The 144,179-nt window shown below is 44.6% G+C and overlaps 1 protein-coding gene across 6 annotated transcripts; it reads left to right on the forward strand.

Moving 5' to 3' along the window:
• The first annotated feature begins 10,023 nt into the window (after window positions 1-10,023).
• COL6A3 (collagen type VI alpha 3 chain) lies at window positions 10,024-102,499 on the forward strand. Of its 6 annotated transcripts, XM_033229778.1 has the most exons (45): window positions 10,031-10,119; window positions 10,309-10,447; window positions 28,192-28,312; window positions 29,836-30,453; window positions 36,856-37,458; window positions 43,858-44,442; window positions 46,129-46,728; window positions 48,023-48,595; window positions 50,311-50,919; window positions 52,996-53,601; window positions 56,772-57,386; window positions 58,644-59,243; window positions 60,207-60,544; window positions 61,848-61,926; window positions 62,868-63,013; window positions 64,715-64,807; window positions 65,373-65,426; window positions 66,382-66,453; window positions 67,158-67,184; window positions 67,296-67,340; window positions 67,458-67,511; window positions 67,960-68,022; window positions 68,663-68,728; window positions 69,154-69,207; window positions 71,613-71,648; window positions 73,150-73,212; window positions 73,981-74,043; window positions 75,372-75,434; window positions 76,357-76,419; window positions 77,910-77,960; window positions 78,185-78,220; window positions 78,691-78,753; window positions 80,023-80,085; window positions 81,390-81,422; window positions 81,508-81,544; window positions 81,650-81,661; window positions 81,759-82,252; window positions 84,290-84,386; window positions 85,318-86,016; window positions 87,338-87,440; window positions 89,971-90,362; window positions 91,635-91,898; window positions 92,948-93,046; window positions 100,788-100,952; window positions 101,697-102,499. In XM_033229778.1, the coding sequence occupies exons 3-45, from the start codon at window positions 28,222-28,224 to the stop codon at window positions 101,735-101,737; spliced, it is 9,528 nt and encodes a 3,175-aa protein (XP_033085669.1). In that variant the 5' UTR covers window positions 10,031-10,119; window positions 10,309-10,447; window positions 28,192-28,221; the 3' UTR covers window positions 101,738-102,499. The 6 variants fall into 6 exon arrangements, with proteins under 6 accessions (XP_033085668.1, XP_033085671.1, XP_033085673.1 ...); XM_033229777.1 differs by having other exon boundaries at window positions 10,024-10,447; XM_033229780.1 differs by lacking the exon at window positions 46,129-46,728 and having other exon boundaries at window positions 10,024-10,447.
• The last annotated feature ends 41,680 nt before the right edge of the window (window positions 102,500-144,179 follow it).

A 144,179-nucleotide genomic window follows, 5' to 3' on the forward strand; every position in this document is an offset into this window, starting at 1 on the left:
GATTCGCCAACAGCTGGGCTGGTGCAGCTGGACTCCAGGAATCCAGTATTCTGGAAAAACAGCTCCTATTTTGTATGTGCTCATTTTGTAGCATGTAGAAAGGAGAGTTAGGGAGTCGCAGAAATTTGTAATGCGTTTCTCGTATATCACATTTTCTCAAGTTCTACTGGGTCAAGCTAGTCACACAGTCAAGGCTGGCAGTGCGATGAAGAATTAAAATCAGGGCTGGGCGTTGTGGCTCATGCCTGTAATCCCAGCACTTTGGGAGGCTGAGGCAGGTTGGAAGGTGGGTCACCTGAGCTCAGGAGTTTGAGACCAGCCTGACCAACATGGAGAAACCCCATTTCAACTGAAAATACAAAAGTAGCCGGGCATAGTGGCACATGCCTGTAATCCCAGCTACTTGGGAGGCTAACGCACGAGAATCGCTTGAATCTGGGAGATGGAGGTTGCAATGAGCCAAGATCGTGCCATTATACTCCAGATTGGGCAACAAGAGTGAAACTCTGTCTCAAAAAAAAAAAAAAAAAAAAAAAGACTTAAAATCTGCATAAAGGTGGGTTTGGTAAATCGATGGTGATTAGAGGGAATGTATAATCTTCTACCAGGCAGGAGCCGCATATTAGAGGAACAATCATACCCTCCACCACACCCAGCAGGTTGTCCTCTCTTTCCTGTAAACAGGGGGAAAAGCCACAGATACTGGAAATTTCAGATTGGCTTCGCATGGTGAATGGGACGCTCACCAGACTGCGTCCCTACAATTAATATAGTGCCTACTCTGTAAAAGGTGTGTTGAAAGAGTTAAAGAATCATGGAACATAGACACAGTTGAGATGATCATGCGTCCTGTTCTTTAGTAGTTGTTTTATTTGTACTGTCTCAGATTTTAAAACACAAAAGCTGCAGTTAATTTCATTCACAAAATATGGTACGTCTGATGAGCAAGTCTCCAAATTATCTTTTGGATTTCTTTCCTAAGCAGGAAAATTTCCTGGGAACACAGAATGGCTGTTCATTTAGGATTAATGAAAAGCAGATATTTATAGTTTAGTCTTCAGAACCTTCCCTAACTAAGCCCCGTGTCTTAAAAGAATGATGAAAAACACCTTTGGAAGGCATATTGGCATGGCACAGCTAAAACTTCCAGTACATGTAAGTACCAGGAATGACCTGTGAACAGCATGGGTCTCCTTGGCAGGCAGTTCTAGTCCATAGGCAGTGTCCCAAGCCACTCCACAGTCTCTTCAAATTACCAAGGATGGGATTTGCTTATCAGTTTGTGATGAGGTTGGAGTTGTTTCAGAAAACACAATCTATCTGTTTTACTTATGACTAAGGGACTCAGTAGAATAAGAACAGATGAGAAAAAGGCATTTTAAAAGAAAGTTCTTCTTGCTTTGGCTTCCTATAGGGCAAATCCTTAAAACCGAGACATCAAGACAGAAAAATATGCCTTGGAGACTGCACACAATTTCCTTCTACTGCTGTTTTGAAGGGTATGGTGGATTTCAAGAACGTGCCAATCCTTTGCTTTTTTTTCTTTCTGTTTTAAAATGGTAAAAAGGACATGTGTATATAAATTTATGTCAGAAAATTTTAAACTTTAAGCCCAAAATTCTATCTCTCCAAATTGTAAAGTAGTGTTTGGGAACAAATAAACTCGATGCTGTTGCTAGGACCCTTTCCCCCAATTTCCACCCTTTGATCATCTTCAGAAATTTTGAAAACGAATTATTTGACAGGGAGCTACATTGTAAAAAATTTTTCTCTTGATTTTCTCTTTCTTTTCAAAAGGGATTAAAAAAATAAACCACAATCCAGCAACCCTCTGTCTTTCCTGAAGCCACTTTCAATTCTTTTCACTCTTTCTTCTGTCATTTTCCTCCCTGTGAAATGCTTATCCTGCTCATCTCAGCTTCTCCAGTTATAAATATCTCTGACTTCCTTCTATGGGAATGCGCATTTCCTTGTCTTATGTCAGCCATTCCTCTCTCCCTGATAATTGTATCACAAATGTTGTTTAAAGAATTCTTCAGTGTTTACATGATCACGAGCGCTAAAACGACCTCTTCTTTGGTTTGTTTGCTTGTGTGTGTGTGTGTGTGTATATATATATATAGAGAGAGAGAGAGAGAGAGAGAGTGAAAGGGAGAGAGAGACTTCCAGCCTCCAGAACAGTAAGAAAATAAGTTTCTATTGTTCTAGGTGACCCTGTTTATAGCACGTTGTTAACAGCAGTCCTAGCAAACTAACACAGAGATTGTGTGTGCCCACTGCTGCCCAGGATGCTGGCCAATGGGGCGGGGGCTCGGCAGGAAGTACTTTCCTGAACCCCCTCCACTTCCGGGGAAGCACTTTCCTGAACCCCCCTCCACTTCTGCACCTGCTGTAGGTCTGCCTAGGCCCTGTTCTGTGCTTGTTGTCCCCGGGTCTGGAGCTTCTCTGGTTTAATTGTTCTTGAAATTAATCCCAGGGTGAGGAGGGAAGAGTGGTCAGTGTGGGGTGGGGACCTAGGGACTTAAGTCCTCCCTACTGAAACTCCCAACTCATCCCTGTGTTTTCAGCCTCAGTTCAGTCTTGGATAATAACGGGAGCCTCCAGTTCCTGAGCGGTCTGTTATCACTGTAGATCGGATTTCCAGTTTACTGCGTTCTTCAGGGATTCCTTCCAGGTGGAAGTGAGGGCGCCCTCTCCTGGCGTCCCCAGCATCCGCCCGTCCCTTCCCGGCCGGCCCCTTAACCCCGGTTCTCCACAAGTCTGCAATGAGATCCTTGAGGTCCACGCCTGCTTCATCTTGGCATCACCTCCACTTCCTAGGGCAGGGCTTCCCCACACAATAGCCCCTCAGTCACATTTGTTGAATAAGTGAAGGAATGAAGGAGTTGAGATGACTTTGAAGCTAAAATGAGTAGACATCTGACTTTGTGCCTAAGAGAAAATTCTTCCTAAGGCTAAGATTGTTAAATAAAGGAACTGGTCCACCCATCCTTTACACATGGAAATTTATATTTCAAACTGAAAAAAGCCAAATTGGCACTTTGGTTTCGTCCTATAATTATAAAACCAAACATCTCCTTGCTAAAATTTTTGAATTCCAATCAACTGCAAAAAGTTTCTTGGATCTTCTCACATTTGGGTTTGACATCCTTAAAATTAATCAGCTGAGCATGGTTTATAGCTCACAAAAATCTAGGGAAAATGTTATTTTTTTATTTTTATTTTTTGAGACAGAGTCTTGCTCTGTCGCCCAGGCTGGAGTGCAGTGGTGCAATCTGGGCTCACTGCAACCTCCACCTCCAGGGTTGAAGTGATTCTCCTGCCTCAGCCCTCCTGAATAGCTGGGATTACAGGTGCATGCCACCACACCTGGCTAATTTTTTTTTTGTATTTTTAGTAGAGAGGGGGTTTCACCACATTGGTCAGAATGGTCTCGAATTCCTGATCTCATGATCTGCCTGCCTCGGCCTCCCAAAGTGCTGGGATTACAGACATGAGCCACCGCGCCTGGCTAGGAAAATGCTATATATTTTAACTGGGCAGTTTTACACCGATTTTTCCTAGAGCCACCTAAAAGCTGGCACATTCTCTTTAATGCAATTTTCTCATCCTCCCCAAATGTCTGGGTTCACATGTCCCCCCAAAATTAATCATTCAAGATGAACATAAAATTGTTTGTTAGACTTTTCTTCACAAGAATGTTTATTTTCATAAAGTGTTTCCCATACACTCAAAGACTCACTTTAGGATCCCCAGTCCTCGCCCATGTCTCCCTGGGTTGACGCTTTAGGAAACATATTTGATATCTACTTTGTATTTCAGGCTTTTGTGCTACTGAAAGGCAAAGACTTCCCTTCCTGCCTGTTTTACTTATTTATTTATTTATTTTTGAGACTGAGTTTTGCTCTTGTTGCCCAGGCTGGAGTGCAATGGCATGATCTCGGCTCACAGTAACCTCCACCTCCTGGGTTCAAGCAATTCTCCTGCCTCAGCCTCCCGAGAAGCTGGATTACAGGCTCCTGCCCCTACACCCAGCAAATTTTTGTATTTTTAGCAAAGATGGAGTTTCACCATGTTGGCCAGGCTGGTCTTGAACTCCTGACCTCAGGCGATCCACCCATCTTGGTCTCCCAATCCTGCCTGTTTTGATGAGAAAAGTGTTTTTAAGAAAAGTCAAGGAAAATCTAGAATAGCTACACTTTTACCACAGCAGAAGAAATCGTGGAATTACAGTGGGAATAAGTGTAATGGCTTGACTGATCTGCTAGTCCAGGACTTATTTCAGAAATGTGTCTTCTTTGAACAGATTGTATTAGTGCATCAGGCAGGACTTCTTTGGTTGTAAGTGTTGGGAACTTAACTTGAACTAGTATAGAAGGGATGTCTGGAATCAGGAAGCCGATTGCATTCTCTTTCTGTCCTCTCCACTTCTCTCTGCTTTGCTGTCCTTGGCTGGCTTCCTTCAAATGGTAGCAAATATGGCAGCTCCTGGTATTATCAGAAAGGGCTCGAGACTGGCTGGCTCTAAGATGTAAGCAGGCAGACCTGGGGATGAGCTCACCAACTCTGGATCACCCAGTAGAGGAGATGCCAGAAGGTTCTTCTGGAAGATGGTAGCTCTCATTTAAACCCCTGGTCAAAGTAGGGGATGGGCATTCCTGAAATAAGAGAAGTGTTGGTCTAGACACATGGCCCAACAGCTCTCTGTGCATGGCTGGCACTATGTTTTCCTTCATAGCCTGGGATGTTTTAGTAGCATAAAGTGAAGTGCTATTTGGTTTTACTCTCAAAAATTGCGGAAACAGCATCATTTGTGCAGTAGAATAGAGTAGGAAACATTCACACCAACATGTCCATATGAAGTGCTTAGGGAATGGGGAGGGGCAGCTGGTCCATCCTTGTTCCTGAGCCTGGGTCTGGGTGGGGCTGAATCTAGAGGTGGGAGCTTTGAAATGTGCAAATTGGGGCAGGGAAAGAAATTGAGGCTGGAAATGAGGCAGAGATGAATACAGTTGATGCAGCCCAGATCCCTGGGGGGTTATTGCTGGATGATTCTGGACATTATTGAGCACAGCTACCACTCACTCTGCAGAAGAGAAAACTGAGTTGCAGGAACCTTAGTTGATGTGCCCAAAACCTGTGGTGAGTTAGCAGCAAAGAAGGCACTAGGGCCTCATTCCCAGAGATCTGCTCAACTTTCCACTCTTAAAACAGGCACAGGGATGGAATGAAAAACCCCAGTTGCCCTCTGGCTGTGGGGTCATTGGAAGCCTCAAGTCCTCTTCCTTGGTTGGGCTTCTAATCGTTCTTGTCTTGAAACAGGCCTAGTTGCCTCAGTGGAGCATTTTACTTTATGCTGATTTTGGAATCTCACATACCTCCTCTTCAATAAGATGACACTCCAGCCTCACTGCAACAAGCAAATCTATTAACATGATCACAGATCCATCACCGGGAGCTGGTTGAGAGGGTGAGAAGAGTGGACTTGAGCTAGCCCTCCAGGAATAACTCCCAGGACATCCCAGCAAGAACCCTCTGGTCCATTCTGGGAGATGGGGAAACAGGAGCCTGTACTGGAGAGACTGAACTTAGGAATGCACTGCACAGCTGCAATCCAGGGTTTAGAGGATAAAGATGGAGGCACCCTTCAGCAACTGTCTGGATGCTGGGATGCGGCGTGTGGCAGATGCTGCTGCTGTGGCTGCAACTTCCCTTTGAGTCCCAGAGACTGTGATGGAACCTGGATGCTGAGTCCGCTACACTGTCTGCCACTGCCTCTTAACATTCAGGAAACTGGAGTCTTCATATTGGCTTCTCTATGACTGCGTGTATGTTCAAGTTCCTTCAAGCAGAGCCTGAGATGGGGTGCTGTGCAAGTGATTACTGAGGGAGAGCTCCCAGGGGAAACCTAGAAGGAAGGCAGGAAGGAGGATAAGGGCCGGAGAAGAAGCCAGGCAAGGGGTGGGTTCTGAGAAGTCAGGCTGGTCCCATGGGAGAGCTCTGCAGTGGGAATCCTCTTGCCAAGTTTTTCTGGCCCAGAGGCAATGGACTGGAGTGTTGTATCCCACATTAGACATCATTGGCTGTGGGCCACCCCAAGGGAGATGGGCTACAACCCTGTACTAGTTATCAACTGCTGTGTAACAAATCGTCACAAACTTAGCAACGTACAACAACATGCATTTAATATCTTGGGTCAGGAGTTCGGGCCTGGCTTCGCTGGGTCCTCTGCTGGAGTCTCAGAGGCTAAAACCTCAATTTGGGAGAATACATTTCTTTCTGAAACAGGGAATATTTTCAAAGCTCATGTAGATGTTGGCAGAAGTCAGGCCCTCGTGGTTGTTGAGTTGGGGTTCCTGCTTCCTTGCTTGTTAGGAGCTGCTCTCAGCTCCCAGAGGCCCCCACATTTCCTTGCCATTGGCCCTCACAGGATGGCAGCTCACTTTGTCAAGACCAGTGTCTTAGTCCATTTGGATGGCTGTAACAAAATGTCATAAACTTGGCTTAAACCACAGAAACTGATTTCTCATGTTTGGGAGTTTGAGAAGCCCAAGATCAAAGTGCCCGCAGATTCAGTGTCTGGAGAGGTCCTGCTTCTTGGCTCATGCACAGCACCTTCCCTCTGTGTCCTCACATGGTAGGAGGATGGAGCGGTCTCTGCATGTCCTCTTTTATAAGGCACTGATCCCATTCATCAGTGGAATGATGATCTTCTCTATGACCTAATAACCTCCCAAAGGCCCCATCTCCCAATACCATCACTTTGGGTGTTAGAATTTCAACACATGGATTTTTGGGGGCCCTGACATCCAGACCCCAGCAGTCAGCAAGATAGTCTCTCCCTGCCATTTCCTAGGACAGAGTCTTCTGTGATCCCTGGATGACTTCCCGTGACCCAACTGTAACCTAATCCAGGGAGGGACACCATTCATCTTTGTCATGTTCAAAGGCTGGAATCAGGGCTCAGCTTCCATTCGCACTCAAGAGGAGGGGATGACACAAGGGCTTGACTGCTGGGGGTCATCTTAGAATTCCACCCACCCTACACACCCCAATGTCTCCAGAAGAGACAATTCCCAGCATCCATGAACAGTCTCCCAGGAAAGGGCATGGGAGTGAACCACTAGCATTTGACTCTCATATGAAGGGGTTCTTGCAGAGGCACTCATGGGACCTTCCACACTATCCTTGCCCATGGGAGAAAGGCCAGCCAAAGTCACAGAAAATCACCATCCCTCAGGCCACCTTCCAGCCTGAGTATCTGGGTGGGGAAGCCTTATCCCCATCAAGGCCATAGCCACAAGGGAGCTTGGGAAATGGAGTTCTGAACTTGCTAACTTGTATAGTTAAGGAAAAGATATGGGAAGAAAATGGGAAGAGGTGCCAAGGGCCAGTTCAAGCCTGCAGTGAAGGGGAAACAGAATTGAGAGATTCCATGACTTAATGAGGTCCCACTGACGGCCTGGCCTAGATCCAGGACTCGGGCCGTTTAGGGCAGCTCCAACTTTTGAGGTTGTTTTCCTCCTGGGATCGGGTGGCAGAGAGGAACTGGAAATGTAAGTGGAAATCCACATACTGGTGACTAAGGAAGAAAGCCGCCATAGAACCCAAATTCTCTCTTGTTAGCACGAGGGAGGATTACCACGAGTTTCTGGAAGTTTCTAGAGCCATGGGCAGTGCTGAAGAGGATCTGGATCATCAATGATTAGGTGCAGCTAAATGTTAAAGATTATGGTTTCCTACTGAATGGGAGCTTTTATGTCTTTAAATCTTGTTCTAAATGATTTCTTGCCCTTGCTATTTAAATACAGCCATCCATTGGTATCCATGGGGGATTGATTCCAGGATCCTCCATGGAGACCCAAATCCACAGAGGCCCAAATTCCTGAAATAAGGTGGTATAGTATTTGCACATAACCTACGCATATCCTCCTGTGTACTTCAGGCCATCTCTAGATTACTTATAATACCTAACACAGTGTAAATGCCACGTAAACAGTTGTTATACTGTGTCATTTAGAGAATGATGACAAGGAAAAACATCTGTACATGTTCAGTACAGATGCAATCATCCACTTTTGAAAACCATTTTTGAACCACAGTTGGTTAACTCCATGGATGCAGAACCCATGGATACAAGGTCGACTGTAATAGAAACTTTCAATACCAAGGAACGCATGTGCCTAGTGATTTTGCGAAAAAGAGTGTATTTGTACTTGCAAGAAACCGTGGAGTGGAAACACCTAAAACGTGCTTGTTCAGTTAACTTCAGTTTGCTGAGCTGCTTGGAGCACGGGGTTGTAATCAAAGGTTGTCTTCTTTGCAGCAGACAATGTTCTGGGAGAAATAGTTCTCCCTAATGCTGAACTTGCAGACTCTAACCATGGGGGTGGCAGCAAGTATCCCAGGTCTCTGTAGGGGCCTGAGTCCATGCCTGCACTGTGCAGAGAGGATGAGGGCAGAGAACTGGATGCCCCTGGAGGGGCGTGTTATCCTTTTACATGGCATGCAGGCAGCGCGGTTCTATACTCAGAGCCTCTGCTCAGAACCCCATAATTCATGTTCCATCCTTGTTCCCTACCCCAGTGCTCTGCAAGTGAGCCCTTTGGTGCGGTGATGGGTTGGGCCCCTTTATGGGAGAGGAAGGGAGCCCTGGAGCTGCAGAGGGGAGCAGGCATTCTCTCTGGGGTACTGTCTTCTTTCTTCCCTAAGTTGGAGGGAGATAATCCATGGGAAGGAGTTAATGATTTCTTCACTCTTCAAACTTGGTCCAGAAGAATCTCAAAGTCAAAAAGACCCTTTGGGATGTCTCTTGATATTTCACATTAATGGACTTTTCATAAGGACCACCTGATGGGAGAGCAGTGAGAAGTTTGGGGATGGCCAAGGGTGGAGTTGTCATTTGAGCTCTGATACTAATCCAGACCGGACAGTGACAATGTCACTTACTCTCTCGGAAATTTCTTTCTTTCTTTTCTTTCTTCTCCCTCCCTCCCTCCCTCCCTCCCTCCCTTCCTCCCTCCCTCCCTCCCTTCCTTCCTCCCTCCCTTCCTTCCTTCCTCTCTCTCTCTTTCTCTTCTCTTTTCTCTTCCTTTCCTTTCCTTTCACTTACTCTCTTTTCTGGAGTCTCACTCTATTGCCCAGGCTGGAGTGCAGTGGTGCCATCTTGGCTCACTGCAATCTCCACCTCCTGGGTTCAAGCGATTGTCCTGCCTCAGCCTCCCAAATAGCTGGGACTACAAACGCCTGCCAGCACGCATGGCTAATTTTTATATTTTTAGTAGAGACGGAGTTTCACCATGTTGGCCAGGCTGGTCTCCAACTCCTGACCTTGTGATCTGCCTGCCTCGGTCTCCCAAAGTGCTGGGATTACAGGCATAAGCCACTGTGCCCAGCCTGTTTCTTTCATCTGTAAAATGGGGCCACAATTTCACCTAATAAAAAAAAAAAGACATCTTTCTATTTAAAAGGGCTCAGGGTGTTGATGTTTGTGATAAAGGAGAGAATGTGTATTGAAGTGTTTTGAAATGTACAAAGCTTTCTAGAAACAGAAGTTTTTACTCAAGAATTTTCCTGAAGCTTTGGCAAGATAACCATTTTCATTACCCCTGTCTGTGCCTAGAATGGGCCTATAAGCTCCACAATCAGAATCATTAGATATAGAAACTAAAAGAAATGTAGCCTCCTTTTTTTGCCTTTTCATTGGTGAACAGAGCTTTGGTTAACGGAAAACCAAGACGATTTTAATTGCTGGTTTTTCTATTTGAAAGGGGAGGTTATTAGTAGAAGTCTCAATTCAGAAACTTCAAGAAGAAATGGGAGGGTGTGGTGAGGGTAAGGGGGGACTGCATTTCCTGTTTTCCTTTCAGATGGTGTTGGAAAACATTGCAGGAAAACCATGGATACCCACGAAGAAATTCCAAAATTTATTCTTTTTGACGCCAAGGGCCCAGCCCAAAAGGTGACGAGTAGGAGTGGTCAATTTTTTTTTAAGAGTTGGGTCTTGCGGGAGTCCAGCTAAACGCTTGTAGGGTGAAGACAGAATTCAGAGGGTGACATCAGCCCGAGCGGGGGCCAGAAGAAACAGAGTGGAGGAGTCTGGTTTCATTTACAGTTTGGGTCAGTTCTGCAGTGAGGAGGGGGAGAGGAGGGGTCAGGGACGGAGGAGGAGGAGGAGGAGGAGCTGGAGGAAGCCCTGACTGGTATCCCTGGCCCCAGTCCAGTTTGGAGCTCAGTCTTCCACCAAAGGCTGTTCAGTTCTCCTGGGCTCCAGCCTCCTGCAAGGACTGCAAGAGTTTTCTTCCGCAGGTCTGAGTCTCCACTTCTGTGGTGGAAAAAGGCTGCAAAAAGAAAAAGAGACACAGTGACTGGGAAAAATATGCATCCTCTTCAAACCTAATTGAGTCGAGGAGCCCAGGGACACACACGCCTTCAGGTTTGCTCAGGGGTGAGTGTGATTTCTGTTCTGTTTTTCCAGGTTCGGGGCTAGAAGGAAATGCTCTCAACCTGAAGTGACCATTTCTAGGTAGCTTTAGTGGCTCTTACGTTTACGCTGTTCGCCAGTTTTCTGTACATGTTTTAGGTCTCTGGAAGATTCTGCTGATTTTTCTTTCTCACCTTGTGGCAGTGGGGTTTCCTTAACTTGGTTAAGGTTGTGCTTGCCGAAGAGCGTGAGCGCTTTTCCACCGCGCGTCTGTGGCTGCTACGCGCGCCCTGTGCATTCCGGGCGGCAGTGTGTTTTGGCCCATGATTTATTTAAGTTACCACTGCCTTCTAAAACCCATTTGGGATCCGCTTTGTTTGCAGAAGCGTCTTTGCCGAGGACTAGCAGAGCTCCCTGCCGAGCGGCTCTGCTGGGAGATGTTTTCTGAGCTCTCGGGGTGGTGACACTAGATTAGGGTGCAACAACCTGCGTGGGTTTTCAGCCCAGGGCCGCCCACGGGAAGGTGCTGGTGGAGCACATCGGCTGCTTTCACGAGATTGGAGTGACTCTGGTGCCCAGGATGGGGGCCAAGTAAAGGATCCCTCAGTCATTGCCATCAGACTTTCGTCTTTTCAGGAACCTGATGTCTCTGTTGGAGACTTTGTCCCTTGGGGTTGCTTAAAGGAGTTGCAGGGGTCAGAGAAGAAGAAGGAATTTGGCATTTGGGCAGCATGCTGAGTGTCTAAGGCAAGGCCCCTGGGGCTGCAGGGCCAGCCCATGCTGCACAGAGGTGAGGCCAGTGCCAAGCTGGGAGGCCCCAAGGGCTGTTCCCTGGCCCAGAGGATGCAGGGTGGGGCTCGAGTCCTCTCTTGCTGAGGATGGAACACATTCACTGACAGTGGCCAGCCTGTTTGGGGAACCTGTTTCAAGGGGCCTACTATGTTTGAAAATGAATGGGGATTGAAGTATGGGTGGAGTCACTGGGAGGGACTAGGGGGTGGTTGAAGAAAAATCTGCTTCCACAGGAAGCCCCAGGAGCCAGTTTCGTGGCTGGTGCAGACCCCAGGAGCAAACCCCTCTGAGTGCAGGGGAGTCTGCTGCACAGGATGGGGAGGCAGGGCTGTGGCCCCGGCTGACCAGCTTCTCTCCCCACACACAGCTCACCCCGATGAGGACCACAGGGTGCTAGAGCTGCAGGGTGCTTAGAGCTCACAGGGATGGTGGATGATTAACCTGGGATCCACCAGCTCCCCAGGGTCCCATTCTTAACACTGTAAAACACTGAACCGAAATGGCTTTAAAATTGAAGTTACATTGCTCCTAAGCAAAACTATATTGAAAACTGAGTGAGTGGTCGTTGATGACATTACTGGGACTTCTGAGGTTTTTTTTTGGGCTAAAGATAATGGAAGAGATTTTTGGTCAGAAGCCACTGATGTAGTCGTTTCCTGGTTTTCAAAATGAGCAACCAGGAGCTCTGAGATGTGGAATTCCTTGCCTAGGCCACAGTGCGAGTGTCTGAGATGGCAGTGAAATCCTTCCCCATTGCAGGAGAGCAGACAAGCCAGCGACGGAGGATCCCAAATAACTCATATCTAGTTGGGAAAACTACTTGGTGCTCACTGAGACTCTATCAATGAACTGAGAAAGAAGTGAGGTGGACTGTGGGAGGGCGCATCGGCTCTGTGACCGGAATCCGGGGTTGGCCGCCCTGCTCAGGCCACCTCCTGGGGGTGGAGGGCCCTGAGGGAGGGGACTTGGTTGCTCTTCTTTCTGAAGTGGGCTGTAGCTGAGGATGAAAGCCTGGGGTGGGGAGGCGGGGCTTTTACAGAGATCAGGATCTAGGAACGGCTGCCCGTCTGGACTTCTTTGTTTAGGTGAGGGTTTCTTGTAACCCAGAGGTTTACTTTTCTCCTTTCCTCACTCATGGTCGAGAGAAGCCAGGAAGCAGACACCGAGTGGAGAGGAGGGCTTGGGAAGGAATTCCATGTTGGGGTGAAGTGAGGCTGTCCTGTCTTTTCCTATCCAGGCATTGGAGGGTGTGGCCACAGCACCTTTCTGGGAGGTGGCTGGGGAAGCCTCTAGAATGTTAGCCCTTGGCCCCGCTCTTCCCCTGCTTGGCAGGGATCGTGTTCCACCCCACCATGGTTGTGGCCCACACGTGAGGAGATGTGTGGCAAATGTCCAAACCTGGGGTCTGAGTGATATTTTTGATACGAGGTAGGCATCTTTCTGAAAAATTGTCTTCACTTCGCACTTCATTTTGTTTCTAAAGCTTTCAGGACTCAGCAAATTGCACTGACTTTATCATAAGTGCCTTTTGTGATTTCCTATCCTAGAACTTAATACGTCCCCGATGAGAAAGTAGGAAGAAGCTCCTCTCTTCAGTCGATTGTTGATTTGTGGTTCCAACGAGGCTGCTCATCCTGACCTTAGTTTCAGGGACGGAACCCATAGACGCGGATGCCTAAAGCCGGCTTGAAACGAGACCGCCTTCTTTGGAAGCTTTGGAAGCTGGCGGTGACTTTTTGCCAGCGAGGCTTCGTTTGTTTCCTTGCTCAGAGTGTTTAGACAACCGGATCAAGCGTAGACTTCATCAGCGGTTGATATCACCTCCCACTTTTATGTGAAATTCCATGTTTAGGATTTAAAATTCACCGGCAAGTCATGAATACTATTGCATGACACTTCCTTGCAGGCACAGTAGCAGCTTTAGCAAAAGTTTTTATTTGAAAGTTCAGTTTGTCACTGCTCTTTTTGGAAGAAGCTGAAAATCTAGTATCTTTCGGGGGAAGAATCGCAGGTGGTTTCCATCTGACGGGGATGTTGTGTACCAGGCAGCTTTCTCGCCCTGACTTGAGGGAACAAATTTTCACGGCGTCCTGGCTGCAGCAAGCAGGCAGTAAAAGCACACTGCTGCTACATAAATAGCTGACGATTTGAGAAGGGACCTGACATTTAAAGAAAATCCTATTAGCTCTAGCTAAGGAAATGAAAGCCACAAACCATCCAAATTTTAAAGCAGGAGAGCTTTAAAGGTTCCTGCTAATTCAGACAGCTATGAACTAGACAAGAATGGTTATCTTCATTCTCGCATTTCTAGATACAGCTTCTCCACTTCCACTGTAAAACTTCGGTGGAATTCAGTGTAAAACTTCAGTGCAAAGAAAGGGCAATCCTACTCTTTAAATAAAAGATGTTGCTTGCCCCCTCTAATGTGTGGTTACGAATGTCTTATTTGCAGGGAGTATTCCACAGGTCCTGATTTTGCAGAGATATTCCCTTTAAGAATTCACTTTGTTAATTTGAAAAATATAATTTTAATACATTCTGGTCTTATAGTCCATTTTGGGAAGGAGATGAAATTTTGAGGGCTGGGCACTGTGGCTCATCTCTGTAATCCCAGTATTTTGGAAGACTGAGGTGGGTGGATCGTTTGAGCCCAGGAGTTTGAGACAAGCCTGGGCAACATACGGAGACTTTGTCTTTACAAAAATAATTTAAAAAATTAACCAGGCATGGTGGCATGCGCCTGTGATCTCAGCTATGAGGTTGAGCCTGGGAGGTTGAGGCTGCAGTGAACCGTGACTACGCCACTGCACTGCACTTCAGGGCCTGGGCGACAGGAAAAGACCCTGACTCAAAAAAGAAAAAAAAAAGAAAAAAAAAAGAAATTTTGAGTTAGCACGTTCATTCTGGTCTAGCTGTTTTTGAAAAGGCAGTTTGGTTTTCTTTCCTCTAGAGGGAGGTGTATCTCTGCAAGCTCCAGAAAAATCTCTGAAGTGGTGCCTGGAGTCTCCCAGGGTGGGGTTTCAGGGTTTGCAGTGACTCAGTGATGACCATCTCAACAGAGCTTGTGGGCAACTTTAGGACTGACATTTCCATACATGATTATCATTATTATATTTATTGTGGCTGTTCATAATAACTGAAGTGGACACACATTAGAGCTTTGTTTTTCTTCTCTGTGCGGGTGTAAGTGTATTGAGATGAAATTGTGCCATCAAAGGAGGCAATCTTTGTTCTCAAACAATTGCATTACAAGGGTATTCAGCAACTAAAACATTTTATAGGAAGCATTTTACCCATATCTAATCACAGAGGTTTAAATGAACAGTCGGGTGCTTGGGAACCAAAGTAAGTTTGCATATTCATGCTATTGTGGATCCCTGTAGAATTACTGGATTTTAGAACTGTGAGGGTGTTCATGACATGTCCTTTGATACTTTCCCCTAATGGACAATGGGTTTTAACATACTTTTAAAAATTCACACAAGCTACAATTGTGAATGTCTCATCTTAAATATTTGTTAATACAAATATAAATTACTGATGCTCAGATTTATGTTTGTTAGCTTGAGATAACCAGTGTTAAGACCCTGAGGGAGATAATTCTAGCTCAGAGCAAAAATAATAATAATTATAAAAACAAAACAAAACAAAACAAAAAAAACCTAACCCTTTGGTTAGTCTTTGTGTTCTCATGTTTACTTAAGTTTAACAAGACCTATTGTGCATCACGGCCTTGAGCGCTGAGGTTCAGGGAGGGGATAAAAATGACCAAGACATAGCCCCCTCTCTTCTGGTTGGCAAACATATAATTTCTGTTTGGCTAATTGAAATATCAAAAAAACTATCACCTTGGTGGATGGTTTCTCCACGCCTTTTATACTTCAGATGAAGACAGAGAGCTCAGAAAGGTATGCCCAGCGACAGGGCCACAGAGCTAGTAGCAGAAGTGTCTGATGTTTCCAATATGCAGACATCTTGGACTCTGGACATTTCAAGGGGGCCAAGCCTTTAAGAGTGTACTTTAGGGTGCCGTGTGGAGAAAAGTACTCTTGCCATTCCCAGTCTTCCTTGGAGTAACCTCTTTTAAGTTGATTCAGCAGAGGAGTAACTGTTGTTTAAAAAAATCTGGAAAGAAAAAGGAGAGAAGAAAAAAACAAATACGAAAAGTTCTGCCAAACCCTCTCCCAAAGGCAAATTGTTAGTCTTGTAGGGGTCTGGCAGCATTTAGCACAGTATGATCCTACTGCTCTCCTGAAGTTTAAAACTCATGAAATACAGAGAAACGTTTGAGAATTGTGAGTGGCCACGGATAAGTACAATGGGAAATGTTTCTGTAAAACCCCCGGTGTGTACTATACATTAGATTTTCAGGAACCCAGAGCATCAGGAATTGGCCACTGGAAGGAAGAGCTCATGGCTCGGTTTAATTTCAAAATTAAAAATTGAACAGCAGCTGGAGTTGACTCAGATCTCAAGGGAAACCATTCCAGGAAACTGGTTTTTCACTTCTGGAATCTTCATTAGTTGATTCAGCAGCCCAGGGCCGGTACCCAGAGTTAGTGCCAAGTCAGCTAAACCCACAGCTGGCCCAGCGGTGCACCAGGGTGCTCTGTTTCTAATTGGGGCTGCAGAAAACCCATCACTCCTCAGAGCCCAAGGCAACAGATGGAAGAGAGCAGTTGCAGGACTTTGGCCTGTTTGAGCAACAGACAAGGAGCATTCTTTTACACAAAAGGGAGGCTGGGAGAGATTGGCCGACCATTGCTGACAGAGGCAGTAAGGAAGTAGAATTTCCCAGGTTATTGCAATAAATCCAGCATGGATGATATTTTATCAGATGTTCCAACTTGATTTTTGAAAAGGTTTCTATGTTCAAGAATAATTTTCTCTTCTCTACTTGATTATGAATTAGACTAGAAAACAAACAAAATATCTAACTTTTCTTTTTACAATGGGAGCACCTTTCAGCCATTTTAATCATTTACGATGGAACATCACAGTTTTGGAAAGGTCAGTAGCACCCAAGTTCATTGCCAAGAAGGAAAGAGACAGGAATAAGTGCCAAGCTCCAATTTGGATCCAGCAGCGTCATGTGGCAAGGGGTTGGAATGGAGTGGGCATTTGTGCAATATTTCTTGAAGCATTTTCTAACGCACCCTCTTCTTTAACGTTGAAATGGAACTAGTCTCTGCCTGATGTTTATAATTAGCAGTGTAAGTGCAGACAAAATCTCGTCTGGCTGCCATATATTTCAGAATGTGGAATGTGTTTTACATTTGCCTGGTGGTGTCTAGCTTTTCAAATCACACCAGATATGGAACTTTCTGCTTCATGGTTATTATCTTGAATGCTAGGAATATGTTTTAAAGTAACTTTTTCAAATATCTGGGCAATTAATCTGGAGTTTCTTAATTGCCTTTGTAATGGGAAGGAGGCCCACCCCTGAGGAGCTTGGCCGAAGCCTGGTTGGAGGGCAGCATGTTCTTACAGGTGCTCTCATTCACAGAGTGGGGCGTTGCTAGGGGATGTCCAGGCCCTCTCTTTCTGCATTGCTTTGTTATAATCCATGAGTGGCAGGACCGGTGTTGCTTTGTTAGATTTTACCGGGAAGAGCCGAAGATCTCAAATTGGCTACTCCATATCTAACAAGGACCACAGTAGGTGACAAAATACCCCAGTAGGTAACAAAGGAGGTCTAGTTACCCTGCCTGATGAGAAGAGTTTTAAAATGTTGCTATCACAGGATGCACATTCAGTTTGAGTCAAACAAATCACTGTTCTAGAGTATTTTCATAGAATAGAAATTTGAAGGCCAGTGTGGTGGCTCATGCCTGTAATCCCAGCACTTTGGGAGGCTGGGACAGGAGGATCCCTTGAGCCCAAGAGTTTGAGACCCACCTGGGCAATATAGCGAGACCTTGTTTCTACCAAAATTCAAAAAAAATTAGCCGGTTATGGTGGCACACACCTGTAGTCCTAGCTACTTGGGAGGCTGAGGTGGGAGGATTGCTTGATCTCAGGAAGTTGAGGCTGCAGTAAGCTCTGATCGTGCCACTGTATTCCAACCTGGACAACAGACCTATACTCTGTCTCAAAAATAAATAAATAAATAAATAAATAAAAGAAAAAAAGTAAAAAAGAAATATGAAATCCAAGTTGTTAAATAAACAGGACAAAACCAAAATTTGATGTATTTCTTGGAGCTGTTCCAAAACACTTACTTTTGAGGATTCTCCTTTGGGTCTTTCAAACAGCAAGAGCATATTAAATTCCACTCTCTTCCTACCCTAACTGCAGGACTTAATAAATCCTTTCTTAGCTTCCTCCCTGAGGTAAAGAATGGGGACTTCTTTCCCAGGATTCAGGCAAAACGAGAAAGAGTGAGAAAAAGAGAAAGAAATGGGCACTCCTTCTCACAGTCTAGGAACGGGTGTGGCAAAGGCAAGGGTGGATGAGTGCCTCGAATTTACTGAAATTTGACTTTTTATTTCACAGTCAGTGTGCACGGTTCTCCCACTGTGGTCTTTGACTATTTCTAGTGCTCCCATTTTAACCAGGACAATTAGGAACTAACAGAAGTCCCAGAACTTGATAGGAGGGACAGACTGATTTTAAAAAGCAGTGCTTGGAGAAAACCAAAAAAATGACTTCAAAATGGAGCTCTGGATTTATTTGAGTCTTTGTTTTAAAATTATTTCCTTGTATGCATGTGTGTGTCTCTTTCTTAAAAAAGATTTCCAGACATGGAAAATGAAAAAGGTTTTGAGTAGGCTGAATGAAAACTAATTTACAGAATTGCAAGATAGCTTGGGAAATCATATTCATTGGAATATGATTGAACATGATTTCAGGTTGAAGGGCCATGTAGGGCAACCTTTGTAATGAAAGGTATCCTTTTAAATTTCAAAGGGATAGAAACTAGATGGGAAAAGGCACCTCGAATCCTTTTTAGAATGAGGCAGAGTAAACAAAAAGATGAATAATCCTAAATAGAAAGATGAGAATGAAAATGTGATGAATGTCTCTTATTGAATCTGTTGCCTTTAGGACACAGAATCTGGGATGAAGGAACAGACCCCTTCCAGCCCAAGGGTCTCAAGTAGCCAATTCTTAGTCTTTTTCATATTTGAAAGAATGATAGCAGACAGCCGAATTCTATTGACATAGAATCTGTGGTGTGTCACCACCAAGGAAGTCTAGTTCTTCCTCAAAAGACATGCAGAGTTTCCTTGAGATCTGGGTCAAATCTGGCACAGCCTCTAGGGTTTCCTGGGGTTCTTCCCACGAGCTTTGGAAATGCTAACTTGGGTTAGGTTTCTGGTTTTACCTTGTTTTATCTAGGTAGCTTTGAACAATCACTTTGGCTTGCTGGGGTTTCAATTTCTCAGCTCTAAAATGGAGGGAAATCAGCCATTGGGCAGTGGGGAGGAGGATGTGAAGTTCTACCCACAAGACAGAAGCCCAGGAAGCGTTACTAGCGCTCTCCTCTTCCTTCCTCGGGGAGGGTGGTGTCGGCCAGTGAGCGGGGATGGCTGCCTCATTCCTCCTCGTTGAAGTGGGTGGGTGGTCATTTGGGGAGATGGTGTTTGACATCTTTTCATAATCTAAATGAAAAAGTTCTCCAAAATTTGCTGCCAGGGAATTTCGTTTTTTATATAAATGGAGACTCCAGGACATGATAAACAATAGAAGAGAGTTAATTGCAAATGAAAATATCAGCAAATATTCAACAACTGGGCTGGGAGCCCACGAGCCACAAGACCTGCTTCCCGCATGATGGCAGGAAAGTGTGTGGGGCCAAAGGCGTTTTTCCCACCTGGGAATTCAGCTCAGCTGAACCACATGAGTTCTGAGTCATCAGTGGAGCCTGGATAACACATTGTCCTACAGGCGTCATCTCCCGTCCTTTTCAGAACTGGAAGGGCTCCTTTCCTTCTCTTCCCTGCCCTCCTCTTCCCTCAATATCTGGATATATTCTGGATAAAATAATTCCTGTGCACAGTGTATTTATCCCATTACTTTGTGTTCCAATGGGAAGTATCTCCATTGAGGGGGTTACTCTTCTAAAGATTCGTATCTTGAAAATAAAAATCTTTACATATGATTTTCAATGAACTAAAGGTTTGTTTTACTCACAGAATTGTTGAAGCAAGTGAGTGACGTCTTAGAAAGACTTCCCAGATTTTATTTTGTAACTGTTTAGATTGTATTGAGCACTCTGGAAGACGAGAAAGGTAGTTTTGGAATTGCATAAGAGTGAGCCCACTCAATGCTTTATATGTGACAGAAACAGTGGATTCAAAGGTGTTCACTGTGTGAGGGATGGGAATGGTGAAGAAAACTATTAGCAAAACCTGCTCAAGGCATAATTCATTTGTGCTCTTTGTCAATGCTCCCTGCAGAGGAGTCTTCCCATCCCAGACTCAACAGTGAGGGGACAGCTCTCATCTTATCACATGTCCTATTTTCTCCACCTGGATTACAAAGCTGAATGCTTTACAAAGAGCTTCTCTTGTGTTCTTATTCACAAACAAGATTACCACTTAAAATCATGCCTCTTGAACATGGATTAAACATTTAAAATAATTGAACTGGATCTTCCTGAAGATTTGCATTAAAATTTTTAATTGAAGCAGTGATGCTTAAACTTTGGGGGGTGAGGAGTGGCACAACTGCCTTTTAGAATCACATACAAACATGGACCCTTATCCCCAGAAAAACCCTCATCCACAGATGCAATTTTGCACTCAACTGTGGGAGGATCATAGACTCTTTGAATCTGTTGATCCCATATTAAAACATTGATCTAGACCAATTACAATAATACAGTTTGTTTTGGAAAGAACAGGCCATTTTCCTGGAAAGAATCTAGCAGGAAGTTTATACCTTTGCTAACAAAAATTGACCCTCAAGTTTGATAGAAAGAATCAAGAATAGCACATATGAAATGTACTTTTATATTATTCTAAAGTGTATATCATTATTTAATTGAGGTCATACAAAAAATTAGATATTGCAATTTTTTTTTTTTTTTTTTAAGAATCAGGAATGGGTCTAACAGACTGTTGGGAAGAAAGGTAGAACTTGGTGGAAAGGTCTGGAAGGTTCCCAGGGTTGCATGGGGTTGAGAGATTCCTAGAGAGTGAAGGGGCAAAGATGGGGCTGTAGCACAGTGGGGGTAGGGTCATCCTAAGTGGAGGGAGGAGAATGGGCAGTCCAGCTTGTCAGGGGTCCCTGAGCCCTGCTGTGCTGGGACTATGCTAAAACTTGGGAGCATTGTCAAACCACAGCATAAGCACTGGAGACTGCTCTTCTACATTGTGTTAACATATCCATGTCCAAAAGGCAGTGACCATTGTAAGGCAAAAAAATCAGGCTGAGCTTCTGCAATGCTGCCATTACCACCAATCATTGCTGTCACTTTGCTGCAGAAAGAAATGTGTTCTGTTGATGGCTGGCCTCCTGAGCATCATTAGAACAGTATTCCTTTCTCACTGTTGATATATTTCCAAGAGACCACTGTATTGACAGGTGGTTCTGTTTTAGCTGCTGAGATCACGCCTTCAAGTTCTCAGAATCTGAATCACAGGGTAGATTTGTTTCAACACAGGTGGTACTTTTTGTTGATTTTTTTTTGGAAATCCAAAGCCACATGGGTCCTGGTGTTCATTCCCTTGTTTATGGCTTCATCTGTCTCCATCTCACCAATTTTTGGCAGGTCAGGCTTAGGGTCCACACTGTGTTCCATCTTCCTCATAGCTGGGCCACACGATTTGGACTCCAGCTTCTCCCTCTGGGCCTGACCTCAGTCAGGAGGAATTTCATGGCAAATCCATGGGACTGAGCTTCAGGTTTCCTTTGCACCCACTTAGCTCCTGTCCTTGACTGGCAGTCTCAATAACTCTCTGTGGCTCTCCCTCTACTTTTGCTAAGCGGTCCATCTGGACACTAGTCCACTGCTCCATTCATGGCAAAGTTACATCACTCATCAGCCAGACAGACTCTCCTCTGCTGTCAATCTTCAGATGGCAAGGCTGAGAACATTAGATCATCCTCATCCCTGATTTCATTAGCTATATGGGGAAAATGGAATTCCGGTGCGACACAACAGACAACAATAAAGACTTGCAGAGCCCATGGGGGCACCTGTGGAGAAAGGAAGGTTAAGATAGAGATACAAAAGCTCAGGCCTTGGGTGGAGCCGATTCCAAAGCTCAGAGGATAAAGTCAGGGCAGAAGCCATATTTGCACCGGGTCTGAATGTTAATATTAGATTCTTTCCCACTTTCATGAGACTCTGATCTTCTTTGCCAAACCCTAACATTTTGCATGACATATATTCTTTTCTTCTTTTCTTTCCAAATCTTATTTAGAACTAAGGGCAAACATTGTGTTATTTGAATACAGCGGCATATAGACACACTTTAGGATGTTTAGTTGTGTTATTTTCTCCTCTTAGCTCTTAAACTCTATCACATCTCAGAAAAGAGGCTGCAATTACATCATTCCTGTTAAATTGATGGCTACATTTTAGGGGTAGTTACCCATACTTTTAAAACCTCGCAAATGATATTTCCTGTCCTCATTTCTATTTTAATTGTGGTAAAAACCATATAACCTGAAACTTACTATCTTGACTATATTTAAGTGTACAGTACAGCAGTGTTAACTATATGCACCTTGTGGTACAACAGATATCTACAACTTTTTGATCTTGCAAAACAGAAGCTCTATACATATGGAACAGTAACTACAACTGCCCCCCTCCTCACAGCCCCTGGCCAACACCATTCTAAGTTCTTTTTCTAAGACTTTGGCTACTTTAAATACTTTTACATAAATGGAATTACTCAGTAATGTATTTGTCTTTTAGTGACTGACTTGTTTCACTCAGCGTAATATCCTCAAGATTCATCCATGTTGTAGTAGATAAAAGGATTTCCTTCTTTTATAAGGCTGACTAATATTCCTTGTATGTGGCATGTATAAGACTTAGTATAATACAGTAGGCTATGCACGTGGCTCACGCCTGTAATCCCAGCACTTAGGAAGGCTAAGGTGGAAGGATCTCTTGAGCCCAGGAGTTCAAGACCAGCCTGGGTGACATGGCAATATCCTGTCTCTACTAAAAATACAATCCTGTCTCTACTAACAATACTACAGCTGGGTGTGGTGGTGTGTGCCTGTAATCCCATTTACTCAGGAGGCTGAGAAGGAAGGATTGCTTGGGCCTGGGAGGTTGAGGCTGCAGTGAGCTGTGATCATGCCACTGCTCTCCACTCTAGGTGACAGAGTGAGACTGTCTCAAAAACAAAAAAAAAAAAAGAGAAAAAGAAATAAAGAAAATTACAGCATCAGTGGTGTAATAACAGTGCAAAGTCCTAGGAGAACTGTAGGAATAGCAGTTAATAAATTTAACAAATATTTATTACACACCTACGATGATACAGACAGGCATTTTGCCATACTCTATGCTCAGAGTGTGGCTGAGCTTCAGAATCCTGGAATACTCTTTGTTTGTGATAAAGCAGACTTGGGAATCTATAATCAATTTCATAATTGCAAAATTCCATTGTGTGTGTATATATACATACATACATATATATATATACACACACACACACACACACACTTAACCAAGGAAGAAAAAACCTGTGCACTAAAAACTATAAAATACTGTGGAAATAAATTAATTTCTTTATTCATCTCATCTATTGATGGACATTAGGTTGTTTCCACCTTTTGGATATTACAAATAATGCTGACATGAACATGAGTGTGCAAATATATCTTTGAGATCCTGTTTTCATTTCTTTTGGATATACCCAAAAGTGGGATAGGCAAATTATATGATAATTCTGTTTTTAGTTTTCTGAGGAACATTTATACAATGGAGGCTATTCTTTCCCTATTGTGTGGCTTTATTGAAGCTCAAAGATCATATATATGAGGTTTTATTTCTGGGCTCTCTATTCTGTTCCATTGGTTCATATGTCTGTCTTTAAGTCAGCATCATATTGTTTTCATTACTGTCATCTTATAATATCTTTTGAAATTGTAAGCGTGAGGTCTCAAGCTCTGCTATTTTCCACCCCCTCATTATTGCTTTGGCTATTTAGGGTCCTTTGAGAGTCCATATGAATTTTAGTATTGTTTTTCTTTTTCTGCAAAAGATGCCATTGGGATTTTGAATCTGTAGATTGCCTTGGGTAGTATGAACATTTTAACAATATTAAGTCTTCAAATCCATGAACATGGGATGCTTTTCCATTTGTTTGTGTCTCTATTAATTTTTTTCAACAGTGTTTTATAGTTTTCAATGCACAGGTTTTTGCTTCCTTGGTTAAGTTTATTTCTGAGTATTTTATTATTTTTCATGGTATTATAAATGTGATTATTTCTTAATCTCCTTTTTGGATAGTTCGTTGTTAGTGAATAGAAGTGCAAATGATTTTTGTTTATTGATTTTATATCCTGCAACTGTGCTGAGTTCATTTATTAGTCCTAATAGTTTTTTAAAATATTTGGAGTATTTAGGATTTCATACATTTAAGATCATGTCATCTATGAACAGAGTTAATTATACTTCTTCCTTCCAATTTGGATGCATTTTATTTATTTTTCTTGCCTAATTGCTCTGGTAAGGACTTCCAGTACTATGTTAAATAGGAGTAGTAAGAGAGAACATACTTGCCTTTTTCCTGCTCTGAGAGGGACAGCTTTCAGTTTCTCACCATTGAGTATGATGCTAGCTGTATGTGTTTAATATATGTTCTTTATGGTATTAAAGTAATTTTCTTCTATTCATAGTTTGTTGAGTGTTTTTATTTCAAATCATGAAAGAGTGTTGAATTTTGTCCAAAGCGTTTTCTGCATTAATTGAGATGATAATGTTTTTCCCCTTCATTCTGTTAATGTGGCATATCACATTGATTGGTTCTCATACATTGAAACATCCTTGCATTCTTGAACTAAATTCCACTTGGTTATAGCGTATAATCCTTTTAATGTGCCGTTGATTTGGTCAGCTGGTATTTTGCTGAGAATTCTTGCATCAGTGTTCAACAGAGATATTGGTCTGTATTTTTCTTTTCTTGTCATGTCTTTGATTTTGGTTTCAGGATAATACTGGCCTTATAAAAATGAGTTTGGAAGTGTTCCTTCCTCTTTAATTGTTTTGAGAACAGTTTGGGAAGGATTAGTGTTAAATTCTTCCTTAAGTGTTTGGTAGAATTTTCCAAGAGTGACATCTGGTCCTGGGCTCTTTTTTTTTTTTTTTTGTGGAAGATGTTTGATTACTGATTCAACCCTATACTAGTTTTAAGTGTGTTCAGAAATTTTTTTTATTGCTTCATGATTCAGTCTTGGTGGATTGTATATTTCAAACAAATATCTATTTTTTTTCTAGTTTATCCAGTTTCTTGGTGTGTTATTGTCCTCACTTCTTACAGATCTCATGGAGTCTCATCAGTCTTTCCAAAGTCTTATATAAACAGTTTCATGTGCCTGATTTGCTCTCATTTCCCCTTGCTTTCTTCAAGGAATTGTCAAATTATTCCTGATGCACGGGATATAAAACCAATTTAGAAGCATTTGGGGTTTTAGAATTATAAGATGAAAAAAGTCACATTTCAAAATCTGACATATACTTAATAACCAAAAAGATGTTTTTGATTTTCATTCACACTGATGCTGAATGCCTTTACATGCTGTAATCTGTGAAGCAGACTTCTTTTTAACCTTCAAACCCGGACAGTGAAATGATGATGATAACTCAATCTCCCTAGATTATATGTATTTCAGTTTCTTAAATCAAATGGAATTTCTAATTTAACTGTAGTCTACACTATATTATTTCCAATATCAAATAGTACTTCCTGAAACTCAGTGTAAGAAAAAATGACAATATTAACTAGTGTCATGAAAGTTCATGCTGATAATGAGATTGAGTCTGGTCCTTCCCCTGGGCTTCTCTGGGGAAATGTCAATTGTCTACCCATTCTAATTCTCTCACTTGGTGACAGGGAGGTGGCGAGCTCCACCATCAAGGGACATGGGTCCCACTTACAGTTAATGGAGTCTGAGAGAACAGATATTTGCAAGCCCAGTGACCTGGGCTCCGTGGAGACCTGGGCAGGTGGAGATGCCTTTGGTTGCTGCTTCAGAGGAGTAAGAACTTAGCAAAATTAGATGCATGGAGAGGAATAGTCGATGGAATATGTTTGGGGAATTCTGGGTTAAATCAAGTACAGCAGGTTTCTTTATTTTTCAGAACTGCTATACATTAATGTATATTGTCACTGTTCCAGAAGGAAGCTTGGTATGCAGCACTTTCTAAACTGTGTTGTTCATGGAACGCCTGTTTTTCCCCTTAGAACATCTAATGGAATGGGTGTTCCATGAAATGTGCTTTGGAAAATGCTGATGAAACCTAAGTTGTTGGAGAATGGTAGTTAGAGTTCACTTGCCATCCATTCTGCGTCAGGCATTTACTGAACAACCTGCCACATGCTCCTCACAGAAGGCTGGAAGAGAGGCATGGCTACCACTGCTCTTTGTTGTAGAGGAGGAAATGGAGGCTTTGAGCAAGTATACCACCTGCCTCAGGTAGGGTGTGGTGGATCCAGGATCCAGATTTATCTGATTCCAAGCATCTTATCTTTCCCCAACATCACTGGCTCCTTTTCTGATTCCTAAAATGTCCAAGTTCAGGCTGGTGAACTTGATTGAAAAGTTGCTATGGAATCATGGGGTTTTCATGGAGGAATAAAAATGTTCTTCTTATCCTCTCATCTTATGAACCTCCGTGTGGCAGGTGCTATTGAGCACCAAGGTGTCTTTGAATAGTTGTGCACTTTGGCCACTTATTCTCTGCACCCCCATTTTTTCCTATAAGCATGAGGATCAGCATCTACCTCTAAGGATAATGTAAAGATAAATAAGACACATTATGAAAAATTATGAAAAACTGCAATTATCACATAGTAGATGCTGAATAACTTTTGATAACATGGCACCCAAAACGGTGGTTTGATAACATCCTAGCCTACTTGTGTTGCCAATGTCCTTGTTCCCCAGTACTCTTACCCAAACCTCTGCAAAGGGAACCCCTGACCACAGAGCTCCTAGCTGGGGAACCTCTGGCCAGTCTGGGTAAGAAGAGTCACTGACATGCGCATCGTTGCAAAATGAAAATGAGCTTCTTGTTCAAATGTTTTAAGAATTCCAAGATAGCAACATCAAAGCATCAAACTGAGCATGGGGCCCTTCAGGGCACAGGGTCCTGTGGGCAGCCCTGGCTGTGGTCTAAGAAAAAGTTAAGGGAAACCAGAATCCTGCATCAAGGAGAGGAGAAAAAGGGTGCTGTCTTGGCAAGGGGACTTCAGCCTAGACAGAAAGACCTAGGGTAGCTCTCTGGAGGGGTCTTAAGGGAGACCCCAGCCCCCAAGCTGATCTCTTAGATTGGAGATTGGAGAGTGAAGAGGCTGTCACAAAATCTTGTGGTAGGAAGAGAAGGTGTTGGCAGGCGAAAGGTCTGATAATGCACCTACTGAGCTCATATCAACATAAACTTGGCTGGTCGGGCATCATGTGTGCAGCCCACAGAGGCCCGTGGGTATGGGAGACTGTGCAACAGAGCAGTTAGCCTCCAGGTCTGCCTTCACAGTCTTACTAATTAAATCACCCTGGGCTCATTCCATTGTGAGATTGGAGGTTGGCATACGGCAGATTTTCTGTGGAGGAAAAGTGCTAAATATTAATAGAGAATACGGACAGGGCTTGACATGGTCCCAGCTGTGTGGTTGGGTTGCGTTTGGTGTGATTTGGGCAAAGCCTGTTCTCTCTATAAACTGAAGCTTTCCTCTGAGGTTCTTTTAAACACGACTTACAAACTTAAGCTGGGTGTCAAAACCTGACACCTTTTGTGCCTATGAGTGCCTTTACTCCTGACCCATTTCCATTCTGCTCTTTGCTTAGGAATATGCTATGTCCAAATTGCTGCCCACGTCACTTTGGGTGGAAAAAAAGGTTTAATTGCATAGCTTTTAGCTGTGGCCAAAGTAATAGTCACTGGATTCAAAAATTCTCATTTATATGTTTAATCAAAACTATCTTTCATAATGGATAAAATTTTCATTCATTTGTAATTTGAGAAAGAAAGAGAGTATTTTCAGATTGTGGAGAAACTACTATGGAATGCCTACTTTCTGAAAATGTAATTGTGTTCTTTGAACTATGTTTAAGAATGTCCAGAGAGGACAGTGAGTAGTGTCATTACATGTGATCTATATTCTGCTAACAGGAAGAGATCTGAGGTCACCTTAGACAGAGAGCTCTATTCACTTCTCATTTACCTATTCTTTACCTCCCTCCCACCATCCCTCCTCTCTTTCTTTCTCTTTTCTTTCCTTCCTTCCTTCCTTTCTTCCTCCCTCTTTTATTTTCTTTCTTTCTTTCTCTCTCTCTCTCTCTCTCTCTGTCTCTGTCTCTCTCTCTCTTTCTTTCTTTCTTTCTCCTTCTCTCCTCTTCTTCTTCTGGTTCTGTTTCTTTCTCTTTTCCTTCCTTCCTTCCTTCCTTCCTTCTTCCTTCCTTCCCTCCCTCCCTCTCTTTCTCCTTCTTTTCCTTCACTTCTTCATTTCTTCCCTTCCCTTAACTTTCTTCTCTTCTCCTTTCTCTTTCTTTCCCTTTCCCTTTTCCTTTCTTCCTTCCTTCCTTCCCTCCTTCCTTCCTTCCTTTTATATATGCATATATGTGCACATGTATGTATCTATATCTATTTTTGTCTGTCTATCTATCAATCGATTGATCATCTGTCTATTTATCATCCATCCTTTTGCTGCTGGTTCAAAGAATGAATCAGATACAAAGTCCTCTTGGAAGTCTAAAAAAAGACGTGGAAAGCATGGGATTTTGATGGGTTTTGCATAATGAGATCCAAAAACTGATCATTCCCTTTGCCCTATTTTCTCTTTTAGGTTCGTATTTGGTGCTTAGACAAATTCAAAATGAGGAAACATCGGCACTTGCCCTTAGTGGCCGTCTTTTGGCTCTTTCTCTCAGGCTTTCCCACAACTCATGCCCAGCAGCAGCAAGCAGGTAAGAGCCAAAAACGTCCCTGATTTTGTAAAAAGAAATAGCATTCTTTGATTTTAGATCGTAGACATCATACACTGACATGGAGCTTAGATATGTTTTTAAGGTAGCTAAGCCATTTGTTATAGGAGAGTAGATAGGATAGTTATAGGATTTATAGACCTTTTCAGATACTCTTTATCCAGTGAGAGATGACCTATTTTTATTAAAATTTGGGTTTGGTATCTTGGAATTAGCTTGAAAATGATTTGTTTTTACATTGGATGTGAACAGAAAGTTTGTATCTCAAATGTTTTACCACCTGAAGGGACTTTCCACATTTCTGGCATTGGCTGGTCTCTGAGCACATAAACTAGGGAGAAGTCAATGATTGAAAGTAAAAACTATTTTCCCTGAAAAAAAACAAAGATCACCCTCTCTCTCTAACTCCGGATGCAGAAAGGCATTTTCATCTAGGATCATTGGATCTTTAAGATTTCTGTTTCCCGAAACGAATTAAAAACATGGATTCTAATTAACTCCATTAGGAATTTGATTTCAGGGTTTTAGAAAAGTGGGAAATGCTTCATGCATTACAAGCTGGAAAGGACTGAGGTGGGTCTCCCTCTCCTTGACCCAGAGAGCTGGGCCTCTGAGGGATTCCTCCTGCAGGCCAGGTTGCTCTTAGATGGGGGAAGTCTAGTGTCACTTCAATGGAAGAAGAACGTGGGTTGGGGCATCAGGTCAGCCCGAGGTAAGTAGAGTCCAGGAGCAAGCCTGGCTCACAGCTGCAGAAGGTCACCTCCTGGGGTGGGCCACTGACAGCCTGATACCCTGAGCTCCTACCCTTGAGGGAGAACTGGGTTCATATGGAAACGAGATAGATCATGTTTGACATCTCTGAAGACTTTTCTGGCTCTGAAAAATATGCAGTAACTAATTAGAGTACCTTTTGTTCATGCTCAAAAATCTGGAAAAAATAAGTCTTTTCCCTTCTCTACATTTACACAGGTCCTCCTCTCTTAAAGAACATGTATTTATTATATTTATTTTTCTTGCAAATTACCCAAAGCATTGGGGGTTAGTGAATGGAAAAGAGCAATTTTACTTTTTCTTTTTGTCAAGGCCCAGTTTCATATTCCAAACTAAAGAATGAATTTATAAAATGATAAGACTGTGATAAGACTTCCTTCTGGTTTAATCAGGTGGGTCTTGGGGCTCAAATTGCCACAGGGAATCATGCTTAAATCATGAGTTAAAGACAGCCCAGGAAATTGTTTCCTCAATCTGGAGCATGCTACTGGCCCATTCATGGTGGTCTCTGAGTATGGAACTTGGGCTAGTGACTGGGCACCAGCAGCTCTTGAGGGCATGGGCCCAGGTCCCTGGTTCCCAGGTAAGTGAATCTACCTTCCTGTATTACCAGTGAGGTGCAAAGTGTTTAGTTACAGTATAGTGTAAACCAAGTTTGTTTAGGAAGGCTTTGCACTGATAGGAAGTAATTGCTTACATAGTAGAAAAATCTAAACCAATGTCTTTTTTTAAAGATGTCAAAAATGGTGCCGCTGCTGATATAATATTTCTAGTGGATTCCTCTTGGACCATTGGAGAGGAACATTTCCAACTTGTTCGAGAGTTTCTATATGATGTTGTAAAATCCTTAGCTGTGGGAGAAAATGATTTCCATTTTGCTCTGGTCCAGTTCAACGGAAACCCACATACCGAGTTCCTGTTAAATACGTATCGTACTAAACAAGAAGTCCTTTCTCATATTTCCAACATGTCTTATATTGGGGGAACCAATCAGACTGGAAAAGGATTAGAATACGTAATGCAAAACCACCTCACCAAGGCTGCTGGAAGCCGGGCCGGTGATGGAGTCCCTCAGGTTATCGTAGTGTTAACTGATGGACACGCGAAGCATGGCCTTGCTCTGCCCTCAGCGGAACTTAAGTCTGCTGATGTTAACGTGTTTGCAATTGGAGTTGAGGATGCAGATGAAGGAGCATTAAAAGAAATAGCAAGTGAACCAGTCAATATGCATATGTTCAACCTAGAGAATTTTACCTCACTTCATGACATAGTAGGAAACTTAGTGTCCTATGTGCATTCATCTGTGAGTCCAGAGAGGGCTGGGGACACGGAAACCCTTAAAGACATCACAGGTAATGGCAATGCCACCAAGCTACGCCGTGCCCTGCTGTTCTTGGGAGATGAGCTTGGCAACTGCTGGCCTTAAAGCAACAGCTTGGATGTCGCACGGGCCAGGGAAGAGATGAATGTTCACAGGTTTAAAAACAAAGGTTTAATTTGGACTATTCTTCCGTAGTCTTCTCCCTAAGTAGGGCATTCACCTACATACAAGAAGAGTCTTTTTCTAAACAACTAATATTTTCACTCTAAAAAAACCCACATTCTAACATCATGATCCCACAAAGCACTCTGCCTTCCTTAGAAAAGAAAGCCTCAGAGTGGTGAGATGTGCATCTGATCAAACCCCTCTATCTGGTGTTGGGATCTGTTTCATTTAAGGAAAGCTCCCTGTTGGACAGTTCATGAACTGAGAGGGGAGCGAGGGCATCTGTTTTTGTGTCCGGTGGACTAGCAGAGAGCTCCTCTCTTCTACTCCATGGAGTTAATTTAAGAGTGTTGGTAGAATCGGAATTGCAAGAAACCTCAGCTATGATCCAGTCTAGATCAATTTGGAAGAAATTGAGTCCTGGATGATTAGTGACAGCCAGAGCTGGAGGCTGTGCATTTGGGCTGTGGGTCTGGTCTTCTTACTTGTCCTCTGTGTGGTAATCATGGCTGTGCCCACAGTGACTTTTCTAATTCTAATGGCATTGATGAGAGCCACTCTGGAAGTATTGACAGCACGTGGACATTGCATTGATGTGTCATGTGCTGTTGCATGTACAGAGACAATTGGCTGACAAGTTATTTAACCAGTTAAGTCCATTAGCTCTCCTTCCAGGGCTAAGTGCCTAAATGGCCAGTGGGAAGGAATTTGACAAGTAAAATTTCAAACTGTACCATATCACAGCAACTGTGATGAGTGCTCAGAGTTTACTCACTAGTGATGGACAGAGCAGAGGGCCCTCCCCTTGTTAGAAAATCAGTCCATGCAGCCATTTGATAGCTGGTAGCAGAGAATTCTGGGTGGAATGAGCAGGAAATGAGAGAGGAATCCAAGGGGAGAGTTGAGCTCCAGAAAGGAGACACACATGTTCTCTGAGATGGAGGGAAGGGATGAGAAAAGGGGCTGTGTTTCCAAGATATTCAGGTGGAAAAGAGGCACACTGAGAGAGAGTTCAAGTTGAGTTGACATCCATCATCTCAATAAAGGAGGGGAGCAGTGGGGCTTGGGGTCTTGGAGGGATTGAAGTTATTTTTGATTAGCTGCTATAGGGATGTGAAGAGGGGTCACAAAACGTTCAGGAAGCAACTGCTGATTTGCAGTGGTGTCCAGTTGCTATCAGAGATTATGAGTCAGTGGGCTTCTCCATTAGTGTGGATCCCTGCCTTTCTGCAGATGTCTCAGGCACTCCCAGGATCAAAAGGGTTCCCAGAACTGGAACTTGCAAAGAGGGAACAATAGAGAGGACAGAAGAAAATTTTCTCAGTAAGGCAATCCAGAGTGGTAGCTAGTAAATTCCTAAAATAGCCTGCCATGGTGCCCTGGCAGCATGGGGAGCTAATGAGAACTAGAATGGGCCAGGAGACCTCTGAAGAGCCAGAGGATGAGAGGCCAGGGCTTGGAAGGAGAGCCCTGGAAACAGCTGAGTATGCAAGTCAGAGACACTGCTGGTGTGTAGACAGGGAGACCTCCAAGGGCCAATCTCAGGGCTGGAGGAGTTTCCAGTGGTGCTCAGTGTAGTCCTCAGATGTGTAGGAACTGTAGACAGCCAGCCACTGCAGAAACCAGAGAGGCTGGTGCTCACAAGCGTTGTCCATACAGTCCTTAAAGTCTGGAGATGACCACAGAGCCTGCAGTGTGGATGCAGGCTGAACATGATGTAACTAAATCACATAGGAAGGTTAGAGACTCTTCTGTGTATTTAGTAGGTATAAGGAAGTGGATAATTCTTTGAATCAAAAAAGAATGAGTGGGCAACCACATGGCATAGGGGAACTGATCATAGGAAGCAAGATTTATGAACAGACTTTTCTCCTACACTTTTAAAAATGGTTACTACCAAGACAGCCATTGAGACAGGAGGTAGGAGGTCAGGTGCCTGATGGAGAGTCAGTCTCTTGTGAATACACAGGGATGGTGGGGCAGGAAAAAGAGAGTTGAGGCTTGGAGGTGCACATCACTCTATAGGACCACATGGGAGAGACAGCAGAAGAGCTGCAAGATTGCAATCAGAATAATGGAGCAGTTGTAGAGAAGCAGTACCAGAGGTCAGTTTTTCATAACAAGGATTCAGAAAGCAGGAGCTGAAGAGAGATGACCCGACATCAGCAGAAAGGAACCAGCTGTCTTGGGCAGGCAGAGCTTGGTGAAGAAGAGGGTTTCAGAACTAGCCAGCCCCAGGGTGTTTTAGCAGTTTGTTCATAAAATGGTTTTCCCAGTGGTGACCCCTGATTTCAGCTTTAACGGGGCTGGCAGTGCTGATGCCCTTACCCAGTGGGTCTACTTCTCAATAGGAAGGAGTGAGAGGCAGTTCAAACACTGAAAAGTGTTCCCTGCTTCCAAATGACAGGCCTCCCCCTGGCATTACCACACAGGCATCAGTCCTGCCAAATGACAGGAAAACGTGGGTGTCCCCAAGAGCACCCCAAACCACTCAGGTTACCAGGAAATGACAAGAGGGTATCTACAATGAACTGCACTGCTTGTTACCATAGTATCAATATCATTAATTCCCTGATCCATCACATTTTGGAGTATAAGGATAATAACAAAGACCTATCAAAAAACAGTGAAAGGGGCTCACGCCTGTAATCCCAACACTTTGGGAGGCTGAGGCAGGTGGCTCATCTGAGGTTAGGAGTTTGAGACCAGCCTGGCCAACATGGTGAAACCCCATCTCTATTGAAAATACAAAAATTAGCCAGGTGTGGTGGTGGGCACCTGTAATCTCAGCTACTCAGGAGGCTGAGGCAGGAGAATCGCTTGAATCCGGGAGGTGGAGGTTGCAGTGAGCCAAGATCATGACACTGCACTCCAGCCTGGGTGACAAGAATGAAACTCTGTCTAAAACAAACAAACAAACAAACAACAAACAAACAAACAAACAGTGAAAGGGACCAGTAGAGAAATGGAACATCTTTTATTGATGTTTTGTGATACTCACAAAAATAGCTGAGTTCACCTTTATGTTTAACCATTATGTAATGGATAAACAATGAGATTACCATCATGAATGGTAAATGAAACTACCAACATCGTGTGTTTCCACACAGATGATAAAACCTTTGTTTTTATGCCAAGAAAGCATCTCTGTCTTCTAGTGTCCAAGCCACTGGCAGCACCAGGGCAGAAAATTAATCCGTTCATGTCTCTTTTCTAATTAACATCACTCTGCAATTCCTCCTAGTACCACGTCCCACTGCATGTTCCACGGCAAAAACATAGAATAATAATCCTAGGAAGAACAGTACATCTCTGCTTATAGTTTTTGGAAAGGCAGTTAGAAGGGCATTATAGAAATTGCAGTTAATTAGGGCTGCTCTTCTTACTACCTGTCTGCTAGGTAACTTCCCCTTAGAGCGTTCTTGATTATAAAACACACATATGTGTAAAATTTGAACAATCACCACAGTTGTCAATGAACTCTACTCAAATAATCAATCTCTAATGGTTGTGTTTTAAAAAATCCCTCTGTCATTCTTTAAAAAAATGGATATACCTGAGATACGAAACCTTTATTTTTAATCAAAAGCTAAAGGTGACAGGGAGGATTTTGGTATCAGCTTTCTTTTCTCTGTGAAGGATGAAGAATTTTTAAATTTGTAAAATATATCTACAATTTTGTGTTTTGCGTAGGAAATAAGAATGTGAACTCGCTTTTCTTAATAAAAGGAGGCATCACATGAGCTAAGAAAGGCATTGTGCCCACACCAGTGAGTTCAGGAAAAGAGCTTCTAGGGATGTTGAAGGAAACTGTGAATTTTCCTTGGACACTGTAAAACTTTTCCATAGAAAACACCATAGAGGCTGTGATACACAAAGCCTAGAAGCAGAAAACCAGACAACTTTAAAGCTTTCAAATTGTGCATAGATCTGACTCCTCGTAACATTAACATTGGTCATCGGTCTGCCTTGCTGTACACAAGCACACATGGTCCCTGTGTGCCCTTGAGGCTTCAGCTCTCCTAAATAACAAAGCATGCCCTTGTATGTACCATTATTGTGTGTGTAAGAGGATAATGTTGTTATTCAGTGATGACAAATTATCCAACGTGTTTCTATGACTAGTCACTGTAGATGTTCAGTCTTTTAGAAGAGAATGCTCAAGGATTTTCCCTCAGGGTTCATTTATCTTACTTGCATGATTATAAATTTCAACCCAAAAGTAAGTTACAAATGGAGAAGAAATAGTGTTATCCTGCAACTTAGGGATCATTTAAAAAAACTTGACTGTATTCATCATATTTAATCCTTCTTTTAAATGTTTTGATATGCTGAGGAAGTGGCAAACCCTTCTATGTCCTTTGAGGTCATTGGTTTAGGCCTGGGACATGTTGAGGAATTTTGTGGGATTTGTGGAGCCTCTGTATTATACAATGATGTAGGCCATTTCTATGGCTTTCTGTGTAATTCACAACCCCTGGCACCACACCCTCTTGAAGATCCTTCAGGAATCGTATATTTTGGCTGAACAGTGGCAAATGCTTTGGGCTCTAGTCAAGGGCCCAGTCTTATATAAAACTTTTGTGTGGCAATCACTAAAAACACAAGATCCAATTACTGTAGCACAACAATTATCCTACTCGTTATATCTTATAAGAAGGATTGTGATAGCAATGTTGCCTGGTTAATGTATTTCCCTGTGCAAAGAATTAATCTGCAAATATATTGTCAGGAACTTTTGTGTATATTAGGAAGGGAAGAGGGCAGTTCCAACCCTGGCAATCTCTGTTTCAGTTCACACAATGAGAAGAGCTTGGATAAGGATGTAATTTCACTAGAGCGGAACTCCTCAATTTGGGAACTCCTCACTCCCAAAGAGAGACAAGCTTTGGATAATTTTCTACAGTGAGAACAGAAACAATTTTATTGGCACAAGGAAACATTAATTTTAAATATAAAATGTTCACTGTCATTGAAAATTCAGAGATCAGAGTAATGGTCTTACCTGTAATATTACCGTCATTTAAAAATGATACCCTGAGTGTATCTTTCTGGAATCCCAGAATATAAAGAGATAAGCTCACATATAATCTCTTCTTGTCCCTAACACATACTTAAGTTATCAAAAACATCGACTAGAATAATTGTGCTCTTCCTTGAGTTTAAATCAGCCAAATTTAAACATTCGAACTAAGGCTGTGAAATCTCTGGCCCTGGGTTTTAGATTTCTCGATCCCTATTCCTCCCTCAGGGCTGTTGTACATCCCCGTTCTCAGTATCAGGATGGGAATTCTCTGTTCGCCATTATGGGGGAGAAAACAGGTGTTGGTCAGCTGTTTTTCTGTCCTTTGTGTAACCCCAGGCTAATTCTGATTGGGGTTTATTCGATGCTCATGGTCCTTCTAGGTAACTAGTTTAGGATGTCATAAAAACAAGGTTGGATAATTATGTCATGACTGGTTTAATATCATTCTGCTTAACATTGTTCTGCATTAGGTGACTGAATATAGAGGCAATGACAAAATAAATGAACAAAACATCCTGCCCGATCCCAGACCTGCATTTGAGTTTTATACAACTAAACATCATTTGAGAAAAAAAAAACAAAAATTTCATCAAAGTGTGTTTTACATGAAAACTTTAAATGTAGTTTGAGTTCTGATTCACAAAGTTGCATGTACAAGGTCATTTTGGCTTTTAAAGAAAAGAAGAAGAAACAATAGTTGCTTAAGGCATCGAGCAACATACTGGGCTGAGGAATCACCAAATCGTGACTGTTTTGTAGCTGTGGATTTGTATAAAAAATTTTCCTAATCATTTGAGAAAGCAGGGGAAATGACCAAAATTTAGAAATCATCTCTAAAGTTTTCTTATCCTACTTATTGATTTTCCCTGCTAGGTTTGGTAGTGGACAATTCATGCAACTACATTTCCCAACAAATGTAGTGGAAATTTCTAGAATATGCACCCAAGATTCTCCCCTCAGAAAAGTGAATATGATGTTTGGAAATTTAACTATGAGGATGACACAAATGAAAAATTGCTATAAATGTCCCTTTTTTACACCATGATTCCTAAGAGGTTGCCTCTTATCCATTCAGAATGCAGAACTGAAAGAGAATTTCACATTCCTTCATCAACATGTGTTTTGTTTGCCCATATTTCGTGTTTCTTATTGGTTTCCAAAGAAACATGTCAGAACACTGAATAATGCATGTGGTCACTTGTTCTAATGCTTTCACATTTTTTGCATTTCTTTCTTTTAAAGCACAAGACTCTGCTGATATTATTTTCCTTATTGATGGATCAAACAACACCGGAAGTGTCAATTTCGCAGTCATTCTCGACTTCCTTGTAAATCTCCTTGAGAAACTCCCAATTGGAACTCAGCAGATCCGAGTGGGGGTGGTCCAGTTTAGCGATGAGCCCAGAACCATGTTCTCCTTGGACACCTACTCCACCAAGGCCCAGGTTCTGGGTGCAGTGAAAGCCCTCGGGTTTGCTGGTGGGGAGTTGGCCAATATCGGCCTCGCCCTTGATTTCGTGGTGGAGAACCACTTCACCCGGGCAGGGGGCAGCCGTGTGGAGGAAGGGGTTCCCCAGGTGCTGGTCCTCGTAAGTGCCGGGCCTTCTAGTGACGAGATTCGCTACGGGGTGGTAGCACTGAAGCAGGCTAGCGTGTTCTCATTCGGCCTCGGAGCCCAGGCCGCCTCCAGGGCAGAGCTTCAGCACATAGCTACCGATGACAACTTGGTGTTTACTGTCCCGGAATTCCATAGCTTTGGGGACCTCCAGGAGAAATTACTGCCGTACATTGTTGGCGTGGCCCAAAGGCACATTGTCTTGAAACCGCCAACCATTGTCACACAAGGTATGTATCCTCTTCTCACCATCTGTGTGGGAGTGGGGTGTTGTGTGTGTTGGTTTTCGTAGACGTAAGGTGGGCACCAGCATGATTCGCCACAGGAGAAGCTGTAAGTACCCACAGTCCAGTCCTTCCCCGATGAGCTGGGTCCTGGATGTCATGTTTGTGATTGTTGCAGTGTGTGGAAAAACTAAAGACCAATGAGTGAGTGAAAGCTCTTCCGAGAGTATGAGTTGCTGAGAAAGTGTGCTTTTAAGGCTAATTCAACAAACCTGTTGCTTTGAGATTATTAAACATCACCATATTAACTACTTATAATCCAGTCTTTCTAAAAATGGGCTTGAGGGGCTCATTACAGTTCTGAGAAAGTTACTCCAGGACCATGGCATTGGGCTCTAAAAGTCAGTGTTAGAAGTGTGCTCATAGACAGTGTCTTTCCAAAAGCAATGGAGTGAGGGTGTCTTCTCAAAGTCCTTTTGTGCTAGGGTGCTGAGAGTTACACTTCTGAAGGTAAGAAATAACAGTGCAATCACTTGAAGGAATATTTATGAAGTTTTTTTTTTTTTTTTCCTGTGCTTGTCAAGTGTAGGAGTAATTCTCTTGAGTGGCAATATTAGGATACAGGCTCAAATGGAGGGCCTTTGGCAAAACAGCCAATTGGAGTGGTTTAAAAAACAAACAAACAAACAAAACAACCAAGTCACATAACAAATATGCACTTAACAAACATAGGAGGTGTGGTGGGGCATCAGGATACATAGCCTCCTCCACCTTTTGAACTGTTTTCTGAGACATCAGTCACTTTTCAGACCTATCAATTTCATTACCTAGGTGAGGCCAATAGGATGCCATTTGGTAAATTAGGGACACAGTGGCCCCCAACAGTTTCCAGAAACACCCAACTCACTTCCGGTGTTGCTTATACACTGGGATGCTCTAACAAGATCAGTCCTTGAATATAAGACCTTGTTCTTCATTGTCCTTCGAGAGTATGGGCTCAGTGAAAATTGGTGAATGGATACCGAGGCTCCTATAAGACTCTGATTATCATCTGCAACAAATCATCTAAATTTTCTTGGGTGAAATAACACACTGTCACAGCTCTTATATGCTAACTTTATAAGTAAAGTCTGGGTCTACAGGATAAATATTGTAATAAGATACTGCTTCACCCATTGTATCAATTACAATTGATAAAGGGAGGTTTTCCTTTGATAAAGGAGTGACAATAATTTAAAAATAACCCTTTTGGAGACTATACTGTTGTATGAAATTAAGAGTAGAACATTTTAAAGTCTTGATGAAAAACATCACTATCTATTTATTTAAGGAACTGACATCTACTTAATAGTGCCTTGCTAATCATTAGCTCTAGTTGCTGCATTCATGTAAAGACAACATCACCACATTTCCTTGCAAGGGTTACAAAATTCACCCTGAGTTATCTCAAACTTGCTTCAGATGAATTTAAACCGTGGCTTTTGTTGTAATAAAAATTGCAGGTAGAAAGCTCAGGCAATGGCATCTCTACTTAATCCGTACATTGGAACTGTGATCTGGTGATGTAGCAAGAAAAGTGTATGTGAGCCTTGCCTTCTGGAGAAGCCTGTGCCTAGCATTTATTTAAGTTTGAAAGGCCAATTCTGTGTGGCTTAGCTTTTGCTGCATACAGTTTTCCAGCTTTTCCTCTCACTTGATGGGACCACAAAATTGGCCCAAATTCTTCAGATGAGCTAATAGGGAGACTAGAATTTTGAGCATAATGTTCTGAGTGCAAATGGAGATCGAGAAGCAATGGAAACACAGCGCGCAGGACTGCCTGCCCGGTGCCTGGAGCTGCTCACGCTCATTCCATTATGGTGCCGTTGTGTGACTCTGGCAGTTAAGAAAACAGTCAAGTGAACATTTACGACCTGCCGAGGTTTCTCTGAGCTTGCATACTTTTGGTTTGCGTCCTGAAGTATAGAAGCCCAGAGATTTCCCTATGTTTTGCAAACACCAAGGATGCGACATGGCTGTAGACGGGAAAGCTGGTCTCTGGTCCTGGGTCTTATGTGAACCTGTCATGTGATCCTGGGCAGGTCAAACTTTTATCAAACTTAAATAAATGCAACCTCTCTGGATTTTGATTTCTTGAATTTATGACAAAGGAGGTGCACCAGATGAAGATATGTCTGTACCAGAAGTTTCAACTTTTTAATGAAAATGGGCAGAACATGACCCTTGTTTCAGTTTTTCCCTATAGCTAAGTAGAGTTTCAACCCCTTGATTATGAACATCATGTTTAATATCAGTGATTAACTTGTAGATATTCAACAAATATCCTTGACTATCTGTCATGTGTCAGACACTATGCCAAACACTGGAGATATGGTGCTGTTTAGTGAGACGATGTGGCTGCTCATCTGTTACAGGATAATGGGGAAAGAGATAATAATATGAACTAGTATCCAGGCAAAATATTCTGAGCATGATAAGATGCAGTGGGGCACTCAACAGGGCTGTGATAGGAAGACTGGGGAAGAGAATTTTAGATCAGGTGGATGGAAGGCCCTGAGAAGGCATGGGACCCAAGGCAGATGAGCATGTGGAGAGCAGGGGAAGACTGTTCCAGGCAGAAGGAAGAGCAGGAGGGGTGACCCTGCAACACAAAGGTGCTTGGTCTCTTCCTAGAACTGTCAGAAAGCAGTGTAGCTGGAGCACACTGGACAGGGAGCCTGACAGGGAGCCAGGTTCAGGCTCCCTGGATGCGTGGAAGCTGGAGAAGCAGCTGCTATAGGGGGATGAGAAGCCACAGGGAGCAGGGCCTGTGGGTTGGGAGCCAATGGCAGAGGCAGGTAGGCTGTGGGTTAGGGGTAGGGGCAGGGGCTCTCCTCTGAGGTCTTCTATTTTCTCAGAGACAGATGAGGAGGCCTTGGCACGGTGGAGGCAGTGGCAGAGGGCTGAGCAGAGAGCACAGCCATGAGACAGTCATTCTGGAGGACAGGACAGTCAACTTCCCATGGAGGCATGGGAGGATGGCGGGCAGGCACAGGTCTCCTGTTGGGGGTCTGGAGTTCTGAGTGTGGCATGCAGGTACCTGGTTGCGTGGTCTTCTCCAGAAATGTCCCCTTCTTGGGTGATGCATGAGGAAGACTGCGGACCTGATGGAGGCTTTGTCAGGAGAGTCTGATGGAGGCGCAGGGACGAGGCATGGAGGACAACAGAGAGAGGCGCGGGAGGAGGGCTGAAGAGGGTTGTGCCATATTGGTGAGGAGTAGCAGGACCTTCAAGTTCATCTCCCAACAAGACAGTGAAGTCAGGCCCCACAGACCCACATGAAAGAGAAAAGACAGCTGTGTTTGGGTTGATATTTATGTCAGGTGGAAGGAAGTGCAGATGCATCCCTGACATGGCTCACGGAAGGGTCACCTGTGAGAATCCCAAGGTTTTTATCATTGGGTCGGAGGAGATTCATGGTGCAGCCCCCAGAGAAATGAAATGATTCTGCAAAGGCTAGGTGACTTGTATCAGAGTCATGAAGCAAACACAGGAATTCAGTTGTTCTTCTAGTTACTCAATATTTTTCAGTGTTTATTGTATTTGGCTAAGCATGGTTTTAGGTATAACATCTATTATGAGCTCCCACGACCTGAATAAAAATCAAATGTAAATGACCTCTTACCTAGTCAAAGGGGACCCTGCCACAGAGCCTCTGGGAACCAGAGGTGCATTTCAGGGTTCCCAGAGCTGAATCCATGTTGGGTGCAAGGAGACTAGGCCAGTTGTTTCACCAGATCTGGAAGGTAGTCCTTCCCACTGGCTCATCGGGAGAAGTTTTAGTGATGCAGCGGTAGGAGGAGGGAAAACGTGGGGATGGGGAGGGAAAATGTCGGGGGAGAGGGAAAATGTGGGAGGGGAGGGAAAACGTTGTGGGGGAGGGAAAACGTGGGAGGGGAGGGAAAACGTTGGAGGAGGGAAAACGTGGGGGGAGGGAAAACGTGGAAGGGGAGGGAAAATGTGGAAGGGGAGGGAAAACGTGGAAGGGGAGGAAAACGTGGTGGGGAGGGAAAACGTGGGGGGAGGGAAGACGTGGAGGGGGGAGGGAAAATCTGGGAGGGGAGGGGATGATATTTATCTTCTCCCACCCCAAGTGTTGTGCCACTGCTGGTACTTATAAAGAATATATAACTATCTGGGCCAGTTGGTATAGGAGCAAGAAGCTTCTCAGGTCATTGTTATGTGAGTATTTGTCTATTTTTCTGTCATGTGTGATATACATAGTAAATACATGAGTGGTAGATTCATGGTATAGCGTATATGGAATTTATATGAGTCTCTATACATGTGTGTGTGTATATCTATATATACATACATATGTATATTCTCTCTAATGGTACAAAGGTATAAGAAGCCTTCTAGACATCTAAACATTAGTTTTATCTGCAAAGATATTTTAGGTCAAAATCAAAGGGGTAGCCCAGAAAGACAGCATGTTCTAAATTAAATGAAGAAAGGAAAGCCCAGAATCGATGTTCATAACAATGACCATGAAATATCGAGGAAAGGTTCAATGATATTCTGCACACATTGTTACACCAGTAGGCAACTGGGTTATTGTATTAAGGACGTTGATGCATAACATATTACCCTTCTCTTAGAACATATACCTCGTCTTGATGCTGCAGGTGAGCACCCAGATGAGGCACTATTGTCCTAAAACGATTTCTTAAGGCATGTATCAGCGATTCTCACCCCAGGTATCATGCTCCCAGCCTCTGGTCCAAACAACTAGAAATGAACTGCATTTCAAAAATGTGTTCTAGGCTTGATGTGGTGGCTCACGCTTGTAATCCCAGCACTTTGGGAGGCCAAGGCGGGTGGATCACTCAAGGTCAGGAGTTTGAGACCAGCCTGACCAGCATGGTGAAAGTCCATTTCTACCAAACCAAACCAAACCAAACAAAAATTAGCTGGGCATGGTGGTGCGTGCCTGTGATCCCAGCTACTCAGGAGGCTGAGATGGGAGAATTGCTTGAACCCAGGAAGTGGAGGTTGCAGTGAGCTGAGATTGTGCCACTGCACTCCAGCCTGGGTGACAGAGTGAGACTCTGTCCTAAAATAAAAATAAAAATAAAAATAAAAATAAGTTCTAGAAGGTAGCTCTGATTCTTAGAAAGTTCTTCCTTACCTTCATCCCAAACTTTGTTTCCTTTGTCTGCTTTTACAAAATCAATTTGCCATGCAATCTATCTGATGGTATATAGTAGCGGAGGACTCTTTTGCAAACAGCTTATCTCAGGTTTAATCATTTATGTTCCTCTACTTCTTGGAAGCTCTGTCAGGTTTCTGGGTTAGGTGTTGTGGTCTAATAGAGTTCATGGTTCTTGCAATATGGGTGGGGTGCCTACACATGGATACAGCAGTTCGCAGTCATTGTGAGACAGTGATCTTATTGAGATGTTTTTGTTTTATGGTTTGCCTTTAAGTTATCACTGTCATAATGTATTACTTAGGACCTTTAAAAACAGGTCTTTTTTTTTTCTTTTCTTTTTTTTTGAGACAAAGTCTCGCTCTGTCACCCAGGCTGGAGTGCAGTGGTATAGTCCCGGTTTACTAGAACCTCCTTCTCCCGGGTTCAGGCGATTCTCGTGCCTCATCCTCCCAAGTAGCTGGGATTACAGGTGTCCACCCCCATGCTCAGCTCATTTTTGTATTTTTAGTAGAGATGGGGTTTCCCCTTGTTGGCCAGGCTGGTCTTGGACCCCTGAACTCAGGTGATCCACCTGCCTTGGCCTCCCAAAGTGCTGAGATTACAGGTGTGAGCCACAGTGCCTGCTCAAAACACAGATCTCTTAAGTGAAAAATGTTTGCAGCACTTGCTGACTTTGATGCTAATTTTCTTTTTATAAGTTTTGTGTTAAGTAATTCTTTTGCCTGTCAAATGAAGACATGAAATAGAGAACTGAGAAGAACAGGGATGTGCTCTTTCAGCTTGTGCACTTGACAATGAGCATTTTGAAATCAAGACTGTGAAGCAAAGGGTTCTCTAAGCAGACATCAGTGGTTTCTTTAATTATTCAAGCAATGGCTTCACTCTGGCCAAGTTGTGTATTTGTGGCAGAAAAGAACTTACTGCATTTTCAGTGACAGCATACAAAACAGGTGGCTACTAAAACTAAATTTGTTTTGTGCAACTATTTTGTAAAAAGTACTGACTGGGCAGGGTGGAAGGGGAGCCAGCAGGTGGGGAGGCAACTGTAACTTATGTGTTCATTAGGACAAATTCCCTTTGGGGCAGCCCTGTGGTCACATTGGCCACAGTAAATGGGGGTGTCCTTTAAATGGAGTTAGCTTTGTAGAAAGTCATTGTTGATTGTGCTTGGTAAGGCCATTCTAATTGCCTTATAATGTTGCCACCTACAGTCATTGAAGTCAACAAGAGAGACATAGTCTTCCTGGTGGATGGCTCATCTGCACTGGGACTGGCCAACTTCAATGCCATCCGAGACTTCGTTGCTAAAGTCATCCAGAGGCTGGAAATCGGACAGGATCTTATCCAGGTGGCAGTGGCCCAGTATGCAGACACTGTGAGGCCCGAATTTTATTTCAATACCCATCCCACAAAAAGAGAAGTCATAACCGCTGTGCGGAAAATGAAGCCCCTGGATGGCTCGGCCCTGTACACGGGCTCCGCTCTAGACTTTGTTCGGAACAACCTGTTCACGAGTTCAGCCGGCTACCGGGCTGCCGAGGGGATTCCTAAGCTTTTGGTGCTGATTACAGGTGGTAAGTCCCTAGATGAAATCAGCCAGCCCGCCCAGGAGCTGAAGAGAAGCAGCATAATGGCCTTTGCCATCGGGAACAAGGGCGCCGATCAGGCTGAGCTGGAAGAGATTGCTTTCGACTCCTCCCTGGTGTTCATCCCAGCCGAGTTCCGTGCCGCCCCATTGCAAGGCATGCTGCCTGGCTTGCTGGCACCTCTCAGGACCCTCACTGGAACCCCTGAAGGTACGGTGGGGATGGCTTCAGACACACAATGGGGTGGTCTCCAGGCAGGACCTTTGAGAACAAAACAAAATGAAGTGTGTTTGTGTTTAGCTAAGAGACCACAAGTGATGAAAACAGCAGCAACAAACATGATTTATTTCAAGTTCCCTTTTGCACTGGATTGAGGATTGTATGGTTTGAAATGCCATACAATAAAATTTCATTTAATAAGAACCGTATGATTTAAACCGTAGGACCATGGGGCCACCTGTCTTTGAAGCTGCTGGCCGAGGAGGTCACATCTCAATTCTTATTGCTTGTCAGATCCCTGTGTTCTTCTGTTTCTACTGGTGATTTCTGTTCAGCCTCCTCCCCACCACCGGGATGTAGCCTTCCTTTCCTGAGTTGACCATCTACTTCTAAACAGCCTCAGTCTGAGCTGTTTAGGGCACCGTGTCCTCAGTTTTTAATCCCTCTCTTCTCTCTCATTAAGGGATTACCCTCAATGGGAAAGCATATTGAATGGATAAGTGCAGAGTTCAAACCTAGTGGTTCTTCAAATCCCTCATTTAATATGATTGTCAGTGGAGAGTTATTTTTAAAGATATTATACAGATATATGAGCTAATGAGTTGAAGAAATACAATTCACCATCCTTAATGAAGAGAAGATGAGTATCACAGAATGACGCTTTCCCTCCTTGCAGACTCGATGACTAGAGGATTGGCCGATGCATGACCCATGCTGCCTGGATGCATGCTTTCTCTTCACACTCCCTGGTCTTCTAAATCCATCTCTTTCTCTCTCTCTTCTAAAAATGTTCTTAAAACTTTTAATCAACACTTTCATAGCCAAAGTTCAACTTAACCTAGGATACAATTAGTTGTGAGGTCTAAATTATAGTAGGACATCAGGGAAGAAATAAAAATATAAAATTTTAAAGGCACATGCTAAATGTGTTGGGTCAAATATGCTATTTTGAGAATTATACTTTTTATTCTTGATGTGTATAACTTTGGCCAAGTCTAGCAAATTGTCTCTTTCTATTTTACTGTGTATTTATGGTCCCATCATCTCACTTTGGGGGAATTCCCTTGTTGGATGATTACCTAGCAAGACTGTGACTTCCTAATAGAAGAGTCCCAGTAGAGAAGGACAAACAGGGAAGTCTGAAGAAGACTTCAATATGAGACCAGACTACTTTTGTTTCTTTTTTTTTTTTAGCCTTAAGGAACTCATGTTCCCGGGTTAGTGAGGGCTAACTGCTTCTGAGCTATGGATGGAAGACCCTCTGTTAGTGGGTAGAGGTGAGCCCCAGAGGACCTAGCCAGGCACACTTAAACTTGTCTGGGATGAGTGATGTGGAATGATGCAGCACCTTCATAGAATTCATTTTTAGGGAAGGAGTGTTTTGTTTCAAGGATTCTGATCATTTTTGTTGTTTGTAAACATTCTAACTTTGATGTTGCAGCTCTCTTCGAGCCAACTTGGTTTTGTAAACTTGGCTACCAATATGTCTCACAAACACCAGCCACCACCAGAGGAAAATATGCAGCCATCTGCCATATTTTACAAGACGGGCATGCTTTGCCACACTGACTCTCTCTGTGTTCTAAATGTTGGCATGTGTGCACGTGTTGTAGGCACACATGATAAAACTCTCCGTGGTTGTCTATGTCTCACTTTGTTTTCTGTGCTTCACTGCAGTTCACGCAAACAAAAGGGATATCATCTTCCTTTTGGATGGATCAACCAACGTTGGAAAAACCAATTTCCCTTATGTGCGCGACTTTGTAATGAACCTAGTTAACAGCCTTGATGTTGGAAATGACAATATTCGTGTTGGTTTAGTGCAATTTAGTGACACTCCTGTAACGGAGTTCTCTTTAAACACATACCAGACCAAGTCAGATATCCTTGGTCACCTGAGGCAGCTGCAGCTCCAGGGAGGTTCTGGTCTGAACACAGGCTCAGCCCTAAGCTATGTCCATGCCAACCATTTCACGGAAGCTGGCGGCAGCAGGATCCGTGAACACGTGCCGCAGCTCCTGCTTCTGCTCACAGCTGGGCAGTCTGAGGACTCCTATTTGCAAGCTGCCAATGCCTTGACACGCGCGGGCATCCTGACCTTTTGTGTGGGAGCTAGCCAGGCGAGTAAGGCAGAGCTTGAGCAGATTGCTTTTAACCCAAGCCTGGTGTATCTCATGGATGATTTCAGCTCCCTGCCAGCTTTGCCTCAGCAGCTGATTCAGCCCCTAACCACATATGTTAGTGGAGGTGTGGAGGAAGTACCACTCGCCCAGCCAGGTAAACCTCCCCTGTTGCCGGGAACTCCCTCTTCTTCCTCAGGCACCACCCTGGTGGGTAGTTGGCCAGTCTGAACTCAAGAGCATTGTGGACTGTAGAAAGACAATTGTCTCTCTTCCATTGAAATAGTTTGAATGGGGACTTGAGACACTGTACCAGCAAGGTTGGACTCTGTCTAAAGGGTGTTCACGAAGGAAAGTCTAGAACATCCAGCTTATATTCTGTCCATTTTGCCTCACCCTTTATTCAGAAGGATTTTTTTCCTCTAATGACTGTGAGGATTCTGGAGTTCGAATCCAGAGTTGGGGGCCATGGGGTAGAGAGAGACAGAGAGAGACATTTTTCTTACATGAATATGCCTTGGGATTATTTAAACATTGAAATTGTTATTTTTACATGATTTTTAAATGTTCAACATCTGCTGTATCTAGAAAATTATTTGTTATAAAACACACAAAGGGTGCATCTTCACGCAATCGTAAAATGGTTTCTAGGGGAAGTCTAACTTATTACTATTATTGCAGATTATTATGGTGGTAAGATATGGTTGTATTAGATCTACCAGTCTGCTAACATCACACAGATGAGTGGCAAGACTAAACCCATTGAAACCTAATCAAAACAGTTCTAAGAATTGTTTGAACTGAGAATGATATTTACATGACACGTTGTGGCACCATAGGGCCTGTCATCTGTGTTTCCTGTTGTCTCATTACAACAGATTGGGAAGCACTGGCAAACAGCCTGACCCACACAGCAATAATGGGCACTATTGTGGGTCTTGGCTCGTAACCTCAAATGTAATGATCTGATCATTCAATTACAGCAGATTCGTGGCAACCCAGTTATCTTTGAGTGGTTGACTCATATCAGCCCCCCGCTTTTTTTCCTAGAGATTGAGATCAATTTTTTAAGCAAAAGTATATTAAGTGCCATGTTTTCAATACTTTTATTTGTAACAGTTTGAAAATGCTATCTGTTTTCCTGGAGTGATTGCCACCTGATGTAAGAACAGAACCCAGTGGGGCTTTTCCCTGGCTTGCTTTCTTGAAGAAGTATGATGCTAGATGGGATAGGCTGATTTAGTCACTAGTTTTGTGCAAATATGCACTGCTTTGAAATAGGACATTTTCAAGACAAGTGGTATGAATTTGGGTTTTCTCTTCTCTTACTGGCACAGTGGTCATCAGATGAGTTATGCTAACTCCCATTGTCAAAAGGTGCTGGGCTGAAGTCACTTTGGTGCCTGTTATGCTCTTGTCCCTCATTGTATCCTAACCTACCTTCATTGCAGAGAGCAAGCGAGACATTCTGTTCCTCTTTGATGGCTCAGCCAATCTTGTGGGCCAGTTCCCTGTTGTCCGTGACTTTCTCTACAAGATTATCGATGAGCTTGATGTGAAGCCAGAAGGGACCCGAATTGCGGTGGCTCAGTACAGTGACGATGTCAAGGTGGAGTCCCGTTTCGATGAGCATCAGAGTAAGCCTGAGATCCTGAATCTTGTGAAGAGAATGAAGATCAAGACGGGCAAAGCCCTCAACCTGGGCTACGCTCTGGACTATGCACAGAGGTACATTTTTGTGAAGTCTGCTGGCAGCCGGATCGAGGATGGAGTGCTTCAGTTCCTGGTGCTGCTGGTCGCGGGAAGGTCATCTGACCGTGTGGATGGGCCAGCAAGTAACCTGAAGCAGAGTGGGGTTGTGCCTTTCATCTTCCAAGCCAAGAATGCGGACCCTGCTGAGTTAGAGCAGATTGTGCTGTCTCCAGCGTTTATCCTGGCTGCGGAGTCGCTTCCCAAGATTGGAGATCTTCAACCACAGATCGTGAATCTCTTAAAATCAGTGCACAATGGAGCGCCAGCACCAGGTACGGTAGAGAAATGCTAGTTGCTTCTGCCACTTTGTTCTCTAATGCATGAGTTGAGGGTAGGCTGCTGGCCACTGGTCCTCAGATAGAAGCCCTCCTTGAGTTTACAGGAAAGGTGGAAAATTAATCACCTGCTGGTTTCAGCAGGAACAAAAGAATATGAGAATTCTGTCCTTACTTTGATTCTCTAGCTGCTCTCGCAGGAGAATCAGGGTGAGTATTTTTAAGGGCATTAGATTATTTCATAGTAAGACATGTTACAAAGATTTAGATATCAGTGGTTAAAATCCTTTTTTAGAAACAGTTTTTACTGTACACATAATAAAAGCCATATCATATGGTTATATTGTTATCAGTCCTTCATTACATTCATTAAAAATTAAAGGATTAATTATTAATCCTTAAAGAGGAAGAGGCAGATAAATTTCCATCATAAACTCTGCATTAAAATCCCACAACTGCTAATTCACACTGTCATGACTTTTCATTTAACCACTTTCATTCGGTGATAAAAATGCAGTGAAGAGACTAACTTCCCCTATACGCCTTTTGATTAAAACCGGAGACTCCAGAGCCTCTCCTTTGACTACTGGGCCCATTGGCCATTGGCTTGGGATGGTAACTCTGACATGTGGGTTCCATTTCCTCCCATTAACCCACTTGTGACTTAGAGCAACTCACTTGAAACCTCCCATCGATAAAATGCTAGTGGCTGTGCAGGTGCTGCCATCCCATATCTCTCCTCCCATCCCAAGTTTTTTCTTGAATACACCTTTGAAAGCTAGCAATACTCTTCAAGCACTGAAAAGTTCAAAAATAAAAGGGGTCCCTATATTGGTGTATTATTTTTTAGTTTTCCATTGCTGTTATAACAAAGTAACACAAATTTAGTGGCTAAAAACAAAACAGGCCGGGCACAGTGGCTCACACCTATAATCCCAGCACTCTGGGAGGCTGAGGAGGGCCCTTACCTGAGGTCAGGGGTTGGAGACCAGCCTGACCAACATGGTGAAACCCCATCTCTACCAAAAATACAAAAATTAGCTGGGCTTGGTGGCGGGTGCCTATAATCCCAGCTACTCTGGAGGCTGAGGCAGGAGAATCACTTGAACCCAGAAGGCAGAGGTTGCAGTGAGCTGAGATTGTGCCACTGCACTCCAGCCTTGATGACAAGAGCAAAACTCTGTTCACACATGCCCCCACTCCCCCCCCAAAAACTTATTATCTGACAGTTTTGAAGATTGGAAATTGGAAACCAGTGTTGCTAAGCTAAAAACAAGGTGTCAACAGGCTGTGTTCTTTCTGCAGGTTCTAAGGGATTCTCCATCTGCTCACCTTTTCCAGCCTCCAGGGGCCGCCTGCATTCCTTGCCTCCTGGCCCCGTCCTCCATCCTCAGTGCCAGCAGTTTGGCACCTTCTCTTCTCTCTGACCTCTGTTTCCATCCTTACATCTTCTCTCTGACTCTGAGCCTCTTACCCTGTCTTATAAGGACACTTGTGATTGATTCCATTGGGCCCACCTGGCTAATTCCAGGGTCATTCCCCCATCCCCAAATCCTGCACTGAAGCACATCTGCAAAGTCCTTTTCTCAAGTTCAGAGATTGGACTCGGATATCCTTGGGGCGTTGTTGTACAGCCCACCTCGCTGATATGAAGTTGTTCCCACCTCACTGATATGAAGCCTGTGTGAGTTACCAGGCTGTCCTCCTCCCAGTTTCAGGCGAAAAGGATGTGGTGTTTCTGCTTGACGGCTCTGAGGGCGTCAGGAGCGGCTTCCCTCTGTTGAAAGAGTTCGTCCAGAGAGTGGTGGAGAGCCTGGAGGTGGGCCAGGACCGGGTCCGCGTGGCCGTGGTGCAGTACAGCGACCGGACCAGGCCCGAGTTCTACCTGAATTCATACATGACCCAGCAGGACGTCATCAACGCCATCCGCCAGCTGACCCTGCTGGGAGGGCCGATCCCCAACACCGGGGCTGCCCTGGAGTTTGTCCTGAGGAACATCCTGGTCAGCTCTGCGGGAAGCAGGATAACAGAAGGCGTGCCCCAGCTGCTGATCGTCCTCACAGCCGAAAGGTCTGGGGATGATGTGCGGAACCCCTCCGTGGTCCTGAAGAGGGGCGGGGCTGTGCCCATCGGCATTGGCATCGGGAACGCTGACATCACAGAGATGCAGACCATCTCCTTCATTCCGGACTTTGCCGTGGCCATTCCCACCTTTCGCCAGCTGGGGACCGTCCAACAGGTCATCTCTGACAGAGTGACGCAGCTCACCCGCGAGGAGCTGAGCAGGCTGCAGCCGGTGTTGCAGCCTCTGCCGAGCCCAGGTACGTAGGGAATTCTTTGCGTCCTCACTCCGTGTCATTGTCTGGGGCTACTTGTCTGGACTGTGGGCCACAAGGTATTTTCAATTTTGCTTTTCCTGCCATATGAAGTGAAAACTAAAATTACAGGAACATTTAGGAACCCACATGCCCTTTTTGGCCTCGATGGACAGAAATGGCAGAGGTTCAAGGTGGGAGATGCTAAGATTCATGTTTTAGGGCAAATTAAATTTTCCAAAAGGGACATATATGCAGCTTGGAGTTCAGACTCCTTAATTTTGCATGAAGGCTTCTGTCTGGATATCTGAAGGGAGGGGCCATCTAACTGATAATGCCTGTTCCATATCAGTCCTGAGTTCCCCTGGTAGGTTTGGCAGCAGCCTTCTGTGAGGCAGGAGGAGTCTGACCAGAGACACTCTGCAAGCTGGGACATAGACTCTGAAATATTGGTATCTCCAGAGCTAAGGGGTGAAGACGATTTTGACTTTGCTTGGTGCTGAGAAGCAAGTGTCTTAACTGGCAGGAAGACCACTTGGCTCTTATGACCATAGTTTGTTCTATTTCCTTCTTCCTGTTCCCTCTTTGTAGGCCTGGTACAATAAACTAAAAAATGGTGGGAGCCCTGGTGCTGAGAAGGAAGGAGGGAAGATATATCCACCTCTCGATAAATGCCCTCCAAGGGCCACTCTCCCAGGGTACTCAGGTGGGGGGGAGCTCACAGTGGCGAAGGAGGCAGATGCGGCCTTGCTCCCTTGTACCCACTCACTCGCCTGCCCTTCCAAGAGGAGAGAAAAGAAGGAAAGGTGGGAGGAGCGGAGGAAAGAGTAAAAGCAAGTGAAAGGAAATCACCGCAGGATACAGTGGGTGATGAGGGTGGTGAGGATGACTATTTGGGTGCAACTGAGAGGGACTTGGTTTCTCCTCGCTGGTGTCCGGGGCAGAGAGCAGTGTGGCCCACTAGGTTTCTGTGGGGTGCTCCTAAGCATTTGTGATCAGATAAATTTGGGCAACAGTGGGATAAACAAAGTGAAAGAGATGTTCTTTCTCCCTAATTAACGTGCTTTGTGTGTCTCCAACACAAGACAGGAAATGCAACATTTCCAAAATGTATCTGCCTGCAGGAGGCCTCTGTTATGCTGTGTCTTAGCCCCAGGTTGCTGAGAATGGACTTTGGGAATATTGTCACAGTGCGGGTGCAGCTTCTGTCGTCAGGAACGTACATTTCCACAACCCTGTGGCTTTTCGCCCACTCACTCTCCTTCGCTCCAGAACGGCTTCCCTCTTTCCCTCTTCTCCTATTTGGAGGCTTCTCTCACACCTCTCCTGACCCAGCTGACTCTCAGCTGGTAATCTCGAGCCCCATTTCTCCAAGAAAATGCAAGTAAACCTGAAGAGAGCTGTCCCCGGCCACGTCGTCCCACGGTTCCGTGGGTGGCCTATCTCCGCTTCCTCTGCTCCCTTTCCTCTCACCTGCTCAGTGGCACCATCTGCAGTTCCCTTTCTTGCTCTTGTGCCACCCTTTCTCCACTGTACTGGATGGTTACATGCATGATAACATGCATTGCTTCTTTTCTCATAAACACCCTCTCTGATGCTCTACTTCCCCTGTCAGCAGCACTTGTCTCCTTCTAAAGACTTATCTATACTCTAAAGTTCCTTTCCTCTCATCCTCTCTGAGCCCACCCTCCTTTGTCATTCATCCTTGCTCCTCCCCCAAGTGCTCCAGTTGAGGTCACTCTATCTGACAAGGTCCCTGCCTCCGGTGAAGACCAGTGGCCGACCCTCAGGTTGAGCAGCACCTGCTGCAGTGCAGTTCCCCTCCTTCCAAAGCACCATCCTCACTAGTCCTGATGCAGCTCTTCTGGTTTCTGCCTCCCTCGGGTTTTTCATCCTTTGCTCCCCTTCTCTCTGACATGTAAACACTGAAACACCCAGGACTCCCACTTCTTGGACTTTTAACAGTGTTGGTTGGTGTTAGGATCCCCTGCCTGTGACTTCATGACAAACTGGGTAGTGGTTCATGAATGCTAAGAATTTGGTGACGATGAAGGTGAAGCCACGCTCACATTTGTTTTGCAGGTGTTGGCGGCAAGAGGGACGTGGTCTTTCTCATCGATGGTTCCCAAAGTGCCGGGCCTGAGTTCCAGCACATCCGCACCCTCATAGAGAGGCTGGTTGACTACCTGGATGTGGGCTTTGACACCACCCGGGTGGCCGTCATCCAGTTCAGCGATGACCCCAAGGTGGAGTTCCTGCTGAACGCGCATTCCAGCAAGGACGAAGTGCAGAACGCGGTGCAGCGGCTGAGGCCCAAGGGAGGGCGGCAGAGCAACGTGGGCAGTGCCCTGGAGTACGTGTCCAGGAACATCTTCAAGAGGCCCCTGGGGAGCCGCATCGAAGAGGGCGTCCCACAGTTCCTGGTCCTCATCTCGTCTGGAAAGTCTGACGATGAGGTGGATGACCCGGCGGTGGAACTCAAGCAGTTTGGCGTGGCCCCTTTGACGATTGCCAGAAACGCAGACCAGGAGGAGCTGGTGAAGATCTCACTGAGCCCCGAATATGTGTTCTCGGTGAGCACCTTCAGGGAGCTGCCCAGCTTGGAGCAGAAACTGCTGACACCCATCACGACCCTGACCTCAGAGCAGATCCAGCAGCTCCTAGCCAGCACTCGCTATCCGCCTCCAGGTAAGATGTGGGTGTCGGAAGTTCTCCTTGGATTATTTTCCATATGAAAAATAACAGGCTCAAAGGCCATGGTACTCAAAATAAATTAAATTAAAATAAAGGTTGTGTGCCTTTACCTTTATGGTTTTTTACTTTGTGACAGGGTCTGGCTTTGTTGCCCAGGCTGGAGTGCAGTGGCATGATCATAACTCATTGCAACCTCTGCCTTCTGGGCTCAGGTCAACCTCCCACTTCAGCCTCCTGAGTAGCTAGGACTACAGGTGCATACCACCACGCCCGGCTAAGTTTTGTATTTTTTGTGGAGATGGGGTTTTGCTATGTTGGCCAGGCTGGTCTCGAGCCCCTGAGCTCAGGTGATCCACCTGCTGCAGCCTCCCAAAGTGCTGGGATTACAGGCATGAGCCACTGCACCTGGCACCGTTATGTTCTTCATGCCCACCAGCCAGCCCCTACCAGGACACACCTGTGATTGAGCAGGTTGGGTCTATTGCTCACGGAATCCAGGGAGAATGCATACCGTGGCGAAGCGTGGGACATCTCCATAGGAGGGTGGCGGGAAGCACTGGGGAGACTTGAGCTAGTGGCAGGTCATTTTGTGGAAAGTTTAAAGAAATGGAACTTTGGCCTGGATTGGATGTTGTCAAGATGCGGAGGTGATTGTGTAGCTGTATCTTAAGTCTCATCTAGAAGCAGGATGGCCCGGTATAGATTGAGAAGAGCAGTCACTCTTATTAACCAGGATAGGGGGTGTTTTTGTCCTTTTTGTGGTTTGCACCATGTTTTTCTTTTTGTCTGTGTTCAGATAGGGTTACAATGTGTTCTCATTTTCATCTTGCCCTGTCATGATCACACAGTGGACTTGTCTATCGTGGGGGTTCTGTGAGATCATGTGTGCTCTACAGGAGAACCCCAAGGCCATGTGTGCTGGACCAGCTCCCTAATGCGGGGCTGATTCTCTCTTTCTTAGAGTAAACATTTCCATCACAGGAGCTGCTCAGCTTCCACTGTGCTGCATTTACACTGTAAATAGCCCAATTGTGTATGAGGCAAAGGGCAGGTTGAAATGTGTGGAGTGGCAACATACAAGTTTAATAAAATGGCATCTGAGGAGTACCTAAAATTCTAACTAACAGGAAAATGTGGCTCATCTTTCTCAGGATCTTTTGATTAATTTATCGTTAAAAATGCACTAGGCTGGGCGTGGTAGCTCATGCCTGTAATCCCAGCACTTTGGGAGGCTGAGGCAGGCTGTTAACGAGGCCAGGAGTTCGAGACCAACCTGGCCAGTATGGTGAAACCCCATCTCAACTCGAAATACAAAAATTAGCTGGGCATGGTGGCACACATCTCTAGTCCCAGCTACTTGGGAGGCTGAGGCAGAAGAATCCCTTGAACCTGGGAGGTGGAGGTTGCAGTGAGCCTAGATCATACCACTGTACTCCAGCCTGGGCGATAGAGTGAGACTCTATCTCAAAAAAAAAAATATTAAAAAAATGCACTAATGTAAAGAAAATTAGTCAGGGTGGGTGGGGGAAGCTGGGCACGGTGGCTCATGCCTATAATTCCAGCAATTTGGGAGGCTGAGGCAGGAGGATCACTTGGGTCCAGGAGTTCAAGACCAGCTTGGGAAACATAGTGAGACCCCCATCTCAAAAAATAATAAAAAAAATTTTTTAAATGAAATTTTAAAAATAATGGCATGGGCATGGTGGTGCATGTCTGTAGTTCCAGCTAGCTGGAGGATGAGGAGGGAGGATCACCTGAGTCTGGGGGGTCAAGGCTGCAGTGAGCTGTGATTGTGCAACCGCACTCCAGCCTGGGAGATAGAAAGAGCCTTGTCTCAGGAAAAAAAAAAAAAAAAAAAAGAAAGAAAGAAAAGGAAATAGAAGGAATAATAGTGAAAAATAAAAACTTTGTATAAATGCTAGAGATGTGTGAGCAAAAAGGAAATACGAGGATGCAAATGCCTGGGGAGCATATATGTGACCTCTTGGATATAGCACTGTGTTATGTGTGCCCTGCTCCCATGGGCTGAGCCTGGGCAGCACGCTGGGCTGGCGTTGGGCTCCGCAGGGATCTCGCTTGCTGAGTGATAGCTTTCGACAAGGCAAGGACCTATGGCTTCAGCTGTTTCTCTTCTTGTGCAACAAAGATGTAGACCCCAGTGTCCTTGGTCTCTTCTGGTAGCAACAGTTCATGATTCTGTAGATTATGGTAGCCCAGGATTGATTTCTAAAATCTGCTTACATTTTAGAAATCAGTAGTAACCCAGACCACAATGCCAAAATTTAAATAGAGTAAATTCAGAAAGACACGTTTTGGATAACTTCAAATATTTCAAGAAGCAGAAATTGCTTTGGTGTAAAAGGTCCAATTTTTTTTTTTTTTTTTTTTTTTGAGACGGAGTCTTGCTCTGTCGCCCGGTCTGGAGTGCAGTGGCCGGATCTCAGCTCACTGCAAGCTCCGCCTCCCGGGTTTACGCCATTCTCCTGCCTCAGCCTCCCGAGTAGCTGGGACCACAGGCGCCCGCCACCTCGCCCGGCTAGTTTTTCGTATTTTTAGTAGAGACGGGGTTTCACCGTGTTAGCCAGGATGGTCTCAATCTCCTGACCTCGTGATCCGCCTGTCTCGGCCTCCCAAAGTGCTGGGATTACAGGCTTGAGCCACCGCGCCCGGCCAAGGTCCAATTTTTAACAGCTAATTTCAAAAAGCCCAAGATACAAACAACACATGCGTCTTGGGATATAATTTTAAGGTTGATTAAGATTATGGTGCAGGCCGGGCGCGGTGGCTCAAGCCTGTAATCCCAGCACTTTGGGAGGCCGAGACGGGTGGATCACGAGGTCAAGAGATCGAGACCATCCTGGCTAACACTGTGAAACCCCGTCTCTGCTAAAAAATACAAAAAAAAACTAGCCGGGCGAGGTGGCGGGCGCCTGTAGTCCCAGCTACTCGGGAGGCTGAGGCAGGAGAATGGCGTGAACCGGGAGGCGGAGCGTGCAGTGAGCTGAGATCCGGCCACTGCACTCCAGCCCCGGCGACAGAGTGAGACTCCGTCTCAAAAAAAAAAAAAAAAAAAAAAAAAAAGATTATGGTGCAAGGTGCACACCAAACCCAGGTGAGGGCTACTTACACACTGAACGTTTCCCTTTTTCTTCTTTGATCTGCAGCAGTTGAGAGTGATGCTGCAGACATCGTCTTTCTGATCGACAGCTCTGAGGGCGTTAGGCCAGACGGCTTTGCACATATTCGAGACTTTGTTAGCAGGATTGTTCGAAGACTCAACATTGGCCCCAGTAAAGTGAGAGTTGGGGTTGTACAGTTCAGCAATGATGTCTTCCCAGAATTCTACCTGAAGACCTACAGATCCCAGGCCCCGGTGCTGGACGCCATACGGCGCCTGAGGCTCAGAGGGGGGTCCCCACTGAACACTGGCAAGGCTCTCGAATTTGTGGCAAGAAACCTCTTTGTTAAGTCTGCGGGGAGTCGCATAGAAGACGGGGTGCCCCAACACTTGGTCCTGGTCCTGGGTGGAAAATCCCAGGATGACGTGTCCAGGTTTGCCCAGGTGATCCGTTCCTCAGGGATTGTGAGTTTAGGAGTAGGAGACCGGAACATCGACAGAGCAGAGCTGCAGACCATCACCAATGACCCCAGACTGGTCTTCACAGTGCGAGAGTTCAGAGAGCTTCCCAACATAGAAGAAAGAATCATGAACTCATTTGGACCCTCTGCGGCCACGCCTGCACCTCCAGGGGTTGACACCCCTTCTCCTTCACGGCCAGGTACATGCTGTGTGACCCATGACTGCAGAATGTGACATCAACATTTTTTTTCTAATTAAAAAAATTCAGTAGTCATTTTTAAATAATTTTCTTCTCTCTGGGTTGTTTCTGCAGATAATATTAGAAATTAAATACTGGAAAAGTAGTTCCATTGAAATTGCAGAAGGAAGCATATTATTGATCTTCCATCACTCCTGAGATTAATTATAGCCCCATTGAAAGGTTCTGTAGTGTTGCACTGAGTTAATTACAAACTCATTGGGTCTCAGAATAGGATGGCATCTTTGAAATCAGCCAGTCCATGCCCCACTGAACATGACTTTGAAGTTGGCCCATGCCCAGTGGCCAGATGCCTACCATCGTCTGGGTTCCCTCATTCCTTGGCCTGGTGGGACCATCAGGGAATACCTCCCTGGAAGACTTGCAGCCGTCCACCTCAGCTTCTACCCCGTGCTCCTGGTTCTCAGCTTTGGGGCTGCAAGAGCAAAGTGGATCTCTCCACCAGCCCATATTTTTCTTTGCCCCTCCTCCAGACAATTGCCGTGTAGACATCTGAAGCAAACCATTAGGGTTGGTTCTTCAAGGGGGAGCCATATGCCTGTTTCCCTAGCTCACTGCTCCCCATCAGGCTGCCCATGGCACATTTCACATCCCTCATGCTGTCTCTCATACTTCCTCCTCTCTACTCCAGTTTTAATTGCTTGATTATAATCAAGAGATTACCCTCAACCTCACTGATATTCAGCCAGCTCCCAAAAAGCTCTCAGACCATCCTCCAAAGTTTAATGGGATCTCTTCCTATTTTCCAATCTATTTCTCCCAGTCCTTCCTTGCCTTGCCCCTAACACACCTCTCTTCACTTCCAGGCACCGTTTAAGATTCTTGACCACAAAGGAAGCTTCTAGTGGCATTTCCTAAAACACCTGAGATCACAGATGTCAAAGCCAGGTCCCTATTGAATTCTTGTCACAATGGTATTTTGCACGGGATAACTGAAATTCTCTGTCACTGAGTTTTCACAGAGTGTGACATCAAATAATCTTTCTCCTTTCCTTTTTTAGAGGATTTATCATTCATCTTCTTATATTTAGCATGTTTGGGAGCTGCAAATTCAGGAACTACAGACTAAAGAGGCATGGATTTGAGTTAAGGTTTCACTGTGAATAAATTATTAGGAATGTCTTATTTCAGTTACTTAATTTTACCTTTGGATCTGGAGACCCAATCTCTTCTTATTTTCACTTTAATCACTTCTAGAGAAGAAGAAAGCAGACATTGTATTCCTGTTGGATGGTTCCATCAACTTCAGAAGGGACAGTTTTCAGGAAGTGCTTCGTTTTGTGTCTGAAATCGTGGACACAGTTTATGAAGATGGTGACTCTATCCAAGTGGGGGTGGTCCAGTACAACTCTGACCCCACTGATGAATTCTTCCTGAAGGACTTCTCCACCAAGAGGCAGATTATCGATGCCATCAACAAAGTGGTCTACAAAGGGGGAAGACATGCCAACACCAAGGTGGGCCTTGAGCACCTGCGGGTGAACCATTTCGTGCCTGAGGCAGGCAGCCGCCTGGACCAGCGGGTCCCTCAGATTGCCTTTGTGATCACGGGAGGAAAGTCGGTGGAAGATGCACAGGATGTGAGCCTGGCCCTCACCCAGAGGGGGGTCAAAGTGTTTGCAGTTGGAGTGAGGAATATCGACTCGGAGGAGGTCGGAAAGATAGCATCCAACAGCGCCACAGCATTCCGTGTGGGCAATGTCCAGGAGCTGTCCGAACTGAGCGAGCAAGTTTTAGAAACTTTGCATGATGCGATGCACGAAACCCTGTGCCCTGGTGTGACTGACGTTGCCAAAGGTAACTCCCATTATATGCATATTTTCCATCCTTTCCTATTGATGTTGGTGCCTCTTTAGCTGTCTGGTCCCTGGCGCTGACTTCTGGAGTCCTTAGGCATTTGTTTGCTTCATACATTTACTTATACCTAATGGGACTGGTCCTGACACCCACCTCACCACTACCTAGGGTGTTCCTCCAAGATAAGAGCAGAAGTCTATTGTATTTTGCTTTTGTAAGGTTTACTTTTCTCCCCTATTCTTTAGTCCCTCAAACAATTCAGATTTATTGATTCCTGTTTCTATTTATAGATCAAGTATTTGAGATCAGAGTATTTGATTTTCAAGTGCTTTTAATCTAAAGCACAACCTTGGGATGCATCTAAACACTGATGGTGTATTGTCACTCCAAAGTTAATTAACAATACCAAGGCCGGGCGCGGTGGCTCAAGCCTGTAATCCCAGCACTTTGGGAGGCCGAGACGGGCGGATCACGAGGTCAGGAGATCGAGACCATCCTGGCTAACACGGTGAAACCCCGTCTCTACTAAAAATACAAAAAAACTAGCCGGGCGAGGTGGCGGGCGCCTGTAGTCCCAGCTACTCGGGAGGCTGAGGCAGGAGAATGGCGTAAACCTGGGAGGCGGAGCTTGCAGTGAGCTGAGATCCGGCCACTGCACTCCAGTCCGGGCGACAGAGCGAGACTCCGCCTCAAAAAAAAAAAAAAAAAAAAAAAAAAATTAACAATACCAAAAAACTCAACTTTAAAAAACAGCTTACCATTTGGCACCTAACAGCCACCCTCATTTCTGTCTGTGAGGGGGTGGATCGAATTGCTTCTCAAAGCTCACACACACAGGATCTCATTTTGCACTTGAGTGCGACGCCCTGGTCCTCTGCCTGGGTTGTCCCTGTTGCTGGTATAAGTAGAGTTCATCTCCTCAGCCCCAGCTGAGAACTCATCACCTGCGTTTCTCCTTTCCAGCTTGTAATCTGGATGTGATTCTGGGGTTTGACGGTTCTAGAGACCAGAATGTATTTGTGGCCCAGAAGGGCTTAGAGTCCAAGGTGGACGCCATCTTGAACAGAATCAGCCAGATGCACAGGGTCAGCTGCAGCGGCGGCCGCTCGCCCACCGTGCGTGTGTCAGTGGTGGCCAACACGCCCTCGGGCCCGGTGGAGGCCTTCGACTTTGACGAGTACCAGCCAGAGATGCTCGAGAAGTTCCGGAACATGCGCAGCCAGCACCCCTATGTCCTCACGGCGGACACACTGAAAGTCTATCAGAACAAGTTCAGACAGTCCTCGCCAGACAGTGTGAAGGTCCGTGGGGCCCCTTGGTTTGGGTGCTCCCTGGGCAATTTCCAGATTTTTACTGGAAAGGAGGAAGCCCCTTCCCCCAAGTTAAATCCTCTTCATGTTTAACTGGGTTGTTGGTGCCTATATGGAAAATTCCTTACTTATTAACTGATCCAATGTCATGTACTGTCTTCGTCATTTTGGTAGTCTTACTTAAGCTCTAAAAAGATCCTAGAAATCAGTAGTTTAACTTGAATGAGTTGAATTTGTGATGGATTTACGTTTAATTAGAGTCCAGTCAGGTATGTTCTCCACTTTCATTTCTCTGTGTGTATGTGTGCATGCATGCATGTGTGTACATATACAAATATATATTGTGTAGACACACACACCATGTGAGTTTGCTAGGGATCATCATGAAGTACTACAGCCTGGCTTGCAACAGACATGTATTTTCTCACGGTCTTGGAGGCTTGACATCCTCGAGATGTTGGCAGGGCTGTTTCTCCTGAGTCCTCTCTGCTTGGCTTGTAGGCAGGGGTCTTCTCCCTGTGTCTCCACATGACCTTCTCTCTGTGCATGTCTGTGTCCTAATCTCCTCTTCTAAAAGGACATCAGTCATACTAGATTAGGGTCCACGCTAATGACCTCATTAACCTTAATTACCTCTTTTAAAGACCGTATCTCCAAATACAGTCCCATTCTTATGGTATTGGGGGTTAGGACTTAACATACAAATTTTGAGGGGACACAATTTAGCCCATGACACATGCACACACATGCACACACATGCACTCCCACACATGCACTCCCACACATGCATGCACACACATGCACCCACACACATGCATACCCACACAACCACACATGCACACACACGCACACACACATGCACACAAACATGCATGCACACACATGCATATACAATGCACCCACACACAGGCACACATACACACCCACACACAGGCACACATACACACCCACACACATGCACACACACATGCATGCACACATGCACATTACTTGCAGAAACTACATCTTAGAAATATGAGAATGAGATAAATTGCTTTTATTGTCATTGCTGCTTGTCTTTTTAAAAAATAAATTAAGCACTCAAATATACTTCTCCATTTTAAGTGTAACATCAAAGGCCTGTGAACATGGGTAATCACTCCTCAACTTGGGCCCTCAGTTTCCTTAAGTGTAAAATGAAGGGTTTGAGACAACTGATCTCTCAGTTTTCTATTAGCAGTCTGCAACAGTCAGCAGTTTTCTATCAGCAGTCCTTTTTCGGCTGCATGGGGTTTGACAGCTCTCTTATCTTCAGGTGGTCATTCATTTTACTGATGGAGCAGATGGAGATCTGGCTGATTTACACAGAGCATCTGAGGACCTCCGCCAAGAAGGTAGGTGCCAAGGCTTTTAATCATGAGAAGTAAACCCTTGTGAGGCAAGGTGTGCTGCTCTGCTGGAGAGAACCTCTCTGCTAAGGCAGTGCCCTGAGGGAGCAGCGCGTCTTGGGAGACTCTTCTTCCCAGCATCATGGCCCTTCATCACCTGCTTGGAGCTGTGGGATGGAGCTAACAAAAATTCCTTCTGTACTTAGACAACTTTACTGCTGTGTTGTGGCTGTTCAGGTAGTAGAATGTTCCGAAAGCATGATGTGTTTGCAAATGATCTGGAAATATTAATTCATTTATCTTCATCATATAAACTAGGAATTAATTACTAACAAAAATACATTGCTCAATTTTTGGTTTGCAGTTATCACAGTTCAACATTTAATAACAATACACCTAAATAATACAAAGAAAATAATGTAAGCAATGATGTACCAAACATAAGGTGACCGGAAAGCAGCCACGCCTATTATCAGATGTGATATTTGACTGTTCCCTTGCTTTGGTATTTGGTAGCACTGACTATCAGAAAGTGGATGCCATTACAGAGGCGCAGTTTATCCCAAGAACGTTCTATTTATTAGCTTACTTTTCCCAAGCAGTGGAGATGAGGCTGCTGTTATCTGATTTTGGAGGTGTTAGTATTTCAGTTCTTCCCACAGCATACTCGTATTACAGAGAACTCATGCATGAATATACTTCATGGATGCCACTTCCTATAGTTTTGGTAATAGGTTTAGTTCTTGACATACTGGAAACAATTACTCAGCAGAATCCAAAGTTTCAGTATTTCAACTATTCAGAGTAGCCAATTAACTTGATTAAATATATTCAAGTTAAAAGCTAAATTTTACACTGAAGTTTTCTTTAAAAATGTAGTCAGGAAAAAGGACAATGCAGTTCCCACCAGCCTAGGCGAGCTGTATTAAATGTGTCTTTCTTTGCAGGTGTCCGCGCTTTGATCCTGGTGGGCCTTGAACGAGTGGCCAACTTGGAGCGGCTAATGCACCTGGAGTTTGGGCGAGGGTTCATGTATGACAGGCCCCTGAGGCTTAACTTGCTGGACTTGGATTATGAACTAGCGGAGCAACTTGTGAGTTTTTTATGTCTTTATACACAAACCAGTTTAGATACCGCACCTTTTGGCATTTCAAGAGAATGAAGTTAATTATTACCAGGCGAATGGGGGAGGGGTGCCTTGGTGGATAACTAAATTTATTTAATTCACTTGGGAACTGCCTTGTTGCCATAACATGTGTGAATCTGGAAATGGAGATAGCAAATCGCTGGAAATCCAGCGAGCTGGAAGGGGGTCCTGGGCGCGCTGAGGTTGTAGCCTTAGCATTTTCTCTGCTCCCTTAGCAATGGCCGCTTTTAACACCATTGCTGGGATGCAGACCATCGAGATGGCCATCCTCAAACAGGAAACTGTGTCAAGAACATCTGAAATCTTGCATGATAAAAACAAGAACATGCAGGAAAAGAAAGGCTGTTTCTGGGTGGAGAAGTGCTTTAATTGTCCTCTCTAGTTTCCCTCTGTGTCAATGAAGCTCCCTCTGGGGCTTCTAATTCTGCCCAGGGACAGCCTCTCTCAGCTGGAGGTGTGACCTCCTGGGTTTAGACCGGGGAGATGTGGGACTGAGCTGCGAACTCAGAGGTTCTTTTTTTTTTTTTTGAGATGGAGTCTCACTCTATCAGCCAGGCTGGAGTGCAGTGGCGCGATCTCGGCTCACTGCAAGCTCTGCCTCCCAGGTTCATGCCATTCTCCTGCCTCAGCCTCCTGAGTAGCTGGGACTATAGGCGCCCACCACGACGCCCGGCTAATTTTTTGTATTTTTAGTAGAGATGGGGTTTCACTGTGTTAGCCAGGATGGTCTCAATCTCCTGACCTCGTGATCCGCCCGCCTTGGCCTCCCAAAATGCTGGGATTACAGGCGTGAGCCACCACACCCGACCTAACTCAGAGGTTCTTTGGTGGTAGCAACAGTGGACTGTGGCTATGAGAATGGGATGAATGGACCCTGCTCCTTCCTTTCTTCCCTACTTCTTTGCAGGGCTAGAATCAGGATTTTTTTTACTGGTGGAGGTAGGTTGAGTTAGCTCACAAATCTGGGACATGGGAGAAAGGGAAAGCTCTTGGAACCTCATTGGAAGAAAGTGCATGTGCCCACCATTAGTTATCGGATGGAAATGTATTTGGGCACGCTCTTTCCCACATTAGGTCAGGGGCCAGTTGGGATGAGAATGTAGAGTGTGTCTGTGTAACCCGGAGTTGAGAAGCTTGTGGCTCTGAGGCCAGGACCACTTGTGCCTGCTCCCACCAGGGCTGCTCTGGAAGCCTCTTTCTGGGCTGGTACCATATCCCGTGACTCTCACCCTGGTTCCAAGGAAGGGTGGTCATGGATTTCTGTTCTGGAACCACCTTCGGTCTTGGCCATCTGCCATTTGCTTGGCTTTGCACTTTGGAACTGGAACATATGTAAGCTATAGTTAAGATGTGACAATGGAAACTTCTAGAAATAAGGTCCAGCCTGAGGTGACATTGTGCATAAGATCTATCTTACTTTGGTTGTTCTTTACTTTCCCATTGGTGACTTCCCACCCGCACCCTGACTGCCAGGAGCTGGGCCCTCCTGACTTTGCTGGTCAGCCATCCAACAAATGTCACCTGGAGGGACTTCACCTTGCACTGTGAAACCCCCATGCATCCGATTTTGACCCTTCAAGCATATTTATGATTTTCTGCTGGGCGTTTCTTGAGATCTGAACATTTGGTTTCTCTTCCTTTTGGTAGGACAACATTGCCGAGAAAGCTTGCTGTGGGGTTCCCTGCAAGTGCTCTGGGCAGAGGGGAGACCGCGGGCCCATTGGCAGCATCGGGCCAAAGGTACGGTGGCTTTACCCTTGCCCACCCCTGAGATGAGCTGTCAGAAGTCTGACATTACTTTGGTGAGGTAATTTCTCTAACAGGAGAATGTGGAGATAAAGGAGGAGACGAGAGACCATTTCTTATGTTAGAAGGAGGAGCTCTGAGGGGCAGACCTGTGTGCTGCTCTGCTGGGGCCTGTCCCAGTGAATTTGGTTCAGGCGGAACCCTCCTTTTGCATGGGATAAGGGGATCTGTGCTTTAACATCTTGGTCCTTCATTTCATAAAATAATGTTAAAGTGAGCTGGCATCCCTGACAGCAGCCTGGCTGGGAATGGCAGCCGGAACTCGTAGCATTTGCTCTGAATCAGTAGGAACTAACAGGCTTTCTTGGCAGAGCAGGAGCCTTAGAGATCCTGACAGAGAGAATCATGACATGGCGTAGTGAGGGGAAAAGCAGTAACAGGGAAAGCCATGCTGAGTTTTAGTGCTGCTCTGCCAAATGAAGGGGGGACCCAGGGATCCTTACTCTAGAACAAAGAAGACCACGGGATTTAACAAAGGACCTGATTTACTTTGTTTCAGGGTATTCCTGGAGAAGACGGCTACCGAGGCTATCCTGGTGATGAGGGCGGACCCGTAAGTAAAAGTTGTTTCCGTCCCTAAAATTTCACCCCCTCCTTGATCCTTACCCATTGGGATTGCATTGTGGATTTCAGCATTTGTTCAGTTGCTGATGGCTTTCCCTTTGGGAGAAAAATTAATTTCTAATTTTCTTAACAACTTTGCCCAGATGTCTAAGTACAATAATTGAAGTATGACAAATGTGGGCATGAAGGGTGGGATTTGCTCTTACTCTATTTCAGAGGGAGGGATTGATTGGTTTCTGAGCCAGAGGGACACCGAATTTGCACACCCAGTATCTACTAGATTAAGACATGCAAGTAGAGATGGGAGTGAGCTGAGGGGTGAGGGCATAGTAGGAAACCTCAGCAGGGCTGTAGGAGTTACCCCGTTAGGGCAGTCCCCAGAGGGAATGTTGCTGGATCAGATCATCAGTGTCCGAGGGTCTCGAGGATGGACAGACCCCAGTAGCAGGGTCCATGGGAGGATGCCCAGGATAGACGCCTGTCTGGGGAGCTTTGGGATACTAGATCAAGGTCCAGCCCTGGGATAGGGGACAGAGGGGCCCACGAGCAACAGTGCAGTCACCAGGGCCCAGCCGGCAGGGCTTGGCTAGAGAACAGGGAATCAAGCATCACTTGGAGAAGCTGTCAGGCCAGTGGGTCTTCCCAGGATTGAGCACCCACAGAGACACGGTGCTGGGGGCCACCCACTCTCAGCCTGCAGAGCAGTGCTGTCTGCACTCCTACCCTCCCAGATCTCATTTCCGTCAGCAAACTGCAGGTTCCAGGCCAGGCCTCATGCAGGAGCCCAAGAGGCTCCCTGGCTCACGTAGCCTCGATTGACGTTCCCCATGGTGCAATCTGCTTTCTGCTGCATGCTGTTCACAGTACCTTCACTGCTGCAAGCCCGGCGGAGACGGGGTGATGAAGGGCTCCAGCTTGCAAAATGCCTTTGTCTCTCACAATAGGGTGAGCGAGGTCCACCTGGTGTGAACGGCACTCAAGGTTTCCAGGGCTGCCCGGGCCAGAGAGGAATAAAGGTGAGGCGTGGGTGATGGGTGGGGAGGGGTCAGGTGACTCGCAGTTTCTCCAGATGCTGCCAGAGAGGGAGGCCACCGGCCCAGGTTTCTTGACCTCAGCATTCAGCAGCCCGTGACCTCTCATCGGAAGGCAGTTCTGAGCGGGGTGGGTTCAGGAGTAGGGGCTGCAGCTGGTGGGGAACCTGAGAGTGGAGAAATAGTTTCCTATGGAAACATGAAGGAGCCAGGAAATGCTCACCAGGAAAGAACATGGGCCAGGGTGGAGGGAAGGCTGGTGCCCACGGGCCCGGCCCTGGACTGTGGGAGCGGCCGGGGAAGGGAGTGGACTGAGAGGACAGCACGGGGGTTGAAGGCTGGTGAACTTGCTTCTCTGTTTGCTGAAGTTTGAAGGCAGGTGCTGAAGGGAAGGGCAGCAAAGTTACAAAGTCAGCTCCTTGCTCTGGGTTTTAGGCCCCCGCCCCCCGCCCCCCGCCCCCCCTACCCAGGGATCCAAGACCACCCAAGCATCCAGTTCGAGTTTCAGCTTTAAAACACCGCACGTGGTGGTGAGAGAGGAATCCAAAGGGGTGGGACTCTAATATTAAATTTTCAGACACTGCAGCGTTCAAATGGGGTGGAGCGGGGGAACAGCCCTCGGCCTCTTCTGCCCAAGGGACCAGCCGTGTAGGAAGAGCTAATGCTTCCCCTGTCCTCTTGCCTTCCAGGGCTCTCGGGGATTCCCAGGAGAGAAGGTATGCAAGCTTGGTTTTGTTTTATAAATGGAAAACTCTCCCAGCATTTTTCTTTTCTTCCTTTGCCAGAATAGCTTTCTCTACTTACCTGTCTGCCTTATTCCCTCTTAGGGCGAAATAGGAGAAATTGGACTGGATGGTCTAGACGGTGAAGATGTAAGTGATTTTACTCTAAGTTCAAACTGCTTTTGGTTCCGAAGATTCCAGAAACTAACAACTCAGTCTGTGATAGAAATTGCAGCAGGTGTGACCTTTAATCCTTGTCTTTGGCAGGGAGACAAAGGATTGCCTGGTTCTTCTGGAGAGAAAGGAAATCCTGGAAGAAGGGTAGGTGTATTTCCACAGTGCTGCTGTTATGGAAAGAATATCAACATTTCATTTAGGGAATAGTTATTTCCTTTCCTCATATATGTCAATCCTGCTTCCTCCAGGCAGCCTTCCCTGACTTCCCCTGTGGGTGCACCCGTGACATCCCCTCTCAGCTCTGACACATTACAGTACATTTTCTCATTTGGAGATCACGTCCCATAGGGCAGGGACGTTTGTTTTGTTGTAAATAAATCCCCAGTGCCTGGCACAAAGTGGGTCCCCAATAAATATTCATGGATTTACTAAACGAATAAAAAATATGTGGAAGTGAACTTGCCTTCATGGTGAATGAATAAATTGTCAATATTGTTCTAGTTAAGATTTATGAATTGAAGAATGTGAATTTTAGGGTGAGATAAAAATGGAAACATCTAGTTTTTAGCATTCACTTGTGCTTTTTCTTTAGGGTGATAAAGGACCTCGAGGAGTGAAAGGAGAAAGAGGAGACGTTGGGATTCGAGGGGACCCGGTAAAGAAGATTCTTTATTGACGATTTCAGACCTGAGCCTGGGGAAGAGGGTTGTTGGGAATGTGGGATGAACGGAAGAATTCTACTTTTGAAATTGCTTTAAAACATGTTGATAAAATATGTGCTTTGTCTTTTTCTTGCAATTTTGGGGTTTGGGGAGATGTATTGGTTCTGTTGCTAACCAGATAATCATTTGCAAGTCCTGTTATACAAATATCTAAGAAATTTCCAAAAGTGTGGTATCAGGGCACTTTAAATTTGCTTTTGGAAAAGAGAAGAGTTTGCAGCTTTTCTCATTTTGTGGCTCTGTAAAACCGTTAAGCAAATGAGCGGTACATGCTAGCCTCCTCCTCCAGTCCATCCTGCCTCTGTGGTTAAGGATAAGCAAGAGTGAGCCTGGGTCGTCCTCCTCCCTGGGGAAGAACCATTGCCCCTGTTTGGGGCTAAGAGTGCTTTGCTGATCCCGTGATTGGATTCTGTAAGCGCTGCATGGATGTTGCCTGGATGGGCTGTGGTCAACGGGCTTGTCCCTCGGAGCCTTGCATGCAGGTCCTTGCTAATATTTCCCTGACCATTCAGTCCAGTGGCAGCTCCTTTCCTTCCATATGTGGCTCATTTCACTTTCCCATGTCGCTTTCAGGGTAACCCAGGACAAGACAGCCAGCAGAGAGGACCCAAAGGAGAAATCGGCGACCTCGGCCCCATGGTAGGGCGCTGCACATTCCTAGACTCTCCCTGTACTGAGGGCTAGAGAAAGGACATGGTCCTCGGCTCATCAGAAGCCACAGAGGCCAAAGACGTGGCCTTTAACACTGCAGAGTAGCCTAAGATTAGGAGCAGAGTCCCCATGAAGGAAGTCTGCGTGGGGAACCTGAGTGACCCTTGCTAAGTGGGGCTTCTCAGCAGAATCTGTGCCTCTTAGATATTTACGGAAGGTGCTTGTTAAGCCAAAGGCTTGTAGAGGTGGGAATGTACTGAAGTTCAATGCATCTGGCAAAGTGTGCAACTGTCCTGCAGACGGGCTCTTCCTCTGTGAATCGACCCCTTTCCCTGCAATGTCTTGTGCAACATTTCAGAGCTAGACATTCTTCTCTGCAGATGAGAATCTCATGCTAATTTTCCCCCCACCAGGGTGTCCCAGGGAGAGACGGAGTACCTGGAGGACCTGGAGAAACTGGGAAGAATGTGAGTGCCATTAGACCTTTGGGGAGCTCTGCAGCAATCCTCAGTGCCCTAAGATCTGCCCAACATTACGTGGTGCATGGTTACTCCGCAGCTCTTTACTGAGTGAATGTGAAAGAATTTCTGAAACGGTTGTACTCCAATCTATTTTCATTCTTATAATTTCCTTGGTGCCTCATCTCTTCTCTCTCCCCAATTCTTGCTCTCCCCAAAAACATACTGAAAGATGCTTTTAAAAATAATATCTTTGCTACTTTCAAATATCGGGCCAGGTTTGATCCAACTAAATATTTAAGAAACCCAAATGGAAATCCTAATACTGGGGGAGGGAGGGAATAAAGGGCAAGAAGGCTGAGGGGGTTGTAGATCTGTTGTTTTTGTAATTATCTGTGGGTTTTTGGGGGGATGCTGTAAGTGAAATAACAAAACTAGATTTATTTCTTTTCTGGTGTATTGCATCTTGCAATTTCAAGACATTTCAGAAATATCTGTAGCAGAATAGTTCCTTGTATGCCTAATCCTCAGTCTTGTTGAAGAAATGCTAAAGTCAAAGTGATGTGAATGATCTTTCTGAAGTCATCCAAAAGCTTCCAGGGTCTTCCTTGTAGCCGGGAAGTAAGACCCCTGCTCAGGGAGGCAGTGCTGTAGAAGTTGGTAAACCCTCAGAAGAAATTCAGGATGCTGGTGGGTGCCTAGGAGAGGTCCCTGCTCAGAAATGAACAGAGCACAAAGGCTGCAAGCTGGGGCTAGGTGTTGGGAATTGGGCCCTCAGCCACGCCCTGAGGGGCAGTGGCATGTTCAACCCCAGCACTTGGGCCAGTAGAGTACGCTGGGGTGAGGGGCTTTCAAAAGGAGAGACTCACCAAAATCAAATGAAGGACTACGGGCATCATTTTGCTTTGAAAATTCAGAAGAAAATAGAAATTTTGAAAATATCATTTAAAAAAGTTTGAGCACTATTTATTTATTTATTTATTTATTTATTTTTAATAAATGGTAAAGACCTGGATCAACTGCTTGGAAGTGAGCATTATTTTTGAATCATGCTACATAATGAAAAAGAAGCTATATAATGGAAAAGAAGAAATACTCATCAAATGTTACAATGGGCTATTACAACTCAGCGTGTGAGCAGAGCCAAACCTTGTTTTCATGAAATGACTTAAAATTGAGTAGTTCATGCAATTAATTTCAATTCTCCACACAAGGTAGAAACTGGATTTGAATTCGGTTTCAGTCACGGGCTCTTGCGGACTCAGTTCTTCTTTTTGTGGCCTAACGACTTGCTATCCCTTCCCTTAGGACTACAGTGCCAGGCTCAGGCCAAGTTGAAATGTGTCCCTCCCGCTGGGCTTTGGCATGCCTACATCTGCTTTTTAGAGTCTCCGCAGGCGGCCTCTGGCCTGAGCAATGTATCATTGAGTACTGGTGGACTCTCATGGAACTCTAGCATGTCACTTTTGGGAGGGGCCAGTCCAGATTGTTGCTTTGTAGAGGCGAAGAGTATCCCCTTCTCTGAAATTCTCCATGGAAGGTGGCCAAGATCTTCCACTGAAGCAGGTGGCACTACAGCGAATAATGGCAAACTGGTCACCGCAGTTTGCTGGTCAATTGCAAGCGGAGAGTGAGGTTCCTAGGTTGATGTAGCAGATGGCCGAGCCTCACAACAGAGCTAGTGGGTCACAGCCTCTGCAACACCAACCCTAACTTTGCAAAGACTGCCCAGGACATTCATAGAGTCCCACCCCAAACCTTTCCACTGCCGAGGAAACAATTTTGAGGTGGAAATTAATGGATTACTTGTGAAGTAAGCCCACATGTTTGAACTAAAGGTCACCTCTGGAGCATCCAGGAAGATGTTGCCAAGTCATGAGCCCTACCTAAGTACACGAGACATTTAGGTGCACATGTGTGCACTTCAGATACTTTACTTAACCGAGTGTGTGTTGTGTTTGGCCAGGATCACCTGGAGAACTTGGGACTCCCTTCCATTATAATTAACGTATTTCATGACTTCTCACTACAGTTGGGAAGATGGAAGAAAAATAGACAGGTTGACATTCCCTTTTCACATTCCTCATTGGAAACTGGCTGGGATCTTGCAGCCAAAAGGAGTCATTATTTCGCTTGGCAGGTCTGCAGTAATTCTCAAAACTTCCATTGGGTGATTAACAGGAGTAGTAAGGAAGCAGAACTTCACCCGGATGAGGGTGGAGGAAGGGTGTCTGTGTGTGCGAGTTTCCCCAGGGCTGATGAGGCGTGATTTCTGCTTCTTGGCACAATATGGGTGCTTGGGAAGATTCCCCTGAGTAACCGTAGAATAAGAGGGTGAAGTCTGAAAGAGTTCTAGGCCCCATGCCCTGCAGCCCATGCTCCCCTCACGGTTTGTGGGACTTTTTCTTCCACAGGGTGGCTTTGGCCGAAGGGGACCCCCCGGAGCTAAGGTGAGCCTCATGGAGTGCCCTCGGGAGACTCTCTTCAAACAGCCTAGATGCCGCCCAGTCCAGGAGTGAAAAATACTCTTTCCTGTGAACGCAAAGCTTGGGAGACAGATGCCAATCAATTTAGAAAGTTTGTTTTGCCAAAGTTAAGGACATGCCCGTGACACAGTCTCAGGAGGTCCTGATGACACCTGCTCAAAGTGTTTGGGGCACAGCTTGGTTTTATACATTTTAGGGAGACATGAGACATCAATCAGTATGTGGGAGACGTACACTGGTTTGGTCCAGAAAGGTGGGACAACTCGAGGCACGGGAGGGGGCTTCCAGGTCATAGGTAGATAAGAGACAAAAGGTTGCATTCTTTTGAGTCTCTGATTAGCCTTTTGCTGAATGCACAGTTTACAAGAACAGTCACCTATGCCTTAGTTAGGCTTAGTGAAAAATAGGGCTAAGGAAGCAATTGGATATGCCTTTGTCTCCTGTCAGCAGGAGACTTTCAGTTCTGTCTGTCCTTTGTCCACAAGGAATTTTCCTGCAGGCGGAATGTGAGGGAGGCATGCATCTTAAAAAAAAAAAAAAAGAAAAGAAAAATCTGACTGGGCACGGTGGCTGACGCCTGTAATCCCAGCACTTTGGGAGACTGAGGCAGGCAGATCACCTGAGGTCGGGAGTTCGAGACTAGCCTGACCGACATGGAGAAACCCCATCTCTACTAAAAATACAAAATAGCCAGGCGTGGTGGTGCATGCCTGTAATCCCAGCTACTCAGGAGCCTGAGGCAAGAGAATTGCTCGAACCCGGGAGGCGGATGTTGAAGTGAGCCGAGATCACGCCATTGCACTCCAGACTGGGCAAAAAGAGTGAAACTCCGTCTCCAAAAAGAAAAAAAAAAAAAATTCTTTGTAGCTATCTTGTTTAAGAACAGAATTGGAGGCAGCTCTGTCTGATGCAGTTCCCAGCTTGACTCTTCCCTTTGGCTTAGTGATTTTGGGGTTCTGAGATTTAATTTTCTTTCTCCTTGGGCTGTCATGGCTCCTGAGCCTCTTTCAGCCATCTCCTTAAACTTAGCCTCCTCTGCAGAGTCTAGAGAAAATGGTGCCCAGTGGGAACTTGGGGTCCAAGTACAGGAAACATGATTGAGGCAGTAGTGTCTTGGGTGGGCACCTCTTCCAGAACATGCCCACCTTATCTGGCCATCGGCAACATGCAACTTCCCAGTGTCTCGGTCCTCTGCTTTAGGTCTAAACGATCCTTGTTTCACAAAGCTGTCCGAGGAGAGGTGAGGCAAGAGTGAGGAACAATTGTAGAAGCTCAGGGAGACAGCTGACTCCTGTGTTCAGCGTCTCATCCTGGGGTTACCACTTTGATCATCTGTTACCTCTGGAAGAACTGAATTTTCCCTGGTTGCTTTCCAAGTCCCTGGCCCAGAAATGACTGTAGAGCAAAGAGCTGATGTTGACAGGAACCTTCCTGACTCCTCCCTGCATCTTCTCTTATTTCAAAGGGCAGCAAGGGGGGTCCTGGCCAGCCGGGCTTTGAGGGAGAGCAGGGGACCAGAGGTGCACAGGTGAGTGCTTCCTTGTGTGACTGCATGTCCTTTGATATTTTCACAAATACCCTGGTAAGTTCTTTGTAAAAATGATGAGGTGGCATTTATATCACGGAAAGTTAACCATTTTAAAGTGAACAATCCAGTGGCATTTAGTACTTCCACGATGCCGTGCAAACATCGCCTCTGTCTAGGTTCAAAACATAGTCTCGAAGGAGACCTGTACCTAATAGCAGTCGCCCCCCTCCATTGCCCTCCACCCGGAGTCCCTGGCAAACACTAATCTCTCTCTCTTTATGGATTTGCCTGCTCTGGACATTTTGTATAAACGGAATCATTTGCTAGGCAGCTTTGTGTGTGGGGCTTGACGGAGCATCATGTTCCACACTGAGCTTCATCTGCGTTGCAGCGTGTAGAAGCACTTCATTCCTTTTCATGGTGGAAGGAGACTCCATTGTGTGGCTGCAGCACACTTTGTTTATCCACTCATTGGTTGATGGACATTTAGGTTGTTTCCACCTTCTGGCAATTGTGAATGATGCTTCTGTGACGATTCTCCTACATGTTTTTTTTTTTGAATGCTTGTTGCTTGTATACATTTAAGCTCACTTGCCTATTCACGTTCTGGATTGAGGCAGCTGCCACTGCAGCTGAGACAGGAGAATTGTGGGGTTGGGTGGCCTTTTTCGGCTGGCAGAAGTGAGGCTCTGGGTCCTGTGGGACGGGCAGAGGTTTCCCACGGAAAGTCACCTCATTAGCACTCACGTTGGCCTTTTCCTTCCTCAGGGCCCAGCTGGTCCTGCCGGTCCTCCAGGGCTCATAGGAGAACAAGGCATTTCTGGACCTCGGGTAAGCCTGTCCCCAAACCAGGCCCCTCTCTAGCTGAACAGAGGGCACGTTGCCAGGCAGGCTGAGAGTGTTTCGGATGAGGCTATTGTAGACAGACCTCCCTTTAGCTCTCCTCTTTGGCAACACAAACCCCAGATTTAACCTCAGGCCTTGCAGTGACTGGATACTTCACCCCAAGAAAGTAAGAGTTTCCTTTTTTGGTGCTCCAGGGGCCTCTAAGTCTCAGTTCTGCTCCCTCCAAGCGTAGACCCCTGGGTGGAAATCAGGGGATGTACTTGAGATGGAATCATGGAAAATCTAAATCCCCCAACATTCTTAGATTATGCAAGGTATTTCACCTTTGGCCCCTGGCGATAGCCCCTTGTGCTTATGTATTTTGTATAGTGAATGCCTCAAGTTCATCCTTGAGTTCAGCACAGAAGATGGTCCTTAAACTTACTGTGACTGCGGATGTTATCATGCATTGTAGCTATCAGCATGATGAGCAGAGACACATTGTCATTGCTGGGCTAGGATCAGGTGTCATGGAACTACATATACGAGTTTCCCTCATGTCTGGGATGATATTGAGGGAGGTATCCTATCATTTGTTACCAAAAAATGACTAATAAACTGATAACAAGCTCAATATGTTGCTACATAAATGCACAAAAATATTTTACGGTGGAAGAGGGCAGGAACTTGCTTACAAAGTCTTTCTCTAGCTTGAAAGCTGATAAATACATATTTTTAGAGGTTTTTAAAAAAATTTACTTAACTTGTAGTTCATTAACAATTTAAGATGGTAGAGATGCAGAGCTATTCAAATAGTTATCCAATAGTTCCAGAAACATGTATTGATTTGTGCTTTTTCACCACCTATTTTAAGTTATTTCTGGGCTAGGTAGACTGTACCACATTTTAAGAGTCAGTTTCTTCGATCAGTTTATTCATTCACCTAACAGGCTTTAACAAACCCGTATGCACCAGGTGCTCATTGTGAGTGTGTGAAAAGGGAGGCAGGATAAAGTCATGTAAAATCTGGGAGCTTGCTGTCCAGTCAGGAACCTAGAATATGTATATTAATAACTGCAACATGCGTTAATTTGTGAAAACTGGCACTGAGAGGTAATACTCATGTTTTAAATTTGTGCACGCCATTTCCGTGCATGTTTATATTTGAGTCTGTACCCCTGTGCTCAGAGCTGAGTGCTTGGGATTTGCAGGCGGGACAGGTCCCATGCCCCTGGCGGGCTATGACCTCCATGCAGGGGAGAGTCAGGTTTCAGAGACAACTTTGCTTGGATGGTTGACCACTTGACTGACACATTCATCCCCTCCTGCTCCAGGGAAGCGGAGGTGCCGCAGGTGCTCCTGGAGAACGAGGCAGAACCGGTCCCCTGGGAAGAAAGGTTTGTCTTGAGAAAGGTAGAGCTTTCCTGAGGACAGGGACCAGCCAGGCACACATGCCCCCTCTCCCTCTTTTGTCAGTGTGTCTGTCCCTCCTCTTCAGTACTACTGGTTCCCACTCCAGCCTCCCCTGTTGATTGAGGCTTGGCCAGTGGGATTATTATCCCCCAACAATTCCCACCATAATCCCCGCTACCATCCCTGCCACCAACCATCCCTGCCCAGAGGGCTGGCTTTCTCCTGGCCACAGCCCTCCATCAGTGGCCGGCTTTTCTGCTCCTCTCTTGCTTGGCTTGTGCCGATAGTGCAGCACCCTCTGAGCCATCAGAGCAGCCGGGCCGTGCTTGGCACAGTTTCAGCATAATATGGAATGAGCAGTCTTTAAACATACGCAGTGTACGCACAGCGGCTCAGCTAATCACATTTAGATCATCCAAGAGCCCCGACCCTGACTGTTCTGGATAACAGCAAGTCTGCTATATGAAGGCTACCTGAGAACCTCCTTTCTATGAGCTTTGAGATAAATTACGATTTGTCACGACCTGTCTGAAAGACTACATGTTTTCTGTGAAAGAAATGAGTTCCTGCGAATCCACGATGGTCTCTGCCTGGAGGGTGTTGCTGGGTTTCATGCTGGGCTCAATGTCTGCCGCCTTCTGTGCCTTCTTCTCCCAGCTGTTCCTCTCTCTTCTCATCAGCCTGTCCCCCCATGCTACACTGGTGAAAAGGACAAACACAAACCCTCCTGGATTCTTTTCCAGGAGTTTGCACATGAATGTTGCAATTTAGAAAATCATTTCACTGAAATCTCAAAGGTAAAGTCAGCATGTTGCAGCACCCTTACCTAGAGTAAAAGTAGGGCTTGGCATCACAGTGTAAGCCAGCCTTAGGCCACAGGGTCTCAGCCGTGTTTCTCATGTCTAGGGTGAGCCCGGAGAGCCAGGACCAAAAGGAGGAATCGGAAACCGGGGCCCTCGTGGGGAGACGGTAAGGTCACAGCACGCTCGGGGCCAGGTTGTCACTGACTCTTTGCTCGAAGGTGCAGGAAGCCAGGAGAGGGTTCCAAATAAAGATTAGCCTTGCTTCTTGTGTTATTGGGGATATGGCTGGAAATAGTGAAACTTGCTGCTTATCCATGGCAAATTAGCAAGTTTTATTTTATTGGTAGGGTTAGAGAGGTGGTGTGAGCAGTGGGTAGAGACATATTTTTCCCCTGTGTTTTTCCTGATACAAGGGAATGTAGAGGCTAATGAAGCTTAAACCACCTTCATCTGAGGTCCCGCAAATGCTTTGCAAGCATAACTAGATGAAGCTTTTCTGCAAAGAAGTAAATGTCATTTGGGTTAAAATGGAATTGGATTTGATCAGATCTCAATCCAGATGGAAACAATTTCTTTTGAACGAGACATCTTAGGAATAGAAATTATTACCCCAGTAACTCATTTTTCAAATGCTATTTAAAAACGCCCCAACAATTCACCAACAATAATTTTGTAATGTAGATTTCTACGTTACAAAAGAATACAGAAATCTATGGTCCATTGTGACTTTTTGCAAAAGGAATCATGACACCTAAACACCATATGAAAGGACCAGGTTGATCTGACTGTTTTAATCCCAAGCTTTAAAATATTTTTCTTTCTTGCATTTTTTTCTTTTCAACTAACTGAAGTTTAAAAACAAATCTGTTTGTATTACTTTTAATCTCAGAAGCACAGGGAAAAAAAAAATCAGACTTTAAAATCTATTCAAACCATTGAAGGAAATCTCTTCCTGATTCTGTTTCTATTAATTTGGGTCAACAGATCTCTAGTTGTTATATCTGTTGAAAACTGTAAATTAACTAAGTGGCAAGTTCCTACATATATTAGAGATAGTAATGGACAATTCACAGAAGTTCTTCTGATTCTTTTGAAATAATTAATGAAGTCCAGTTCTGAATGCTCCATGTGAGAGAGCAACAGGAATAGATCTGAGCATGCTGGGGGGAGGTGTTGGAAAGGAGGGGGTCTAGGAGTGATGACTTGGAAGGAAGGGAAGGGATATGGGGAGGGAGAATATGACCTGGGCCTGAGAGATGTTCAGTGTTCTTGTTTTGAAGTAGAATCAAAGACTCATGGATGCATAGAATCAAAGTCACCATCAAGATTCCTGTCAATTCTAAGATTCTCGGGGTTGACGAGTCTTTGATTCTACATCCAACAGAATCTTTACCCAAAGCTCCCAGCAGTTCTTTCTATGTTAGTCTGCCAGCGCCATTTTGCTATGGGAGTCCTTTGAGCCTATCGCCTACAGAAATGGTCTTGTTCACTCTTGGAGGATAGGACAGGAGCAGGAAGTGTGCCTACTCCTGTACCGTAGTCTGGAAACATTTCAGGAGCTCAAGATCCACTTCTCAGAGCAGCAGTAGGGCAGAGACGGTGGCTATGGCGCACCACGCATGGTGACCTGTAGTCACATCTCTTTTTCACTCTTAGGGAGATGACGGGAGAGACGGAGTTGGCAGTGAAGGACGCAGAGGCAAAAAAGTATGTATCTGCCGAGGATTCTCCAAGAGTCCTTGTTGCCAGGAGGCTCCAAGGACAACTTCTGATGTGTTGTGTTTTAAAAGAATTATTTCTTTAAAAGTTGTCTTTGTCTTTGAGTGTTCTCTTTTGATGACTCTGCAGACATTTCTTTCTTTCAAAGTCAATTTATTTTAGATGAATTTAAATTAGAACCGAGTATTCAATAATATATTTATCTTTTATAGGGAGAAAGAGGATTCCCTGGCTACCCAGGACCAAAGGTAAATAATCCCCGGTTGGTTTACATCTGCATCACGATTCAGCTCTGGTATGTCCACAGACTGAGAGTCAGAATATCTTGGCATTAGGTATGGGTCAACCACTCAGTTAACTGGGCTACCCTGAGAAAGACCCTTCCTCCCCTAAAACACTCTCTCATCTGTCAAGTGGAGGTTACAATACATACTTGTCCTGGTGCTTATGAGATTTAAATAATATATATCACAATCTAAGTACTCTGTAAGCTGTGAAATGCTATAACCTATATGATAGTATCATTACTGATTAAATAAATGAAGACTATCTGCAAATACCACAAATATACTAGTAACCCACTGGAAAAGTGAATCAAACCACTTGGTTGCCCTGGAAAAGTGTGACCCACACGTCCCCTGGATGTCTTGCCCCACGGACCCTCAGTGAGATCTTCTGTTCCAGAGCTTACTGTGCTACTTCTCGGCTTTCTTCCCAGGGTAACCCGGGCGAGCCTGGGCTAAATGGAACACCAGGACCCAAAGGCATCAGAGGCCGAAGGGTAAGTTTGCCTGGGCCTTGGCTGCAGGTGAGGAATGAGAATGGATGTTTCAACGTGATTAACTGCTGAGGCTTTGACAATTATCCTTCACTTGCACCCTGGCCAGGGATAGCACAGAGTGGAAGGAAGGGACTCCTGAGCCCCAGACCAATGTCCTCAGGGCACCGCCATGGCTATGGTCCATGGCTGTCCTCCTGTAGGTGTATTCCTCTTCCTCCAATTCACCTCCAGGGTCGCCAGCCCAGCTCACTCCAGGCACGGCACCCACCTACAGTCTCAAGTCTCATTATGGGTGACTGGGAAGTCTGTGCAGTCACTTTGGGCCATGCCCACCCAGACGGTGAGGCAACGGGAGTGGATGAGGCATGGAAACTGCTTCTGAAGCCTCTGGGCTTGTAAGCGAGCCAGGCCAAGGCCACGGGCTTTTCAACCTATTGGTGCTGAGATTCCTCTTCCTTAAGCTACTTTTGGCCCTGATAGCTCTTTTCTTTTTATTCTTTGTGTGTGTGTGTGTGTGTGTGTGTGTGTGTGTGAGAGAGAGAGAGAGAGACAAGGTCTCCCTCTGTTGCCAAGGTCTTGCTCTGTCATCTGGGCTGGAGTGCAGTGGCACCATCTTGGCTCACTGCAACCTCCATATCCTGGGATCAAGCAATTCTCCCACCTCAGCCTCCCAAAGTGCTGAGATTACATGCGTGAGACACCACACCTGGACAGATTACTCTTTTCAATGGATGTTTACACACTCTCCTAAAATGGCAGAGTCTTCAATTAGCAAATTGTGGCCTAGATCTGGGTAAATATTGCTAACAGTTATTTTCAGCCCGAAATGTAGTTTAAAAAGAAACATAATTATCCTATTAATTTGATCAGTGAAGACAGTCAAACCAGATCATTTAATACACCAAAGAGCTTTAAAACATTGGATGATTATCTACACTGAACACAATAGCTAATTCATTGTCTGTTACCTATTCTCCTGGGAGTCCTTAGTAATCATATTAATGGTTCTTGGGAAAGTATCTGTCTTACCTTAGCCTGGTAGAGAACATAATCCCTCCATAGTTGGTCGGGGACTCCCATTGGCTTTGTTGAGGTTTCTTGTCCCTAAACTTGAATTTAAGAGACATTTTAGCTCCCTTAAAGTGAGAGATTTCTCGTGGTGATAGAGTCCCTTGGGTTAGATCACTTTTACCATCCCTTCCAACTATAGGAGCCTTAACCTCTCCACTTTCTGACACAATTGAACAATGTTTGTTCTGCTCCCTCTAGGGAAATTCGGGACCTCCAGGGATAGTTGGACAGAAGGGAGACCCTGGCTACCCAGGACCAGCTGTAAGTATTTATCCAGTTCTGACCCAGCCATCTGCGGCTGGGTGCTTTACACATGGTCCCTGAAAACTTCCCACCACTGCTTTGCTCACAAGAAAGTGTGCTCTGTGTGTATTTACTTGGTTGTCAGACCAACTCTCTGACATCATGATGCAGCAAAGAGATTTTGAATTTTAGAGTAACAAGAAACTTAAAAAAAAATAGGTTTCATGGGATCCTGTCATCTAGGGAGTTTTGTAGTTTGCCTTTATAGTTTCCTGGCATAGGTGCATTTGAGGTTTGTATAGAGGAGAAACCAAAGAGGGGAAATCTGAATACCTTTTGCTTGCATCTTGCAGAAGCAGTGCAATTATGCCAGGTCTTGGTTTGGCAGTGCTTCCTTTGGTCTATGAAATCCCCAGGGGAGCTCCTGATTTGTGGTTAAAGCCCACTAGTCATGCCACCACCAGAAGCCAGGAGGGCATCCTCCCACAGCCCTTCCAAATCTCTTTATTGCTAATACCTTTGTTTTCTTATTTGCATTTCTCCCTATATTGTCCTTCAATATTGAAATTGATGAGTTTCAAAAAATAATGGAAAAGATAATTCAGGAGTTGGAAAATCACTCCTAGAAGGAAAGGTTCAGAGCTTAGTTTAGATGAATTAGGGAAAAGAAGGCTGGTCAGGTGGGTCTGACTGCTGTCTTTAAGTAGATGAAGTGTTGGGGGCAGCACATGAAGCCAGTTGCTGCAGAAGACCAAGCAGGCAGAAATGGCCCCCTGGAAAGACAACTAATGGCCCATGAGATGCCTGCTGGACTGTCAGCGTGGTGAGGTTTAGGGATAGGACACTGAGGGAAGCCTTGAGTCAGTCCCTAGAGCTCCCCGGGGTGGAATTCAGCTGGGATGCATTAGACAGGGAGGGAACCAGGACAGCTCAATGATCTCTCACTGCCCCTTCGGCAGAGGTGTATCAAGCAAGCGTGTGAGAGGGAGCTCTTTTCTCAAGAGAAGGAGAATCCAGACCCAAGCTCACTAGTGGGCTTTACATGGATTGGTGGTGAGCTTCCTGGTTTCAGGACCTGAGGCTATTTCAAAAGCCAAATGACCTCCCAGGGAAACACATTTGCTCTGAGAATCTTTTCTCTTTTGTTTTGCAAGAGAAAAAATCAGGTTTATAGGGAGAGGCTATAAACAAGGTTATCCAGGGGCCCCTTTGTTTTGCTCTGTGTATTTCTTGGAGGTGGGGAGGGGGAGGGAGAGCAAAGGCTGTTTTTTCAAATTCCCCATCTACTGTGCCTCTCAGCCTTTCCTTCCTTGGTTTTACAGGGTCCCAAGGGCAACAGAGGTGACTCCATCGATGTAAGTTGCATGTATCCAGAATGACTCATTACCTCATGAGCCTTTGATTTGCTCTCCTTACATATTCTTTCATTTTCTTTTAAAGCAATGTGCCCTCATCCAAAGCATCAAAGATAAATGTCGTAAGTACACGATTTTCTGTTGTCTGACAATGCATATTTTTACATTTGAAATTCTCACATGGTAGAGTAGTCTCTCACCCTTTCTTCTCTTTGTTTCTTTTCTAGCTTGCTGCTATGGTAAGTTGATTTTGGTGACTTTTTCCTAAGGAAAGGAAGCCTCCCTTTTGTAGTAAGTATGGTTTGTCTTTAACCCTCCACCCTTTGCTTTCCACAGGGCCCCTGGAGTGCCCTGTCTTCCCAACAGAACTAGCCTTTGCTTTAGACACCTCTGAGGGGGTCAACCAGGACACGTTCAGCCGGATGCGAGATGTGGTCTTGAGTATTGTGAATGACCTGACCATTGCTGAGAGCAACTGCCCACGGGGGGCCCGGGTGGCCGTGGTCACCTACAACAACGAGGTGACCACAGAGATCCGGTTTGCTGACTCCAAGAGGAAGTCGGTCCTCCTGGACAAGATTAAGAACCTTCAGGTGGCTCTGACATCCAAACAGCAGAGTCTGGAGACCGCCATGTCATTTGTGGCCAGAAACACATTTAAGCGTGTGCGGAATGGATTCCTAATGAGGAAAGTGGCTGTTTTCTTCAGCAACAGGCCCACAAGAGCATCCCCACAGCTCAGAGAGGCTGTGCTCAAGCTCTCAGATGCGGGGATCACCCCCTTGTTCCTTACGAGCCAGGAAGACCGGCAGCTTGTCAACGCTTTGCAGGTCTGTGCTCTGTCGGTGCTATTGCCATCTCCCTTTCTTCTGGGGCTCTGAGAAGGTTCTCAGACACGCCCATGCTCCTCAGTGGCTTCACGTCCCATAGCTCCTACAAGGTCCCCAATGAGTCCATCTGCCTGAGAACTTCTCTTGTGAGGTCTCCAGGACAGCCCTGTGGCCCCAGCACTACAGGGACGCCTACCTGCCTGTAGCACTGCCCCCAGGTTCCTCCTCACAGGTTGACAGCTCTTGCCGGTTAGTGATGCTAGTGTTAGTGACACCCTCTATCTACTAACAAGGTGGTGTGGCTTGTTTGCTTTATTCAACACGTGAGGAGGACCTGGATGTTTGGGTCAGTCCTGTCTCCTCCCAAGATGGCCCCATGTGCACACTCTGAGCTGTGTCTTACTGGATGTGTACTGGGCATTTGCTTCCCATAACTGGCTGGTGAGGTTTGTGTCAACCATCTCACCTCATGGATAGGATGATCCTGCTGTTAGTGAGGTGCTCGTGAGAGGCTAGGACCCTAGTCCATTAGACTCTGAAACCCATGTGCTGATAATACCCATTCCACTCTGTCCCAATCAGCTCTGAAGGTGAATATCCAGGGTGGCCCTGGAGGCCTGCAGTCTCTTAGTAAGGTCCCCAAAATTACGCCAACTCAGCAACCCTGATCTACACCACTGTGCAAAGCTTTCTTCAGCTAGGCCCCAAAGGCAGCCCACAGAGAGGCCAAGCGTCCCTTGTAATTCTATTAAATAACTGGTTTAATTGTGTGTGTGGGTTTTTTTTTTTTTTTTTAGATGGAGTCTTGCTTTGTCACCCAGGCTGGAGTGCAGTGGCGTGATCTTGGCTCACTGCAACCTCCACCTTCCAGGTTCAGGTGATTCTCCTACCTCAGCCTCCTGAGTAGCTGAGATTACAGGCACTCACCACCATGCCTGGCTAATTTTTGTATTTTTCTTTTTTTTTTTTTAGTAGAGACGAGGTTTCACCATGTTGGTCAGGTTGGTCTCAAACTCCTGATCTTGTGATCTGCCTGCCTCGGCCTCCCAAAGTGCTGGGGTTACAGGCATGAGCCACCGCACCCGGCTGACTGGTTTAATTGTTATACCAATTAATATTTATTCAGTGCAGTTCTGGTGATACTGTTCAAGACAGATGGGTGATGGATAGGAAGGAGTCCAGCCAGGAGTCAGGAGGCCTTGGCCTGGTTCCACACTCCCCCCACCCATTTAAAGTAATGTGCACGCCACTTAACTTCCCTGCGTCTCAGATTTGTCACCTGTAAGTTGAGGCTGGGGCAAGATGATTGCTAATGTCTTTCCTTCCACATTGGATATTCATTGGGAATCCAGTGTTGAAGTTGGGCTACTCGCCGTGTACTCTTGTTAGAGGGGTTCATTCACATAAATCTGTCCTTGTGTGGGCTGAGGGACTCAGAGCCACATGAGTTTCTTAGCATGGTTTCAACAAGTTCAAAAAATTATTTGTTCATTCGTTCATAATGATTCACTCATTCATTCAGACTAGCTATTTGTTAAATGAATAATTACTAATCGTGTGCCAGGTACTGCGATAGACAGGACTCTTTGCATGCACTGGGAGTGATTTTGTTACTTGCTTTAACCACACCTGAGAGGGTGGGGAAGGGATGGAGCTCCCATATTGGTGCTAAAAATAATGAAAAGATTAAGTTCCTACTATTTGCCAGAGGATACACCAGGTACTAATATTTATTATCTAATTTAACCCTCCAAATGACACCATTAGGAAGATATTACCCCCCATTTTACGTCTGAAAAAAGCTGAACCCCATTTGAATGGGATATGAACTCCAGCTCACCCTACTAGAATAAAACCTATGTCTTTCTATTATACTCAGAGTCTAGCCCCACCCCCAAATGAGAAGATATTCCCAATACTGCCCCATTGGGAAGTTAATCTATTTTATTGATGTGGCTTTGATTTGCTCCTCTGCCATATTTTCAGATATTACTGATCATGTACGCCCCACTAAAATTGTTCTTTTGTTTAAACCAGATCAATAACACAGCAGTGGGACATGCGCTCGTCCTGCCTGCGGGGAGAGACCTCACGGACTTCCTGGAGAATGTCCGCACGTGTCACGTTTGCTTGGGTAAGCTGTTCATCTAACAGGAAGATCTGCTCAGCTGCAATTGCAAAACATAATATCCATAGGAGGGTGAGAGAATAATGACGATCTGTAAAAAGAGCTTGAGTTCAGTTGATTCACAAAGCCTCCTATTTACCAGTATAAATACTCCTGCAGCAGTTTCTGTATTAAAAATGGACCTCCCAAGACAGAGCTTCTCTTTGATGGGGGATAATTCATTTTATAGTTAACAAAGGAGGAGGTGGGTTCTGCTTAAGTTTTGACATTAGAATCTAGAATGAAAATATTTGGCACTAGTGACATTCTAGAACATATTTCTTCAAAGAGTGGCAAAGAAGTAAGATAATGTTTCTTTTCTTTTAAAAATGCCAGCACATGGCATACTACAAATATTTTATGTTACTGATTTGTTTCATCTACTAAGTATTAGGTGATGGAAACTGAAATCTGGCCATAATCAAATCAAGGCAGCAAGATATAAATTGGTTTTGGTTTTAGTCCTTTCTGCTTCTTCCTTTTTTTTTTTCTTTTTTTTTTTTTTAGACAAAGTCTCACTCTTATTGCCCAGGCTGGAGTGTAGTGGCACAATCTTGGCTCACTGTAACCTCCGCTTCCTGGGTTCAAGCGATTCTCCTGCCTCAGTCTCCCAAGTAGCTGGGACTACAGGCACCGGCCACCACACCCACCTAATTTTTGTATTTTTAGTACTGACAGGGTTTTACCATGTTGTCCAGGATGATCTCGATCTCTTGACCTCGTGATCCGCCTGCCTCGGCCTCCCAAGGTGCTGGGATTACAGGCGTGAGCCACCGCGCCCAGCCCGCTTTTGATCTTATGGGATCATTTTAATCACCCAAGGCTCCTAGCAGGTTGATGAGTTGTATATCCTGCTGTGGGTGTCACAGAATAAATAGGCTGCCATGCTTCTTTCTAGACATCTGCAACATTGACCCATCCTGCGGATTTGGCAGTTGGAGGCCTTCCTTCAGGGACAGGAGAGCGGCAGGGAGCGATGTGGACATCGACATGGCTTTCATCTTAGACAGCGCTGAGACCACCACCCTGTTCCAGTTCAATGAGATGAAGAAGTACATAGCATACCTGGTCAGACAACTGGACATGAGCCCAGACCCCAAGGCCTCCCAGCACTTCGCCAGAGTGGCTGTTGTGCAGCATGCGCCCTATGAGTCCATGGGCAATGCCAGCATGTCGCCTGTGAAGGTGGAATTCTCCCTGACTGACTATGGCTCCAAGGAGAAGCTGGTGGACTTCCTCAGCAGGGGAATGACACAGTTGCAGGGAACCAGGGCCTTGGGCAGTGCCATTGAATATACCATAGAGAATGTCTTTGAAAGTGCTCCAAACCCACGGGACCTGAAAATTGTGGTTCTGATGCTGACGGGCGAGGTGCAGGAGCAGCAACTGGAGGAGGCCCAGAGAGTCATCCTGCAGGCCAAATGCAAGGGCTACTTCTTCGTGGTCCTGGGCATTGGCAGGAAGGTGAACATCAAGGAGGTATACACCTTTGCCAGTGAACCAAACGACGTCTTCTTCAAATTAGTGGACAAGTCCACCGAGCTTAATGAGGAGCCTTTGATGCGCTTTGGGAGGCTGTTGCCGTCCTTCGTCAGCAGTAAGTCCTGCGTGGCACTGCATGTGCTCTGGCCTGGCTTTATGCTTGGGCTGGGAGGAGTGTGGGAACAGTCACGGGAAAGACAACCGATGTGTTGACTGGAACTGGTTCATTCATTTAACAAACATGTATTGACACCTGCCATATGCCACAAATGCTTTTAGGAGCCAGAGTAAGCAGGGAACATGCAGACAGACTCCTTGTTGTTATTGACTCGTTTATCCCACCACATTTGACTGAGCACCTGCTAGCCATAAGGCACTCTTGGTGTCCTTAACAGTTTACAAGAGGGTGGGCCAGTGGATCAAATGCACATTTATTATGCATGACATAATAGGCTGGCATGTTGCAAGGAAAGTGATTTCTGTTGGGGGCACTGGGGAAAGCTTCTAGAGAGAGTTGCTTTGATCTGGGTTTAGCCGCCAGTCCTGTGCTTGGATACCACTGGGCCTTTGCTCATGGGACTCCCCCTCCCTGGAATGCTCTCCACTGTACTTCAGCAGCAAACCCATATTCATCTTCAAAGCTCATTTCCAATGGCTTCTGCTCGCCGTGGAGGCTCCTGCTCCCAAGGCCTGCTCATGGTTAATCTGGACACCCTACTTAGGGCATCTTTACCTGGCCTGTGGATCATTCGTTTGTGGTCTGTGGTCCCCTAGACTCTTTGAGGAGCTGCAGCCCATTGTAGTTTCCAGAGCCTGTGTATAGTGTGCAGCCTAGGGTCAGCACAGGCAAGGCTTGGAACAAATGAGGGGGATTTATAAAGTATAAATAAACATGTATATACTGAATGTTTATTATTTAAGGGAATATTGAGGTCTATGAAAACAGTATTCACATTTGGCACCCAAAAGACTCAGGGAAAAATGTGAAGCAAAGGTAAGCCAGCAGGTTCACCCACGGGTCACTGTTCCTGTCTTCCTAAGATTAAAAACAGAAGCTTTGTTCAACAAAGCACTGAGAAAATATGAAAGCAGTTGGATTATAATCTGATGTTCAAGAGACTAGAACTTGTCAAACTCTCCTCTTGATTTTTCTTCTATCCCTGTCTTCTCCCTCACATTGAATAAATATATTTTTAACTTAATCACCCAAATATTGCCAAATAGAACATATTGGCTTACCATGTTTTATGGATCAAATGCCATCATACTTTATGTTTAAAATCACTGGACATAGTTTGTCTGATGTGATTAATTCAACAATAATTATGGGCTAAATAAATGTTATGTGATTCATTTAACTCGCTAACAGATTAATTTTAATTTTCATATTATTAGCATGCAGCTCAATTGTTTTCTTTTCTCTTTTTTTTCCTTAGGTGAAAATGCTTTTTACTTGTCCCCAGATATCAGGAAACAGTGTGATTGGTTCCAAGGGGACCAACCCACAAAGAATCTTGTGAAGTTTGGTCACAAACAAGTGTAAGTGATTATAATTATTGTCTTAAAAATTATAGTGCTGCAGGGATTGCACAGGTCCTCCGACCAACTCCTGAGTTTATGGGATGAGGACCTTGCAATCCAGAAAATGTGACTTCTCAAAGGTAATGTGGGTTGTGCTTCTCAAATAATCTGTTTTATCAGTTAGCTTTTGCCACATAACAAGCTACTCAAAACTTAGTGGCTTAAAACAACAACCACCTATTTATTTACTTAATTAATTAATGTATTTAGAGACAGAGTCTTGCTGTGTTGCCCAGGCTGGAGTACAGTTGTGCAATCTTGGCTCACTGCAAGTTCTGCCTCCTGGGTTCAAGCAATTCTTGTGCCTCAGCCTTCCGAGTAGCTGGGACTACAGGTGCCTGCTGCCATGCCTGGTTAATTTTTGTATTTTTTTCAGTAGAGATGGGGTTTCACCATGTTGTCCAGGCTGATCTAGAACTCCTGAACTCAAATGATCTGCCTGCCTTAGCCTCCAAAAGTGCTGGGATTATAGGCATGAGCCACTGTGCCTGGCCAACAACCACTTATTTAATTTGTAATTCTGTGGATCAGCAATTTTTGTCTGGGTTCAACTGGGTGGTTCTTCTGTTTTCTACTTGGCTCACTTATATTTGTGGTCAGCTGCTTGTCAGCTATAGAGCTGCTGGTCTAGAATGGTCTCAGCTGGGCTGACTCATCTCTGTTCCATGTGGTCTCTCATTCTCAGCAGGCTAGCCTGGGTTTGTTCACAAGGTGACCTGGCAGGGTTCCCTGAGAGAAGACAGAAGTGTGCAAGGCCCCTTGTGACCTAGGTTAGAACTGGCACACTGTTACTTCTGCCACATTCTATTGGCCAAAGCATGTCCAAAGGCTAACCTAGATTTAAGGGTGGAAAACTAGGCTTGATGGAAGGACTTGTCACATTACATTGTAAAGGGCATGGGCAGAGAGAAGGTAGGTAATTGAGACCGTATGTCCAAACAATCTGCCGTATCTGGTGTGAAATGATTACATAAAAGAAGGATTGAATACATCAAAAAATGGACTCTATGTCTTCTTAAAATTGTTAATGCTGTGATAACATGTAATAATGGTAATAATAGGAAGCCATGTGCATGTTCTACTGTGAAGACTGAGGGGAGGAATGGGAGTGGGCAGGACTGTGGCACCCATGCTGATGCTGCTGCTTGGCCCATGTGCCATGGTTCATGCCCTGCTCCATCTCGGGTGCCAACTCTAGGAGCAAAGAGGGCAATGGGGCCACGTGACAAAGGGCTAGCTGGGGCGGTGTGGCCACAGAAACTGAGCTCCTGTAGTGTGTCAGCAAGGTGTGCTCCTTAAGAGAATGTCACAGTGGGTCAAGCTTTGGAGAGAAGTGCAGATTCTGCAGATTCTGAACTTCATGCATGTTCATGATGAGATATGAATGCAAATGATCCTTGGAAAATTGCTATCTGGCTTACTACTGGCTGACTCTCAAGATGGGGAAAGAGAGCCCATCTCTTCCTACTGCAGACCCTTCTCTCTATCACCACTTAAGTCCTTCAGCTCTTTCCTTTGACCTCAGAAGGAGTGGCTTTAAATCTCAGCATAGCAAGAATAAATATCATTGCTAAGGCAACTAGGACCTGCATCGTGGCACTGGATGCTTCATTTAGCTTTGTAGCCTCTCTTTTTCTAGGCTTTAATGGTTCCTATTATTTCTCGGAAACATTCCCTAAAATTGACTTAACCTTTCTATCTTTTGGGAAACAGAAGGAATGAAGTAACCTAGTATTTGAAGTCTTATGATACTAACTTGAAAATATATTATTACTTCCTAGGATGTGTAGCAAGATATGATTCTAAAATAATACATTTTCTTCTAAGATCAAGAAAGCTACGAAGTGTGGGTCCGTGTTGCTGTGTCTGTTTGATTAGGTTGCTATTCTCTCTAGATATTGGTAATGGATCAAGAAATTGTAAAACAAAAAACAAAAAACAAAAAAACACATTCACAAAAATTAAGACAAGTAAAAAATACATATATACTCCCAATAATAAGCCCTGGAGCAAAATAGTACATGTTAACTTTATAATTTTCCAGCTCAACATAGCATTTGATTGAGTGGATAGCATTTGATTGAGTGGATATTTTCTTATAATGTAAGTAGCTAACTAGTGATTTCATTTAATTTTTGGTGTATGTTTTGGTTGGTTAATTGCTATAACGAGAACATTGTTGGATATTATTTATTATTGTCTCTTATTTTCTCCCTGCCTTTATTTTATAAATTGAAAGATGTTTTTGTAGAACAATATAAGCTTCATTTTTAATGATTCTATTTTTCAATATGCTGTTCCATATCTTTTTTTAGGGGGGCACAGATCCTTAAAAGAAAGAATTTAATATATGCACTACTATACATAATCTATAAAAACTATTGCATGCATTTTGCTAAAACAAATTTAATGTAGTTCATGGGGTTATGTCTTTGTTTATTTTAGATAGCAGGCAAAAGCAGAGGTAATATTTAATTTGTCTTAACAGAAATGTTCCAAATAATGTTACTTCAAGTCCTACATCCAACCCAGTGACGACCACGAAGCCAGTGACTACAACGAAAGCAGTGACCACCACAACAAAGCCTGTAACTATTGTGAATCAGCCATCTATGAAGCCAGCTGCTGCAAAGCTGGCCCCTGCGAAACCAGCCCCTGCAAAACCTGTGGCTGCCAAGCCTGTGGCCACAAAGACGGCCACTGTTAGACCCCCAGTGGTGGTGAAGCCAGCAACGGCAGCGAAGCCTGTAGCAGCAAAGCCAGCAGCTGTAAGACCCCCCGCTGCTGCCACCGCAAAACCAGTGGCGACCAAGCCTGAGGCCCCTAAGCCGCAGGCAGCCAAACCAGCTGCCACCAAGCCAGCCACCACTAAGCCCGTGGGTAAGAAAGCCCTTGCTAGGGCTGCCGTCTTGTGACATCCTCATTTACTGCTCCAGGGTATGTTCCTCAAAGCCTGCATGTAACACACTCAGAATACAGTCCTTGATCTGGGCTTGTACATCTGGATGATGTGTTTTAAGAGGTGTTGGTTAGGGGTTCCAGCCTCTGCCGCCTCCCTTCTCCCACGCCCCATCCTGTGCCCTCAATCCTGTCCTGGGGTAGGGATGGGAAGCTCTCATTCTCTCTGGAATGTCAGTGGGGGCACAGCTTACCTCACCTGGAAATTGAGTTGTCTTAAACTAAAGGGAAAATGTTCCAGGTCAAAATAGGGTTTTAGCCCCTATTTAGGGAGTGAGAGAGACAGAAAGAAAAAGCCTGCAGTTGGTTCTTAGGCAGCAAGGCAGCTGTTTCTGGGCTGGTGTTTGGAGCCGGACTCGCCTACCTTAGAATATGACTTGAAAAGGTCTGGGGGAGCCCTTTGCAACTGCAAACTTTGTCCCTGCCTCATACCCACAGAAAAGGGGCCCTAAGCTGTGTGCTGTGGCAATGTTGGGTGTTCAGTCCGGTAGCCTGAAAAGTGAGAGCCTGGACCGTCAGTCATTCCCCAAGGCTGAAATCTATGCGCACACCAAACATGAGAAAAATATTGAAAGTAATGGCAAAACCCACAAGTGCTCTGCACGAACTCAATATATTTCAGACTGAATTAGATACAAAAGGTAGATGGCTGTCATGAGACCAAGAGTATGTTATTTTATTGTTTTATTAAAGAAGACACTGGAAGACACTACCGAATGTCACAAGCTGTAAAGGACGGCCCACGATAAAATGGAAATTATCTTCATTTTATGAACAGTATGAAAGAGAGAAAGCAGAATTCCTTTAAAAGAATTTCATGTCATACCCTAACATTTTATGATTTAATACATTTTAAATTATGGGGCTCATTTTGTAGCAAACACAACTTATGATTAGTATGCGGGGCTTGTATTTCCAAAGTATCTTCTTAACAGTGGAGATTTTTAATAGAAAAAAAGATAGTTGATGAATGATGAGATTTTTCATTACTGTGAATTGCACATTTCATGTATGCTGATAGATGATAAGAACAATATTTTTTAGGGGCTTGAACAAGAAATTAGTTCCCCACCTCACCTAAATTTCGAGTCAATTTGTCTGTTAACACATCCCTTTCAGATTTCCTCTCTTGCTCATGCACAACGGTCATGGAGGGTTTTATTTTTTATCTTCACACTCTGATCTATCTTCCAGTTAAGGTGTCCCGAGAAGTCCAGGTGTCTGAGATCACAGAGAACAGCGCCAGACTCCACTGGGAGAGGCCTGAACCCCCCAGTCCTTATTTTTATGACCTCACCATCACCTCAGCCCATGATCAGTCCCTGATTCTGAAGCAGAACCTCACAGTCACGGACCGCGTCATCGGAGGCCTGCTCGCTGGGCAGATGTACCATGTGTCCGTGGTCTGCTACCTGAGGTCTCAGGTCAGAGCCACCTACCATGGAAGTTTCAGTACAAGTAAGTACATGATCGGTACAAGTCAGTACCTGATTTTTATGTAGAGTATCAAATAGCACACAAAGGAGACACTTACTTATTGAATCTATTCTGAAATAAACACAAATTAGAAAAAAAAAACCAAAACAACTTAGCCTGGGTGCTTTGGTGGCACCCTAACTTTATAAAACACAGAATGGAAAATGGGATTCCATGTGGGATGCAGTCCTCTGGGTCCTGGGCTACTTTATGGAGGAAGCCAGATCCACGTCACCTGAGCACAGCCCTTTCCAACATTGCACCCGGGAAACATGGCTACATCTCCGGGTGAGGGCTCCTGGTTGCCCACCACCCTGTCCAGGTTTCCATGTTCAGGAAAACACTAGTCAGTCACTGGCCCCTTAGGGAGTAATGGAGGTCTCACCACCCCAGGGCTGGAGGATGTCCATAGCTGAGTCTCCCTGCCCTGATCTCACCATAGTTGGGCTCTGCCTTGGCTGGCTCTTGTCCCCAGGGCTCCCCCATTTCACTGAGGCCTGCATTTGAGTGCTGTCCCAGCTTTTCTTAATTATTCATGGTACCCTCTCTCATCTTTCTAAATTCTTCTGGGTTCCCCCCTCCCATTCTTCTTGACCCGCACTGCTCCAGGAACGTGAAGGGGAAGGCTCCTCTTTTCTTCAGGCCAATGCTATTCAGATTGAGGAACCAGGTTGAGGAAAGGGAATTCCCACCAGTGCCCTGGATTAGGCCCATAGAGATATGAGTCCAAAGACCCAGTCAACCCTAGGTCTCTATTTTCCTGGACAGCAGCAGAAAAGGCTGTGTGGGAGGTGAGAGGATTTGTTCGGAAGTTTAGGGATCCCCTCCAGCTGCTTATTAGCACGTGGATCCAACTTGCAGCCCACAGCATAAGTGGTGGATGTAGAGATGTCTTGGATCTCTGTCTTTCAATCACCGCTCCCCCACAGAAGACATTAATCACAGCAGGCAACCTTGTATCAGTCACTAAGGATTCCCAAGCCCTCCAGTTTCTGATTTACCTACGAGTTGCATGTATTTTTCTTTTATAGAGAAATCTCAGCCCCCACCTCCACAGCCAGCAAGGTCAGCTTCTAGTTCAACCATCAATCTAATGGTGAGCACAGAACCATTGGCTCTCACTGAAACAGGTGAGTTGTGAAACTATTAGGTCCATTAATGGCACTAAGAAAATACCCATCCAAAAATGTTAAAGCTTTGGAAGACTTGATTCCAATTTACCTTCTTGGGTTCTAAGTTTTAGCCCAGGCATGACTTCTATGGGGAAAAGGTCCACATCAGCTCTGTGCAGCCCAACATCATCTTATTCTGCAAGATCCCAGGTGTAAATGGAGTCTTACTTTACCTGTGACCAGACTCAGTGAAAAATTGATGAGAGGTGCTTTTGGGGCCATCACTAGAATTCACGTATCCGTTAGTCATTTCTCCCGTGCCTCATACTGGGACTCGAGTTGATCTGTGGTCTGTGATGCTGTGAAGATTGACGTTTCATTTACTCAGTGATTTAATCTAAGTTTAAAAACCTGCTTAGAAGAACACAAGACAAATCTGGCTGGAATCCATGAAATGCATGGGTTTGAATCTGACCCACGGGGTGTTCTGGTCCTAACATCCTAAGCACACACCCCAGCTTAGTGTGTGAGTCTGTGATACCCTCTCTCATGTGCTTGAGCCCAGAGTGTGTGCATGGTCTACGCTAAGTTAGTGACTGGTTAATGTAATTCAGGAACTGACAGCTGTTACTTGCTTTTGTTCTTGGGCAGTGAAACTCCGAGAGGCCTGGAATCTCTCATTCAGCAGAATGTGGACTTGGCTTGCTCATCCGTGAGAAACTGATTATTAAAAGAGTTGATAGGCTTTGTTGAAGAGTGTTCAGCAAAGAATGATGGTACTAACAGAAAAAATGGAGATTCCATGGGAATTTAGATATAATACTGTTTTATAGACCTGAAGCGAAAACTTTCTGCTAACGAGGGGACAGTTCATTATTTTCTGGTGTATCATCTACCGTCAGGAGGAGGACAGCATTTCTCTTCACAATGCTCATTTCTGTAATTGATTTTAAAGGCGTTTGTTGAGTGAGCCTGTTAGGCGACCCCACCATGGTGCTTGAGCTCAAAGACAAGCCACAAAGAACAAAGTAGATTTCCCCCAGAGGTGCAGGTCAGGACAGATTCAACTCTAACCTCAAAGTTGCTGAAATCTGCGTCTGTCATTTCTCACTCAGTGGTTAACTTCACCCTGAATACGGTGTGGGAAATATAAAATGTTTAGCCAGTTTAGTGCTTCATTGAGAGAAAATGACTTGGAGTAAACTAGAGATCAGAGATCAATACTGAGTAAACTAGACAGCAAGATTTGGGGATGTTTTTGATTCTCTTATGTGTGGTCCAGAAGGGACAAGATTGTATAAACAGTGCCTAGTTAATATAAACAACAAAATCTTTAAGCAAGGGTCTGGCTGGGCTGTTTTGTTTTTCTTTTCTTTTTTTTTAATGTTGAGTTGTGATCGAGTCGCTTTTGATCCAGACCTTTAACACTGAGATCGCCTGTCTACCTGTGATAAAGAGAAAAGAGTTTTTGAAATTGGGGCTTGTGTTTCTTTCAAGGCTACAAGTAGTTGATACAGATGAATCTAAATAAAACCTTTCTCCTTCATACTAATTGGGGCATAACCCTCAGACTCAGGATGTGAAAGTCCTCTCACCATTTCACATGTGTGTGTCTGTGTGTGTATGTGTGTACCCCTCAGACCCAGGATGTGAATGTCCTCTCACCGTTTCCTGTGTGTGTGTGTGTGTGTATGTGTGTACACGTGCATATGTGTGTTTTCCCGCCCAGAGTGAAGATATAAATTACTTTTTTTTTAAAAAAAGAACAAGGCCCTGCATAATTGATCTCTGATCTCTTAAACTTAATTACTTCATAGTAACAAAACAAGCACTGAACATACCTCGGCCTGATGCGTGTATGTTGGTGTACACATAGGCATGCCATTTTTGAGAGCTCTTTTTGAATTATTAGGTTGGTGCGAAAGTAATTGAGGTTTTGCCACTGAAAGTAATGGTGACAACCGGAGTTACTTTTGCACTGACCTAATAAATGGGACATTTACTTAAAAATGTCTAAAATTCAAAATGGATAACCAGAATTAGGAGAGGAATGCTTATCCCCCCCACCCCCTACCAACCTCTCTCCCTCCCCTCCTCACAGTCTCCTATAATTGTCGTTTTAACCATTTCCCCTGGGGTGGGGGGAGAATCTTTTAATGGTTTATATATTTTTGGATATAGAAAAAGGAGTGATAATGAATCACTCTTTATTAAATAACCTTAAAAAATAGTCACTGCATGCTCACTCAGGAGTTACATGTATATTTTGCATCTGTATTCCAGTGACCACAATATGCATTATTTCTCCAAATATACATTTTCTAGACCATTCAGGCAAAATGAAATTTTACAAATATATTTTTTATATTTACATGTGTGCATTTTAATTTCTCTCACTTTCTGCAGCATCTATTAATTAGAAACATTGACAGAGATGGTCCCTTTCTTAGTATTAAATAGTAGGTCCTATCGTGTGCTTTTTTACTTCTGTGAATAAATTATGCTGTCTTAAGAACCTGTATTTTTCATAGTTTATCACGTTGGATTCTGGGAACCTGGTGACCTGTGTTTGAATCTGTGAAGGAATTTGTGGGCAGAAACACTCTGAAATGAAAAGGTTCCTAGTCCTGGGCACCTAAGGCAGGGGAAGAGGCGAGGACCAATGTTACCATTGGTTTTCATTTGCATGTGTTAATGTTTGCCCATTTTGACAATAACATTGAATAGACGCTTGTTTATCAGGAATTTGAGTCAGGCATGTAATGCGAGGGCAGTCTGGTTAGGGGATTTTTTGTCCCCCACAAGGTCTGGCCCTGTTTGGTGTGTGGCAGGGAGACTCTCGCCTTTGACATGAAGGTTGATTCTGTTAACAGACCTTGATTCCGTTAATATACCTAGGGCATCATATACTGAGGGCAACCACTCAGGATTCCAGCTTTGCAATATTACAGGATTTGATTTTAAATGCTTAATATTTGTATTTTTAAAAAATAAAACCAAATGAACCCCCACAAAAATATCTCACTCTGCTTTTTGCTTTGCTCAGCATCTAAAAGAATTATACTCCAGACACTTTTCTGCCACACATCTGCTGCCTGTAAATGGCACTGAGCAGCAATGGATCTTTCATTCATTACCATGGCCTCCTGAAAGCATGGGTGTGTTGGGCCTTTCTACCACCTGCTTTGTCGCTGCTGATTTTGACAGTGCTATGTAGTTGCTCATTTTGGTTTTAGGCGTTTGTTACTGCCTCCCTCTTCTCTCTTCTCATTTTTAACTAAGGAAGCTTTGGATAGATATTTTCTATGCATATTACTACTAAAGCTAAGACTCTCTGAAGTTTCTAAGCAACAACAACAAAAATCGAAGTTAAAGTTTACTTTTTGCAATATTACAAAATGAATCCCAAATTATTGGCTTAATCACATGTGTGAAAGAAGTTTCAACGCAGAAACTAGACAAAATAACTAACAAAATCATCATGTCCTTTATTATTTATTCTTGAAATTAGTAATCTGTAGAACTGATCACATTTTGTTCAAGTAGACATGACTGGGCCAATTGTATACCCCTGAAGGAACCATGATTTTGTGTTTACTAACATTTTACTTATTGATTCTAAGATGCACATTTTTTTTTTCCATTGGGACACTTCTGAAACTGAAATGTGATTTAGAATTGACAACAACATATCATGGTTTATTGGTAGTATTTTGTGTTACTTAGTGGAATATAAAATAATAGTGCACCATAAAATTAAGATATCTTATATTGGATAAAATACAGTATTTGGGTAGCCATGTTCCATGTGAATATATATCATTGATTAGCATTAAATGGTATATTTGGGGAAAATATCTGACTTTATGTTAATAATAATTTAAAGAACAAACTAATCCCATGGCTGAAGTAAGTTAAATAGCTATAGGGATTTGGGAAATGGTCCTCTCCAGGCTGTCTGTTGTTCATTGCTGTGTAAGGATGTTTTCTGGTTAGTTGCCGGGTGGGGGTTACAATGAGACCAAAGGGATGTTTTTTATCCTGAAGTCTTAAAAAATAGAAGTCTGTTGGTCAAGATCTGAAAGAGTAAAGGGTCCAAAATTTAACCACAGCTACATTCTGTAGCTGTTAAAAATTGACCGGGTGTGATGGCTCACACCTATAATCCCTGCATGTTGTGGGGCAGAGGCAGGAGGATCACTTGAGGTCAGGATTTCGAGACCAGCCTGGCCAACATGGTGAAACCCCGTCTCTACTAAAAACGCAAAAATTAGCTGAGCGTGATGGCTTATGCCTGTAATCCCAGCTACTCTGGAGACTGAGGCAGGAGAATCACTTGAACCTGGGAGGCGGAGGTTGCAGGGAGCTGAGATCATGCCACTGCACTCTAGCCTGGGCAACAGAGTGAGACTCTGTCTCTAAATAAATAAATACATTAAGTAAGTTAAAAATTTAGTAAGTTTCCTTGGTACCCTTTGAACTGACCAATGCTCAAAATGTAGACGGCAGAAAGTGTTTTGGTTCAGGCAAATCATACCTGCATCCAAGGTTTGGAAGCACTTTATACCATAACAACAATGCCGAGTGAGAAGGTGATTGAATTTTCTTGTTTCAGGCACCATTAAACTGATGAGGAACATGTTGATGATTGCAGTGTAAACACTGCTCAGTCTGCCTTCCTTCAGTTTACTCAAGGAAGTACTTACATAGTGATTTGGAAATCAATATGTTTGGGAAATGTCAAAGCTGATGCCTTTAAAAATGCATTGAAACATGATGGGAATATCAAACTATGAAAAAGACAAGATTTGCCAATCAATATGTTTTCCACTTTGAAGGATACATATTTTTTTGCTGATTATAAAGTTAACAGATATGCATTGTCAAGCATTCAGGACGTATAGAGAGATATGTTACACGATTCTCATTGTGACAGCATTGCTGGCTTTTGATGAAAACCAATAGTGACCCAGTGCACAGCCTTCCTATTTTTTTCTATGAATATTATTGCTTGTGGGAAGGTGCATGCATTGCACAGGTGCATCCACTCCCACAAATATTTATTACAAAAATGGACTGTGGTGCTTAGGGTGCCTCGCACCCCACTGTTTTTGAATGGTTGTTGTTAGGATATTCTAGGTAGGCACCTGTGGCTTCTGGGAACAGGTGGGATTCCCAGAACAGGGTCTTAACCTAACACTGTGCTTGCCTCCATTTCCTCTCTTCTATTTGGATGCTTTCCTGAAGCCCAATGACCAATAGTAAGGAAGTTTCAGCAGACAGTGGTCTGAGTCAAGCAGCCTTTTACCTCTCTGTTTTCCAAGCAAACTTATGTACATTGTTATTCTAGGTTAGGAAACTGGGGAAGGTTGTGGATACTTTTCAGTCCCTATTGTCTTTTAGGCTCCCATTAGGTTCTCAATAGTAAGGAAGAGCAAATTAAGGAAGACTCAGCCAACCACTCCTCTCAGATAAAGAGAAGGCTCTAGCTTCCTACAGGTTATGCCTGGGGGGCAAACTTATTTCAGAGGGAAAAGATGAACAACCATTTCATCCAAAGACAGGTGGTTCGAGGGAAAAGTCCAGGTTAAGTTCAACGAGGGCAAGCCATCTCCCTTTGTACTCCAGGACATGTAAATACTTCTTCTTCTTCTTTTTGCTTAAAACAGTTGCTTTAACATATACATTCATAGCTGAGGAGAGTCCAGTCAAAACGATGGGTCTCAGAAGTCAAGATGATGTGGAGTTTGCATTAGAAGGCTTCTTAAGAACATAAAATCCCCCATTTTCATACTTCAGAAGTGGAGAAGTCCAGGTTTTTGTCTCTGAATAGTGTTGGGTTCTCACTTCACTAATATATTTCTCTCGGTTTTCCAAATATCTGCTTGTCCACAGTAACAGTGTCCTTATTTTCCACTAGTAAATCTTAGAGTCTCAGCAGCGACTCTCACTGAAATAAGGGCAGAAAACGCCAGTGCCATGGTGTGGAACTAGAGGGTTAGGGTGGAGATCCAAGGAAGCTGGAGAAGCCCATCAGACAGGGAGTGGAGCATGCTGCTGCGAGGCCGTCTGTGGGCTGGGTGTCCAAGGGTCTGGGCAGACCTCTCGTGACTGGTTCAGCAGAGCCCAGGGGACTGGGAACTGAACAGCTAAACACAGATGGTCAGGACTGAAGTGCACCTGAAACAAATAAAATAGAGCAAATAGGGTCCATCGACCAACACTCTGGGAAGGAAGGAAGAATAGAGAGATCATCTGACGCGGGCTTCATTCTAACAGGGAACCCACCGGTAAATGAGGAACAAGTTTTGATGGTTAAATAACCTTTGCCTTGTCAGTCCCCCCCAGGACCTTCCTTGAAAGCCGGCATTTTCCTTCCGTTATTGGCATATTTGAGAGAAAGAAGGCTGTTTTTGTAAATTGTCTTCATTTTATTCTGACTTCCTGGAGTCCTCAAAGGCTCTCTGGGGAACTGTTGGCTTTCTGGGCCCGGAGAGGGTCTGCGACGAGGAGGTGTTGTCACTGTGGAACCACCAGCCACCAGCCTGGCATTGGGTGATAGCAGCAACCAGGAAATGTTTTAGACCAATTCTGAGCCTCAGTCCTATGCACCTTTGAGTCTGGTCCATCCTGAGTGATCCAAGCTATGATTATCCACTGAAGACTTAGGTTTTCTTTGTCCTTTTCGGTATCTATCTGGAGCACAGCTGCTCACCACCTCCGCAGCTGTGAGCAGCCTGCCTCGCTGGGGACAAAGGAGGTGGAGAAGTAGCCCTTTGTGGGGAGAGCTGGATAATTCCTGCCTGTTAGCTACTCACAGGAACATGCAGAATTATTGGCTCCGGGGAGTTTTGGAGAAAGAAGGTTTACGTTTTCAAACTTACAGATAACAGTTGACATCAATGCTTCTCTTTCCCAGAACAATCTGGAGTTTGCCAGAAAACTCTGTAAACAGGAGTCGTGCTGTGTGTGAACTATAAACTTTTCTCTCCAGGCGTCGAGGGGACCTTCGCTTTACTTTGCAGCTGGGCTACATCAGACGTGTGCATTTAAAACATAAACTTCCTTAACTGGAAAAAGAATGCTTCTCTTCTTCAAAATAGCTCTGCTCTGTGACATTTTTGCCGTCGTGAATTTTACATCGGTGCTAGCTCTTCATTTTACGTGTTTCATTTGGCAGGTCACAAAGGCCCTTGGCTACCACACATGCATGCGTACACACACACACACACACTCATAAAGGATTTTCTTTTGTGCTTTACCTTTAATTTTCAGTCTACTTGGCTTGTAATGAAAGGTAGAACCTTATTTTTTATCTATATTCCAACAGAATCAAATTTCCTTTTTGCCAAGAAATATAAAACCCTGAGATTTTAAAATTCGGTTTCTTTTCTGGGGATTTAACATGGAAGGATTTGGAGGGCAAATGGCCCAGTGATTGGAAAGGAGAAAAACAATTCATTTCATTTAAAATTATTCAATAACCATTGCCAACATTTGGGATCCTGAGTGCTGTTTACGAAGCCCTTTCATTGATACAATTTCATCTGTCTCTCACAGTGCTATAAGTGATTCCTATGTCCATATGGCAGCGAGGAAATGGAAATTTGAGCAGGTTTAGGGAGTTTTCACCTGGAAGAAAGCTCTTCCTTTTTCTCCTTGTACCCACAGTAGGTTCATCAAACTATCAACCCTGGCACTGGGAGCAGAGTAACACACATGTTCTCATTAATGTCCTTTTCTCATGTTGTTATTAAAGATATATGCAAGTTGCCAAAAGACGAAGGAACTTGCAGGGATTTCATATTAAAATGGTACTATGATCCAAACACCAAAAGCTGTGCAAGATTCTGGTATGGAGGTTGTGGCGGAAACGAAAACAAATTTGGATCACAGACAGAATGTGAAAAGGTTTGCGCTCCTGGTGAGTGATTCTTCCTTGTGTTTACGGCTTTTGCAAATAAGAGAAGAGATTCAGGGCAATAAGTCACCTTGAAAAATAGTAGAAGTGCAGTTATAATACATATGAAAAAGAAGATAAATTGTATCCCCGGATAAGTAAGAGGTTCAAATACAACCCATGACATTTCTTTTTGAATTCCTATGTTGGGTTTCTAAAAACATACCTGTCCCTCGTCATTCTTCAGAAATGTTATTAAGTTGCTGTTATTTGTAAAATATTACACCAAAAATGATTGCTGCCAAAATAATATAATGAACAACTACAGAAAACACCAAAGATCAATAACCCCCACAAATTTATCTTTAAATAATTTTGCTTCCTATACATAACAATGTTGTCACTGGGGCCATCCAGTATCTCCATTGTATTGCTCAGTTCAACTGGTAATAAAATAAACACTTTGAACAGACCCTGGGGTCAGTGCCAGAATGGGGAGAGTTCTGTTCATATAAAGGCCTGGTACATGGTGCAGGGCAAAAGAATGGAATCAGATTTCACAGACATCCCCAGGCCCCAGGCCAAGAAGGTCACAGAGGACCACTGATGGTACTGAGTAGAAAAGTGAGACAGGTGATGGAAACCAGAGGCTGCGGGACTGTGTCATGATAATGACAGTGCCCTTTTGGGTCAGTAATGTGGCTTTTCCTCTCCTCTCTCGACTCCTCACCTCATCCCACCCCACCCACCCCCTCTCTTGACGCTCAGTGCTTGCCAAACCTGGAGTCATCAATGCGATGGGAACCTAAGCGTGGCTGGCCAACATCATATACCTCTTGAAGAAGAAGGAGTCAGCCGTCGCCAACTCGTCTCTGCAGAAGCTCCGGGTGTAGATTCCCTTGCACTGTATCATTTCATGCTTTGATTTACACTCGAACTGGGGAGGGAACATCCTGCTGCATGACCTATCAGTATGGTGCTAATGTGTCTGTGGACCCTCGCTCTCCGTCTCCAGGCAGTTCTCTCGAATACTTTGAATGTTGTGTAACAGTTAGCCACTGCTGGTGTTTATGTGAACATTCCTATCAATTCAAATTCCCTCTGGAGTTTCATGTTATGCCTGTTGCAGGCAAATGTAAAGTCTAGAAAATAACGCAGATGTCACGGCTACTCTATATACTTTTGCTTGGTTCATTTTTTTCCCTTTTAGTTAAGCATGACTTTAGATGGGAAGCCTGTGTATCGTGGAGAAACAAGAGACCAACTTTTTCATTCCCTGCCCCCAATTTCCTGGATTAGATTTCAAGCTAATTTTCTTTTTCTAAAGCCTCTAACAAATGATCTAGTTCAGAAGAAAGCAAAATCCCTTAATCTATATGCACCGTTGGGACCAATGCCTCAATTAAAGAATTAAAAAAAGTTGTAATAGAGAATATTTTTGGCATTCCTCTAATGTTGTGTGTGTGTGTGGTTTTTTTTTTTTTTGTGCAGGGGGGAGGGGATTTAATTTTAATTTTAAAATTTTTAGGAAATTTATATAAAGAAACTTTTTAATAAAGTATATTGAAAGTCTCCTGAGTGTGGCATTCTTGGCTGTCTTGTTTCCATAGCAGCGATTATCAGAATCACCCCTAGGCTCGGGACACTGAGCTTGGTTCTGGTCCCATGGACCTGGGCAACACCCTTTTGTTTCCAGTGGAGGAGGCAAAAGAGCTTTATCAGCCAGTGTGCAAAGAGACCAGGTGGAGACAAGCATCCCCCACTTTGTGGATTCAGCCCCACACGCTCCCGTGCTCCATGGCCAAGTGGAAGGTGTTCCTGCTGCTGGGTCCTGGCATTGTTTCTGATTTTCAGAGCCAGGCTGGCTTCCATCTTTTCCTCTAACTCTTGGTTGCCCCCAGAGCCTCAGCCTCCTCCCTTCTTCCTCTCCACAGTGATCCTTTCCCAGGGGGTTGATTTGCTCCCTCTCACAATGGCTGAGAGATTCAGTGTTTCCCCACAACCCCCTACCCCTTTCCTGGAGTCTCAAAGACAAAGCACAAGATCTTTCATTTTTTTGTTTTTCTTAAAGACTTTTTTTTTTCTGTCTTTAGAAATAATACAAGAAACCAGCACATGCATGCTCAGGTGGCACTTGAGTTCCACTTACGAAGGAAACAACTTATTGGATAAAATACATATGTCCTGACAAGTGCTGAGGGCGGAATTACAGGAAACTTGGGTGTCAGCAAAACTGTTTTATGTGGAATCAGGGGATGAATTTGCCAGTTGGTCTATTGGGAAAGGAGAGAGGAGTGTGGCCCTTTTCAGAAGCGCCACTTAGTCCTCACAAGGCCGCCATGACCTCCTCCCTAGTCCTCTTCTATGTCAGCAGCTACCATGGTGTGCTGAGGTCAGTGTGCTCTGAGCGGTGGCCCTTAGTGACCAACCCTGGGAAAGTGGAATCCGCCAGGCACCCAACACCAGCCTCTTACAGGAACTTGAGCAGCAGAGGGCTCTGGGCCCAGCTCCCATAGCGATGGACCGAGTGCTGCGCTTCCCAAGGGATCCCTCCGTATTGACTTGATCTGCTATGGACCTAAAATGAGCATTGCAATCTGGTTTTCCTTTTTGGGTTCCTCTGGAAGCAGCTCCTGGGACTAAGGATATGGGTGTGAGTGGTTTATTTGGGAGGTGAAGGAAGTCACAGAGTGGCTGAGAAATGGAGAGTGAGACAAGGAAGGGGAGAGCACTGTTAAGAGGCATATAGTCAGCGTCCACTGTGGGTGCCCAGAGCCTAATCCCTCGGGGAAACCCTGGGAGCACCTGTGGCACTGCGCCTCCTAGCCCAGCAGAGGGGTGAAGGAGCTGGGGTGAAGTTTCCACGGGTCACTGAGACATTCATGCTCTGGTCCTCTTGGCTTGCAGGCACGCTGACGAAGGGGCCTTCTGTGGTGTAAGAAAATGTTCTTGGCAAAGACCTGCAGATACTCATGTGTAGAACTCGGGGGAGTAGTCAGGCCCAAGGACAGGAGTAGGACACAATATTTGTAACATACCTAGATGGTCTGCTCAAGGCATGTTACAATAGACTGGAGCAGGGCCCATCATTGGGAGACTCACTTCCAAGGGCTCCAGAGGTGGAACCCTCTCTCCCTTTCCACCTCCTATTGCCAGCATGCCCATCCCTGCCATTCTTGGTTCACTCTATCCATGCATAGCTTCTATGTACATGTCCCTGGGCTGCTCAAGGTTGCTGGGACAATCACACCCACTGTCTCACCTGAGTCAGGAGAAGCAGGAAGTGACGGAAGTCCAGGTGAGTGGCTGGTTAAGCTGTGTGTGCTGCTAACCTGGGGGTAACGCAAGGTGCTCAGGCGGTGGATGAGCAGTTTTTCCATTTATTCCCACAGAACAAATAAAACAAAATCCCTCGTTGCATCATCTGTTCTAACTTAGGGTTCCGCAAAACATGATCTGAGCTGCAGGATTCCTGACCTCTTGACAGCTCGTGGATTTCTCTTCCCAAGACGCGTCTTCTGCCAGACTATGCCAAGGACTCTGTGTCCTTCCTTGAACCCTGACATGTCCCTGATCCTAATATCCGCTCAGCTCTCTCTGGGGAAGCCTCCAGCCTGGCCTGTGGAAGGTGACCTGCCAGTAAAGAACACCTCTTTTGGATTTTGTGACTAAGAAATAAACTTCTATTGAGGTAAGAGACTGAGGTCTTGGGCTGTTCTAGCAGCTGGTGTGACCTTAACGAACACAGCACACCTTTATCCAGAAGCCTTTGTGGGTCAGGTGCTGTTCTAGGTGTTTCACCCACATCTTAGGTGGTGCCATTCAGTAGTGGTCATTGTTCTGGTTTTAGAGATGATGAAACAGAGGGTCAGAGTGGTCCAGTTCACCCAGCTATGTTCTAATGGAGGATTCTGGTGACCCAGAAGCCCTCGAGAGCTCCAAGGTTGGCTCCTGTGGCACCCTCACTGCCATTCTCTAGACGTTTCTGGCTGTTTCTCTGGAAGTCAGATCTGAGCCATGTGTCTTTTCCGAGAACAAAGCATGCCCTTTGCATGACCCTCCCCAAGACCTTCCATCACTCTCAGACAGCGAGTCTCTATCCTTCTCCTTCCTTTCATTGTAGTCTTTTCCATCTCTTCTCATTATCCTGAGCTGCCCTGGCTTAGGGAAGAACTTGGAGAAGCTGGGGACTCTGGCACATGTTGAGGGCTTGTGCAGAAGGTGGCCTGGGCTGAGTACGGCCTGCCTGGGCTCCAAGGCCGAGTCACGAGGATGTCTTTGTGCTCAACTGTGAGCACATCTCAATCCTTTCAGCAGCAGCTTTGCTGGGTTTTTAAATACAACAAGTGCTTTCTACTTTTATTCCCTCTTAACAATGTTCTGCATGATTAAAAAGAAATCACAGCACTTATGAATGGGTGCCAGCCTTTTTGTAGAAAGCCAGTGTTTTGAACCCTCAAGAACCATTTTAAATTTCTTCCCCCATGGCGATTCATTTTTAGGAGATGGTTCGTATTTTCCCGCCAAATTTCCCTGGTGGTCAGATTTCCAGTGGGACCTAGCTGCTCTGCTTGAGCCAGGCTCTCAGGGTTCCACCTATCTGGGTGTGGCTTCCAGAGAAGCTGGGGACTGCCGACGCTGCCAGGCCAGGGGTCCCGGTCCAGAGGCTGCCCTCTGCCATATCCCTCTTCGGTTTAGTTTGGGTCTGAGCTTTGCTGCTGCCCGTGCCTCCCCTTCCCTGGGAGCCGAATACTGATGGTAAGCCGCTGTAAGAGCCATGGAATTCCTGGGGTCTTCTTGTTTTCTTGGAATCATGCTCTCCAGCATTGGGCCACCCCTCAGCATTCCCGAGACCCCATGCAGAGCCAGTTCAGAAATCCTTTTCCATGGTATTCCCGATTATTCGACCCAAATTTATGGTGGGCATAAAGTTGCTAAAGACCAAAACACCAAATAAGTAGTATTTTGGAATCTAGTTGTCAAAGCTTGAAGGCATTTGGTCACAAGTGATGGGAAAAGGCCAGCGATTCAAGGGCCTGTGTGCACGATGGGGACACCACCCAAGTATCGCTCAACCTGGAAAGCTGATATTGTTTTCCTGCCTATGTCGGATGTCTCTGTGAAAATCATGCTGCTGTTGCAAAAAGGTCATCTGAGAGAAGGTATTTGGGCATCTGCAAAGGGAGCTGGCTATGCATGTTTGATTTCAAGAGAATAGTAAATTCCCAGCATTTACATGAATTTTATAAGAGATGTTAGAAACAGAAATAGCAAAATAAAAAGAAATTGGTGGAACTTGTATATCTAGGAAAGAATATTTGTTTTGAAAGACTCCATTTAAAACAGTCACATTTGATAGGAGCTGTTGTTGAAGGGTTGACTCGTCATTTGTAAACCAGCCTTATTTTGAGTTCCCCGAAAGCAGATCCTGACCAAGTTTTGGCTGCAGTTATTTGTTTGGGAAGGTGTGTGGGAAGGACAAATGAGGCCACTGAGAAGCAAGACAAAGAAGTGGGCAAGTCAAGGGATGGTGCATTAACAAGAAGCATGTTATCCTTGAGAGCAACTGGGGCTCAGTCCCCCTGGAAACCCACTGAGAAATTGGGGAGAATGCTATGAGGAACAGAAAGCTGGGCATTTATGGACTGACCCTCATCTCTTTTTGGGTGGAGGTTGTAGTAGTCACCATTCTCTAGAGGTATAGGACTAATAGGATAGATGTATATATGAAAGGGAGTTTGTTAAGGAGTATTGACTCACACGATCGCAAGGTCCCACAACAGGCCGTCTGCAAGCTGAGGAGCAGGGAAGCCAGTATGAGTCCCAAAACCTCAAAAGTGGGGAAGCTGACAGTGCAGCCTTCAGTGTGTGACCAAAGGCCCGAGAACCCCTGGCAAACCATTAGTGTAAGTCCAAGAGTCCAAAAGCTGACGAACTCGGAGTCTGATGTGTCAGGGCGGGAAGCATCCGGCACGGGAGAAAGATGAAGGCAGGAAGACTCAGCCAGTCTCGTCCTTGCACGTTCTTCTGCCTGCTTTATTCTGGCTGCACTGGCATCTGATTAGATGGTGCCCAAACAGACTGAGGTGGGTCCGCCTCTCCCAGGCCACTGACTCAAATGTGAATCTCCTTTGGCAGCATCCTCACAGACACACCCAGGATCAATACTTTGCATCCTTCAATCCAATCAAGTTGACACTCACAGGCGTTGACCTGGGGACATTACACACCAGCATTTTGAGGCTACCCTGCACACACTGTTGCTAGAAAAGTCCTCGGCAGAGAAGCAGAGTGATGTGGGCCACTGAGGTGGAGTGCTGTCAGCACACCTGGAACCAGCCAGCACAGCTGCAGGGGGGCTCAGAGGTGGGCCGAGGAGCAAGACATAAACAGCATCAGCAGTCAGCCAGTTTGAACATGAACCTATAGAAGTGGAAGTGTCTTTAACATGAAGTTGATTAGAGAGGGTTGTCTAGATGAGGATGGTAATATAGACAAATTGTCCACTCCTGATTACTCTGATGGAAAGAAATGAGGTGATTCATGCATTAAGCACAGCTTTTGAGCTCTTAAACCGTCGCCCGCGGTATGCCCAGCGTTCTACCAGATGGGGGTCAGAAAACGTCTGGTAAAGGACCCTGCCAGTGGCCAGTGGTTTTGGGGCTCCAGCAAGAGCCACAGAGCCTGTGCTGTGTCTGTGAATTTCAGCCGTGGCTCGGGCTGCCCAGCTCCCTTGTTCCTTTCCATTTGTGGAACTGAACCTGATTTGCTAGCCTTCCCATTGTTGCTATAAACTGCTCAATATTTTTCCAATAATTCAATTTTCTTCATATGTTAACCAGATTAAGTTTGTCACTTGCAGCCTAGAGCCTGGACTGGTACACAGTCTTTCATTCAATCACTTATTCAACAAACATTTTCTGAGCACCTAACATGTGCCAGGTATTAGACAAGGCACTGGGGACACCGGGGTGAACAGCACACACTTCTTCCTCTTGTGTTCCTTACATGGCAAGAGAAGTAGGTGGCAAACACACAAAACCCTCAGTAAATAAGGACATATGAGCTGCAGTGGAGGCTGTCTGATGAGCTACTGCGTGTTTAAGACAAGCCTTTCTGAAGAGTTGATTTATGAGCTAAAATTTAAAAACTAAAATTAAAATTAAGAAAAAGAAGCCAGCACAGTGGTTTCTGTCTGTAATCCTAGCACTATGGGAGGCCGAGGCAGGTGGATCACCTGAGGTCAGGAGTTCAGGACCAGCCTAGCCAACATGGTGAAAACTCTCTATAAAAATACAGAAAATAAATATAAAAATAAAAATGAGTTAACTGGGCATGGTGGCACATGCTTGTAATCCCAGCTCCTAGGGAGACTGAGGCAGGGGAATCACTTGAACCCGGGAGGCAGAGGTTGCAGTGAGCCGAGATTGCACCACTGCACTCCAGCCTGGCAACAGAGCGAGACTCCATCTCAAGAAACAAAAAACAAACAACAAAAAATCCCAAGACAGCCACCTTTGAGAAGACCTGAAGGACGATTCCAAATCCAGAGAGGGGCTGGATCTGAGGTCCTGGGTAGAGAAATGACTGTGACATGTCTGAGAAACAGCAAGATGGCCAGTGTGACTGGAGCCAAGCAAATAAGTGGATAAATGTTTGGAGTTGAAGTCTGAGAGAGAATGGCCAAGTCACATCCCATAACTGTTTCATAACTAAGGAGCTTGTGGATTTTACTTTAATGTGATAGAAAGCCACTGGGAGCTTTGAGCCAGGCAGTCTTGGGTGTGACATGTGATTCTTCCAGGGGGCGGGGTAGTCAATCAAAACTTCTGTCATGCGTATTAGAACTTGGGATGTTTATTGAACTTTCAAGTGGTGATACGAGGAAGGCAGTTGAAGTTCAGAGGAGAGGGTGGGGCTAGGGATATACATTCAGCAGTTTGGAAATATACAATATTCGAAGCCTAGATTTATGGTGAGATTTCCTTGTTTGAGAGTGTAGATGAAGAGGGACAGGGAGTCAGGAAAGGCCTCTCTGCGCCCTGGCAGAGAAGACAGGCTTGGTGAAAGAGGCTGAGGAGGAGTGTTTGCAGAAATAAGAAGAGAATCAGTAGAGACAGGTGTCATGCATGGACAGTGTTGGGAGAAGTTGTGTCAGAAAGAACAGAACAATCACCTGTGCTGAATGCTGCTCATGGTTTAGAAAACAGAGAGCAGGAAGGACAGAGTATTCTTGGGGCTGTGGTGTGTAGTGTGTTAGGATGCTCTCAGCAGCCAGGAACTGAAACCCCATCTCGTGTCGGCTTAGACCATGAAGTCACTGGGTGTCCCCGTTTCACAGAAATCCAGAGCGCAGGCTGTGGGAGGAGTCAAAGACACCATCAAGGACTCAGGTGTTCCCATCTCTCTGGGCTATTTTCAGCTTGGGCTCCACTCTCAGGCTGGTAACAAGACAGTCTCATGTGGACACAATGATACTTAAAGGAAGAAGCAAGACCATCCTTTCTGTGGCTTTTCTCCAGAAAGCTCCCCTGCAGATGTCCCCTGGCATTCCATTGGTTGGAAATGGGTCGCATGCCTCTAAGCCAGTGTTGGGAATAAGAATAGAATCCGTGGATCACCTGGGGTCAGGAGTTTGAGACCTGCCTGGCCAACATGGTGAAACCCCGTCTCTACTAAAAACACAAAAATTAGCCGGGCATGCATGGTGGTGTGCACCTGTAATCCCAGCTATTTGGGAGGCTGAGGCAGGAGAATCACTTGAACCCAGGAGGTGGAGATTGCAGTGAGCCCAGATCATGCCACTACACTCCAGCCTGGGTGACAGAGCGAGACTAAAAAAAAAAAAGAAGAACAGAATCCCTCTTAGATTAAATAAACCCACTCCTGTGGAGAGGCACAGGAACCTGAGGGCCTCGGGCTCTGGTGGGGAGGATGTGGGAGGACTGCGTTCATCACTGCGCCTGTATAAGTTCATGTGTATGCAGCCGTGACACACAGTCATCAGTGACATTTAAGAGCCTGTAGTTCATCCTGTGGTATAGGCATCACTTTCCCAACCAACCTCCTTGATAGTTTCCAAAAGAGGCAAAACAACAGAAACAAAGCTTTCTAGTTTTTGTTTAAGGGAAGCACTTAAAGTAATGAGACTTAATGACACCTAAAGTCTGTTGTGGTTTCCACACTGTGGGACAGGAAAACTGGGTCCTTATGTGACTGTCAACCCGTCTGCCTCAACCGGACAATGACTTTGCTGACTCTCTAGGTTTGAAGGCTGGGAGTCTGTGCCCATCATCCTAGCCACACTTTTCTCCCACCTTCTTCATTTGCTGGTGTCCTTCATTAATTCCTGGGCCAGGTCTAATGCTTGTGACCTAGGACAGTGCTTTGAAAAACAGTACGAAGTTTGAGTACATGTTTAGGGCTGTGCAGAAGGACCTCAAAAATGTCTCTATCTTTGTTTTTCCATGAGGCAAAAGAGGACTTTGGCAATAGATTGCCTGGCCCTTATCTATACACAATGAGTCGTTTGTTGAATTTCCCACCTCATGAGGGGGAATCAGCTACTCAGAGTAAGACACAACTTCAGGGTAAGAAAGATAAATATTAACCATTTCCAGAAACAACTTATGCATGTTTACTGATATTCAGAATCAAGGTCTCAAATTAGAATATATTCGAATTCTGTTTTATTATATCCTATTCTAGTCTGTTTAAGAACATATTCAGAAAACTGTTTCTGTCCACGAGGTTGCCCTGGGAAAAGCTTGAGCTGAGGCCTGGGTCTGCTTAGCATCAAGTTGTAACCGGCTGGCCAAACCACTTTGATTTGTGAAGTAAATGTTGGAGGGAAATTTATATGAGTGGCTCTAGAGTCTCTGCCACAAATAAATCACACAAGGATCGCTTTTCCTGAGACGACCGGAATGCAATGGAACAATCGGCTCAAACCCCTGTCCTTATTTGAATTTCAAGATAAAAATCCATTTTCACCTACGGCAAGTTCATAAGCAGACTTCTGTTAGTTCGCTTGCTCCTAAAGAGCTCTCTAGGATGGAAATCCGTTCCCGTCCCAGGATCCATGCTCCTGGCCCTGTGGCCGTGTGATCCGAATTTCTCTTGCCTTTTAAGGAAACAGGCTCTGCTGCTGGCCTTGGTTCAGCCGCTGCATTCCAGCCTGCACACATGGAACGCATTGCCTGCCGCTGAGCAGGACAGCCTCGCCAGCGTGGCAGAGAGCAGCACTAAAAATAGCGGGGTGCAGCTCGGCAGGCTCTGCTGCGCAGCCTGGCTGTCTTCTGTGGAAGCGGAGGCACTGTGTGCAGAGCCTCATCAGGACTCGGCTGATTCCCTTGTTTGGCTGAAGTTGTTACTTAAACCCCAACCCAAATTAATTGTTGATTTACAGAGAAAGGGCACCATCCTGAAGGCCCTCAGGGTCACTCGCTTTGTGACCTCCCTGAGTGCAAGAGGTAGGCCTCCTTAGGCTCCAGGAGCAGGAGTGGGATTCTCACTAGACAATTTCAAAGTGGGTAAAACGTATAATAACAGGGGATGTACTGGCAGCCAGAGCAGCCACTGTGATGATGGCTCAGAGACCACCCTCAGCCTCAGTCCCTTGGGGTCCTTTTGGAGCTCGTGGTCTAGGTGGAGTCACAGTCTTGTGTCTTCAAGGACTGGGTGGGTCTCTTGGGCAGAGGAGGAGCAAGGCACTATGGACTGCTGGGGCTTGAGGCAAATAAAGAAGATGTGTCCATCCTAAAGGCATTCAGGTTTGAAGACTTGAATACACTCCTGCCAAATAAATGTCTTCTGGGCAAATCTAGCCCTTGAGCCACCAGTTTGCAATCTCTGGTTTAGAGGCACTGGGTTAAATGCACCGCTAAGTACATGTTTCTGTGTCTGGTCTTCTGTAGAGTGCTGTGCAAAGCTTCATCTGGTCTGGGAATGAACACCCTTGCCCTTGACCAAAAGATCATTGAGCGTGACCCCAACAGAAAGACTGTACAGATGACAGATCTAGGTTTTATAGTGAATGCACAGGTGTTTAGGCGTGAGAGTGGCCGGAGTTGTCTGAAGGTCCTGTTGTGTTAAGTAGGCTGTTTCTATGAAGAATAAGCAGAGTTCTTGACACAATGCAGGTGTGTGTTGTGGATGTGCTGCTGAACCCGTGCCACAAGGAAAGAGGAGACCAAGCTTTATTAGGCACCAGATGCCGAGGAAGCTTCCATAAATGGAGAGCCTGAAGAAAGCAGCTTCTAGAAGGAAAGCTTCAGGCCAGGTCTTCCAGCTCAAACTAGCCTTGGAGATTTGGCCTATACTGGTCATCACCCTATCTGGTAATTAAAAAATCCAAGCAGATCCAAGAATGATCATGCTAGCACAGGTGTATGTGTAAGTTCTAACATCTGGTAACCATTTTGGTGTGTAGTTAGCAAGGAGTGGTCTGTGCTATGGGATGTGCATCCACAAGGATGAATGCATTAGAGTTTCTGTCTATCCGGCCTAGCAGGGGAAACAGATGTATAAACAATGACTGCTGTGCAAAATGACAGGAGCTTTGATGAAGGCATGCATGCCATTGAGAGGCCCTCTGTGAACCACGCACTGTGAAAAGCAGTAGGGATAAGAAAATGAAAAATCTTGGTCCTTGCTCTTAAATAGCATTTAGAGAAAGATGCACAGGCAAGTAAAGACAAGATAATATTTGTTCCAGTTGAGGTGAGGGTGAAGACTGGGAGTTAAGGAGAAACACATTCAAGTCTACTCAACAGCACCTGGGGAGACTGAGTAGTGGTGCTGGCATTTCAGCAGGGGTGAAAGGATGAGATGTCTCTGCATGGCGAGTGCTTGGGCACGTGCAAACGCTTGACATCTCTAGAGAGAGGGGGTTATTTAGGGGCATGACTTTGTCATTGGGGACCTTCCTGGGATCATGGAGATGTGGCAGGACTGACAGCTGACAAATAGGTCTTGAAGGGCCCTGTCTGTCATACAAAGGAGTTTATGTTTAAGACAGCACAGAGGGAGGAACATTGACTACAGGTTTAGGGAAGCAGAGGACACGATTGCATTTCAGTATCCAGGACACTCTACTCTCCATTTTCCCTTATAATGAACTATTAGGTTCATGTCAAGTGGAGCAGGGAGGCCGTGAGCAGTCTGTAGAGAGAGATGTGAAGGCTTTCCTCAGGGCTGTAGCCCTGGGCATGGGAAGGGGTGGGGGATTGAAGAGATGGGAAGGAGACAATGAGGGGATCCAGGCTGGTGGCTGACTAGATGTGTCTGGTGAGGAGAGGGCTGAGCCACAAAGGTGCCCAGCTGTGTGGGTGGATGGTGGAACCGTTCTTGAGACAGGGGACACGTGATGAGCTATGCAATGGTCAAGAAAATAATGCATCCTGCTTTTGAGTCCTTATGGGGTGTAACCTCATTAGCCAGCAGTTAGATCCAGTCATCCAAACAGGGGGAGGAAGTCGGCTGGATGCTAGAGATTCGGGAGGAATCCCTACAACACTGAAGCCTTGGATTCAAATGCTGTCACCCAGAGAGAATGTGTAGTGAGCAAAGAGAGGCCAGGGCCGTTGGGGAGCGTCTGCCTTTTGGGATGGACACAGGGATGGGGCCTTCAGCAGGTTTCAAGCGGAATGGAAGAGAGGAAGTGGGAGGCGGGAGGGTGGATTCTGGAAACCAAGAGTGGGGGTAGGAGAGAACATCAAGGAGAAGAATGTGGCCAGCAGTGTCCAGTATTCGGCAGACCTTCCTAATGAGATCATGGTTGTGTTTCTCATGGCTGATTTTGATTCTGCAGCCTGGTTTTCATAAACTCCTGATCTTTCTTAGGTGTGTGTGTACCACAGTCACATCGTCTCATTTTCTTGGACACCTGTGTCGTTTCTACTTTTTCACTACACAGTGATGGCACACTTTTATCACAACATAGTGAAGAGTAACATTTGCATAGGTATTTACCCAGTCCTCTTTTTGTTACTTCAGGACAAATGATAAGAAATGAAATATGTGCATCCAAGATGGCTCTTGTTTTTAAGTCTTTTGGGATGCACCATCAAATTGCCAGCTAGAGAAGCCACACCAATTTATACTCCCACTAATGGTCTTTTATTTTATTTTATTTTTTTTGAGACGGAGTCTCGCTCTGTCGCCCAGGCTGGAGTGCAGTGGCCGGATCTCAGCTCACTGCAAGCTCCGCCTCCCGGGTTTATGCCATTCTCCTGCCTCAGCCTCCCAAGTAGCTGGGACTACAGGCGCCCGCCACCTTGCCCGGCTAGTTTTCTGTATTTTTTAGTAGAGACAGGGTTTCACCATGTTAGCCAGGATGGTCTCGATCTCCTGACCTCGTGATCCGCCCGTCTCGGCCTCCCAAAGTGCTGGGATTACAGGCTTGAGCCACTGCGCCCGGCCGGGCTTTTATTTTTTATATAATTTTTTGTTTTTGTTTTTGAGACAGAGTCTTGCTCTGTCATCCAGGCTAGAGTGCAGTGGTGTGATCTCAACTCACTGCAACCTCTGTCTCCCAGGTTCAAGTGATTCTCGTGCCTCAGATTCCTGAGTAGCTGAGATTACAGATGCCCACCAGCACGCCCGGCTGAAATTTTGTATTTTTAGTAGAGACAGGGTTTCGCCATATTTGCCAGGCTGGACTCAAGTGATCCGCCCGCTTTGGCTTCCCAAAGTGCTGGGATTACAGTTGTGAGCCAATGCACCCGACCCATTAATGGTCTTTTAAATGTCTCATCTCTCATGTAAAAATATGTTCATTTTACTAAATCTTCGCTGTTAATTTGATTTGTGAAATTGATGTTGCATTATTTTGATTGGTTAAAATTACTAGTGAAGTTAAAATTTTAAACAATTTGTTTTAAACAAAAACAACAACAGCAAAAACAAACAAACAAACAAAAACCAATAGCAACAGAAACAATAGCTCTATAGCTCTTCTGGGATGGAGGGGATTGAGGGACTGAGCTCCATGCCTGGCTCACAGTGTCACATTTAATTCTTCCCGCACTGATGGGAGCTTTGCATTTTGTAGATGGGCAACAGAGGCTCCGAGAGGTTTTGGAATTGCCCTTAGTCACATAGCTGCTTTTGAATTCAACCCAGTCTGAAAGTCAGACAAAGAGCTTGGGCCCTTCCCTCCCCTCCCCTCCCCTCCCCTCCCCTTTCTTTTCTTTTCTTTCAGATGGAGTCTCTGTCACCCAGGCTGGAATGCAGTGGTACAATCTCGGCTCACCACAACCCCTCCTCCTGGGTTCCAGCAATTCTCCTACCTCAGCTTCCCAAGTAGCTGGGATTACAGTCACCTGCCACCATGCCTGGCTAATTTTTGTATTTTTAGTACAGATGAGGTTTTATCATGCTGGCCAGGCTGGTCTCGAACTCCTGACCTCAGGTGATCCACCAGACTCGGCCTCCCAAAGTGCCGGGATTACCGGTGTGAGCCACCGTGCCCAGACTGTTTTTCTTTTGGCCTATTTATTGTTCTCTTTTAAAGATTTCTTTACTGATTGAGTTACTTTCACAAATATTACTAATTTTAAAGTACTTATCGTTTTCCTTTTATTTACATGGCTTTACATTTTTCTGAACTCATATCTTTTCATTTTTTTTCCCTGACAAAGTTCATCTCTGCTGCTGTGCTTATAAATGCCATCTTGAATTCCAGGTTAAAAACACTAGAGTGGATGCAGTTCAGGCGTCTGCTCAGCCTCTGTGCCTCTTCTCTGATAATGGCCCCCTGGCATCCCCACCCCACTCCCCTAATCATGTGGGCTCCAGGAGCCGGGTTTTGCTCAATGAACCACGGCAAAGGTCAAAATCCGAGGGTTAACTGGTAATTTCCAGGAGCAAACTGAATCTCGATAGTCATATTAGGCAGTCGGGCTTAGGAGTGGCTGACGCTCAGAGATGTCAGGCTGTGACGCATACATGGATACCACAACCTGAAATTGACAGGCAACTCACCAGGGTTCCGCTGCCAGGGAAACCTCAAGTGGGTGAACTGAGGACCCAGGGCGCTCAGCACTCAGGTCATCCTTGGGTTCAAAAACCAATGGGTCAACCGCAGCTCTCAGTGGCCTGCCAAGGAGAAAAAGAGAGGTTGACAAATATCCCAAACATCAGGGCACAGCACCACCATGGCGTAACAGCGCCCCTCGCGACCGAATGCCCAGACATTTCCTCCTCTTGTGAGGGGCATGGGAGAAATGGCCATGGGTGTCCACCCAAGAGTTTAGGCTTCTTTTTGTTAGGGTCTGGAAGAGTGCCTTATTTGGTTGAAACACGCAGGGACTAGGAGATCTAATAAGGCTGCTTGTGAGTTATACAAGCAGCCCAGAAGCTGTGCAGCAAAAGTCCTGGACTTACTGTGAGGTTGATGAGAAGAGGAGGGGAGGTGAGAGCAAAGCCATCTTCATTTCCCAAAGCACTCCAGGTCTGATTCAGTCCCATGAGGGCCTTTCACAGAAAGAGCAATGAGAATATCATAAATTATAATGAACTCACTTTCTATATCATTTAGCTTGAAATCTTTTCTGTTACTTATAACCACATGGAAAATCATAAGAAATCACCCGTATTTTCTCCTAGTATTTTTAAATTTAAATTTTATTTAATTTTAAATGTAAATATTTGAGATGTGGACTGTTTTTGGTGGGAGGTCTAAGGTAGGAATTTTATTTTTTTTCCAAATTATCAATCAATTGTCCCAGCACCATCTGTTGGTATACTATCATATCATTTTGCTATAAATGGTATTTTGATATTAATTTCCAACATTTGTAGCTCCTATTTTTCTTACTAAGCATTTCTGTCTTCACTGAGAGTCTCATCCATTGTTTTTCGATATTAGATTCTGAATTTAGATGTTAAGCAGTCATGTTATATACTATGTTATATGTATTTACGTTATTTTTCTCTTTTAATTTATTGAGGTTTTTACAATTAGTAATAAATGTTGAATTTTAGCAAAAGTATTTTTTTTTTAGATTAGAAGTTCAGAAATTTTCTTCTTCATTTCTTTGAAAATTTATTCTAACCTGTTCCTAACTTCTCCTCAAGGCAGAACAATCCTGCTGAACAATTACTGTTTTGGAATATCTAGTAGGTCAGGCTAAGGCTACACTTCACACGAGACCATGATGTTGCTTGATAAGTATGAAACATCCTCTCATTTGACTTTCTGGCAAGTTCGTGAAGACAGTCACACTTGTCAAAATGCTCCAGGGATTTAATCATCTTTCCCTTAGATGTTTAAGATGTCTTGTTGCGAGTCACTGATAATGTCACCGATTTTGTTAACTTTTCCCTTTTCAGTGATAACTGTTCTACCAGACTCTGTGACTCCAGAAGTCCTCTAATATGACTGTCACCTACTACATGAAATCTTACGTCCTTTGAAGAAGTTTGCAGTTAATTTGCATTGTATTTCTGTTGTGTTAATAGCCTCCTCCAATCAGGAAGAGAATGGTTGTGCCTGACACGGCTTGACTGTGTTATGGCAGCTGCAGTGTTAAGCAGGGAGAGGGGATGGCATGGGGGCTAATTTGGTAACTGGTCAGCTCTTCAGTGAATATTTTCTGGTTGAGAACAATTTTTGCCTCCCCCTGCAACCTGGTTGCTGAGAACACTCTGATACTTACGGTTCACTCAGAAATGAGGAGGGTATTGTGTGTGTGTGTGTGTGTTTTTTTTTTTGGTAGCAATTGGTATAAATATTTATACAAGGAGAGACCAGGAGAAACTCCACTATGTTAAGAAGGACCCTGAGTATTAATAGATGAATGGATAAACAAAATGTGGTCTATCCATACAGTCGAGTAGTATTCAGCCTTAAAAAAGTAGGGGATTCTAACCCATGCTACCTACAACCTGGCTGAACCTTGAAGAGAAGAAAGCTAAATAAGCCAGTCAGAAAGGGACAAATACCGCACAATTCCTCTTATGGGAGCAACCTGAAATAGTCAAATTCATAGGGATAGGAAGTAGAACGGTGGTTTCCAAGGGCTGAAAATAAAGGGGTAATGGGGAGTTCGTGTTTAATGGTCATGAAGTTTCAGTTTGGGGAGATGAGCAAACTTCTGGGAATGGATGAAGGTGGTGGTTACGCAGCAATGTGAATGTATAAATGTACTTAATGCCACTGAACTGGGCACTTACGGTTAAGATCTTCCCCCCTGCAACCCCCCGCCAACATACACACAAGTGTGACCCGGCTGTGCTCTGCAAGTACAGAGAGAAAGCCATGAAAGACCAGGGAGGCTGGATGGAGTGGGTGTTGTCGTGCACTGTCCAGACCCTCCTTCAGGATAGGACACTCATTTTTTCACTGCCAGGGGTGGTGACTGGTGGTGGCTTCCAGCTGACTCCCTCTCTGAGCATTACCCTTGGTCCCAGGTATTACCCAAGATTATGCCCCTTCCTTGGAGGCAGCCTGTGTCTGCGGAGGCGGAGCGGAGGCGGAGCTTGCAGTGAGCTGAGATCCTGCCACTGCACTCCAGGCTGGGCGACAGAGCGAGACTCCGTCTCAAAAAAAAAAAAAAAAAAGGAAGCTCCGCCTCCCGGGTTCACGCCATTCTCCTGCCTCAGCCTCCCGAGTAGCTGGGACTACAGGCGCCCGCCACCTCGCCCGGCTAGCTTTTTGCATTTTTTTTTAGCAGAGACGGGGTTTCACTGTGTTAGCCAGGATGGTCTCGAACTCCCGACCTCGTGATCCGCCAGTCTCGGCCTCCCAAAGTGCTGGGATTACAGGCTTGAGCCACCGCGCCCGGCCCAGCTGTTATTCCTTATTATTCCTTGATGTCTTTGAGAGCAGGGTTTGGGTTAGCTTGCACGTGCGGCCCTCACAGACCCAGAGAGCCTCTTGCCGAGCACACGTGCACAGTTTGGGGAGAGAAGGGGCAGCTGCTGCTGCCTGCTGGACAGTGCAGGGCATTAGGGTGTATCTAGGGACAGTTGCGGTTCTGAGCCAAAGTCCGGCAGAGGGCAAACTTGCCTCTGCTGTAAAGACCACCGCTTCCATGTCCTAGCTTGAGCAAGGCTGGAAGCCAGGTGTGTGATTTGATGCCAACTTGATGTTGCCTGGTCTCCTACTACAATAGTTAGTCACGGGGTCCATCGCAACCATTCAGAGGGTCCTTTTAGATCTTTGTCAAGTAGGAACTGGAATCAAAGTTGTCATCTTATTGTATCCCTGTCTTTCAGTTCTTTTCAGCTTTAGTCCATAATCATGAGTCTTGACACTATTTTTGTTTTATTTCTCTTGAATCCTTGAGAAGTTTTATTTTTATAACCTTTGAATCCTTTTTAAATAGCTTCTTCTTGTCCATACCCTCAGTTCGTGCTGCTGCATTTCACTTTCTAAAAGCTTTGTAGGTTGCTTAATTGTTGTTTGCATTTCCTTAAAAATTAACTTTGTAAACTTCAGGCTTTTTATTCTTTTTTAAATTTGTTACTGCTATTCCCTTGTTTTCTTTAAAGATTTTGTAGTTTATTATAAGACACACACATGAAATTAGCACATGGGGACCTGCTGTGGGTCCCATACATGTCTCTGAGATCCAGCCCACCGAACCCTTCTCAAATTCTTCATGGATGTGAGGAAACTGGACGTAACCTACGGCAAATCATGACTGGTGGGGTCAAGGCAGAGTTCTTCAGGATTTTGGAGCTAATCCACATTTCCTTGAGCATGCAGGACTGTCCTTTCGGAAACAGCTCCTGACATGCATGAGAGGCCACACCATCTAGGTTACCAGTCATAAGCCAGATGTAACCCAGCCCACCTAGTCACAAGTCAGGTGTGCCAGCATCGCTCCACCATTCAGTGGAGTGAAGGCAAGACTTGCTAACACCATGTGACAGCTGACTGATACCATGGTAAGCCCTTGCTTGGGGTATCCTGAAGGATAGCAGAGAAGGAAAGGAGCTCCCAAAGGCAGAACATTGAGCAAGCATCTGTCCACTTGTATGCAATAATCCTAATGGGGAGGAAAATAACAACTAAGGGTCACATGCTAGGTACCCCGCCCTTCTCACATTTACTGCTTTTGTGGTAACCAGGGGTCAACAAATGGCAGCAGATGAGGATCTATGCAGATTTATGGGCTATGACACAGGAGCCAGGGACTCAAAAAGAGTAGGACAGGGGGGTTAGAGAGGAGATTTGGGGAAAATGACCAGTCCTTTTGAAATGAGCCAACAGCTGAGGATATCTGTACTCCATCTGAAAGTTGCAGGGGTTTCTTTCAATAAACAGTGGGTTGGGATGACTCAGCCTGGGATCTTTGTCAGTTTCTTTTCTCCAGTGATCATGGGCTCAAAAAACCATGTGACCCTGCAGCTTAGGATGATGCCTATGAGTGGGGCCTGTGATACGGACTCTGCTTCATCACAGCTGGCCTCACCTTTGCTGCTGCTGTATGGGCGATTTGCCAGCAACCATGACCACCCTGACCTCCTGACCTGGCACCTTGGGGACTGACCAATGACCCCATGGAAGTTGATAGCACTGAACTCAGGCCACTACAAGGGAGCAATGATTTGTCTTACTTGGAGTGGACACTTAATCTAAATGTGGGTTTGCCTCTACTGATTACCATGCTGTCTGGACCTCTATCCATGGACTTACTGAATGCCTTATCCACTGTCCTGGGATGCCACACAGTATTGCTTCTAATTGAGGGAATCACTTTCCAGTAAATGAAGTCCTGTTGATCTTATCCTGTACCCATGACCTAGGAGCAACTGACCTTGTAGAAGAAATAGTGAATCAGTTACAATGGGTTGGGTTATTGTGAAGTAATAAGCAACTCCAAACACAACAAAGGCTTATTTCTCACTCACCCTTCAGGTCCAACCCAGCCTGCACTCAGGCTGATGGAGGCTTTGCTTGACAAATGCTTCCACAGTTACTAAGAAAAGGGAAAAAAGATACGGCAGTTCCTACCCTGGTGTAAGTTAACACATACCCTTACATGTAATTGGCCAAGTCATCACAAGGATGAAATTAGCTTCCAGCGTGTGATGAAGGAGAACAAAATATATATGTGACCTCCTAATGACTAACATAAATGGCTTACTAAAAACTCAGGTCTGCATCAGCTGGGGAACAGCACCGTGTCATTTTGTAGCTGTGTCCTGTAGGCCACACCTATATTCTCTCAGCCAAAGACCAATATACTGGTGCTGGTTCTTCCATAACTCATAACTATGGGTCTAAACACAAAGAGATGGAAGGAGACATGGAATTTCCTAGAGGGTTATTCCTGATAATCCAGTTACAATTTTGTTTTTCTTCTTGTTCCCAAGACACTGGAATCTTAGAGATATTAGTATCTCTAAGATGCTAAAGGGAGGACTGCTTCTACTAGTTCTTACAATAATGGTTCCGTTCATTGATTAGGAAGTGATGCTGCTACTTGGCTATTCAGGGTTCATTCTGCTACTAAACCAATCAGCAAAGAAGTGGGTTATGGGGCTTGCATGGTTGATTGATCCTGACCCTCAAGGGCAAATAACCAATTTGCTTCAAATTGGGTAGAGAGGAGAATGGCTGGAGCCCACAGGATTTCCTGCTATGCCTCCCTGAACCGCCAAGCACAGTGATTAAGGCTAATTGAAGACTATTACAATTCCACAGAGGCAGAACCACCAATGACTCATACCCCTTGGCCATGAAGGTTAAGGCTCCTCCCTGGCTGGGAACCACCAACTTAGGTGCCAAGTCAGGGAAGTGGGACTCCAGAACAGACAGTAGAGGAAGAAAGTCCTGGCCATTAGCTGTCGCCTCATGATCAGAGATGAGGACCGAAGCATTTTCCAGTATCTTTTTTTTTTTCTGTGCCATGCATTTATCTGTGTGTTATAATTAATTTTTATTTTGTATCTTTGTATTTTCTTCCAATATTTTATATGAAGCGTATTAGTCTGTTTTCACCCTGCTTATAAAGACATACTGGAGACTGGGCAATTCGCTAAATAAAGAGATTTAATTGGACTTAGAGTTCCACATGACTGGAGAGGCCTCAGAATCATGATGGGAGGCAAAAGGCACTTCTTACACGGTGGTGGCAAGAGAAAATGAGGAAGAAGCAAAAGTGGAAACCCCTGATAAACCCATCAGATCTCATGAGACCTATTCATCATCATAAGAATAACACAGGAAAGACTAGCTCCCATGATTCAATTACCACCCACTGGGTCCCTCCCACAACATGTGAGAATTCTGGGAGATACAATTCAAGTTGACATTTGGGTAGGGACACAGCCAAACCATATCATTCTGCCCCTGGCCCCTCCTAAATCTCCTGTCCTCACATTTCAAAACCAATTATGGCTTCCCAACAGTCCCCCAAAGTCTCAACTCATTTCAACACTAACCCAAAAGTCCAAGTCCAAAGTTCCATCTGAGACAAGGCAAGTCCTTTCTGCCTATGAGCCTGTAAAATCAGAAGCAAGTTAGTTACTTCCTAGATACAATGGGGGTACAGGCATTGGGTAAATACAAGCATTCCAAATTGGAGAAATTGGCCAAATCACAGGGGCTACAGGCCCCATGCAAGTCTGAAATCTAGCAGGGCAGTTAAATCTTAAAGTTCCAAAATGATCTTTGACTCCATGTCTCACATCCACATGGTCTTGGGCAGCTCCATTCCTGTGGCTTTGCAGGGTACAGCCTCCCTCTCAGCTCCTTTCATGGGCTGGCATTGAGTGTCTTTGGCTTTTCCAAGCACATAGTGAAAGCTATCAGTGAATCTACCATTTTGGGTTCTGGGAGATGGTGGCCCTCTTCTCAGAGCTCTGCTAGGCAGCACCTCAGTAGGGACTCTGTGTGGAGGCTCAACCCCACATTTCCCTTCTGTACTGCCCTAGCAGAGGTTCTCCATGAGCACCTGGCCCTTGCAACAAACTTCTGCCTGGGAATCCAGGTATTTCCATACATCTTCTGAAATCTAGGAGGATGTTCCCAAACTTCAGTTCTTGACTTCTATGCACCCACAGGCTCAACACCACATGGAAGCTGCCAAGGCTTGAGGCCGGCACCCTCTGAAGCCATGACCTAAGCTCTATGTTGGTTACTTTCAGCCATGGCTGGAGCAGCTGGGACACAGGGCACCAAGTCCCTAGGCTGCACACAGCACAGGGACCCTGGGCCCCCTAGCTCAGGAAACCATTTTTTCCTCCTGGGCCTCTAGACCTGTGATGGGAGGGGTTGCCATGAAGGTCTCTGACATGGCCTGGAAACATTTTCTCCATGGTCTTGGGGATTAACATTAGGTTCCTTGCTACTTACGCAAATTTCTGCAGCTGGCTTGAATTTCTCCCCAGAAAATTGGTTTTTCTTTTCTATCACATAGTCATGTTGCAAATTTCCCAACTTTTATGCTCTGCTTCCCTTATAAAATGGAATGCCTTTAACAGCATCCAAGTCACCTCTTGAATGTTTTGCTGCTTAGAAATTTCTTCTGCCAAATACCTTAAATCATCTCTCTCAAGTTCAAAGTTCCACAAATTTCTAGGGCAGGGGCAAAATGCCACCAGTCTCTTTGCTAAAATATAGCAAGCGTCACATTTACTCCAGTTCCCAATAAGTTCTTCATCTCCATCTGAGACCACCTCAACCTGGACTTTATTGTCCATATCATTATCAGCATTTTGGGCAAAGCCATTCGACAAGTCTCTAGGGAGTTCCAAACTTCCCCACATTTTTCTGTCTTCTGCTGAGCCTGCCAAACTATTCCAACCTCTGCCTGTTACCCAGTTCCAAAGTTGCTTCCACATTTTCAAGTATCTTTTCAGTGATGCCCCACTCTACTAGTACCAATTTACTGTATTAGTCGGTTTTCATGCTGCTGTTACAGACATACCTGAGACTCGGGAATTTACAAAAGAAAGAGGTATAATTGGACTTAGAGTTCCACATGGCTGGGGAGGCCTCAGAATCATGGTAGGAGGCAAAAGATACTTCTTACATGGTGGTGACAAGAGAAAATGAGGAAGAAGCAAAAGTGAAAACTCCTGATAACCCATTAGATCTTGTGAGACTTATTCACTATCACAAGAACAGCACAGGAAAGACCAAACCCCATGATTCAATTACCTCCCACTGGGTCCCTCCCACAACACATGGGAATTCTGGGAGATACAATTCAAATTGAGATTTGAGTGGGGACATAGCCAAATCATATCATGAAGTGTGTTGATGGAGACTAAACTACCTTTAGTGCATAATTTGCATAATATTGAGGTGGAGTTATACTAATAGAACCATAGAAACACTTGGCACACAGCTATCCTAGACCTGCAGCTGGGTTTAGTACCCAATGAGATTTGGACCTCTCCTTTTTGGAGGAAGTGAATGCATTTACAGTTGCAAGGGATTAGTTACATTGAGTTAGGCTGGCCATTTTTGGGCCTAAAGGCATCTCTCACTTAAGTGAATGATTCATTCCTGAAAATCAGATATTCTGAATGAAAATGATAACAACAGGGCCTATTTATCATCATTTAAGTAGAAAAAAATATGATGCATTACATGTCAACACAAACCCCCTAAACAATTTCCTGAAATACACTAAAAACATGGTAAAACACCCACATATAACTAACAGACTACCACCTGCTTGAAGACTATATTGGGAAGAGCTCCCTTGTGGCCATGCAGTGAGAGCAAGAAGTGTAGTTAGCTGTAGTAAGTTTTCAGGGTTAGAAGCATCAACTGCTGCTCAACCCAACCAGCAAAATACAAAACCAAGAACACTTTTGAGTGATAAAGGTTGATTGAAATGTGACCATGAATCAAGGACCAAGGATAGCGCCATCATCCTCATTGTACATTCACATACATGCAGATATATGTGTATTAAAAGCAGGAAACAACTTATCACAGCAGTGCCCCCCACCCCCTGCCTTATAGAAAAGTAGGTGATATTTTCTTCTTTCCTGTATCTTTTTGTTGCCAGATCCTGTTTTATTTTAATATTTTCAGATTTTGTTGTATTTATCTTGATTTTTAAAATATTGCATTAAAATATTACTCATCTTGATTGCTAAGTTTTTTTGTGCCCCCTTACATTTTATGCCCAAGGTGAGTCATTCACTTACCTTACCCTAGTCCCACCGTCCCTCTACCCATCACTGATATGCTCTCATAGCCTGTACACCTTTGTGATGGCATCAGTTCTTCACTCACTGTCATATAAGCCACCTTGCATGGCCCCTGGCAACTTGCAGGAACTCAACATTCAATTATTTAATAGTAATGATAATGAGCACAGGGGACGTGTCAGTGTCCTTGCTCATCGGCTTGTGGACCCCGACTTGTACTTCTGCCAGATGTCCAATTCCTGCTTCACCAACATCCAGAGTGACAGAGCTCCTTCTGCCTGGTGCTGCCATTCAACCTGAGACTCCAGCTCAGCCTGATCCCCAGTCTCCTGGCTGAGCCCTGATCCCTGCCTGACTCCTGCTCCCACTGGGAGTGCTGGGTCTGGTTCTTCTGCTGCTCTAGTCCCTGTCTGCAGATCTCCTGAGCCACATCGTCTGAGAACATCAGCTCCTCCCATCCCGAGTGTGAGCTGATCCACTTCCAAGCTGACGCGATGGCTCTTCCTCGAGAGCCTCATTTGTCTGGACCTGCCTGAATGTGCTTTCCCCATTTGGACACTTGACATGGGTCTTCCTGGCTTCTTCCAGTCTTGTCTGATTTCTCGCTGTAGCCTGTGTGGTTTAGATCCTAGCCATGCTAGCCTAGCGTGCCTTGTGCCCAAGTCCTCTTGATAGTAACCAAAAAGGGAAACAGCAGTGGTGTGGGCCCAGGGAGGCATTTTCAGTAACAGGGAAGAAAATGGCAAGAGGTGAGTTTAGAAATTGGCAGCAGCTTGGTGTGCTGCACAGAGTCTGAATTTAGTGGGAAAAGGCAGGGGATTTTGAGTCAGACAGATTGCACTTGAATCTTGACTTGGGCATTGAAAATCTGTGTAGTGCCGAGGAAACTGTTTAACCTCTCTAAGTTTCAGTTTTCTCATTTGAAAAGGGGTTCATTGAGCCAATCTAAGAGAAATGTTCTTCATAAACTATATAGTTCAATATAATTTAAAATTTTAAATCTCTACTGAATATTGCTTTTACCCTTGAAGAACACTAGATTTCCTCATTATCAAAAGATATTATATATATTAACATTAAAGCTAGAAGCTATTGTGGTTTTGTTATTTATAACTTTAGTTAAGTGTGGGTATTCTCACTGCACTCTGCTTTTAAATGACTTCTTATCTTAGGTTTGGGAATTTTGCTACTGCAAATCCAGACAGGGTCAGTTCATTTTCATGGATATATATTATGTAAGTGCATATACATCATAGAGAGTTTTATTTTAAGAAGTGGATCTACTAGAGATTTAATGACTGGGATCTCTGATACCATGACAAACGTTAAGCTCAAGATCAAAGGCAGCTCCATCCATCCGCCAAAGCTGGTCTTGCATGAATTAGCCATGATTCATCTCAAGAACAACATCTGCTGCTGTTTTAGGAAAAATCCTGTGGTGTATCCTGGCTTTCGTGTTGGCAATTTCGTATGCATTATTTCACTTGACTTTCTGAGCAGACCTATGAAGAAAGTACAGTGGTGAAGAGGGCACAATGGTGAATTGGTATGACAAATCCACTTTACAGTTGAGGAGATGAAGCTCTGAGACTTGGCGTGGCTAAGTCATTGGTACCTGAGGAACACTGGTCTTCTCCCATCACCATATTTCACATATGTCCTCTGTCCTGCATGTATTCAGGTGGGAGGTTGAGAAGCGCAGCCTCATCCTCTGTGTTGGTCATCTCTTTGGTTATAGGACGGCACTGAGTAGTGGTGTGACTGGACATGCAGAATTTTCTCCTGACAAATCTTTCTGAGACCAGGGATGATGCTTTAGTGTATCCCATAGCTCTGAGCACAGGCACACATAGGAGTTAAGTGATAAAAGCAGTCCCCACAGGCACACACAGGAATTAAGTGATAAAAGCCAGAAAAGAGCTGGCTAATTCTTTTCTTTGGTGGACCATTCCAAAGATGGTAGGGCTATGGCTTAAGCACTTTTGTAAGTGCAAATTGGCTTGTGGAGTATGAAACTTGTTGTATTAAAACAAAGCAGGATTAACATTTTCTTCGGATTAGTATTGTTATTGTTTTGGTCCTATGAATTGTCCTTAACCTCAAAATCTCAAAACTGTCCATATGTAGTAGGTATGCTTTTTTGTTTTTGTTTTTGTTTTTTTTGGAGTTTCACTCTTGTTACCCAGGCTGCAGTGCAGTGACGCAATCTCGGCTCACTGCAACCTCTGCCTCCTTTATTCAAGTGATCCTCCTGCCTCAGCCTCTTGAGTAACTGGGATTACAGGCGCCCGCCACCACATCCTGCTAATTTTTTGCATTTTTGGTACAGATGGTGGTTTCACTGTGTTGGCCAGGTTAGTCTCGAACTCCTGACCTCAGGTAGGTGATCCACCCACCTTGGCCTCCCAAATTGCTGGGATTATAGGCATGAGCCACCATGCCTGGCCAGGTGGGTTTTGAAGGAAGTTTTTGCAGCTAGAATTTCCCTGAAGTTTGCACCCAGATGCATGGCATTCCTGAGAAGGTTGAGGATTCTGAAGTGTCGTAAAAGGTATTACTGAACCATGCCACGATTGCCTCACATTCATAGCGCTGGAGGGTGTGTGTGTGGTTTTCAAGCACACATGCATGACCTCAGCTAAACTGATACTCACCATGAGTCAGAGAGGCAGGTAGAGACAGGTTCATTTCATTGACAGGAAACCGAGGCAGCTTGGGGCCCTATCCAAAGGCCATATGAAGTGGACATGTTGCAGGACTGCACGATTCTGGTTCTGTATTTCCCCCAGCACTGTGGGAGAACATTGTTGTTTAGGGTGAGATGCCTACATTGAGATCATTCCTATGACTGTGTTCCACTCAGCGGAGGATCTGAGGAAAATAAGCAGAGCCGAGTCTCGCTGCCACTAACCACCGATCTCACTCTTTTCTTTCACAGCAGTAGCCCTGGGAAATGCAGTGGACACAGTGCGTCTGTTCTTCATCAAGGCACTTGACAAGATTTTTATGATCTACTTGTGGACACACTGCAGAAGTGTGGGGTAGAAGCTGGGATAATTAGGAGGATTACTAACTGGCTAATGGTGTCCAAAGGAATCATTGACTCAGTAACCCAAAGGCTTTTGATCTTGTTTTCTAAGACTCTGCCCCTGATTCTAGACAGTTCAGCATTTTTATTAGTGCCATGAACAGAAATACAGAAGTTGTCATTTCCTCTGTTACAGGAGGCATGGTAGTGGGAGGCAGAGTGGAGAGAACTTGATTGAAGGAGTCTGAATCAATAAAAGTACATTTTAATATGCATAAGTGTAAATGTTTTTATTTGCGTCCACCCACCCCAAATCCCACAAACTACTTCCCAATATAGGACAAAGGAATAGTTCTTTAGTGGTAGCATGCTGCAAATATCTGAACAGTTTTAATCAATGGCAAATCAGTTAAATCTGAAATTAATTTGCACTCTGACACACCCACTGAGAAGCTAGTGTGATCTCACATGAGTTTATACAAACACAGTACTTAAGGGTGTAGGGAAAAGAAAGAGAGATCAGACTGTTACTGTGTCTATGTAGAAAGGGAAGACATAAGAAATTCTGTTTTTACTTGTACCTTGAAAAATTGCTTTGCTGAGATGCTGTTAATTTGAAACTTTGCCCCAGCCACTTTACCCCAGTCACTTTGCCTCAGCCACTTTGCCCCAGCCACTTTGCCCCACCTTTGAGCTCGCAAAAACATGTGTTGTATGGAATCAAGGTTTAAGGGATCTAGGGCTGTGCAGGACATGCCTTGTTAACAAAATGTTTACAAGCAGTATGCTTGATAAAAGTCATCGCCATTCTCTAGTCTCAATAAACCAGGGGCACAATGTGCTGCAAAAAGCCACAGGGACACCCGTAAAGGGTCTGTGCTGAGGTGGATTAGTAAAAGAGGAAAGCCTCTTGCAGTTGAGATAGAGGAAGGCCACTGTCTTCTGCCTGCCCCTGGGAACTGAATGTCTCAGTATAAAACCCGATTGTACATTTGTTCAATTGTGAGATAGGAGAAAAACTGCCCTATGGCGGGAGGCAAGACATGTTGGCAGCAATGCTGCCTTGTTATTCTTTACTCCGCTGAGACTTTTGGGCAGAGAGAAACATCAATCTGGCCTACGTGCACATCTAGGAATAGTACCTCCCCTTGAGCTTAATTATGACAGATTCTTTTGCTCACATGTTTTTTTTTTTTTTTTTTTGCTGACCTTCTCCTTATTATCACCCTGCTCTCCTACCACATTCCTCTTGCTGAGATAGTGAAAATAATGATAAAAACTGAGGGAACTCAGAGACCGGTGCTGGTGCAGGTCCTTGGTCTGCTGAGTCCCGGTCCCCTGGGCCCACTGTTGTTTCTCTATACTTTGTCTCTGTGTCTTATTTCTTTTCTCAGTCTCTCGTCCCACCTGATGAGATCTACCCACAGGTGTGGAGGGGTAGGCCACCCCTTCATCGGGGAGGTTTGATTGGCGCACATATGGGGAATTGCCACTCTTTAGGGGCCTGTGGGTAAACTGTAGGATGCACAGGGCGGTGTGCCAAGAGTGTGGAGGAAGTGCCAGTCCCTGGCCTTTGGAGATGGCTGAAGGAACAAAGTTCTTTCTCCTGGCAAAGAGAAGACATGAGGGTGAGAGGTCACTGGTCATTTCCTTGGTATTTGTGAAAAGCTTTCCTAGAGAAGCGAGATTATTCTTGCTGAAAACTGGGTGGGTAGATGATAGAAAATGACGTGGCTCTGCAGCACTGGGGGTGGTTCTCCATTCCAGATGCATTTGAGTCCAGACTGTGTAAGCACTGGGGAGGGAAGGCTCCACAGGGGCTGTGGACCACATGACTTTGATGTTCACAGGAGAGTTTACTCAGGAAATGCTCCATGGCAGAGATGAAAGTCGCACTGAGCTTTGAAGAATGAGGAGGCTTGGATGCAGGGATGCTCGAAGTGTCTCAAGAAGTCATTCAAGGGGGAGAAAAAGCAGCCTGGTAATGAGTTGAGAGACAGGAGAATGTGAGGGCTATGCATATGAATGTTCTAGTTAAAATTGTATTTGAATCCAAACTCTGCCACTGGCTAACTTGGCAACTTTGGTGCTGTAGCTAGAAAAATGTCCCTGTGAAGGCATCCGCATGTGGATCCCTGGAATCTGTGAATAGGGTACATTACATAGCAAAAAGGAATTGAGGTTGCAAGTGAAGCTAAATTTGCTAAACAGCAGAGCAAGAGATTTTCTTGGATTATCTGGCAGGCCCCATGTAATAACATGGGCCCTTAAAGGTGGAGAGGAAACAGACAAGAACAAGAGGAGCTCAGGGAGCAAGGTATGAGGCTCAGAGAGAAGCAAACCCAGAGAGAGGCTCTGTTGCTGGCTCTGAAGGTGGAGGAAGGGGCACTGAGGGAAGGAATGTGTCAGCCTCTAGAAGAAGGAAAAAGTACGGAGGAAACTCTTTCCTAGAGCTTCCAGGAAGAAGAGCAGTCCTGCTCCACCCCGATCTCCACTCCGTGAGGCCATTCCAGACTTCTGACTTCCAAAACTGTAAAGTAATAAATCTGTGCTATTTTAAGTCACTAAGTTTGTGATATTTGTTAACCGTCAACAAAAAAACTAATGCATTTGGGTTAGTTTGACCTTTGTGAGTCAGTTTTCTCATGTGTAAAGTAGAGATAGAAATAATGTCTACTTCTGGCCGGGTGCGATGGCTCAAGCCTGTAATCCCAGCATTTTTGGAGGCCGAGGTGGGTAGATCACGAGGTCAGGAGATAGAGACCATTCTGGTGAACACTGTGAAACCCCGTCTCTACTAAAAATACAAAAAAAAATTAGCCAGGCGTGGTGGCTTACGCCTGTAATCCCAGCACTTTGGGAGGCTGAGGCAGGCGGATCATGAGGTCAGGAGATCAAGGTCATCCTGGCTAACACGGTGAAACCCCGTCTCTACTAAAAATCCAAAAAAATTAGCTGGGCATGGTGGTGGACACCTGTAGTCCCAGCTACTTGGGAGGCTGAGGCAGGAGAATGGCGTGAACCCAGGGGCGGAGGTTGCAGTGAGTGGAGATCGCACCACTGCACTCCAGCCTGGGCAAGAGAGCGAGACTCCATCTCCAAAAAGCAAAAGAAAACAAAAGAAATAATATCTACTTCCCAGGATTCTTGCAAGTAAAGTACCTAATACCCTATTTGACATATTACATATGTTCAGCAAAAAGATAGTCATCATTGTTTCTATCAATACAGTTTTATTTCTGAGATTCCCCTCAGCATTATTTAGCTGCCACAAAAAAATCTGCAACAGCAATTAACATATTTCTCCCCCACCTTGTGGGACCTCCTAATAGTTTCCTTGAATAAGAAAACATCACCACTAGGATAGAGATCCACAGCTACCTGACTCCTTCATTCCAGTTTCTGGGGAAACACTGATTGGCCCAGCTGCCCACTATGGGTCAAGTCCCGACTCACCCTAACCAAATTACTACATGGATAACAGGAAAGGACAATTTCTTTTTTTTTTTTTTTAATTATTATACTTTAAGTTCTAGGGTACATGGGCATAACGTGCAGGTTTGTTACATATGTATACTTGTGCCATGTTGGTGTGCTGCACCCATCAACTAGTCAGCACCCATCAACTCGTCATTTACATCAGGTATAACTCCCAATGCAGTCCCTCCCTCCTCCCCCCTTCCCATAATAGGCCCTGATGTGTGATGTTCCCCTTCCCGAGTCCAAGTGATGTCATTGTTCAGTTCCCACCTATGAGTGAGAACATGTGGTGTTTGTTTTTCTGTTCTTGAGATAGTTTGCTGAGAATGATGGTTTCCAGCTGCATCCATGTCCCTACAAAGGACACAAACTCATCCTTTTTTATGGCTGCATAGTATTCCATGGTATATATGTGCCACATTTTCTTAATCTAATCTGTCACTGATGGACATTTGGGTTGATTCCAAGTCTTTGCTATTGTGAATAGTGCTGCAATGAACATACGTGTGCATGTGTCTTTATAGCAGCATGATTTATAATCCTTTGGGTATATACCCAGTAATGGGAGGGCTGGGTCATATGGTACTTCTAGTTCTAGATCCTTGAGGAATTGCCATACTGTTTTCCATAATGGTTGAACTAGTTTACAATCCCACCAACAGTGTAAAAGTGTTCCTGTTTCTCCACATCCTCTCCAGCACCTGTTGTTTCCTGACTTTTTAATGATTGCCATTCTAACTGGTGTGAGATGGTATCTCATTGTGATTTTGATTTGCATTTCTCTGATGGCCAGTGATGACAAGCATTTTTTCATGTGTCTGTTCGCTGTATGCGTGTCTTCTTTTGAGAACTGTCTGTTCATATCCTTTGCCCACTTTTTGATGGGGTTGTTTTTTTCTTGTAAATTTGTTTGAGTTCTTTGTAGGTTCTGGATATTAGCCCTTTGTCAGATGAGTAGATTGCAAAAATTTTCTCCCATTCTGTAGGTTGCCTGTTCACTCTGCTGGTAGTTTCTTTTGCTGTGCAGAAGCTCTTTAGTTTAATTAGATCCCATTTGTCAATTTTGGCTTTTGTTGCTGTTGCTTTTGGTATTTTAGACATGAAGTCAGAAAGGACAATTTCTAGAGAAGTGGTGCTGGTCAAGCTGTCTGGTCTCGTCTATAAGTTTATAAGTTTTCAATGCCAGAATTGTTGGATAATTATGATTTTTATTCACCATGGCCCACTAAAGAAAACTGCCCAGAGCTTTGGGGCATTTTAATTTCTTTAATTCTAAATTTAATAATTTGCAGGAGGTTTGTGTGGTGAAAAATAAACAGAAGTGAGAGCATAGTTGAATTTGTCCCTAATGTGCCCTGGACTGTATCCCAGCCTTCTCAGGCTACATTCAAATCAAATTTTATGTCCATTTTTTCCACTTCATTTAGCATGAACTTATTGAATGTCTACTATGTTCCAGGCATTGTTGTAGGCATTGTAAATATAACAAAACAGACTACGTTTCTGCTTTCAAGTAGCTTACCTTTTAGTGGAAGGACACTGAATAGAGAGGGCAAGCTGTTCAGCAAAATCCAGTCTCTTCTACTTTGGACACACACCAAAACTCTATTTCCCAATATTTCTTAAAGTTATGTATGATCAAATTACCAAGTCCTTTACAAGCAAACGAGCAAAAGTTTTATGTTCCAGACCTGGACAATGAACACCTCCATGTGTATCCCTTCCTGACTACTAGCTTTTGCTTACTGGATTCAGAAATGATGGAGTCACAGAATGGAAGGAGTGTGGATCCCTGAATGACTGCATGGAGGAGAATCGACCTGCCAACTTCAGTACCTACCTAGGACTACTAGGTAAGCAGGAAACAAAGCCTACTCTATTGAGACATTACATGCTTGAATCTATTTGGTATAACATCAGTTTAACCTACTCTGAATAATATACAGAGATGGGCAAAGAAATATATTCTATGTTAAGTGGTGATAAGTGCTAAGCATAAAAATATAGCAGAGCAGAAGAAGTAAGAGTAATGTGCATGTTCATGTGTGTTTGTGTTTTATAAATGGTGTTGAGGAAGACCTTCCTGGAAATAAATAATTTGAACAGACAATTGAAAGAAGTGAAGATGTGAGTCAACCTTGAAAATCTTAGGCAGAGGGGAGAGGTGCTGATGATGAAGGAAGAACCCAGGTAGGAGCCCCACAACTACAAATGCTCTGAGATAGCTGTGTTTGATTGGGGCCCAGCAGAGCTATTAATAGCATCCTGAATTCCTCTGACTCTTCCCAGAGAGCCTCATTCTAATGACAAGGATCTCTTATTTTACTTATTGGTACATCAACTTTAGCTTTAGGAACGGTTAAGTTTTGCAAATGGCCTATATATCTGAAATTTAGCAGTATTATATTCCTGGAAATCAGGAGAAAGGACTTCCGTTAATAAATAATAAACTTGCCCTGCTGTTATTTCTCTCCCCCTCTCTCTTTTTCTTTCATTTTTGCTTCCAGGCAGTAACCTTGGACTAAAGCTCATATTCTCGTTTAGATTCTTACTAAAGGCAGTAAGAGGAAGTCAACACATCTTGATTCTGTGACATTTGCCAAAAAATATTCTAAAGCATTGGCCTCAGTAGGCCCTTGGTTTAATAGGAATTACCAGCTTTCTTCCCAGGATGGAGGAATCTTGAGAACTATCATCACCCTCCTCCCTGCAAATTCAGTCAATTCCATATGTTTGGGTCAGCTACTTGCAATTAATTTCTGATTTTTCTTAGTTAGAAATATTTTGCCTACAAGTAATAGAAACCACTAAGCAATAGGGGAATATTTTTGACAATTACTGAGTTGGCTTATGGAATTTAAATATGAGATGCATAGACTAAACACCATCTGGGGCTGTCTTCCAGTATAAATAGATAAATAGATAAGTTTCTGTTTATTCTTCATGCACTTGCTTCACCATGATATATGCATCCACCTGGGACACAGTAAATGTGGCATAAATTATATTAAGGAAATCAAATCAATGGAAAGGATTTGCAAACTAAGAGAAAGACTGAGGAAAGGAAGAGCAGGATAGCAGGAAAATCCAAGTTTTGAGGCATGCGTTGGAGATAAGGAGGGGGTAACATTGATGTCGATGATATATAAAAAATGCACAAAACCTTTTGCATCACTGTTTTCACACTGCATGGGATAATTGTTGACAGCATTACATACAAGTTAATGGCACTGGCTTTGGTGTCCGATTGGCTAGTGTTCTAATGCAGATTTGCCACTTACGAGCCATGCATCACTGAGCAAATCACTTCACTTCATAGGGTTGTTGTGAGGATTCAAAATGCTTAAAAATACATGCCAAGGACTCGAATTTAGTAAGCTTCTGATAAGTAATATGTTTTAATTACAATATAGATCAGAATCAATATCTCTATCCAATTATCCCTCACTGAACTGTGTTTTAACTGTCACTGTTCCTAAAGGCTTTGTATTCTCTTACTTCAATTCTAGGGAGTGGAGAGTTGATGAGGCTAGGAAGCAGGCTTGGTATTTCCCTTTTTCTGAGCCTTAGTTTCATTTCTGTGAACCCACAATGGGATTCACCAGCTCCCATGCATATTCTATTCATATTGTAGATAGTGGGTCCGGACAATGAATTCTGGCCCAGGACAAAAGATGAGTGTTCTTTTCTGTTGAGATCATAAAAAGCCATGCTCTTTTCTTCAATCTCTCTATGCAGGCCCATGTTTTTGACGGTTTAGGTACAAAACTGTAGAGGCGTCATCAGCCTTGATCCTTGAGTGACTGTGTGGAGTAGAGGCCTCTGCTGTCCTATACAGGACTGGTAATGTGAGTGAAAAACTAAATTTGGCTGGATGAAGCTACCGAGATTTTGGAGTTGTTGGTTACTACAGCACAGCCTAGCCCCCTTCCCCAACCCACCCCACTAACATACCAGTTGACAAATGATGGTGACAGACCAGCTGATCCCTCACATTTGAAGAATCTGCATTTCTACAAAATAATTGACAAGAATCTCATTCTAACCCTATGTCTACCACTGCAGTGTCATTCTTTGCAGGAAGATAAATTACCTGATGTGTCTCTTTTCTCCCAGCAGCTGGTATGGTGTTTAGCACTGAATAAACATGGAAAACGGTCACTGAGTATTCTTTATATTAATTATTTCCCAAAAATATGACTCAGAAATTAGAACAGCACTCAGTGCCCTTTACCTTATTTTACATTTCCATTTTCATAGTTAAATTCCTCTGAAGTCATTGGCATTATGACCATAGGAAAAAATCTGATTGACTCAGTTCTTAGTTAAAAACATTTTGACATTCATTTTATTTCTCTTATAAATCATTTAAGAGAAATCTATGCATGTCACATGCTTCTGTGAAAAATGGAAAAATTAAAGTAGTTTTTGGAAACCTTAATGCCACATAGAGGAATTTTAGAACTTCATGGGAGTTTACTGTAAACACATGCAGTACAGCACTAAAACACATTGGAAGTACTAAGGAAAGAGACAGTTTGGAAAGATTTGAAAACAGCTGCTACAGCTTCATTTGCTTAACTTCTTTGTGCCTCAGTTTCCCCATCTGTGAAATGGAACTGATTTTACAGTTGAAGAGACTAAGAAGCAGTTGAATCAGCTGCTTGAGAGAGCAGAAACTCTGGTGTCAGACTGTGTCCTTGTCACAGGACTGTCATTTACTAGCAGATGGGCAAGTTATTAGTAGTTATGTTTTCTGTGCCTCAGTTTCTTCATCTGTAAAATAAAGTTAACAGCACCTATAGTGTAGAGTTGCTGTGATAATTAAATTAACATTTCAAGTATTACCTGGCACATAGCACGATTATGTGTTAACTCCCTCTACTTCTGCAAAGTTTATTTAAAATATCAAATATCATATGTTCTTACTACAATATGTATGTACTTCCGATTTTCTCACCACTTTTATTGGAATAAACTCTTATGTTTGACCCAGCTGTACTTTTGATACCGTTCATTTACATGCCTTATCACAGTGAATTCTTCTCTTGTCTGCTTTTCAAAGATAAAAATGGAGAAAATTATCAACGTAGAAGATGGCAGCCAGACTTGAAACGACACAGAAGGGAAGCAGTTCTTCTGAAAAAGGAGACGCGCTGAGTAAACAGTCCCTGAAGTGCTCCTGGCTGGGCTCCAGATGAGTAATGATTTATGAACGGGAAATCTGGGTCGGCCGGGCTTCAGTCCCGCGGCGCAGGGAGATGGAAACCAGATGCGGAGGCTTCATCCAGAGGCCTAGGAGCGGCAGTATGGAGGGGGTGAGGGTGCAGAGAGGGACGCAGACCCACAAGGGCACATGTGGCGCGGGGAACACACAGAGAGGGGAGGAGGAGAAGACAGAAAAGAGGAGGGAGAGGAGAGAATCAGTCAGGCCGTCACTCATGGAAATAAAACACCCTTCAGAGTTAACTCAGGAAACGTTTCCTCAGCCAGAAAGCCTGGTGCTTCCTCAGAATATACGTTTTGTTTTCGTCTATGTTCCCATGGAAACCAGCTAAAAAAGTTCAGACACATTTGTTGACTTCAACTACTTGGAGTACAGAGACCGTGTCTGTGTCTGTGTCTCAATATACACAATGTGTTTCCAAATACATTTCAATGAAATCCTGGTTCTCTTCCAGAGAAATCTCTGCAAGAGTTCAGTTTCCTGAAAGCTAAAAAGAAGATTGACTTTTAATGCAATTCTGGCAAAGAGAAGAAAATTTAAGTGTGTATTCTTCCTATTGCCAAACTGTCCAATACAAAGCAAATCAGACATCTGGAACAGGGGTCAGCAAACTATGGCCGGTGGGCAAATTTTGGCCCAGAAACTCTTTCTGTATAGTCCACAGGGTTTTTTTTTTTTTTAATTTTGTTTTGTTTTGTTTTGGTTGTTGTTGCTTTGCATTTTTTAAAAGTTGTAACAAAAAATGAGACGATTATAAACAGGATTGTGTGTAGCCCACAAAGCTGAAAATATTCACTCTCTGATCCTTTACAGAAAAGGTTGCTAAGCCCCGATTTAGAATATGATGCTCTTGCCAGTGAAGCTGGTGTGCATGATAACAGGTCAGCTGGGTGATAACTTCCATAAATTAAACGATTCTTAGAAATATTGATATAGACCCATAGAGTGCTTTGGTGTAAACACTCATTTGATCACTTCACGCTGTGAAGTGTGCTCCGCCACTGTGCTCCGCCCTCGAAGTGGGGAAAGCTGGCGAGTAGCATGCAGGAGTAGACTAGCTCTCCCTGGCCGCGCCCAGGGGAAAGCACATGATGTTCCGGGTCTGTGCAGAGCTGCAGCGGCTCCCAAATACAGAGCTGGCACTCGTCTCTCAAACCTCGTAAAGGAGCATGAGCAATGGATGGTGAAAAGTCACGGAAGAATGCATCTTGGGCTTTGGAAAGACCCAAAGAATAAGGCACTCATGGAGAAACAGCAGATTGTACCCTGGCTTTGATCAAAGTGACCCTGACCAAATAATCATGAGAATAATAAACAAAAACAATAACTCAGCTAATGGTGACTAAAATTTATTGGGTGTTTATGGTGTGCCAGGCATCATGCTGAGCACTTTCCTTGAATTACCTTATTTAATCCCCATAATGACCTTCTGAAAGCGAAGGAACAGACTCAGAGGTAAAGCAACGTTTTTGAAGTGAAATAGCTGTTAAGAGGCAGAGCCATGGTCTGAGAACAGATTCTTAAGCACTGCCTTGACTGCTTCTTAAATGTAGAAAGACTCAGGGTGCAGTGCTATCAATATAAATATGTAGGGTACAAATGGAAATGAAAAACAGGTCTTTATGACCCATATTTTTCTCCCCTTTACTTTCAAACTCCACAATAGTAAAACTCCAAGCACTGAGGTATCACAACATTTCATTCTCGATGTTATTTTCCATAGAGTCTGAAATGTGTGGTAAGAGGCCTACCTCGGCATTTGGGGCTCTTTGGAGGCCTCGTCTTCCTGGGTGTCCTGATTTTGATATTTTCTGGCTTGTTTTTTGGTCCCCAGGTCATTGGCTCTATAATAAATCTTCACTTGACTCAGCTTGGAAATCAAATTGATGTATCAATACGTGCATTTTCTTCTGAAACAACTTCAGCATGATCAATGGGTCCTTATCAAATAAGGGTAACAAAGTCCAAACGTGCAGAGGCACTGCAGGGGAGATTCACACTGTGCTTGAGTTGGAGCAGGTGTGGTCCCTTGGCCACAGCCATGGGACAGCTTGACACACAGAACTTTGCTCAAACAAGGAGGATGGTAGTCAGTTAGGGCAGTCAGGATTCTTAGCTTGCACAGTTTTTCATAAGAAGTCTCCTATAAATTCTTACTTTTGTTCTTATGTTGGTAATGTGTTGGGGTACTTTCAAGATCTTTGTCTTTGTTTTTAAGAAGTTCAAATATAACATATTGAAGGGTGTTTTTCTTCCCCTCAGTGTTTATCTGTCTCGTTTCTGGTTCTGCAAGTTTCACAGATCTGTGATCTAACATCTTTCACTGTTTTCATAAATTCTTGTCCACTATGTCTTCAAATATTTCTGTTTCTTCTCTCTCTTCCCTTTCGGGGATCTCAATTTCACTTATGTTTGACTTTTTGCTAATGTCCCATGGCTTTTCATTTCCTATTCTATTTTTCCCTCTCTTTTATTTTCTTTGTGTTTTATTTTGGTGATTTCCATTGAGTCACCTGTAAGTTCAGTGATTCATTGCCTGTGTTGAGTCTAGTAATAAGCCTGATAAAGGCTTTCTATTTTTTAAATTTAAATTGTATTTATTTACTCCAATAAATAAATAAATATTTGGGGGTACAAGTGGTTTTTGGTTACATGGATGAATTGCATAGTGGTGAAGTTTGGGCTTTTAACATACCCATCACCCAAATAGTGTACATTGTACCCAACAGGTGACTTTTTATCCCTTGCTTCCCTCCCATTCTCTCCCTTCTGAGTCTTCAATGTCCGTTTCACCACTCCGTCTGCCTTTGCGTACCCGTAGCTTAGCCACCCCTTATGAATGAAAGCATGCAGTGTTTGGTTTTCTGTTCCTGAGTTACTTCAGTTAGGATAATGGCCTCCAGTTCTATTCAAGTTGCTGCAAAATACATTCTTTTATTCTTTTTTATGGTTGAGTAGTATTCCATGGTGCATATATATACCACATTTGTTTTCTTCATAACTATTTTATTTCCAGCATTTCCACTGGATACTTTTCTATAGTTCCCCTCTCTCTGCTGAAATTTGTCATCTGCTCATGCCTGTTGTTGACCTTTTCCACTAGTCTTTAATATATTAATAACTACTATATTTAACTTTTTGTCTGATAGTATGGACATCTGGTTATCTGTGAGTCTGGTTCTATTTCTGTCTCTTGGCAATGGGTTATTTTTGTCTCGTTTTTTTTTTCCTGTCTCATAATTTTTTATCTAATGCCAGACATCATGCATAGAACAGAAAAGTCTGAGGTCAATAGAATTTATTCCTGGAAATGAAAATACTTTTTCTTTTGATAAGCTATTAGTGTGAAGGTTGATTCAGTTCTGTCAGGAGTTAACCTACAAACTGGTGTTGCTGTTGCTAGGGATATCACCACCAGCTATGCACCACCAGCTTCAAATTCTTCTTATGTCCCCCTGTGATTTGAGTGGGTGCTAGAGGGTATTTCTCAATATTCTGCTCTGCTTTTACCTTCTCTGTGAGATTGATCCTTAGATAGGCTCTCTAACCATGGTCTTGGCCCTCTGTAAACTGCAGTTGCTTATTTCTCAGTGCTTTCTAGCTTAGCGGAGGAGGGGATGGGGGGTTCTCTGTTGTCCTCTGTTGTGCCTCACTCTTAGGCAGACCCTGTGTGCTTGGGTCTGGAAGAAGGGTCTCTCTCATTGATCCTTCCCCTCCTCCTCACGGGAGCCAAGCCACTTTGTATCCTTTTCCAGCAGCAGGCAGCACCTACCAACATTGCTATAGAATCCTGGGTCCAGGACTCTTTTTTTTTTTTTTTTTTTTGAGGTGGAGTCTCACTCTGTCACCCAGGCCGGAGTGCAATGGTGCAATCTCGGCTCACTGCAACCTCCACCTCCCAGGTTCAAGAGATTCTCCTGCCTCAGCCTCCTGAGTAGCTTGGATTACAGGCACCTGCCACCACGCCCAGCTAATTTTTTGTATTTTTAGTAGAGATGGGGTTTCACCATGTTTGCCGGGCTGATCATGAACTCCCAACCTCAGGTGATTCACCTGCCTCGGCCTCCCAAAGTGCTGGGATTACAGGAGTGAGCCACTGCGCCTGGCATGGACTCTTTCTTGACCTTCCCCCATGGACAGATGAGTTTTCCTGTCACTCTTCCCAGATGTACGACGGGGTTTCACTTATGCCCTGGGGGAGTGACAGGGCTTTCTGCCCTTCCCAAAGGGGCCTGAGGCTTTTGTTCCATATGCCAGACCTTCCTGTATCCCCACCCAAATATCTTCTTCAATTGTAATCTCCGTGTGTCATGGGAGGGACCCAGTGGGAAGTGATTGGATCATAGGTCGGTTTTCCTCTTGCTGTTCTCGTGATAGTGAGTTCTTATGAGATCTAATGGTTTTATAAGTGTCTAGCATTTTCCCTGCTCGCACTCTCTGTCTCTCCTGCTGCCTTGTGAAGAAGGTGAGCCTGCTTCACTTTCCACCATGATTGTAAGTTTCCTGAGGCCTCCCCAACCATGCAGAACTGTGAGTCAATTAAACCTTTTTTCTTTATAAATTACCTGGTCTCAGACATTTCTTTATAGCAGTGTGAGAATAGACTAATACAGTCCTGTACCATCCACGAAGCTCTCTTTCTGATCTTCAACCCCACCCCCAATCCACCAATGAGCACCAGATGGGGGTCCATGGAGAAGAGTTCTCAAGTGGGTACAACCTCCTTTTTTATCTGGGAATCCAGGTACTGACATGCTAGCCAACATTTGGCCCTCAGAAGGTTATTACAAAATTTAGCTTAAATTCTCTCAACTGTCTAGTGTCTGGAATGTCTTTCTCTTGTGTTTGCATATCTCTGGTGAGGATATATAGCAATAGAACCTCTCCTTCATTGCTGGTGGGAATGCAAAATGGCACAGCTACCTTGAAGACAAATTTCTTAAAAAAGTCAAATTTCTTAAAAAAAGTCAAATTTCTTAAAAAAACAAAACATGGGTACAATATTGTACCGGTCAGTGTTCTCCAAAGAGACAGAACCAACAGGATATATGTATATATAAAAGGGAGTTTATTAGGGAGAACTGGCTCACATGGTTACAAGATTAAGTTCCATGATAGGCCATCAGCAAGCTGGGGATAGAGAGACACCAGTAGTGGCTCAGTCCAAGTCTGAAAGCGTCAAAACCAGGGAAGCCAACAGTGCAGCCTTCAGTCTAAAGCCAAAGGCTCAAGAGTTCCCAGAAAGCTGCTGGTGCAAGTCCCAGAGTCCAAAGGCCGAAAAACTTGGAGTCTGATGTCCAAGAGCAGGAGGAATGGAAGCAAGTGTCCAGCACGGGAAGAAGAAAAAGACCGAGGACTCGGCCAGCCCACTTATCCCACCTTTTCCCACCAGCTTTGTGAGCTGTGCTGGCAGCAGATTGAATGGTGCCCAGCCACATTGAGGGTGGGTCTTCCTTTCCTAGTCCGCCGATTCACATGCCAGTCTTCTCTGGCAGCAGCCTCACAGACACTCCCAGAAACAATTCTTTACCAGCCATTTAGGCATCCTGCAATCCAATCCAGCTGACACTTAATATTAACCATCACACTTATGATTGCATAATGGGCTCCTTGTTTTTTACCCAAAGGAGTTAAAAACTTATGACTACACAAAAACCTACACACAAATGTTTATAACAGCTTTATTCATAATTGCCAAAACTTGGAACCCACCAAGATGTCCTTCAGTAGGTGAGTGGATAAATAAATGCAGCATATCTACACGAAGGAATATGATTCAGCAATAAAAATAAATTAGTTTTCAAGCCATGAAAAGACATAGAGGGAACTTAATGACATATTACTATGCATTGTAAGATTGAAAGAAGCCAATCTGAAAAGGCTACATGTTATATAATTTCAACTATATGACATCATGGAAATAGCAAAACTATAGAGACAGGAACAAGATCAGTGGTTGCCAAGGGTTGGGGAGATGGAGGGATGGATAGGTGGAGCACAGAGAACTTTTAGAGCAGTAAGACTGCTCTCTGTAAGACACTGTAGTGGTGGATACCCGTCCTTACACGTTTGTCCAAATCCATAGGATGCACAACACCAAGAGTGAACCCTAAAGTAAACTATGGACTCCAGATGATAATGATGTATCAGTGTAGGTTCATCAATTATAATACATTTGCTTTCTGGTGGAGGATGTTGATAATGAAGAGGACTGTGTGGAGGAAGGAGGTATATGACAAATCTCCATATTTTCTGCTCCATTTTGCTGTGAACCTAAAACTAATATTAAAAAGTCAATAAAAAGAATTGAAAGCAACCTAGAATGTCTGGAGTGGAGAGAGTGGTGGTGGGAGCTGATAGAGAAAGCTGGGCCTGGGGGGTGAACTTATGCACCGTACTGAGAATTCTGGCCTCCATCCTGAGAGTGGAGTAGAACCCACTGAGATTCCATGTTGGAAAGTGATGTGGATTGATTTCCATTTTATAAAGATGATTATGGATGTGATGGGTAGAATGGACTGACAAGGGGACAAACACAGCTGCATGGGGACCAGCGAGGAGGCAATCAGAGAAGTTTCACAGCACAGACAATTATGAGTATAGGAGAGAGAATGTGCAATATTGAAGAAATTCGTAAAAGTGATGCTATATTGGACATGGAGAGAAAAGTCACAGATACCTTCAGATTTGAGTCTTGAGCAAGAGGCTGTATGATGATCGCATTCACCAACATGGTGCCACAGGAGAGAAGCAGGTTTCTCTGGGAAGTGGGGTGGAAGATGAGCTCATGCTTTCAGTACATTGAGTTTGAGGTGCCACTTAGTCACCTATGCTGAGCTATCAATAAGATAGTGGGATTTTATGCGCCTGGCTCTCAGAAAGAGGTGTGGAGTAGAGATGGAGATTTTAGGATATTCAGTTCATAGATGGTGTCTAAATTCATGACACAGATGGGATTGCACAGGCAGAGTTTAGTGTGAAGAACAGGGTGAGGTGGTCCTCAGAGACAGCATTTAGGGTTAGAAGAGGTGGAGGTGGAAAAGGAGACAGGGGCTATCGAGGAGCTGAGAAGACAATGTTTGGGTTATGCGTCCTGCAAGCTGAGGTGTCCTGAGAGAGCAGACGGGGGCCCTGATAACCTGTCTTGGGGGTGGGGAGAAGAAATCGGCTTAAAGGAAATGAGGGAGTTACACCGACGAAGAAGCATGACTGAGGCACGGGCAATAGCAGGTATGACACAAAGACATAAGAATGAGCAGGGATTGATACAGGCAATTACAGATTAGTAAGAACCATGGGAGAGTAGGGTGCTGCAGGAGGAGAGGCAAGAGTTGAGGCTACAAAACAGGGGTGCAGGGCAGATCCTAAATAGCTCTCAGCTCTATTTTAG

This window comes from Trachypithecus francoisi, unplaced genomic scaffold (assembly GCF_009764315.1).
Source record: "Trachypithecus francoisi isolate TF-2019V2 unplaced genomic scaffold, Tfra_2.0 Lachesis_group13, whole genome shotgun sequence".
NCBI classification, from domain to species: domain Eukaryota; kingdom Metazoa; phylum Chordata; class Mammalia; order Primates; family Cercopithecidae; genus Trachypithecus; species Trachypithecus francoisi.

Coding starts and splice junctions, on each gene's coding strand:
- COL6A3 (XM_033229777.1), top strand. CDS start 28,222: ATGAGGAAACATCGGCACTTGCCCTTAGTGGCCGTCTTTTGGCTCTTT. Junction 74,044..75,371: donor AAGGCATTTCTGGACCTCGG/GTAAGCCTGTCC, acceptor CTCCTGCTCCAG/GGAAGCGGAGGTGCCGCAGG. Junction 87,441..89,970: donor AAGTTTGGTCACAAACAAGT/GTAAGTGATTAT, acceptor TTGTCTTAACAG/AAATGTTCCAAATAATGTTA.